Source organism: Genypterus blacodes, unplaced genomic scaffold, assembly GCF_046128005.1.
Source record: "Genypterus blacodes isolate CSIRO-AG114 ecotype Tasmania unplaced genomic scaffold, CSIRO-AGI_Gbla_v1 ptg000032l_1, whole genome shotgun sequence".
Classification (NCBI taxonomy): Eukaryota; Metazoa; Chordata; class Actinopteri; order Ophidiiformes; family Ophidiidae; genus Genypterus; species Genypterus blacodes.
In genome coordinates, this window is record NW_027466845.1 from 1,962,646 (window position 1) to 2,106,824 (window position 144,179).

Here is a 144,179-nt window from a genome sequence, read left to right on the forward strand (position 1 = left end):
ATGGAAACAAGAAAACCAAGGAACAGACTGGACTGAATCAGATGCAAACTTGAAACAAACTGGCAGCAAACTCGGCTCGAACTCTCTGGCAAAGCGCGACTGGATCACCTGGAGTCTATATGCCCACGCTGATGAGCTCTCAATAAGCATCAGCTGTGTGCAGTCAGAGGGCGGGAACAGGGATCAGGGTTAGCCACGCCCAGCTAGGAACAACAACACAAGCATGAAAACAAAGGCACAGATCCTGACACACACACCTGGTTTTCTGGTCTCAAACACACGTGAGGGGTGACAGATAACATGATCCAGGTCAGAAAACATCATGATTCAGTCGCTTTCATTCAGGTAATGCCAAAGGGGAGAAATGGATATTTTAATTTAGGGACTTTGAGCAGAAATTATTAGAATTCATTACAGAAATGCTTCATATCTCAATTTCAACAGCCAGTTGGACAGAAAGCAAGTGACAGGAATCTAATTATGGTGGAGACTTTAAGCCGTCAAATGAATTATTTATATCAATTTTGAGATAATGCGCCGCCTGAAACTAGATTAACCGGAACCATGAATCATTTTAATTTGGATTATTTTCAGTCCTGCTTTGCGATTTAACTGTACAAACCCGTGCCAGCTAACAAACACCTCTGCCACCTTTAATATTTAATGGCACTAACAAGGCTGCGGCCTGTTTTCCCTGCTGAATTACTGTTTATGCACTGCGCTGCACCCTTACATACGGCTAAATACTTCTTGGTAATACTAAACCACTAGCCTCTGTTGGATTGTCGACGATAAAACGCGATGCAAGGGCACGCTAAGTGAATATAAAGCCGGAGGAGTCAGCTGGGGGCATGCAGAGGAGCAACACGGAGGGTGGCCGCACACACAGCAACAACAACCTCCGTCTGGAAACACACGCAGACTGCATTTGGTTTCAATCATCTAAACAAAATAAAGAATCTTTTCATCCCCTCCCGGCGGTGAGGGCGGCCATTAGATTGTCCGCCGAGGCCGATCAGCGCCCAGACGCAAACTCGGTCACCTTCTGCTGAAGCGATGGCACGAGAGACGGAAACCACGAGGAGAAAACATCCAACATTTCTGGCTCGGGCCCCGCAGCTATTAAACATATGCCAAAACCATTAGAAATGTTCCTGAATCAGCGTGATTTTGGCGACACATTAGTGCTTGTTGCATGTTTGTTCCTCCGCAGCGATTCCAGTTTTATGTGCCTCCTGTCCCGAGCATGTTTTGTTTGTGTGTTTTATCTGCCAGATGTCGATTCCTCCTCTCCAATTGCACCTGTTAGTTTAGCGTGAAATAAAATAGGCCAGGTGTATTTTTGTTGACCTATGTGTTGCTTTTTGAAGGAAATGTCAAAATAATGATAGAATGCCTTATCTGACCTCACAATGATAAGAAATCTTCAATCAATGTGGGTCTGGATTTGGGTTTTTCCTGGGCTGCGCTCCATCTTTACACCAGCTTTCATCAGAATTGCTTTTTATCTTTCAGTCTAATCCCAATAAGAACACCACCTTGGCAGATGTAATGACAATATGGCAATTAATAGTGCAGTGGAAATTAACGATCTACAATCCTAAATAAAGGAAATGTGATTTGCAGGCCGTGACAGTAGAACAGGTTTTGATCTTGTTGACCGTCTTAAACCAAACCATTAAAATGAGGACACGTCACTCTTCAGTTTGCCGGAGGAATAGCAGAGGGGAGATAGTTGTACATACCACACACACACACACACACACACACACACACACACACACACACACACACACAGTACAGTGACACTCCTACATACTGAATGACAAATGATACATTTGCTGCCTGACATGCTGCAGCCCTTTAATCTTAATCTCAGTCTTTTAGGCCTCTTTCATGTCAAGACATGAGATGTGACTGGAACAGGCACAGTGAGCCAACATGAGCCCTTTGTTATGGTTATAGACAGCAGAATACGACCTCATTCCCAGCCTGCCTGCTTTTTTTTTTCAAAGATAAAAATCTTCAATATTCTCAAGAATAAAAGGTGCCATGAACACACACATGGAGTGCTGCACAGCTATTTCTTACCCTTGCAAAAGCATTTATTGTAAACCCTGCCAAAGCCATTTTCACCCACACAAGCACCCGCCACCTACAAGCACACACACACGCCCACATACACACATATTACCATGCGTTGTAGCTGCTTATACTGTATGTTAAGAAGTGGAGCAAAAGGCATTGACCTCTACCACAGGAGTCACATCACAGCCTCCAGAGGTTCTATAGCACAATCTGACAACGGCGTAACAGGATGTGAAGCATGCATGAGTAGCTTGGAGCATCATGGGGAGCTAAGCCAGCCTTGGAATGTTATATAATACTAACAGGGAATGCAAAGCCGTGACCTCACCGCTCTCTTTCAGTCTCATGGTGATTGCATCAAAGATTTGTTTTTTTAAATAAAACATTTCACCTGGTCATTATTTCCCTGATAATTTCCTTCATTTTTTTTTTTTTTTTTTTTACAAGAAAACTGATTGACCTCGTTGCTTAAAAAGGCAGTGACTTGCTCACCCCAGATGCTCACACACACACACACACACGCTCATTGCTCAGTCAGTCAATTCAAATGTTGAAAATCCTTTACACATGCATCATTGATTTTAAGCTGCATTTGCATTGTGTGGAGCCTTAGGTGTTGACTGTGTCGGTGAGGAAGAACAGGCAAAGGAAGCAGCGGCTAAAGGAAACACTGAAAGCTCTTTACTGGCACTGAGGGAGGGTTAAGTTAAGTTAAGATAAACGAATGGAAGATAAAACACATCGTCACCCTGCAAAGATCCCCAGATGAATTAAAATAAGCAGAATTTGCTCACTTCTGGTTCCAGGTCATTACAGGCATTGTGAAGTCGGACTCATAGTTACACTCCTGCTTCATCACTGCAGTTAACATGTGGGTCACACACACTGATGATTGTTATGGATGTGATTTGTTCACTTCACCTGCAGCGGCGGCGGCGGCGGCGGCGGCTCGCAGACTGAATTGGAACTTCTCAAAACCAAAAAGAACAAACATCACTTTGGTGCCACAGAATAATTGTGATTTTCCCTCGACCGAGATATTTTATCAAAAAAAAGAAACACTGGAAGAAAAAAAAAATCTCTGAGGTTTTGGGTTATTTCTCAATGAAAGCCATTCATCACAAAGATATATGATGTGATTACAAATGTGTGGTTTATATTTGTAAGCTGGGGTGCTGTGTGGGGGGACTTTGAATGATTCAGGGGCCCCAAAGCTGGAAAGGTGCCCTGGAACATGCCAGGAATTATAAATATATAATACATATTCTTTGTCAGAGCGCTTGTTGAGCTGTTTGTCACAGGGCCCAGATTTTATAACCCCACCCATGTTTGTAACCTCCCATGAATCACGACGCTACGTCTCGGAATGACTTTAATCATCACAGATCGAAGTCTTAATATCCACAGGCAGCAGCAGTAGCAGCAGCAAGTCCACACTCACACTTACATTTGAGTCAATCTCATATCCTACTCATATTTGCATTTTATTTACAGGAGGCTTTTACAGAGAGCGACTCCGGTGTCCACTGTGACGCTGTGACATCCCTCCCCTAAGATTTAAGCCTCTATGAGATCCTGCACGCAAACTACTGACGTGCTGTTGAGCCAGACATTGAAACAAAACAATAAGTGACAGCCTCCTCTTTGATCTCCAGAGTAAAGCAGCTTAATTCACGCTCTGTAGTCTAAGTGAGATAAGAATAGGTTTGACTGAAAATGTGAAACTAGCAGCACTTGTGAATGTTGATGATTAGTCAAACCACTAATCCGTGTTACAGAATGCTGCAGTGTCTCCTGCGCCAAAGCTTGATATAATATGTTTCCTATTTCTCCCTCACACCCATTGGTTTCTGTGGTGCATGAGAAGCGATGAAGAAGGAGAAGAAAAAAAACTGGGCTGTTCCCTCACCAGAGTCTCCAGGGAGACGTGGTGACAGACGTGATTATCATCCATCTGTTCAATTAACTGTCAGCTTTCTCGAAAATGAACATAAGGGTGGGAAAATCAAGTGTTCTGATAAAAGTCTGGGGAGAAATTGAAACAGTGGCCTCATACATTTGAAAGCCTGAAATCAAAATGGACCCATAAGATGCGGACCGGGAGGTAAAAAGGGATTTAGCTAATTTCCAATGAAAGCCTCACAAAATATTCCTAATATCGATATCTGACTTCCCTGACAAGTGATAAGGATAATGAGCTTTTCTTCCTCCTCTGCTGGATTCGAGGAAATCGCATTCCCCGTGTTACAGATGTAAGTCTCATTATCTGACCTGCGTTTTTCACTTCAATTCCCACAGTCTTTGCTCACTAAGCGCATCAGGCTGATTAAAGAAGTTTTTCTCCCGGACTTAGCCCGTCGTGTGCGTGTGTGCGTGTGCGTGTGTGTGTGTGTGTGTGTGTGAGGGTCCTGCGTTATCGCACCACAGGCACAGCCCGCTGCTCCGGTGGCCAAACAGATAGTGCAGCCTGTGCATCACAGAAGCTGGCTGCAAGTCAGACAAGCAGCTCATCGCCCTCCTCGGCAGGAGAGGGACCTGCGGCGCCGACACACACACACACACACACAGGCTTGTAAAACACTTCTGCAAAGCATTCCTCCTAGTTAGGTTTTATTTCTTCACATTTCCTAGGAAACATTTAAAAAGACTGTCACCATTTTGCTTCAGTTCCAGTTTCCAACCGGCTGGAGCAGATCTGTTTTTAATAAGGTGATGTATGGCATGGGAACAATGCATCAGTGTTAACGTAACATAAATGTTTGAGCAGTTGTTCTCAGCTCGCCCATCAAAAAAAGCTCAACATCACTAATGGGTTGGCTATTTGGCTACGCTACCATGACAACAAAAATCTGTATTTATGTGCAGGAATTGTTATTTTGAAACCATCTTCATACATCTGCACCTAACCAGTGTTTCTTGAACTATAATGCACCTTTTGGGGGGTAAATGTGAGGAGCAGCAGTGAGGAAAAGGAGGAGATGTGTCACAGGGAGAAGGCTCCACCGTCTGTGGCCATCAATCATGTTGCAACAAAGAAGCTTAATCCGGTCGGGTTGTTGTTCTTAGAGTAACAGCAGCTTTCCAAACGTGGGCTTTGAACTGACGCAGGAAGTTGAAAGTTTGTGCCCTTCTCTATTGTATTATCATGCAAGATTGCGGCTGGTTCAGCAAATTACACATGCTGACAGGAAACCAGGTGCAATCAATGTCACCATCCTGAAGTCTTATCAGCTCCAGCAGATACACTTTTTTTGAAATTCATTTCACTTATCTCCTTATTCTCAAATGTTGCTACCTCAACAAAAAAATACACTGCCGCAAAACAACTTTATAAGACGGTTTGATACCGAGAGGTGAAACCTGATAACCCCTCGGCGTGCTGGCGGGGGCTTTAGTCTAACTCCTGCAGGCCGAGAGGCGCCGCAGACGGAGCGAGCGGACTGGATTGTTGTGGAGTCGTAAACAGGAGCCTGCTACCAAACAAGAGGTGAATCGGCTCCGACTCTCCTTTTTGATTGCAGAAGACGCGCGTTTGTGTATCTGCGGCCGTTGATGAGGTTTTATTTGCAGTTTGCGTGGCTTATATTCCCGCCGCACGCTTAATCGCCGGGAATCAGATTGCACCTTATCGGAAGGAACAGACTGTGTGGAGCTATCTTAAGATACTGCAGCCGGGCTGAGCTCTCGAGCCGCGCACCGTTCGATAGGCACATTAGCCACATGATTATTGCAGGATCAGTGACACGGCTCCTGCTTTGAGGTAACCCCCCCCCCTCCTTCACACACAAACACACACTCCCACCCCCCCTGTTGTCAGCCTGCTAAATATCTAATTGAAAAGCAGATGTTTCTCTCACAGAAGCATTAAAGAGGATTGATTCTGTGCTGAATCTGTTGGCCCCACTGTGATAACACCGACACAATCTGGACGCACTGGGGTTCGTCAGATCAGCTTTCCATCGCCACATCAAACACCATTTCCTCCTTATCTTTTACAAAGACAACAAAAGAAGAGGTATAGCTGCTTTCCTTACACCTTTACATTTCACCACAGATGAGAGAAACCTCCACCTCTGCAGGAACAACGTGTGTGTAGTGAGGAAGAGGGTTCAGATGTTCCTCTTCGTCTTTATTTTCCTCGACGTTGTAGCTGTGATATGCTCTGCCTGGTGCCCACAGCTAGAATTATACTGACAGACAGAGAGTCATTTTGCCTTGTGTGTGCCTCCAGAATGGTTCCTGTGATGAGCCCCCGTGTCACTGCCCACCCATTTGCTGATAGGCCACTGGTCACTCGGCAACCCTCTCATTTTTCTCTCCCCGGGCCTTTGAAGCCCAGGAGCGAAATTAAAGATCTTCGGATATGATCCGCCTTCCCCCTGCAGCACTCTGGCTTCTTCTCACTTCATCTTGCTCAGCAGTTTAACTCCTCAGACGTTTGACTTTAGGCGTTCACTGGGATATTTTGGTACACTAACTTGTACAGAGGCGCGTTAGGGAGTCAATAATGAGGCGAGGAAAAGGGCTTTGTGATGTGTTAGCGAGGGATTGTAGATCGCTCAACATGTGTTTTGTTTCGTGTTTGAGGCAATGGAAACAGTTTGGAGGCCAAGCGGAGAAAATCTGATTTAAAATAAGCACCAAAAATGCAAACCTTCATGCTGCATACACACACACACACACACTGTAAACTGATGCAAGCCAAATTCATTGTAAATAACAAAAATTGCATCATCTACTTTACATTTTCAGAGGTTTGAACGTGAATGCAGCACAATCTGTGGCTGTGAAATCCAGAATTTGAGACGTTACATCAAACATGATTATACATGTAAAAACTTCTCATCCGATTACGGCAAGAAATCTCCTTTTCTGACACTTAAGCATCAGAATGAGATTGAGACCGGCATAAACTGACATTGGCTTGTTCTAAGTAACAGAGCAAGATTCTGCTTTAAATGCACAATGAGCATACGGGACGCAGGCATGCATCCCCTCACATGACACAACCTCGCATAAGCTGATTAACCAGCAAGTCATGTATATTCAGTTCAACGATGGAATCTCATTAATTCCACCCATGAGCCCAGTTTGGCTTATGGGTATGACGATGGCATGTCAGGGATTTTGCCTTCAAAAGTCCTCAGACGACCCAAAAGTATTTCCCGACGCTTCAGCCAAATGTTTTGTCGTGTTCCCACTTTGCATCCGGAAAATCAGATAATCCAACTGAAACCACGACAGAGTAAAATATCTCCCGTCTGCCATGTGTTTCCTGAAAGCTTAATCTCGGAGCCATTGATTACATTTGGGCCGAACATCCGATGGCTTTTGTAATTGTTAATACTGATGGCAGCGCAAAATATTAATAGTGGAATTTTCCTGAACACAAGCAGCCGAATTACATTTTGTCTGCTGCCACTGTGTTAAAAGCATTAAAGCCTCATTTTGGTAAGTGCAGACGCTGTCCGTCTTCCTCATTATGTCCATGAATCACCAGACAGTCTAGACTAGAAAGTCAAATCATGCCATTCTTTTATAATGTTTGACAATGATCCTTTAAAGGTCTACGCCAACCTTCTGCCTATGTGATGAACTTATTGTTATAGAATGAAACTAATGCGAGGAGTTTCAGCTCTGTGTGGAGGATTTCATGCAAGAGAGACTTTAAATGCAGGCGGATACGGAGACCGAGCGCCGTAAAACCTGCAGGTTTCTGTACCGGCGCGTCTGAAAACACACGTTGAAATGAGAAATGTAACCGTTCACGGAGACAATGTATCGATGGCTCAATCCTCGGACGAATCTGGACGGAAATGAACCTCGAGAGGGCTAAATGTGATGAAGACGAAGTGAAAAGGTCGCTCCTCTGCCTCCCGCTCCCCCCAGCATTACCTGCTGTTAAATGGATGGCTTCAGCACACGGCTTCGCCCTTTAATCAGAACATTTATCAGTTAACTTTAAGAAAAAAAAATCACAACACAGGACTGTTTCAGTTTGATATTGTATTTCTCATAAAGTAAGGATCTCTTAAGTTGTCCGACGTGTTCTGCATGCAGCTCGGTTGCGGGTGATTTCATTATATTTCATTATCAGTTCCTGCCTTTTCTCCTTCCTGGGATTGTTCTAGCTTTCATTTCCCTTTTGAAGTTTCCAAAAGCTGTTTAACATCCGACTGCTTTTATGTACGTCTGGTCTCTCCGTCCCTATATATACAGCGTGTTATATAAGGCGTATACAAGACATTAGGTGGTCCTGTTTCATACTGTACAAGTGAGTTAATTCCCCAATTTGCCATCCTTCATCATTGAATCGTCATATTTTCCATTTTAAGCCAAATTCACAAGATAACATGCATGATTCTGTCCTAAACACACTCAATTTCCTTGATGTTTAGACTCACACCTCATAAAATGCAACCCAATTTATCTTCTCCTTTAAAATAAAAGTTATAAAACCTTCAAATTATATTGAAGTGGACCTTTAAAGTGCTTCAGTCAGTAATTTTTTCTCATTGCTGAAGCTTGTTAACATCCGTCTCTAGAAATTAAACCCTCATTTGCACACGCAGATGGTTTCAGGTCCAAACCGTGTTAACTCAGCGATTAGGAGACACTTAAGAAAAGAAAATCAGAACGGCGCATCAAGATCTGTAGATATAAGAACCTGAAGTGTGTGTGACATCTTTGGAATGAGTCTTTATTTTGTTGATGTCTTAGACTTTCAAATCCAGTCTGCACCAGCATCTGAAATTTATGTTTCCAATCGCTGCTCCTATTCCTTACTGCCAGTGCATCGAAATTTCTTTTTTGCAAACCAAGCGTGGCCTTTGGTGTCAGTCCTTCCTGATGAATTTATGCTAATAAGAGGCTTGTAAATAAATCATGAAATATAAATAGAAGTTAATGTGCACCAACAGAAAGCAAGTGTGTCTCTGCAAACACTTTTAATGATGTATTCCTTTTGAAATAAAGAAATGAAATCAGCCGCTTCAGGCAATAGGCGGCGCATGATGCAGTCAGCATTTCAAAATGTCCAATCCAGGTTTGGTACATTTGCTTTGCATTCATTTACATATTCAAGCAAAACAACATTTTACATCAAATGACTTTTTTCCCTTGGCTGTCACCGCCCAGCATTGTTTGTTTGTCTCTCCTCTTTTCTTCAAGTCTATTTGCGAGAGTGTGTCTGTATTTGTGTGATTAGTGATCATAAGCGGCGCAATGGATACATCTGTCACACACGCACGACGGGAAAACAAACCATTTTAACACAGTAACTAATAATCATGTGTCACAACCGGCGTAATGGAGAGTGCGGCGTTCTGGAAACATTGACTCAACAAGGGTCGCATTCCGCCGCAAGAATGAAGGTGACACGGCAAATGACGGACAGGATAATTATATAAACACCTTTGTAATTCACTTAAACTTAGTGCTGAGTCATCATCATCGCCGAGTCACCAGTTTGAAACACAGATAGTCACAGAGGCGGTGTCACCTTCCCGCGTCCCCGTCGGAGTTTGATGAGGCCGCCGCTCTTTTTTCATTATTACTTTGTGAACTTCCTGATGATTCCACTTACTTTCGACCTTGTAGATTTTAACTCCCCCGGCCCTGAAGGTATTAGCCTCTGGATGTGCCGTGCGTAAACTGAGATACGGAGTCTTCCTGCTCGGCTATCCGGTCATTTTCCGGGCCGGTAAAGCCTTGTTGTATAAACCAGACAGGCTTTCAATTACATTATATTTGCTGTTTTATCAGCCAGGACAGGCCTGGAACATTTTCTGCAAATGTGTGAAGCACTGAGCGCAATAAGCTACACTGCAGTCTGAACGCTGGCACAAAAGCTGGATTCAACTCATTCTCCATTCAATCAATTCTGCAAAGTGGATATTCTTCAAAGTTCAGAAAATTGAAAAGCTTTTGGCATGAAGAGGTTGTCATCCCACCAAACCGGCAAGATAACAGGATGAACACCCGAGCATTAGCAAATGAGCCGCTCCTGTTTACATAGTGAACTGATTGGATTGAAAGCTGACGTGTCTGGACATCAGTGACAGCGACCTACTGTGCAGGGCTTTAAAAGTGACAGATAAGCTCAACCGCCACTATTTTTAGCACCAAGGAGTGAAATAAATGTGCGTTAGTGCTTACATCTGCCATCAGGAAGGTGCTGTGATTATGAAACCAGGAGCGATTTGGGGATGGATGATAGCGCCGTCGGAATGATGATTTATTCCTCACATTTGGGAGAGGAGGAGGAGGAGGAGGAGGAGGAGGAGGGAGGGAGGAGGGGAAGGGGGGCGGGGGTCGGGCTGCTTCAGTGTGAGAACATTCACATCTCACAGGACTGCTAGTCAAAGTGGAGTCTGCCAAGCAAGGCTACAGGCTTGAAAAGGAGCCCATTCATACAGTAGCTAGTTAAGTTAGCAAGTGCTGCCATGCATGTGATTCATCTCATTATCCTCAGCGGGAGAATTCATCCTGCTGCAGCAGCAGTTGGGGGTCTAGGTGCTGAGATGGAGCTGTCGCAGCCGCAGTTTCTGCAGAGGAGTTGGGGATTGCATTGTTCTTTGCAATGTCTCCCCGGCGTTCAAGAGCTGACAGACGGAAAGAGGAAATCAAGGGAGAGGAGCAGAGGAACTGCTCTGCTGTGAAGATGAAAGAGCCAGTGAGTGGCTACATGACGCAGGACCAGTGTGAGAAATGTTTAGGATTCTGAAACATATTTTCATGGGGAAACATAATAGTTTTCTACAGTTTCAGCCCCATTTCTTGGCTCGGGCTTTCTGTCATGCTAGTTACCTGCCAAGGAGATCATGTTTGCAGTCTGTCTGTCTGTTGGCAGAGGTATTGATGCCTGATCCAGGAAATTCCAGCTCAGCCTGATGCTGGTGTTGAAATAACCACTTTATGTTTCAGCCTGTAAGTTCTGAGCCGTAAGATGAAGTCATTGGCTCTGCATCTCTCCATATAGGCCACGCCCCATTTCCACCATTAAAAAAAGATTCAAGTCCAATATTTGTCTTTTGTAAGATCATTAACCTTTATTATCAGTGGGTGCTAAAGTGGGCGTGGCTCATTTCATCCTATTGCATAGAATATAATCTATTTTTGCACACTGAACATTTCAAACAACATTCAAAATAAGCTGGAGACACTGCTGCAGAGTAAGTCCGTATCTATATATATTTAGTTGCACGTCCCATTTGTTTGACTGGCTCGTATGAATCCTGTACTCAATGTATTGCATCATAGGTTTAAGTCACTCAGCATATATTTCCTTTGATGATGACTCACAGTGGACCAAATGATGTTGCCGTCGGCCCCAGAAGAGATGAATTAGCTTCATCACATCTTTTATTAAATCCTAGTTTGTTTCCCTGCAGATGTGAACACTTTGCTCATCGACTCATGTGCGGTTGCTTCACTTGCTCGTCTATTGTAACAGGATTTGACTTTGGCTACTTTATTAAAGATTGATTTTCTCTAAGGTTTGAAACAGCAGCGTTTTCCTCAGCGTCCATTCGATAGGCAAGGACACGTCTTTAGTGTCACACACACACACACACACACACACACACACACACACACACACACACACACACACACACACACACACACACGTAATCTGCTCTCCTTGTTTTATAACTGCGTCACTTTAGATTATATGAATTTAAGCCTGAACACCTGCTCTGAACATAATTCGATATCCTGTAGCCCGCATAAAAAGCAATCAAAGCCGTTTTTCCTTAGTTAACTCTCATTTCTCTCTTTCAGCTTGTTTTTGAAACACAAAAAGCAGCTTGTAACCACGAGCCCTTTTTGCATTCAGCTTGACAAAGAAAAATCACCAGGTTCTCAGTGGGTAACAAGGTATTTGTTATGATTAGGAGCTATTTTATTGCTATTACAAAATCGGTTCCCATTCTTCATGAGAAAGGATTTAATAATATCAGAGTTCTCCTGGTTGATAAATCCTTATTTGGATGCACAGAGTCCCGTCTAACCTTGTAAAACATCAAATGCACATTTTTCACCTAAACTACTACAACCACCGGGTTTCTAACGGCGGGCATTTAAAGGTGGTTCTCAAGCTGCGGTGTGTGGACCGCCACAGGTACTTGCCATGTCCCCGTGTGGAACACTGGACGAATCACAATAAAAGCAATTTGAATTTGAGGGAATTCTGTTTTTGGGATCGTTTACTCATTAATTGAGTTCATCATTCACTTGTAAAATAAAGAAGCCCTTAAACTCCACTTGATGGCTTTGTACGTTATTTCCCTTCAAACGTGTGTGTCAGTGTCTCGTTCGACAACACAATGCTGTGATCTGTAGCGATCATGTTATTTTAATGTAGGACCCAAAGAGGCGGAACACACACACCAGAACATGGAATCAGGTGGACAACAGGTATTTGAATGGAAACACAAACCAAGATGGAGAACACAGGACAAGTAGAGCTGTGGCTGGAGACACGGAGACCAAAGCTGCGGCTGGAGACAGTGGTACGGAACGCTTGACCAAGCGAGTGTGAGTGGAGCCAAAACAAAATCCTGGAGCGCAGGAAACAAACGAAAGTTCCACTCACCAAAACAGTGCATGGCCGCCAAAGCCCATCAAAAGTCCTTTGTAAACAGAGGCCACAGAACCAAGAAACAAAAACTGTTACTCTCTGGCACAAACTCGACTCAAAGTGACTTGAAACTGGAAACAAAGTGGAACTCGCTGATGAGCACTCAAAGAGCATCAGGTGTGTGTTGTCAGAAAGCAGGCACAAGGATCAGGTAGCCACGCCCAGCCAGGAACAAAAACACAAGCATGAAAACAAACGTATACAAAACAGAACTGAGGAATAATGGCAACTGACAAACAACGACTCACTGCCACCAAAACAAAGCCACTTGCACCTAACAAACGTTGTTTACATTCACCTGAGTTCAGGCTAAATGTACTTATTCCACATCAAACAGATTGTACAGACGGCGCTTTGCATCTCCACCTTATTTTGAATGTTGTTCTTCTGTGTAGTTCAAATAGATTCTTCTTTGCATATTGACACTGCTGAAGAGTAAAATGGGGTCAGCAGTCAAATGTGTGCATCTGCATTTAACAAAACACTTGCCAACTGTCAAGTGTTGGAACTCTCACACACCCTGTTATTTCCATTTCCATTTCCTGGCACTTAAGTATGTTTTTCAGTTACCGAGGCACAGAGGTAAGAGGAGGTCAAACACTCGTCTTGTGATATTCAACTTTCTTCTTTTCCGTCATTAATTTTGTAGCGCATAGAGGCAACTCTGCAGAACCTCAATGTCTCCCTCCCACTGATGTGCGCATCAAAGCAAACACACTCACACTCAATAAAACAGCACTGTAAACATTTGAGAAAGACATTTGTACTCAGTCTAAATTAGTTTGGCTGCCTCGTACAATGCAGACTTTGTTGGTTTGACGTCATTGTGCTGTGTTTGTATTTTCACACATCATCCCCAAGGTCTTCACAGAACGCTGGAACGTCCACAACCTCCATGTTCCTGACCCTAATATAACACAGTTGAATCTTCGGTAGATTGCGTTCTACGGAGCGGCGCAGACTTCTGGGAGCTTTGACCGGTTTGAAGAGCTGAATCACCTCTGCATGCCACTGAAACATCCGCGTCTCTGTCCGTCAACTGTCAAAGAGTGAGGACGACAAATGAAAGTGTAATTATGCCACGATTTAGGATTTGGATTCTGCAGCCATCTGTATGCAGATGGCAAAGCGCTAATGTCCTTGTTAATATCTTTGATCGCTATGTTTAAAACATTAGTCGCAGTTCTGTTTGTCGAAACAATTACCACCCTCTCTATCAAGGCAAGTTAAATGGTCAGTAATTTGTTTGCTTTAATGTAATTGTGCTGCGTTTAAAGCGGAATAGAATCGGCAAACGTCAGCCTGTTTACAGACGACGCTGCGCCGCGTTCGGGATGTCTTTTAGCAAGAATCATGGTTTTGTTTGTGTGTAGGATACAATAAAAATGCCACTTTTGTTCGGTCACTTTATTGATTTGTTCAAGAGCAAAGACATACAACTGTAGCTTGAGTACACAGCACACACAGCAGGACTCCTCTCTCCAGGGATGCAGACTCGAGGCTTGGCCCGATGCAGATTTCATGCAGTTCCCCCGACTGCTGCAAACCTGGATTCCGTTTCGCTCATCAGCACTTTGCCAAAGCTATACGCCATAATTCTTCCGCTCGCAATTTGGAGTTTGCGACAGCTCGCATGAGGTCACCAACATGACATACTGTCTTTTTTTGCCTCATCGACGGAGGTAATGACAGAAATCTGGACTGAAAAGATGGAGGTCACAAACTACAGCGTGTCAAAGTTATGAATGTGTCTCTTGAGCTTTATGCTGTTGAAATTAATTCAGTCGTTTTCACCTCAGCGCGACTGGTGCAACATCGTTTCATAACGGTGTTAACAGATCAGAAAGTAATCAAAATATGCCTGATAATGACAAGAGAAGATGACACGATAAAGTAAATTACCTAATGACTCTTAGAAGGTAGATAAGAGAACGAGAAAAGGTCCTTGAAAACACACGGATTGAAGAATACGACCTATTTCTTAAACACTGTAATAACAAAATCATTAATTTTTTTTCCCCTGCAGTGAAACTCGGCATCACGTTTCAGATATTAATCACAAATCCTTCATCCGTGGCTTTTAATGTGCCTAATTTATTGAACGTGGCTGTGCGGCGGTGTGGCAGAAGGACCTACTTCCTTAGGCGTAGTAGATGTTCATTATGCAGCAGGCGGTCCAGGGCCTCGCCTTGATCTCTGGCACAAGCCCGAGTTCACAATGACTGTATCAAATTTCATCACCTAGCCTGTAAATCAATCATAACCTCAACCGCTCGATGAAAAGGGCCAGCAGTGTTAATGCACAATAGACAAGGGCCCCCGTGTGTGTGTGTGTGTGTATCAACATTTGGCCGGCAGCTCCAACATCTTCAGACTCTTACAGTGACTATAAACTCTGGACTCTGGCCATCACAGCGCTGACACTGAAGCGGTTGCAAGTTTGGAGTTTCCCCCAACTACCTTGCTCAAGGGCACCTTGCGGGTTGGTCGCCCTTGAAGACAGAGACTTTACTCCGACTTCCTCTCGTACCGATTTTCCAAGTTTATCTTATTCAGACCAGCAGCCCCGTATATCAATACCTTGGGGGCCGGCGCGGCGCTGACCTTTCAAGGTTTATGAAGTAAAGTGATTACCATCCAAATGGTTAGAGGTAATGTAACGTTGACATAGTTAATTCATGGTGTATATTTTTTTCATAGATGTGGAAATACTCTTTGCGTGAATTCCCGTTTCCACTCCGCTCGTGTGCCTGCCAGGGAGCGGCACGTGAGACCTCAGAGCACATTCTGGTGACATAATTCCATTTAGTTAAAACCATTACTTCAGGGTATAAGCGTGCAGACTTTCAAATAGCAGCCCCTTTTATTCGTTATTTATTTATCTAGCCACATTTGGGAATTTGAGAATTCAACCTGTCAAGTTTTTGAGTTTGTCTGTGAACAGAGTCCCAATTCTGTTCCCACTGCAGGCAGAAGGGGGATTGGATTCTTCACTTTGAGTCTCTGTTGCTGGTATCACTTTGCATTTCATTTCCTCTATATAAGCTGTGAAGATGTCGTAGCCAGGCGTTACTCTGACCCCAACTACCCACTGTCTTACTGCTCATTTCCCACCCAGCCTCATTTCTCTTGCTATTCAGTAGATAACCTCGATGCTGCGGCACTGGCTGATGACCCATCGCTCTGATCACAAAGCAAATACGTGCGTCAGTCATTCATGCTGTTGTAACAATCAGAAGAGTTGTTGTCCACAAGAGGGAAGTCTTATCACATTCATCCTCCCATTCATTTGGAGTCAGTACCTGTGCAGGCCTGATCCTGTTTGGCTGCTTTAAGAGTGAGGGTGGAGGGAGGTGAGAGGGAGGATAGGGAGGACAGGAGGAGGAGGGAGAGGACAGGAGGAGGAGGGAGAGGACAGGAGGAGGATAGGGAGGACCAGAGGAGGAGGATGTGGAGGACAGGAGGACGATGGGGAGGACAGGGAGAGGACAGGAGGAGGATAGGGAGGACCAGAGAAGGAGGATGTGGAGGACAGGAGGAGGAGGACGTTCCCAGCTGTTTGTTTGCATAATGGCAAAATTAGGCAAACTAAACGTTTATTAATCAGTTATTAACATGTAATAGTTAATAACATATTCATCAGTCTGCTGTCGGTCAGTTTGCTTATAAACTCACAATCCTGCTTTGCTTTTTCATGTTGCAACTAGTAATAAAGCTGAAACAGAAAGTGAATATTGGACTTAAATTCAAATAAGGACTTAACATAAACACTGAACTTAAACCCACATAGCTGCGTGCTGGCAGAACGCCAAAGCTTTGGGTCTGAGAGATGATATTTCTCTCATTTCACTGGAGTTTATTTTCACCCTTTGCTCACTTTCTGCTCCCAGCTTGCCAAGAATCAACTCATGAACTTTTATTTCCATATCATTTGTTTCACCCTTTTATCACTCGGTACACAAACATGTCCAATTCCAAGTTGCAAGTCTCTCTCTCTCTCTCGCTCTCTCTCTCTCTCTCTCTCTCTCTCTCTCTCTCTCTCTCTCTCTCTCTCTCTCTCTCCCCCTCTCTTTCTCTGCACAGGCGCCTCTTGTGCTCTCTGCAGGACGGGGCCCAAGCTTAGGCTCCTCCCCCCTTTTTGCTCAACGTCACCCGGTCTCTCTCGATCGCTCCGAAGCGCCACCGAGAATCTGCAACACACCGTGTGGTGGCAGATCAGCGGGGCGGTTGCGCAAAGCGGGATAAAGCTACAGTGCGTCTGTTCTTCAATCATCGCAACAACAAAAAAAGAAAAACAGAGCAATACAGAGAGAGAGAGAGAGAGAAGCAGAGCCAGAGGAGCATCTTCATCTCATCATCTCCAGAGTTGCAACAACTTCCCCGGCCTCGTTGTGCTGCTGCGTCCCCGGCCCGGTGGCGTCTGCAGAGCGGGGAGAACTTGTGTGGAAGTACGAGCACGGCGCTGGACAGAATCGTCCGTTAGAATACGGCAGATACGACGTTGCTCAAGGGGAGGGAAGCGGCCCCCAAGTGACGGTAACTTTACCCACGGCATCGAACCGAGGACCTTCCTCCCGCCCACTTTACCTCTGATCCAAAAAATCCTGGAGGGGGAGAGAGAGAGACACGGACAGAGAGAGAGAGAGGGAGAGAGAGAGAGAGAGAGAGAGAGAGAGCCGCAGCGGTGGATGGAGCAAGAAGGATCGGGGTGGTTGAACTAGAAGATCACCTTTAGTAACAAACCAACTCCTGCTGCTGCTGTTTGTTTGTTTGTTTCTTCTTGTTTTTTTGGAGGGACAAAGATTCTCCGTCGCCGATCGCTCGGATCTTCGTTCTTCTTCTTCTTTGGGCTTTATTTTTTTCTTTCTACTTCCAAACTCTCCCCACTCGGAATCGCCGCAGAGCGTGAATTTGATGCTTCGGCACGGAGAAGCGCGTCGATCCTCCTCCTCCTCCTTCTCCTCCAGTTCCGCCACAGAAGTCGCTCCCTCCTGCCGCCGCTCCCGCTGCTGCTCCCCGGCGAGAGAAGAAGAGCCGGACCGCGCGTAGTTCGGAGCTCCGGACCACCCGAGCGGGGATCTGCACAAGTTGCATGCGTGGTCTTTTGTCTCCTCTCTGGTGAACCTTCTCCGTCCACTCGCAGGTTAAATTCGGGGGAGATCCGGATAGTTGAGGCGCCATGGCGATGCGTGCGGGGATGTGGATACTGCTGACGGCTCTGCACATCCACGGTAAGCCGCCAAACACTAGACTTCAATGTGGATTTATAGCTTGTTATCTCTATTAACACTCCTATTGCTCTCTATGTATGTACGTGTGTGTGTGTCTGTGTGTGTGTGTGGCTGCTGCATGATGACACACACACTTGACTGATGCGTGCATAGGGTGGATCAGGTTGAATGTTCTTGGTGTTTTGCGCAAAAGTGTGGAGAGTAATTGTATGTGTGAAGTGTATTGAGTGTATTAAAGGGCAGCATTGTTCATCATAAGAGAGACCGGTTGCGGAATGTAGTTGTGTTGGCAGCGAGGTGATGAATTTACCGCCACAGCAGGCAGATGGCGATGTGTGCGAAGTGTGGAGGAGAACTATCATCTCCAGAAGCGAGTTCTCCCAGCATCTCCTGGTGCCTCTGTGGAGCAGAATGGACCTCCTGTCTCTGCGTCTCTGCGTGTCTGATGGCTCCAGTCAGAGTTAAGATGAGGATTTAAAGAAGTCAGATCCTGCAGTGGAGCCATCAGACCTCCAGCATGACAGATACTTCACATTCTGACCTGATTTCATTCCCATTTGAGACGATTGAACAACTAATGTTACCAGATCCTGATTCAAAGGAATTGGCTTCACTTGGAGTTGCTCTATTCCGGGTATTCATCATGCATGTGTGTGTCTGTGTGTGTGTGTCTGTGTGTGTGTGTGTGAGAGAGAGTGTAAATGGTGTGGTGATAATTTGACATTGATCATTCTGACTTTCAAGCTTTCAGTTCTCACTAATTGTTCGACAACAACAACAATAACAACAACAACAATAACATTCGGAGTCATATCAGCAGAATCATCCTTCTTGTGAGCCTGATGACAAACAAACAGACGGCAGGATTGTGTTTGTTTGTGTGTTAATGTGTGTGTGTGTGTGTGGTTGTGGTACACTAATCCTGTCCTAACAAGAGGCCTGGATCAGTCGACTTGGAGCCATTAAGCCTCCAGGCTTCCAGGCTAACTGGGATTCAGGTTAAGAGTTTACCAGTTTGTTTACATGGCAGGCTGGTAAACTGAGTCTGGCTCCACTGGTTTGGGAACGTAATGGAACAGGGTCAAGTGTGGTCAGGTTAGATCACGTCAGACTGAATATTTAAGGAGATTCACATTCAGTTGCTTCGTGCTGCAGTGATTCCTTTCTAGTGGAATTATTTTTGGCATATGTGTGTGTTTCTTCTTCTTCCCCCCCGCCAGCTCATCCAGGCTCCAACATCACTAAGACACTGACCTTGTTCACTGCAAAGGCTCCGTACTGCATCATGTGTTTAAGGCTGATTGAATACTTTGATCAAAAGCCCTGTCTGATTTACATTGAGATGATCCCTTTGCTTGTGGAGAAGATCAGGATTAACTGGTTCCCTTGGGATCCGTGTTGGAAACCTTTTGAAGCTGTTCAATCAGCGGAGCGGAAATATAGCTAAATTGCACTTTAAGCGTCCTGGAAACGTCTAATAAGTAAAGTAGGAGGCGTTCTCCGGGCCTAATTGGACGACATATGACAACTACATGTTGCGCCTTTTCTTGATTAAACGCCGGCGTTTTATGCTATGCCGCATTAATTTGATAATTCACACACTTACACGTCACTTTGTGGCTGTTTGGACTCGTTTCCTTTGACATGCTAAAACAAGAATCTGGTCTTTAACCCCTTTGAGGTTAAAGGTCACGGCCATAAACTCCCACCGTCTTTGATGGGGCGATTGATATACGACACGTTCCAGACTTTCCTCTCATTACCCAAACACAAACAGGCGAGAGTGACTTCAACAAATGCGAGGAACAGCAACCCTCTACTCCAACGGTCCATCAGGGGGAAGCCATTTGTGCGTGTCCTAGTAATAGCTGCTTGTAGACAACACACGACTGCCAAATTCATAAACAGAAATATATTCAGAGCTGCTTGCCAATAATTATGGAATAAAAGGAACGCAGAGGACAATGGATGTGTGAATAACTGCACCTCTGTTCCTGCTCGCACATATTGGAGCTGAGGCCTCTCCAGGATTCCAGGCTGATATTTAATTGAGTGTAATTCGAGTGAGCATCCAGGTGGTTGTTTATGGTTTGGCTGGGTTGCCAGGTCCTGGCGGTGTACGTGCCCATATAGATGTCAACCTCAGCGGCGGAGAACGAGGAGCGATTCCGGCATTAATTTCTCGTCTCCGCTGGATCAAACATTGGGGAAATGAGCAACGAGCGGGGAGACGAGCTCCCAACTTTGAACGCGGCATTATGCGGCATAGGAATTAGCTGGGAAACATCATCTTTGTAATAACTTGGCAGCATGCAAACTGCACCAATCATTTTGCCTGAGACCCCTGTTGTTGGTCTCAGAGGGTTTGGCAGAGATTTACCTGGCCTTTCTGCTCGAATTCAGCTGAGACTGAGCTGCAGCTTCCCCCATATTCCTTCTTTAACGTTGCTAATTTGCTGTTCTTGAGCATCATCTGAGCTCCCCTGATGGTTGGGGTGATGTCCCTCCCCGTCTCACCCTGATGGGCACTTTTATTGTGCGGGTGCTTTCAGGGTTAATTGCCCAGCAAAAGTCCCGATGTCCAAGCGGCGACTTGTCAAATTAGCCCTTCGCACCTCCCAACAGTCACATGCTGTGTTTTTCCTACCGGGCGTGTGTGTGTATTCCTCAGATGTGATACACACACGTTGAGTCTACTCTTTTGTGTATGAAACGTGTTGTACTTAATGTGTGACTGGTGAACACACAGGGGCGGTCAGAGGGGCAGAGCAGGCATGTTGAGCTCAGCGAGAGAAATGTGTTACGGCTTTCGATATTGACGGCGACACGACCGCCACTGCCCATTTACAACATGGTAATTACAATTCAGACTTTGGCTCCATTGTCACTCTTTCGAAGAAAATCTGTCATTTCCAGGCGGCCTGGCCCCGGCGTGGGAGCGCTCGACTTCATCGGGATTACAGTCATGATGGGAGCCGGAGCGAGTTGGGGCCTGGATATGTTGGAGTGTGAATGCAAATTGGTCTGAGCCTCGTTCCCCCCGGGAGTCTCCCTTTGGTCCCCGCTGAGGTGATGGATGGGAAAGAGCTCCCAAATTCTGGGCGAGTAGCTTGAGGGGAGCTGACAGGAGATTAAGCGTCGCTTTTGCCATACAGCTAATGGAGGCACTTTGGCACTCAAACTTCATCTGTTTGAGCATTTAGCCCATTGTGGTTCTGCTGTCAGCTCTTTAGCAAATCCCTCTCCAACTGAAACATCGTTTTTCTCTTTTGAAAATTTTCTTTTTGAGTTAAAATGTAGTAAATGGAGTGGCCGCTCTTTCATTGCTGAGCTTTTCCCAAATAATTAATCGTCTTTTCTCCTTCAAGGAAATGATGGGAATGTCTTGTTGCCATAGCTAATAGGGACGTTTGCACTTGATTCATAGTTCCAACCCTGTGGTCTGTGCGTTGAGGCTGTGTATCACAAAATACATGAATAAAACATGACTATAAGCTCCGGACCTAAATAATGGAGCGGTTATGGCAAACTGGAGCGTCCCTACTGCATGTGCTCCACTGCAGGAACACTAGAAAAACAAGCTGCATGTGAGATGAAGATCCCCTCTCAGTTTGTTTGCAGTCTGTAGTTTGTATTCTAAATTTTAGTAATGATGATGAATAAATTATATCTAAAGGCCTGGAGTGAATCTTGGAAAGCTAAAGTGTGAGGATCTAAGCGCGGCTCCTCTGTGTCTCTGCGCTGACGAAACTGTCTGGAACCTCCGAATCGCCGAATAAAAAAGTATTTTTAGGGTGAGAGAACTTTGGAAGTTTTAATACCACAAGTAATGTTTTTCTCAGGCATTGGCATTTAAAAGGCACCAGATGGCCTGTTTGTGTGTGTGTGTGTGTGTGTGTGTGTGCTTTTCAGAACATGCAGCTTCCATATTTCCATTGTCCTGCTGCCATTCGGTTGTTATTTGTTAAAAGTGTCACCATGTTGGATCAGAACGGAGCTTTCTACCTGCAAGCACCTTCAAATTTTCAGCTTTAAATCCTTGAAATTCTTCCTTTTCAACTGGAATAGCGGAATCAGCAAAGTAAGGAAAAGGAAAATCAATAAAAAGGGAATCAAACGTCGCCCTAAGCTTTTCCCGATTTGGCATGAATCCATCCAGTCTCTCCTTCTTATTCAGCTGATTCTTGCCAAGGGACCCGAGCGGTTAAACTCCCGTGGAGCGTTGGCGAGCGAATCGGGCGAGCGAGCGAGGCGCTGAGTGACTCGTTCACTTGTTTCCACGTTCTCTCTTGCCATTCTTGAGATGGATGTTCCAGCTCCTACCCATGCTTTTATTATGGTTCCTTAAATTGATGTAAATCTGCTCTGAAGAAAAAGCAAATAATTTGACACGCTGGAGGGATTTGGACGCTCTGTGCTCCTTTATGTGTGTTGGCTTCTCTTCTGTTCCTCTCTTACTACTTTTACTGTAAACACCACCTATAATCATTCATTTGGGTTGAAAGCAAATCATTCTTCACAGGATTCGCTCTTCCAGTTGGACGTGCACGGGCTTGTTGGCGTTAGCGTGTGGTTTTAATGTGTAATTTCACATGTTTTTAAACCGTAGCGTGCTGTAGTCGTGTCGTTCTTTACGCCTGGGTGTCGTTTAAAGGGGAAACCATCTGCTCCTGCCAGTCTTCACTCGGCGAGTCATCCAGGGGCATTTAGTCACAGGCTGATCTGGGATTGTGTGAGTGGATAATTCCCGTCCTTCCCACAAAGCCGTATGCCTTTAAACTAAAGTAGGTCTGATCAGTGCAGCACCTTAACCCTCCCCGCCCTACCACACACACACACACACACACACACACACACACACACACACACACACACACACACACACACACACACACACACACACACATACATTAAAGAGCTGCAGGTAACCAGTCTAAGGATCCTGTGAGGTGTGAATCCAGAGCTTTTGTTACTCTTCTGTATAAAAGCAAGCAAAACCACCAGCACACATCAAAAGGGAAAGAAAACTAAACAAAACGCCGAGCAAGTCTCAAGTCCCAAGCACCAGATTGACTGGGGCCGGTGTCTATGGAGCGACGGTCCCGTTGAGGCTTCCCTATGATGGCCGGTTGTTCGTCTCTGTCAGCCCGGTGAGCCAGATACTTCCACAATTTGCAGTTGGCATCCGTTTTGTGAACTAGTTTGGGGGCGGACTGGGATTCATTTTAAGACACGGTGGTGGATGTGTTGGATGCCGTCGCCATGTGTTCAGCTGTTTGACTCACTCGGATTTTGTGCTGACTGCTGCAGATCTACAGAGGAGAAGTCCTGCACTCTGTCTCTTACTGTCTCTGCTCAGACTGATGTATTGTATCGGTTTTGCTGATATATCGGGCCAATACCGGGCCTTAAATTAAGAGCTGGGTATCAACCTGTCCAGGGTGTCATCCTTCTGGACCCAGCCAGAGCCTCCGCTGAACACTAACAGGCTCCTGTGGAAACACTCTGCAAGTCAACTGCATTCGTTTGTGCCGCAGTCATTTGTTAATTTGCTCATTTAGTTGTGCATTTAAAGGCAGGAATGACTTTGTACCACCTCTGAATAACAACACCGGCTCCCCCTCACCCTGCTGCTTTAACCTGCAGCGTCTACAGAAGGCTCAGCAGGCTTAGACTCCTGTGGAAAATGCCAGTGTTTGTCAGATTGGTCTAAATGTTGTGTTAAGAGGCTCTTAGCAGATTGGTTTGATAATATATCTGTTGGGTTCTTATGGAAACACTGAATCTTTGATGATAATAATAATTCTTCAGGCTACGGTGGAGTAAACACCCTGTAGAAGTCGAAGTCTTTGAAATTCCTCATCGATTCAGTCCTTCGTAGATGTTCAGAATCAAAGTCAGCCTAGTCGACGCGGCTCAGTGAGCACGGCGGTGGAGCTCATCTACTGGTGGAACTTGGCATTTTTCTGTTTGTCGACTTGGACTCCGATATCACCACCCCCCCCCCCCCCCCCACACACACACACCCTTCTCTCCTCACTCTGCGTCTCAGCACGGAGCGCACGCTGGTGTGCTGGAAGTCGTCCTGGATCGGGACTGGAAACAAAAGGGAGTTTGTCTCATGAAATGTTTCCCTTTTTAATGAGTGATGGCGTTGGGCTCATTTCATATTCTGCACTGATATCTCTCCGGGAGCCGACGGTGCTTCAAAGCAACAGCGCGGTTGTAAATGGGAGTGGGGCTCGGGGGTGGTGGTGGTGGTGTGTGTGTGAGTGTGTGTGTGCTTCTCAGAAATCCCAAACCCTGGTTTATTTATTCATGCTGACGTATATCTAATCTCCCAGCGTGCACTGCAGCTCGGGGCAAAGCTCCTTAGTGCAAACGTGAGCGACAGCAGGTCAGTGCGGTGTCACTCACGTCTCACTGTGTGCAGCTATTATGAGCCTTTGCTTTGATCAGCTGTCCAGATTAGTATATTTATAACTATTCTATTAGATGTTTTTCTACATTCGGAGTGTTATTTGTGTATAGCGTTCTTATCCCCGCTCTGTTAATCGCTCAATAGGAAACGTCAGCTGCTTTTATATGAATATTATGTGACATCGTGTTTCAGCGGCGGTTTCCTGATCGTCGTCGGGGGCGAGGCCACGCTGGCGTCGGCGAGCTCAGCGTTAGCAGCAGCCATCATTCACTTCCTAACACGCGGTCCAACTTTACTCGGAGAGATAAAGACAAACAGAGCGATGGCTCACAGTTTGGCATTGATCCCTCCATTTTGTTAGCCGGGTGTATGCCAAAGCAACTAATGTAGTCTGCTATTGATTCCCCTGTTTCAGGCCTGCCTGGATTTCACTCTGATGCTGCATTGTTTTCAGAAAGTCAGATGTACCAGATGCCCCTCACACCCCCTTTCCCGTACGCTCCCCCCACCTCTCTCTCTCTCTCCCTCTCTCTCTCCCTCGTTCTCTGTTCACATTGCAACTGTACAACTGTGCAACTGTCTCGTATTTCAGAAGTTGCACGCGCCGCTCGCTCTCATTGTTATTTTGTGTGAGAGCAGGTGGGCGTGTGCTCGCCGGGCGTTCGTGGCGGCCGCACCTCAGAGGAGAAAGGTGGCCGTACATCTCTTTGTCTTCAGCTGTAACAGACAAGCCAGCGTCAGCACTGCTGCGCCTATTTAAAGCGTCGATCGTCTGCATGTGCGCCTCCAAACGCATGGGCGAGTCTGAGATAGATGCCACGCTGATAAATGTGAGGGAATGGACTGGGGGGCTGCTGCGCTACCATCCGTGCATCACTGTTCAGAGACTGACCTCTGATTGTGACCGCAGAGCTCTTATTCCTGGTGAATATGTTTGTCCTCCACCCGTTCTGTCTCTACATCTCCTACACATCATAATAACATGCAGCTGCTTTGCATTTACCAGTGATGCAACTCATCACTCTCAAACGATGATAATTTACTGCACTCTATGGTTAAAATTGGAGTCATTTGAAGGCAGCACTCTTTCAAATTTGGTATAAAAGAAATCATCAGCTACCACGAGATGAGACTAGACGAGGTGTTGAGATTAAAGTATTGAACTTGAAGACGTCGTCTAATACGCCACCAACCTGACCTCCACACCCTCACTCATTACTGCATCACACACTGCGTCCTGCTCTAATCTGGGGGCTTTATGTTTGATCCAGAACACAATAACCGACGCAGAATAGCTGCAGATAAACAGGGTTTGTAGGCAAACGGGTTCCTGCTCTGCCCCACCCCCACCTTTCCTCTCTCCTCTCTCCTCTCTCCTCTCTCCTCCTCCTTCTCCTCCTCGTCACTCGTCCTCGCCTCTTCCAGCTGAACAACTTTGCCAGGGGTTTCCACATGGGAGCATCCAAGCTGGCGGCACACTTTTGTGCTTGGCTACGACGGCTGAAAGCGGAATTAACCAGTCAGGAATCTGGCGAGGCCTTTGATGCCGGCGAAAGGAATCGCACGGGGCCATTTTGTACTTTAAAGCAACCGTCAGCTCGGGCCGGGCAGATGCCAAATGTCACGTTTAAGACAAAGAGACAGACGACTTCAGGGAGGGTCAGGGGTGTCCTCTTACACTCCCACGTGCCATACATCAGTCACATCGATGTAACTTATGCACGTGGAGGCTGGAACACATCACAGGCCCACGCTCTGACCCGCACCCATGTGCTCCACGTCAGTAAGTGAGCACGCTGCACTTTCTTGGCTCCATCAGTCCATCAGTGTTGAGTTCCTCCCTCATTCATCCTGCACTCTGATCGCATAATAGATCTTGAGCATCCGCAAATATGTAATTCAGATAGATGCACGGCCTAGCGATTGTTCCTGGCACTGTGTAGTTTCTTTGTCAGCACTATGAAACTGAAAATAGAAGCTAAAGAGGAACAAACGTCAGGGATGAGAAACATGATATAAAAGCTGTTTAATGTTGCAGCGAAACTCTTAAAATACCTTCCCCCTCGCTGCGTGCAGACTCATGCCCTTTGGTTTGCCAAGTTTCTAAATGTTCTACGGAAACGACTTTAAGGATTGTGTTGGGGGTTTTGTTTTTTTCCCCGTCGTCTTCATCGTCTTTGCCTCCCAGTCGTGGAAACGGGTTTTTACCAGATAAAACAACAGCGTAAGTGTAACGAGGAAATGGGGATTTGCATGCAGACCCTGCAGGGGTGGGAGTTTGCCGAGGGTCATGCTGTTCCTGAATGAGGCTGTGTTCCAAGGGTGACTGTAGTTTGCCTTAAAACACTGTTCTTGGCTCCGACTCTATTTAGACACACTGCGGCTGCTAACTGGAAGGAAAGACTTGTTCAAATAAAAGCTCATTCAATTTTTTCCAGCTCATTAGGCCCTTTTTTTCCGTTCCTTTGTGGGAAGCCAGCGGACCCCCCGAAACCAACTCATATTCCCCATTTAAGCTGCCTTCAACCAAATTTGCCTAATTGTGGCATAAAAACGTGAAATGAAATTAGAACGCCCTGTAATGTGCTGGAGATCAAGTTGTTGGCAAAATGAATTTAATGGAGGACATTCTTAATTTGAGTAATGAGTGTTTTAAGATGCTGCCTGAGATCTTTCAGCGCGATCGGAGATGAAACACGAGATCCGTGTTGCGATAAAGGTGACGGGGGAAGCAAAGTGATTACGTTACATCACCCAGGTTCGTTTTATCTGCGTTGTATGTGAACGTTTAGCTTTATCTGAAAGGGAATAAAAGCACTTAAGCCTGTCAGCATTCGTTTAATATCTATGAAAAACAGCATTGATAAAAAATGATCCATTATGAGGCAAAGTGGCGAAGGCAAACACAGCGACTGACCCGGCGACAAGGAGACACAACGCCATTTGGGACAGCAAAGCTACATCGCTCAAGTGGTCGATGTCTTAAATAGAGATTTGAAATCCATATCAAATTTGCAGAATTATGAGGATTTCTTCTTCACCTTGTCCGTCCAATAGCAAGCAACAAAGAGATCGACACATATACTCACAAATATCGACCGCTCGGTTAATTGTAGATTAACCAATTTTGACACCCTGATCCATATAAGAGCAGGCAGAGGCTCTATATCATTGTACAGGGGGCGAAGGGTTAATCCCATTGATTTGGTGGTGGTGGGATTTGCCTATATAGTACTGGTGGAAGTTGCTCCGGCGTCGCACCGTCGAGCAGAGGCTTCCTCCGCCGCTCTATCCCCTCTTTTCATTCACACAGAGCTGATACTGCGTGACTCGCATGACTGGGAGAGCTGTTTATGCTGGGAATACTGGAGGAGGAGTGCACCCATGCATGAGCACCAATGTGTGTGTGCGTACGTGTGTGTAAGCGAGTGTACGAATGCACGAGTGTACATCCGAGTGCGCCGGGCCCGAGGCAGAAGCTGCTTCTCGATCGCCCCGCTCCCCCTGATCCTGACCCACTTTCTTTTCCCCACTCGTTGCTCCCTCTTTAATTGCCGCGTGGCACACTGAGGCCATCTGCTCAACTGAGGCCCGTCGCCATGGAGATGCTCCGAGGCTTTTCGGATTTGTTGTGGACGGACCAACAGCGAAATAGAGGTCAGGGAATGGGGGTAGGGTGTCGGGCAGTCAAAGGGGCACTAGATCTGTGTCAGGAGCGACTCCCTTGCCAGCGCGGTGGCCTCACCTGTGCCACGCAGCTCAGACTCATTTTCTAAACCCATTGGGTGTTTTTGTAAACATATGGCTGGTATTTGGAACGCCTCAGTGTCTCATCTCAGTGTTAACTTTAGAAGGAGAAGAGTTTTGTCTTTTGCAGGTGGCCGCACACACACATTCGCCTGTTTGCTTGTCCTCCAATCCCTCCTAAATCCTACACAACTGCCTCGACTACACGTTTAGACATCAGGGGCTATTTGTCTTAATTTAAAAACGTGGTTGTTGAGTTAAGATGCATACTAAGCGTTGCTCATATCACACTGAGTTACGCGCCTTTATCCTTATGAATGTCTGTCTATGTTTTAGCGCTGCTCCTTATTTCCTTTCCAATGACACGCCTCGGTGAAGACGGAGCTGTGCTATGTTTCCAATTAACACCGGGGCGTATTTCAGAGCCGCCGTCTGTGCGCCGAGGTCCCCTCTCGCCGCCGGCTGCACGTACATCACGCCTAACCCTCTGTCTTGTTGTTTTACCATTCAGATATTCCACTCGCATTACACCAGATCATTTGACCAAATGGCTAAATGTGCCAAGCGATCGTTGCACTCAAATGGTCCTAATGGAGTCTTCTTATTGACCTGTGGCACGTGCAGCGCTGACCCCCTTTATTTTACTCTTTTTAAAAGTTCAATATTGGTAGCTGTCATCTCTGCCGGGTCAGTTGTGGGTCAGTACGTCATTAGTAGTCTGGATGAGTTTGGATCCGGTGCAGCTGCGATCTCGTACGTGTCGCTGACCTGCAACCGCTTCCGCTTTCAAGTACAGAGAAAGACACATTTCTTTGGCGTCGCACTCACTCGTCGGTATTTATTAAACATTTAACACAAGCCGCATGGGTAATTATTCATTCAGCTCGCGTGTGTGATAAAAGGCAGATTTAGTGCGTGCAGAAGCGGCCGATGCTCACTGATGTGTCAAAACAGGCACATTTGCAGGCTTTGTGAAACCAGATGTGGACGACATCTCAGCCAAACACAAACAAACCTGCATTCACTGAACTGACAATGAGGTTTTTTCCGTAAAAAACTCAACCTTTTGAGGAAGAATTGGAATTTTATTTTTGTTTAGAAGTGTCATAGGCTTGTTTAAAAGGGAAAGCTGGTGGTACATTTCTCTTAAGTCAATAAATCACATGAAAAGGCCAAAACCAAAGGCATTAGTCCATCTGTCAATACAGTACGATTTTCCGTATCCTGTCTGCTGTGTTCACTGGAAACCCATTAATCCCCCGATGAAGAGCGGCTCAGGGAACAGAGTTACTGAATCAGATGAGAAGTCAGAAAGTAGGTTTTGGAACTTTTTTCATCTGCACAGTAACACACATTTTGTTGTTCTGTTCACAGCCCAGGCTTGTTTACAAGAAACATAAATATAGGAAACATTGCATGCATTGTGTTCTTTGTCTAGACACTACACAATAGACAATAAGTCTCTAGTCACATCAAATTGTTGATTTTGGGGTTTTAATCAACTGAGAAACGGTGAACCAACACCATCGTCCAGGCAGATTTGATGTATATTATCGTCTACAGGCACAATGGAGCTCTTTGGAGAATGCTGGCCTTGTGTAATGACCGCTGATGCGTGTTGCCTTGCCACATATTTCTCAGAGTGAACAAGCCGAGGCTGGTGCACCTCTCTTCATTTAGATCCTACAACCTTATGTCATCCCTGGTATGTATCTACAAGGTTCCCCTAACAAGGCTCAGACCTCCTACAAAGCCCTGTCACATTCCACCAACTTTATGATGGAGGAGCAAAATAAGCTGTCCAAGGCCTCTATGCAGATGGTGACGCCATCACAGTAACACAGGCGGCTGTGACAGCAGAAAAGGTAGCGCTGTCAATTTAAACTCCAGCAAGGGCTTGATCTCCCCCCAGTTGCACCAAATGTACAGTTGGAGCTGAAGTTAACAAGACAATGTACCCAGTGTCTGTAATTGGACTTGGGTCCGTTTCAGCAGTGTGAAGAGATAGGGGACCGTCTGTCAGCCCGCTCTGCAGTCAAGGTCACCATGTCGAGCGCCGGACGGGTTCGTATTTGTTACGTGCCCTTCGATCTGTCGTGGCTTATCCGGCGCCCGCTGTGCCGGGGGGGAAGAGCGAGAACTGCTGTGCTCGGCGGTTAGGATGCAAGCTTATGTGCTCGGAGAGATTAATCAAATTGTGTGATGTTACGGTATTAGGAGGAAAGTCTAGCGTCCCGTCTGTAGCTTCCAACTAGGCTGCTTTTAATAAGAAAAGACAATGACTGAAATCCAAATCGGATTGAAATGAGGCAGCGCCCAGGACTTTCTTCTGATTGACGTCTTTGTCCTGATGGTTGTTGATCCGACACACTTTTCTCTTCACACTCACACCTTCAATGTGATGGTTTGGAATGAAAGAGTGAGTGAATATGCTGTAACACTAAGGTCTGAACTAAAGACAAAAATAAATTAAAGTCTTATTATTATCTGATTCACACTGATTTATTCTGGAAAGTCCCCTGGATTGAGTGGTAACTCATTTATTGGACAGCTTTAGTGACCTGTCATCACGCATCATCACTGCTGTGAGGACCTGCAAGGGAGAGAAATCGAAACAAATTTTATTCTGGTGACTGACAGTAAGTCATGCAGCACCTCATTGTGTTGGAAAGCTTTATTTATCTTTAAAAGCTCCAATAGTTGGATGTGATCATCGTCGAATCTGCAAGTGCACTTCATCTGTCATAAATAATGATGGACAGCCAGAAAGAGAGGATGGAAACGAGGCTTCCTGTGCCACAATATGAGGGAGAGAAATGCTGGCTGTCAGACTGTGGTGGCTGAATTTCCTACTCTCCTTTCCTGAATGTCGGGGAAACATCCATGCACTTGCTCCGGCGTGTTTACGCCTCGATCGAAAGATGAATCAAGGAAATGTGAAGTTAAGCATAGAGCTGCGAGATATTGGAAGAAACCAGAAATGGAGGAGAATCCAGCCTAATAAAGTTAACACCGTCTCTGCTGAATCTGCTATTTCCTCGAAACAAACATCCGCTTGGGAAATAAATCTAAAGAGAAACTCCCTTTTGACTTCACACACTGTATTTGTACCCGGTGATGCATTATAATGACTGTGACAAAGAGTTGCAACACAACTTCTTGATGAAAGAGTCGTTGCATGCAGGCCTAGTCAAGTATTTCAATTCAAATATGGCATATTAACTCTCACAATCCTGTGTTTGTGCTGCTTATCCACCACAAGGTTGCTTTGGAACCAAACCGAGACCTTTATCAGCAGTGTTAATGCGGTTCTTTGTTTGGTAACTGGAATGACAACTTCAGGCCTAAACTGCTGCTAGGCAAACACAAGAGTGCAGTTATACAAACGTACAGTGTGAACCTTTAGCTGAGTTGAATGTTCTTTTGCTTGTACATAATATCATTGCAGTGACAAACTGTGTCTGTAGCTGGACACAAATGAACGCCTTGATGAGGAGTAAACAGTCTTTCCAAAGCACTGCTGCGTTCTGGTGTGGAGTTGTGGAGGGGCCGAGGTAATTGAGGAGAGTTTCATCGGCGTTCTCGTGCCAAACTCCTGATTGCAGTTTGAATGGAGGCCACGCTTAAGGAGGATTCTAATTACCCCTCCTCGAGCGCACATGCTGACTTGACAGCCTTGGCTTTGGATTTGTGTTCCACGAGGGGGCCGCTGCCGTCTTCTTTACCCAGCGTTATCCCCGCTTTTATCATCTGACTCATCTGCACCGTGCGGCCGAAGCCGTTTACGCCGGAGAGCTTATAGGAAAGAAGAATTGTATTCCTTTTGTATGGACAGCAGGGGGGAAAGGGTTGCTTGCTATTCAACAAAATGCAATCCACTCCGCCACTCAACACAATATTTATTTATTTACCCTCCAGATGCCATTTTGGTCTGCAGAGTCCCCGGAGAGGAAAATGCATTAAGCCACTCACTGTATTTACTTTGTGTTGGATTGATGCTGATGTGTGAGGGCAGGCTAGAGGATGGAGGATGGGAAATTGATCATTGGTGAATGAGTGTCAGGGGAATCGTGACATCCACAACTGCTTTTCACGCTTTTGAGTTCGGAGAATCCATCAGGCCCATCAGAGACAACAACTTCTTACCACATAGATTAAGACACTTCTATTTACTGAGGCGTGTGAGCCGCTCGGCTGTGTTTTTATTTGCCTGTGCAGGATAATTGATTCATGCTGCTTGTTTGGGCCCTCCTGCTTTAACACAACCCCAAGTAAACACATCCAAGTCCTTGAGAATACATGCAAAATGACCGTACTCGTCTTCAGTCGGCTCTCTGCGGTGAACATTTGCCAAAAAGATGCTTTTGCTGGCTTAAATATTCTCCCTGAGCAAATCAGCAAAATGTTATCCTTTGACTTTTAATCATTTTTACGTTTGCTGGGTAAAACATAACAGATCGGCTTTCTGATTGAAAATGCCTAATTGTACCACAGAACGATTATCACTAAATAAAATAAATAATGAGAGCAATTAGAGCAGGAAGGACTGGTGAGTACGGCCAACTGTGAAAATGCCCTGTGTGGTTTTGTCCTCATTTCAGGGGGATTTAAAAAGGCAAATGGTGTCTGGAACTGGAAGTGTTGTGTGTGTAGTGAGATGGAAGCCGACGGTGGTGTCGTTATAAAGATATGGAAAAGTACCACACGGAGGGAGGGCGTACGTGAATGCATGACGTCTGCTTTACAATGGTGCAACTGTCTGGTGCTATGGAGGAACGACTCTATTGAGGAGGAGAATGACCGCCGTGCATTTGCCAGGTAGCGCCTGCAGCGAAAGGTCCGGCTTATTTAACATTTACACAAAGAGCTTCCCCCCAAACCCCAGCGCAGCCAAGAGTCAGTACTCTGCAAATACACTTTGAATAATGAATGATATTCTTTGAAAATTCCTTGTGAGGTAAACAAAAGCGGGGAATGAAAGGCTTATCCTCACGCCTTTGAGCTGCGCCTTCCCACACACCTTGAACAGTTTTCTTCTTTTTTTAACACCATCTGACAGAATCTTTTTGGGATTTGAAAGGCCTGTACAAATTTTAAGACGGAGAAGCAATAAACTACCATTAAAGGCTGTGTTATATTTTGAATTAAAGGCATTTCAAGGATGGTTGCCTGGATCTTGCAAGCATGAATAAGCCTTTTGTGCTGCGTGTGTGGACTCATTTGTTTAGCTCCTCTCGATGTAGACAGTGTTGATTTTCATGCCGAGGATATGAAAGGCGAATATATGAATAACGAGACACAGGATTAAGGGAATTATTGTTTCAACATAATGAGAGTTTATGCCAATCCACTTAATTGTCGATGATTCCCAAAAAACCTTTGCCGCAAACCCAAAACACGCTGCCACAGGTTTAATTCATGAACAGGCGGCTCATTTGCCTTCACAAAGACCGTCATTATGAATACAAATATTTGACCTGACAAGTAACTGAAGAGCACATTGTTCATTCATATTGGAAATGAGTCTATATATACTTTAATGCTCTCTGATTCTCTCTTAAAACCCACTCACAGCTTCCATCAACATGCAATCTGTGTGTTCCAGGAGAGGAGAGGATGCGTCATAATGCACAGGGTAAATACATGCATTTGCCAGGTACCATAGACAAATCACTAGCCATGTATAAATGCATACATCAGACCTGCCCACACGTTGAAAATGTCACCCCGCTTCATAGTTACTTTGTGTTGGCCGTTGAGCTTTTCAACAGAGCAAAGGGGAAATAGAGGCTTTCATCACAATGCTGCAGCATAAAGAAGCTTTCTTAAGGCGTCAGATGTCAATTTCCTGAGAATGTGTTTGGATGCCAGGGTTGCGTTTTCAGACGCGTGTCCCTGAAGTTCCAGCTGCATCATTACCATGTTCCTCACGCCGCCGCCTCCCTGCGTGCTGGAGCCTCTGCACCGCTACTGCAGGCAGGAGGATTCCCTGTGTTAGTTTTGACTTATATTTAGTTCGTTAACATTCAACTGCTTACGTCTTTACAGATTCTTCCACACCTCCTCTCCAAGCTCAGATTTATGATGAATATTTATAGGAGAATGTCAGGAGCCGTCAGCCCCCAATGAATCAACGAGGCTTCGAAACTCAAGAGCCTGTTGATGTTCTATAAATCACAGGCAGGACAGAGAGAAATCCCGTAAAAATGAATGAAAAAGTAGCAATTAGAAATGTGTAACCTTTCTTCAGGGAGACTTGCAGGGGGATTTATTCACACCAGGCATGTTGCTCCTCCCCTTTCCATTACATGTTTCAAATGTTGGAGGACATGAACACGTCCAAGGGGCTAGATGAGCCCAGACACGGCGAGTGCACGTCATGCATTACAATAGAGTCCGTAGCCTTGGCTTTCATGCAAAGTTGGGTTTCTACCATCCAATCCTCCAGAGCACGCCTTCGTGTGTGTGTGTGAGTATTTTTAGTGATGCACATACACACACACACACACACAGCGCCTGTGTTTCCAGCTGATCGTGTCAGGATGGCATCATGTTAAGGATTCAGTCAGATGGGCCCTAATGCTTTGCCCAGAGCGCCGCAGAAGGGAGGTTTTCTGTAGGGGTTTTGGGGGAAGGGGTGGTGGTGGTGTGTGTGTGTGTGTCTGTGTGTGGAGGGGGGGTCACGTGCTGACCTCATTGTGCACACGAGTAAATGCACTCTGCAGCATGAGCAGCGGCGTGCAGCTCGGTCTCCACATAACGAGAAAGCGACTTATCTCAGCGCTTATAGCTAATTGATTGATTTCCTTGGCACCAAACTCCTCCACGGAAACATTTTTTATCCTCTCAAGTCGAGCAGAGCCGGCGAGGAAGCGGTGAAAAATGAAAATAGACTCTTTCCCTGAAAAAAGGAAAGATTTAATATTTTTTATCCCTAGAAAGGAACTGACATGGTGTATTACTCTCTGCCTCTGTGCCCCCCGCCCCTCCCCCCCTGTAGTGTTACTGTGCTGCCAGAACCAGATACATACAACCAGGTACGCCGTCTGTGTGTATGTCAAGTATTATCCCAGTTTGGAGATATTTTTGGATACCCCAGTAACCCAAAATAGTACTTCAGTATTTCCTATTTTTCTTTTTTTAACTATTTCTACTCCAAACAAACCCCGGAAATTCCATATTTTGTGGTTTCCAGATGATATGTCTTTTTTTGGGGGTTGAAAAAAACAATTGAGGTGCTGCTCATTTTTCTTACTTACTGTATTTCTGAACTGAAAGATGGAGATATGAGGCTGTTCATACATAAACCAAGCACCAAATACACGTTAGCAATAATTACACACTGACAAAAGAATAAGTGATGCGTCAGTAACCACCTAAATGTACTTTCAATGCAGTATACTCACTCGTATTGGAGTATGCATCCCCTGTCTACTTCTCCTTAAAGGATGTGAGTACTTCAACTTCTGCTTCTAACATATGGTGAGAAAGTACTCTGAAATGACAAAGCCACATTGCTCCTCAGTAAACAAAGCTGGATGCATGTGTCACATGAGCCATTACAGCCGGCACAGTTTGACGTGCCGGCAGCAAATGGCTCCGTGTGTTTTGAAAGGAAAGGTGGTCCGAGCTGGACAGATTCATCATGTGCTCCCAGTGGCTCAGCCATACGGAAGTGCCATTTCCCCGCCTTCCTGGACCCTCAGCGATTGCAGCTGCCCTGCTTTCTTCACCGCCACATTAACTCCTGCAGCCTCGCTGAGGCAAATGCCGGCAGAGGAAAACAAAGCTGGCAGGCCAGGGGGTTAATCACACTCATCTAGAGGTCTGCGCGGGGGCTACCAGGTGTGTCACAGTCAAAGCACACTTGGCTTTCTTTGCAGATGCCCTTTGACCTTTTGTCTTTCACACCGAGTGTAGTGTGGGTTTGTGAGCATGTAAAAAACAGGATCTACTCAAAGTCCTGAGCCAGATGGATTTCGTTACAAGCCCATATGTCCGAGTTTGCAGTATGGGCAGGAAACGAGATTAGCAAAGCGGCTGTATTGATGGCAGAGAAACGTGTAGGTGCACCTTGTTTTGTTTTTATTTGAACTCACCAAACTGCTTCTGAATTCTGTCAACGTCTCTGCAGGCTGAGAGGTTTGAGCCGACAACAGCAAAAACACCACCGGTGCCAAACAGGAATTACAAAACGCCTCCACTTTGATTCAACCGCCTCTGTTGCCATTTTAACGTAAAAAAAAACGTTTTAATTTGGTAATTTTGTAATTTGCAAGTCACATATTGTGCCGCCATGTGTTCATTCTGTCTTTCTCATACAGAACTTCTCAAACTGATTTCCTCTCCTTCACTGATCTGCAGCATCCACGTTGTAACTCAGTCAAACCCAATCTGTCAGCACCCATAGCATCTAAGGCCAGAGCTGCACATCAGTGAGCTTGCAATTTTCTGTTACGTCGGCTCTTGGTAGCATATGGACATGCTGCGAGTATAACCAGCAGGGGAAAAGAGCTCGCTGCTTCCAAGAGAACGGCATAGTTCTGGATATACATATTCTGTCTGCTAATTGTTGAAGATGACTCTCACAGCGAGCATGTCAAGGTTGTCTCATGACCTTGTGTGACAAAACCCCATATGGAATCCTCACCATAGCCAAATCCCTTAAGTCTGTCATATGCTCGTCATTTCCCTCACTTCCCATTGAGACGTGCGTGCTGTGAAATGCCACCTCCCTCTTTTGAATGCATCTCCTCAGACACAGCTGCCTGCTTGGATAGCTAATGGCCACGTTTGTGTGCTCCAGTGCTGCGAGCTGAGGGAGCCGCGGTGGCATTTGGTCGCTCTGCCCAAAGCCCGGTCTGTCATTGTGTATCAAGCCAGCCAGCGGCCATGACTCACACATGCACCCTCAGGGTGCTCAAGCTCACCAGGAAGACACAAGAGTTGAGTGTTCAGCATCCGGAAATACATATGTCAGCATGAGGGATGTTGATGAGGTGTTAGTGAATATTTTTTCTATAGCACAGCTGGGGTCTGCACAGCTATTGTCACACTATTTTTCTATTCCAGACTACAGTTAACTGCTTTGGAAAACATCAGTTACGTCACGCGTCCCTTGTGTATATAAAAGCAGGCAGACAAAGTGGAAGAAAAACCAATAACACCACTAACTGTTGCCTCTGAACATTTTAATGGAATTGAACCAACATGTTCAACAACTAATTAGGATGTATTGCAGGATTGTTGTTGTTGGATTACATTCCTTTTGTTTCTCAAACTGAGGTGCATGAACCTTGAAGTGCCCCCCTGCCTCAAGGTATTTCTGCTGGGAATCAAACCTATTGGAATCTGTAGGAATCTTTTCCCTGAGGCAAGCTACTAACAGAGAGAAAGGGTTTGTTTAGGAGCTGTGATGTGATCAGCTGTGGCCTTGTTGAGTAGGCACTTGAACTGCATTAGATTGTTCAGACTTACCTCCATTGTAACTCAGTACATGAATGATGATAGCGGATATACACGGGAGCACATGAATGGAAATGTCATTGATAATGACATCAACCTGGCCCCTCATATATTTATAGACACTATAAAGTTTTGTTTTGGTTCCTGTTTCCTTTCTCCTTTGCCCGCCCTTCCCCGTCCTCTGATGGCTCTATCTCACGAGCAGAGATGACGTTCTTTTAGAGTCCTATCCATCAATGGATGTCGGGGGAGAGGCCTCCCTTTACTGACAAGAACTGTGGCCGTTGTATAACATCATCTATCATCCCGGGCCTTTGTTCAGCATCCTGTCTGGCACGGGGGCTTGCAGCCCAGTGCGAGGGTGGCATTCTATCTGACAGCCTGGTGCAGATGCTAAATGACAGTGACACAAAGAGGGGGCCCACCACACAGGTCCTGACAGGGCTGTTTTCCATAGAGAAGAGGCTCGACTTGACTTAAAGGCCCAACCCAAAATCTGATTACAGCCCCATTCTGACACCTCTTTGGCACGATGACTTGATGCTTGTAATATCTCTCAATAGAAAACTTTCTTCTCCTCTTTCTCTGAAAGTAGACGAGAGCCAACTGTCCGATTTAGAAGTATTTTGAAGCTCTGTGTGGCTTCGTTGTGTTATTTGACAGGTATATTCATTAGGCGTCTACATGTATATGCCTGTAATTGATATAACCTAAAAAAAAATCATATTGAGGCTTTGTGGTATTTAAAAGCATTTGGAAAAATCCCCTGCAGTGTCCTAGAGCTAGAAACAAACCCATTCCCTTTTTCCTTATCGTACGTCATCATGGGTTACAGTTGGCCAGGTGCCTGAAGTGTAAATGTACTGGTAATATGCATTACAGTGTTCCAGTTCACCACGTATCCATTTTCTGTGATGCCCTACAGGAGACTTTGCTGTCCCGAGTCCCTTTGTTGAAATGCTGAATGCAAAATAGATCTATAGCTGCAGCCGTAGCTGTTGTTGGTATTGGGATACACAGACGCATGTCCCTAGCCTAGTCAAATTACACTGTCTTCTCATTTGCAAAGTTGTCTTTCTTGCTTAGGCGTGTCAAGGCTGGTTTGAACTTCACAGCATTTGTTTGCCCTCGTAGCATCACAGCTTCCAGTAACCGCACAGAATAAGAGTCTTAGAAAAGTCTCTATTTGCTCATATTTCGCAATCTGTTTCTCAACAGTCTTCATTAGTCCAACTCTTGACTAACTTATTGTAGATTTAAGCCATGTGCAGGATTCTGATGGCTGAAAGAAGTTTCCTCGAGGCGATCGAAAGTTCACTGCACACGATATGTTGCAAATACAAATCCAGCTGGCGAAGGGAAAGGAATCATATTAATGGCTTCTATTTTGGCTTTATATGCATGTTTGATGTCCAGACTGGATCATTGTGTTGGATCCATTAGTGAGAAGAAAAGCTTGGCCTCATTTGCTTCTAGTGAAATATCTGAAATATAAATGTTGGATATTTATAGAAGCGGTGGTAGAGGTGAATCTCCTTGAATCTCCTTTGAGTCGTAATGACACACACACTGTTTACCACTGTAGTGTTTACCGCTGTCAGCCCTCTGATATGTACTCCAGACTGTAATGCTCCATGTTAACTTATTTCATTAGTTGTTTCAAAAGGAGGTAATGGACTTAGTTAACCTCACAGAGAGTATAAACCTTCTCCACGTGAAATGATCAGCTACGAGTCTGGCCCTGCACCTCTCACCCTCTCCCTCCCCCGCAGGACAACAGTTTGGATCAGACACAAATTTGTAATGAATTAGAGTAGAGTCAGTGTCAGCGATGTGAGCGGATATTACTCAACACAACTGTGTGAGTAACGTTTACTTTGTCATTTGCTCTCTTGTGAAGAATGAGGCTTTGTCAGCACTGGGTGCTTGTTTATAGCAACACTTGGCATTGTTGAGGATGCTGGTAGAGGTGGGGGAGGAGGCAGGAGAGGGGGAGGGGGGGGAGGGCTCGCATTGTTCCTCAGTTCACAGCCATTATGTGACCTGCACTGATGTTAATTGTAGGTCACTGAACTGTAGTCCTGTACTATGGCACACTGGCATCACCTCAGGGGGGGAAAAAGAGGCTTAAAATGATTCAAATCAAACATCAACCTGTGTCACGGCACACGGCCATGGGTCATTCTTGGCGAAGTATGGCGCCAAGTGATTTTACTGCACTTAGTCCTTTCTGTGTCGCTTATAAAGGAGCGTCACTGAGCTTTGGAAGCGGACAACAGCGAGGCACTGATGGGTTATAAAGCTGTCACCATCTGTGGGTTGAGGGGAGAGGAGGCCGGCACATCAGGTTGTTTATCTCAGCCTTTTATTTAAGTTTGAATGGGATTACCATGGAAAACTGTCTGTCTCACTCCTGTTTTTTTTTCCCTCTCTCACTTCCTGAAAAGCTCTTCTATTTAATGACAGCGTTTCAGACACGGCATCTACGGGCTTGACACGGACGTGTTTCAAAAGGTTACTTCACACTCCCAATTATGAAAGATATGCATTTGATGTGCGGCGCGTCGAGTGTCTATCTCGGAAAAGCAGGAATGTCGAAAGAGGAGTGTGGGCGCAGCAACGATTCACCTCTTACTTTTAATTCTTGACATTTGGCTTCGTCAACAGCCACTTCATTTATCTTTGTGGCACCCGCTCATCCGACGCTCCATCGCCCAATCAAGCGTCGGATATCAGGGTGCCAGGATGTGAAGTACGATCATAGACAATTTGAGAAAGGAAGGCCAATTCATCTTCCTCTCCCTGCTCACCACAGGGTCGACTGACTCATCTAAAGAGGGCTCAGCTTTCTCCTTAGGGTAGAATTTAACAATTTGGTTCATTCGGCCCTCTGTCTCTTATTTATAGTCATAACCCGGGGAGTCTTTGTAGTCCAGCTTCTTTGTCAGTCTGCATCATCTGATCCTTAAACCGTAACACCATCTGTCCCTTCACCTCTCCATTCTTCGCCGCAGAGCTGAAATTTCACCCCGCTTTCGCCGCTGCGGCTGCGGCCATTTCTCCCTCCGCCACGCGCTACATTCAAGTAGGGAATGACGTAAGAACAAAACTAATAAGCGACTACTTAATAAAAGTGCCCAGATGGTGCTTTTTTTTTTCTTTTTGCTTGTTAGTTTCTCGGAATGGGTATTTCGTAAATTTCCCTCATAAGGCTCCAAGAGGCGACAGGTGAGAAGTGGCTAAAAAGGCTGTTGCGGAACACGAGCTGCTTCCTGTGACAGCTTCATCTGTGAAACCGTATTCTCCCAGGACTCAAAGCCTGCCCAGGGATCGCCGAGACCGTTTAAAATTACATGTCTGCTGGCAGGGAGCAGCGGATAGGTGAAAATAATTGGCTTCGTCACCAACCGACCCCCCTCCTCCCCCCTCGACTCCCCCGGCCCTCCGTTTCCTCACGCTGCCGGTCGTGACGGCGGACGGAGTGACACGGCGAGGTAAGAGGATCTCTCGCCGAGCCGCCCACCACCCACCTGAGCTGCCTGTCTAATCCGCACTGATGCCGTTACCCGTTTCCTTTGGCATATAATCAAGAGAGGGAACCCTTTTGCTCCCCACTGATTGGGTGTAAAAGAGGTTGCAGACCTAGTTTCATGCAATTAGTGCAGGAATGCCAGACGCTAATGGAACACAGAAGCGTTGGCAAAGCATTAGGATGGGATTGAGGGGGCCAGTGGGAGTAAAAAAGGGGATTTGCCCCAGGGAAGAGTGCCACTGTAAACTATAGGAAACAGTGAACTAGAAATGGATGAGGATGTGTGTCTGTGTGTGTGTGTGGGGGGGGGGGGGGGATTATCAGTACACAACAGGCTTTTGAGTTCTCAGTATAATAAAGAGGGGCATTGTGGGAAAGTGAAACTGCTCAGCTCAACATGATAAATATTTTTGAAGTTGTACAGTTGGTTGGACACAGGGGAGCGCTCCGCTGGGAGGAGATCGCCAACGCGGAATCCTGACGTGATTAAGCTTTAATTTATGTTGACGGCTGATACGGTGGTGAATCCTTTAAAAAGAATATTGGACAAATCTGATTGGTGCAGCTCAGAACAATAGAGGAGAACAAAGCAGGATATCATAGCATCGGTATTTTTCGCCGATGTTCAGTTGCTATATTCATCACATGACATTTACAAACAAGCCTGAGATTATGTTAACGCCGGCCCGTCAACGCTGGAGGAATGATAACAAGGCCTGGCAGACTTCAGGGTGACGGTAAAGTACTGCTGGAGTACCCATGTGCAAGTCATTTAGCTCCTTTATGTGCTTTAGAATTAACAAGGCACCCTACCGAGTCCAACAGTTAATTATTGTGTAGTACAGTAGGTGTGAGGAGAGGAAAGAGGAGGAAGGATCACACTTTACTCAGCAATGCTCCATATCTTTATAGAACCTCTCCAACACACCTTTTGCAGCCAATATTTATATTTAAGTTATAAGAAATAAGAAAAGTACATTTTTAGGTGGGTGTTGGCCAGGATCCTTCATTTGGTTGTGAAAGAGTTGTGACAGCAGTAATGAGGCAGTTGAACAATAAGCTGCGTCGTCATGACTGATGGTAATTATATTTTGGCCGAGAATGGAACGGGGATGAGTTAATAAGACAGAAACTCAACATGCGAGAAGAAATGAGGATTAAATAAAGAAAAGAGAAAATGCAGCATGATGTACGGCGATGATATTGGCAATGATGTCCGACTGCAGGGAGATAATGGGAGATAATGAGCTACATCATCATCAGGCCTGGGGGTCGGCGAGATCCCCCAGGAAGAGCAAGAAGACGACGGGACATCTGGGCGAGGACGCGACAGACGGATGGATTCATCCGTCAGAAATAACCTGATCGTTATTTATCGCTCTTATTGTCTTACATTGTATCCATTTTTGTTCATTGAAGCCAACTCAACCCTATTCAGCGCTCTGTCGGGGGAAACTCCTCTATTTAATTCAGCTGTTCTGTCAGGTTGAAGTGGCTTTAGGCGCTTTCCGGCACGTATACGCACGTGAGAGCATGTTGTAGGGCAATGCTGCGTCTACTTCCACTACTCAGCTGTGCGTGAGGCTGATCCATGACTTAATCTTCCATGTTTTATTCATGCGAGGGGCGATCAACACGGAGCTATGAAACGCTCAGGCACCAGCAGAATAGGGCAGACGCACCGTGGGGGGATAGAGGCTCGTCGTAAAGGATTGTTAAGTATCTCTTGGTGGGCTTGGTTGACACCCCCTGTTAGCGAACCAATTAGAAGGCTGTAACCCTCATAGATCAAAGAGAACATCTGGTACAGTCGGAGGAAAGGTGGCGATCGTAATGTCACCGCCCTGGACTGTATTCACTGCTCGGCTTGGGCGGTGGGGGGGAGGACGGGGGTCTGAACTATTACCCTGCAGCTCTGTGGGGGGGGGTTTTCTCTTCCCCCCTCTTCCTCTTCCCCCTCAGATCGCCGTGCTGCCAGAGTGCCATCGGAGGTTTTAAATAAATAATCACAATGTGCACTTATCAGATGACAGCTCTTACATTGCCTGTCCTGTTTCCTCCCGCACCCCCACACATCTCTTGGAAATTCAGGTTTGAGCTCTGACAGGAAGGACAAGTCCCTGCCTGCACCTACATCTCTAAACCAACTGTCTCTTAGAAACAATTACTCACAACACCAGGGTTCCATTCCACAGAAAGCAGGGCTTGTTTCTTTGGTCGTTCCCATGTGAATAATACGCTGTGTATATTGAATATTATTGATATTCCTCTGGCTTGTATGTTGATATATTGTTGGCTCAGAGATGTTGAAGCAGAAAAGAGGCTACTCGCGCAAAATGTCGCCCTGTGAAAGCCCTCGGCACAACCTGCAATAAAGCCATTCGCTTGTAATAAAAATGACAAACCAGATGGAACAGTTAGGCGTGTCCCCTACAGTAAAGCTCTGTTATTGCCACTGTTTTGCTCCTGAGGCACAGTGTCCTCGGTACAGATGTGGAGATTTCATGTGGGGTTCGAACATTTCCATAGGTTTCTCAGCCCCGGCCTCCTCGTGCATAATTGGCACCGAGCGACTGAGCTGTCAAACCTTGAAGCTTTGCATTCACAAAAGGAGTAGACGGAGGAGACGCGTCGGGGCCTGGCAGCGCTTGCTTGTGGCGTTCCAAACGTCTCATATTGGCCATGTCGTGGTCGGGTATATGTGTAGAAATTATATGGAGTGCTGGCCAGAGAGTAAGCTGTGGCCGGGGACACACCCCGCTCGCCCACATGTCTGCTGCACCAAACCGACAGAAACAGAAAGAGAGAGAGAGAGAGACACGGGCGACATCAGCTGCAGGCCCGAGCTGCCCAACCGGTCTGCGGATGGGAGGCATAATCTGGAAAAAGCCGTTAAACTTCCCTCCAGGTGGATTGAACTGGCGTATGTGTGTCTCTACATGCTGAAAGAGGGAGTGTTTGTACAGTGTGTACTCCATATTAGAACATGTTTGTTTGTGAATGGAGTGGACGGAGTGTGTCGGAGACTGTGAAAGCCGGGGATTAGTGCGGTGAATGTGCACGAGCAGATGCTGCCGCGCGGCTAAATGGGGTCGTAAACGCGCCGTCCTATTGAGACGTGGCACCTTTACGTTTCATTGTCATGCATGCGAGTAGGAAGTATGGTAATCCCATGACCTTCACATCATCCCGGGTGGATTAGGACAAGAGAACAAAACTGGCTTTACATAGGAGTATAGTTGGTTCATTTTCCTCCAAACCTTCTCCCATATGAGGAGCTGCAGATATAGTGTGTGTGTGTGTGTGTGTGTGTGTGTGTGTGTGTGTGTGTGCTCAGGTGGGTAAACATGGGTGTGTGGCTGTGTGCAGGTAGATGACATCATGTTACAGGATGATTCCGGCTGGTGGAGCTGGTTCGTTCCATCTCGCTGTCGTTTGGAGTCACAAACGGGAGTTTTGCAGCTTTGATAATCCGGTTTTGTAACATTATGAGGAAATGTCGCAACTGTCGATTAGAATACGAGACGGTAAAGTTAAGAGACGTGTGTCGAGTCAACTCCTGCACTCTTTCATTACGGTCACTTAATCGTCGCTAAACTTCCATGGTTTAGCACAATTTCTCTTTTTTAAATCTACTGAACATCCTTGAGGTCTTGGAGGACTGTTCACATTCCATTTTTTATCTTTCATGTCACTATTAAGCCCATTATGATTTTTTTTCAAGCTTTCTTGGTGCGTTATACTTTTAATTCACATCTGAAACCTTCAAAAAAACAGAATGTAGCACTTAGGGCGTATAATTTTGTGCTACATAGGGGCTCTAAGGAGGGGAATCATCCTACCTTTGAAAGCTTTTTTGGCACCTTTTCACACTGTAACCATGAAACAGCCTCATCACACACACACACACACACACACACACACACACTCCAGCCCTCACTGGTGTCATTCAGGCCGTCACATTTTCATCGTCACCGCCCCAAATTTAACAGACTTTAATAAAACTTTTTACGTTTGCTTCTTTATATGTTTTATAAGGGAGGTTGTCGGGTTGTCGGGTTGTCGGTTGTTGCTCGGCAGCCTCATCCTGTCAGGACTCCCTCAGGCTTCTGCTTTATTGACCTACAGCCAACCACATCCGCCACTACACTACTACCCTGCTTGTCTCTGAGTTATTGGACAAGGAGAGAACGGACCTGAACTTCCTTGTTTTTTTGCACCCGGCACTCCATCTCCTCACTCCTTTACCCCTCAGAATTATTAAACAGCCTCCCGACGACGTCTCAATAAACTTGTTTTATGTCCCGTAATGTTGTAATCTGGCAGGCTGTTTTCTCCTCGGGTTTTATTCCCACATTACAAAGCACTACATCTTCTCAATGGCGCATCTGCCCCACCGCATCTGCGATTGGAGCGGCAAGGCGGGCGGAAACCAGGTGTGCGGCGGATCACGCCCTGCGCACGCACGCACTCCTCGCCTGTCAGCCTGGACCCTGCGTCTCTATTTCAGAACCAAGTGCCCAAATGTGGCGGTAGCATATTCTCCCCCTCTTACCCGTCATTTAAATAATTACAAAAACGTTGTGTTTAATGAGCTTTTTTTTCTTCCTCTCCGCACATAAACCGGACCGCACGTGCGCTGCTGCGGTGAAAGTAGGCCGTGTTTACACTCAGCAGCCACACGGGAGCTGATGGGAGCATTGTGAGCGTGGAGCCTATGGGGGGGCGTTGAGACAGACAGCTCAGCTCACTCCTGTCTTTCAATCTGTCCCCAATTTCTGGATTTGATCTGTGCTCGTCTCATTAATTGTTAATATCTGCACAGAGATGAGACAAAGATGTGTGTGTCTCTGTGTGGGTGCGTCAGAATACAATGTGGCCCCTCCTGAATCACGCCCACCACCCCCCACACACACACACATGTGACATTATAAATCCATATCTTGCTGGATGGAGCTTGGCTGTCTCTTTAATGAAGTTCATTAAATCACTCAGCTGTGTTCTCATCATGTTCTATAAATACGCCGCCTTTTTTTATTCAGCTCTTCTTCCTCAAGGATATTTTCTGCTGCTTTGGTTCCGTAATGCAGTTCTAAGCTGTGCACTGATGCATGCATGAAAATTTGATGCACTACACGCTCGGCTGTCCCCCATCGCTACACTGAGGCAACAACGGAAAAAAAAATGCGCCTCGCTTCCTCTTGCATTCCTATTTGATCTGGCGCCCCAGCTGTTTCACTGCTCTTCGTCCTCTTCATCAGCCGCTCGCTTCTCTCTCTCTCTCTCTCTCTCTCTCTCTCTCTCTCTCTCTCGCTCTCTCTCTCTCTCTCCCCTCTCTCGCCCTTTCGCAGCGTAAAAAAGAAAAATTACAAAATTAGAGGCTTATGTGTACTTTTAGTGTTGGTGTCCTTCCAGATTCCAAAAAGCGGCAGACGAGAAGGCTTTCTATTCCTCTTAAAGGGAAATGTACCCTTGGCTGACCTCCTCAGCTTGTAGGAGTGCCGGAACATTTCTACTTTGCTCTAAAGAAGCCACCTGAGGAACAGAGAGGCACCGCCCCCCTAAACGTGACCCTGTTTGTTTTTTGGGTCAGGTTTTGTAAGTGTACAGTGAATATAACATCCATAACATCAGTATTTCCATTATTTTGCATACCTGGACACCAGATTTGCGTCAATGCATCAGTTATAAATATGAATTAGACTCTCTCGGGGCTCATTGAGTGTTTGGATGCAGGACTTGTGAGGAAACAGTTTCTCAGTGTGGTATTAGTCACGAGTGATGGCAGTAGTATGTTAATCCTTAAGTAAACATACGATTACAAGCATTTTGCCTTGGGACTCATCCGTTTGAGCAAGGAATGAAATTAAACACTTGTGACTTCTTCCACCTGGACTTCATTACAATCCAAAAACACACTTGATAAACATTTATGGAGATCCCTCCGTGTCCGTACGAAGGTTCCTGCTTCACCCTGACACACAGCGTTGTGTAGTCAGTAAACTGTTTGCGGTGTGGGTGTTGCGCGTTACGGACGTGTGCGCTCACACACCAAACACGTGAAGGTGACAACGCGGTCACAGCAAACAAGCTGCTTCAACGGATCTTACTCATATAGTTCAGAAGGATAGCACCTCCTCCCCCTCTCTGACCCGGAGCTCCTCTGTGTCTGAACTCTCCATGTGCAGTAGATCACGTGAGGAAAGAGAGAGAAAAGGCAATAAGGGTTAGGTTTTGTTTTGGGTCACAAGAGCTCTTGCTGCATTATTGTGTTATGATTAATGAAATAAATGGAAATCTAAACAAAGGGGTTCTTTTATCCACACGGGTCTCCAGAAGTCAGTTTTGCGTCCTGGCTGCTCTTTGTTTGCCTGTATTTTCCTCATTGGTTTCCCTGCCAGCGGCCCCTCGGAATCCTCTGCTACACGACTCCCTGGACTGTACAGAAAAGCCTATATGCTAAGCGTAAACAGCGGGGACCCACATCTCAGTGCGACCGCCTCAGCCAAGGTCACGGAAGGACAATGTTGTCTTATCGGGAGGACGCCGCCAGGCCTTAGCATGCAGAAATGCCCCGCTGCTGTTTTGATTCATGCCACGTCTCTGCTGTGAACTTGAATCAATTGAATATTTAGACAAGAGGACATTTAAATGCATCTTCACCGTTGCTTTTATTCATTAGCAACTCCGGGGTTTGGAACAGGACCGTTTCAGGTCAATGCATTCCAGAGAGGTGGAGTAGAATCTCATTTATCCCGACTTTAATTCGCTCTCTATCGCTTTAAAACATCAAAATTGTGAGGAGTTGCGTAATAATATCAGTTTCGTCTCTGAAAGGCAAAATCAAATGGAGTAGATCATCCACACACAAGTGCTGTGGGGGGTTTCCCTTCTATTCCGCTCTGATTAATGGGGCGATGATTGGGATACTGGCAGCTTCAAGGGCATCTGCGTTGGATCTTCAAGGACAAATTACAAGGAAATCCCCAAGAAAAACAAGACAAATAACTATAAAAGGTACATTTCTGATGCTTTCCGAGGCTGAGATTACATTTAACAATCATCAGTCAGTTTCATCTAAATCAACCAAATACAGACTTTGCTTCTCATTTCCATACTTTCTCTATAAACATCAACAAGAAAGTTCTTTTGCAGGATTTTTATTCTATTTTGTAACGACTAATGACGAACATACTGTTTGGCTGAGGAGCATTAAATCCTTTCTCTCAGACGTTTCTAAGTAATTATGGTGGCATTGTAAGACGCTGCATAGCAAAGAGCCAAACCTCTTTCTCACAAACTGTCCCTACATTCCCTTAATTTGAACAACAGCTCGCAATTGTTACACGTTGGCTTTCCCCTTTTTGACTTCCTGTTGAATCACCGTCTGTTTGTTCCTTTTATCCGCGGCCACTTTGGCTGCTCCTGCCAGCAGCTTCCTCCTTCATCTTTTTATTCCAAATTGCTGTTACGACTCATTTGTAAATGTAAAATGCGTCACCTCATGTGCGGTTGAGGATTTCTTTCCCCCTTTCTGGTGAAGATCGACCCGAGATCACCGCAAGAAGAACACAAGACGCATCAGAACCCCCTCATGGTATCAGAATCGATTGAATGAACATATCAGGGGGTGGTTGCCACCACTTAAAACCTCCTTACCACTTGGTAGGGAAGTACAAGTGTGTTCTGTGTGTAATTAGCGGCCGTCCAACTGCTATCCAATCCAATTATGCTTCCATCCACCCTACGGCTAATCAAACTTTTAATTCTCGTATGGTGCCTCATTCTGTAATTGCTTTCTGTAGTCCGACCAACAAAACGGTGCGGCACAGAACCAGACCAGTAATCCTCTGACAGCCTGACATGCTGAGTCTGCGGAATGAGCTGATCCAGGAAACAAAGTTCTTGTTCCTGGTGATGCTTTGATGCTGGAGGAACAAGGAGAACAGCTTCCCCCTTGTCCCCGTAATAGATGGTTTGGCTCTTCATCACGTACTGTGTTCAGGAGACAGTAGGTGTCGTGTATGAAACTGGAATGGAATGTGAATCCAAACAGCCTGTGAGCGTTCCTCCCCTCCAGCGTTCCCCATCAACATCGGCCACCTCAACTTGGGAATAACTGCAGCTTGAAGCCAGTCAGTCAAAAAGCTTTGCACTGTTTACTTTCTGTGCCAAGTTTCTGTGGCCTCAATAACACAGCGGGTGTGAACACTGTTTGGGATTTAGCTGGTAGGTATGTTATGCCTATAAAAAGTGTAAAGCATAAACACATGAAATGAGTTGAGGAACACACACCTGCAATTTCTTTAGCGGCAGTTTGCAGCTAAGAGAAGCGTAGACACAGACAGATGCACTTCATGTTCCCCCTGTTATGACATGATAGGAATCCATCTTGTGGGAATCCATCTGAACATCTTAGGAGGATTCTTTGTAAGACAGGCATGCATATGTTTTTGGCAGCCTCTCCCTGTATGGGAATGTATCAATGTAAGATGGCCACAGTGACTCGCTTGTGCAGCTTCCCAGCCGTGACCCAGGCGGGCCCGGCGTTCACACTCATGTTGGGTCCTGTTTCAGCCAAACGTGGAGGAGCTGGCGAGGTTCAGCGGCTCGGGGTGTGTTTGTGCCTGGAGTTGGTTGAGAGAGAGGCTCAGAAATAACAACCTCACCGGCACACAGAGCCCTTTTGTAATGCCTAGAATCATCATGGAAACCACGGAAAAGCTCCAAAGCTGTTTGTACTTGGGATCCATAAATGGCAGTGATGGGCTCTGTAGCTGAGGAAGAATGAGCCTCTTTAACAGAATAGTGATGCTTCTATACACACACACACACACACACTCACGTACGCGCACAGACACAGAAAACTTTGTTCTGATTGACTTGTGAAGTCAGCACTCTGGAGTGTACTCAGGAGTGTGTGCGATGATAGGACTGACTCATTTAAAGTTGTGCAAGGTAAATCATGTCCAGGCAGGTTTTTGACGTTGTTTATGCTCTTCCCCTGCTATTGAAACATAAGCATCTGGCTGTATGGCTCACAACTCTTACATCCTGACAGTGGGGATCCTTCAGGTGTTCAGCGGAGTGTGTCACGGGTGCATCGGAGCCAGCTGATATGAAGGCTGAGAGCCATCAGCGGAGCCCGACAATGTTTCACGCTCTCTCTCCGACCGGCCCAGCTGGCAAAAAAGCAACACAAACAACCTTGGAAGTTGTGTCCCGTCACAGTTCATCAGCCAAGCAAAGTCAAGCCGGCTGAGCTGTGGGAAAGAGGACGAGCGTCAAACCCCGGCCTGTCCGGGCCTGCTCACCCTGCAGGGGAGTGGCGGCACATTAACAAAGCGCAACCCGCCCCGACCCCCCGCCGCGGTAAAGCCGGCTGCGGGCGAGCGTCCGTCCTTCACCCAACTAATCAGCCAAGGAGTAGGACACGGACCCCGCCGCCCCGCCGCCCCTCGTCCTCCCTAACAAACTGTCGATACGCAACCTCGTGCAGAATACCGTGCTTGATACGGCGCTTTCTGCTCGGCTAGTCTGGGGGATAGAGGGCAGGCATTCTTCTAACTAGGTCACAGGAAGGTTCACTTTAGTGCAGCTGAGCGCGTTCTGCTCGTAGCGGGAAAATGGCGACATAAATATTTAACAGTTTTTTTTTTCTTCTTTTATTCATACTGTTCACCCCGGCAACAACAGGATGAAAAGCAAAGAGGCATTTGTATTCATAAGTTAAATTGCATTTCAAAACTATGGCAAAATCAGCACAAGAACAATAATTGCTTAAGAATCTGTTTTGGGAATAACAGTGCATTAGATTGTTAATTACTGTACAACATCCATGTTCTCACCTCCCAGGAAACTAATGTCTTTGAGCGTTGCACTGCTAAAATATGCAGTTAAACCTAAACGCATGAGTTATTTATGCTGTTTTGCTGCTTTATCCACTTTCATTAGGAACAATAAGCTGACATGTTTATATGCAACCCGTGTTTGGAACTCGTGTTCTACTGGTGTGCAGAGAGAAATCCTGATCCAAGGATTTGCATGTTTGTGATGTGTCTCATTCATTTCAATTCACAGGAAGTAAAAACATATAGTGCCCACCCAAAGTCACATTAGATGACTAATAGATACTACAGTCTATTCCTGTGATTCACTCCTGACACATTTTGATTGACACCAGACGGCGTCTTGTTTGACTAACACATTAACATGATAAATGTAAACAAAGTCACTCCAGAGGCTTCTCATTAGTATAAAGCGCCGGGCCTGATAAAACATTCCAAAATAGCTCCGGCAGTCTAGGCTCTGCTGCAGCCCTGAGCATCCAGCATCTGCAGCTCCACGGACACCAACAAATCTATTATGTATGAAGGGTCGGCCATGTCACCGAGCGGCATGTGAGCGCTACTCTGCAGGCAAGCCGGAACAAGAAGAAAAGCAGCTTCTGCTGCCCAGCGTGTGTGTGTGTGTGGAAATCCTTCGGCGTGCGGTCGCTGGCCGGGATGATTCCATCAGTTATTTGATTTTAATTGAGGGACGGATGTGTGTGATGGGTTAGCAAGAGTCTAACTTGCAGTCTGAGGCAGTGAAAGGGTTCTAATCTGCAGAGTAACAATGACGCAGACACGACTCCCTCTCATTCTGCGCCGTCTGCTTTTATATGGACTCTGAGACGGTTCGTTGGGAGTGTGAGCTTGATCCGAACTAGGAGGCAACCGATCATCCACTGTACGGTTTGATCTGGAACCAAGACAGGCTCATGTTTTACTCTTCAAACCATTTCAATTTAAAGAGAGGCTGGGAAAAGGTCGGAATATATATCAAGCTCACCCAACCTGTTCTCTCAGGGTGTATTGAGCATAAACAAAGACATTTCTAACGTCTCAATCTGTTCTACGGTTTAGCAGCTCGTCTTAGTCCCTATTCTGTCATTGTTGTTTTTGTGTGAGTGATGACTTTTGCTTGGATTTGCCAAAACGGAACTACAGTAAAATCTTTGTGTTCTATGGCGAAGGGTCTGAAAATACCCCAGGTTTTGTATCCATCTGTGTATCCGTCAGATAGTGGCTGAATAAGAACCAAAGATTCAGTGATTAATGCGATTTCTGTTTTTGTTTCTTATCTTAAAAACATATCCATCATTCTGAAATTAACACAAGCTGTAATAAACAAACCGATACGCATGGCGGGCTCAAGCACAACACTTTGTTAAGTTCCACATAACTTTGAAAGGAGATTAAACCCCAGATTAAATACTGAAAGAACGCACCTGTCACACCTCATCGCCCTTTATTCCACACTGGCCCGTGTGTCAGGCGATATTACAGAATTCATTCACAACTTTAAAACACGTAATGCGCTACTAGCCTTTTTCCTCAACTCAGGGTTCTATTATGCTTTTGTGTGCACGAATGCAGTTGTCGCCGTTTTTCCCCCCAGACGGCGGCAATTGGCTCATTTCTGCCTCAGATACTTTTCAAGCCACCAAACTGGGGGTGAGATTGCGAGCGAGTGAGCAAGAGTGGGAGTGCGGGGTAAACGTGCAATCTGCGAAGGGCACGGAGAAGATGAGAAAATTTTCCACAAGCTACTATAATTTTCCCAGCAACAAGTATGGGGTCTGTCTAATGTGTTGTGGCTCCAAACATTGGTATTATAAAACCCTGGGGTCGACAAGCATTCCTGGATGTTTATGAAGAATAAGACATGCAGCCTGCGGGATGTTGGTTTGATCCTCCAAACAACTCAGCGTTTTGTTCCAAGTGCCGGTTAGAATGTGATGATGAAATGATAGGATTATGTTTTACTGCACCAAAAAGCACTCGTTTGTTTTGTGTCAATCTTCAAATTCGTTCTTATCCATCCATCCATCATCATCATCATCATCATCATTAAAATGCTGAAATTGCCCAAAAAAGGAAACTTCAAACTACTAATTAAATATAAGTGTGTGAATTAGCTGAGACGATTGATCTTATCTATCTTCCAGCAGCTTTCCCTTTCTGTAGTTTGCCGTAGCGCTAACATGTAACCATTGTTGGTATTCCGGCCTTATTTGCAGCTTTTGAATGTAAATGTGACTTTGCCGCGTCACAAACCCTTCAACTTTTCCCCACTGGGAAACGGATTCACACCTACTTGGAAGCTCTGTTGGCAGAGTGCGAACATGCCTCTGTCACCGCACTATTGCATCTCATCAAATATCTAAACGTAGGAGAGTGTTAAAGGCAAACACGCTATTTGACGTGTCGTATTACCGAGCTGTGATATAATGGAAACAGGAAAGGTGAAAATGAGCCGAATCGACACTTCAATGGGACACTTAATATACAGTGTGTGTGACAGTGTCTTTCAAAAACAACTGTCTCTTGCATCAGTTTATTGAGCTTTCTTTATTTTCTCTCTGCAAAGCGAAACAAGATTACGAACTCTGTATTTGTGATAAAGGCGCAGCACAATACGCCTCTGTGTTCAGCCACTGAATCAGAGAAGGAAAGACCAGCCAATCCACAAAACCTGTGAGAATGGAAGTAGTGTGGTGATGAGTGGTGTGGGACATGGTTCCAGATATTTTTTGGTCAAAGTCATCCATCCCTGAAGTCTTATCCCTCGGGTAAAGCTGCAGTATTAGGTTTCATTTCACAGATTGCAGCCAGATAAAATGTCTAAAGAAGAACATTTTCTCCTTTTGTGAAGTCGTGAGCGCAAAAGCCGAACCGAAAAAAAAAAGGAATGGAAGAATGGAATGGGCCAGGTATCCACGGGAGCAGGTATCGTAATTCACCATCGGCCAAAGTCAGGCAGAAGTAAATTGAAATGTCCATTTGTGGATTATGAGGTCCAGAGAGTGTGACCGGCTGTTTCAGTTTGTGAGAAGCTCTGGAGAAGAGCAAGACGGAAAGCAGGAGAGTGTGACATCAAAAGTGATGTTGGAGGGCCTCCAAATGAACATCAGACGTCTTTTTATACGATTTCTAATCTGTTTGGCGGATCTTCAGTAGGCAGCTGGGGTTTCAAAGTTACTTTAAGCAGGGATATGGACATTGATGAGGAAATGAAGTCTGAAGCTTGAGAAAGTAAACACAGTTTGGTCTGAGCTCCTCTCTTCTATTGTGGACATTACCTCAGCCAAATCGAAGGCGAACCATCGATCTGGGCCAGAATGATATATTTATACCGATTCCCTTCTGAGAACCTCTGCGTAGGAATAAAAGCATTTTTGATGTATGAGTGCTAGGAGTGAGAGCGTAGGAGTGTAAGAAGAGGAAGCGTGAGGTCAAAGGTTCATTGCCAGCCTGTCAAATAAGAGTCTGCATCGGGTTGTAATGGAGCCATTGATTCCCATGGAGGACGCACACAGTAGGGGACTGGCTCTCAACGTGCAGACAGGTGTTCGCTCGATAGCTGTCTCACTCCTCTGACCTTAAAGCTTTTAATCAGCTCTGCCAGGGAGCTTGTCAATCTTGTCAAACAATGAGCAGCCCGTGGCACCGACACAGTACGGGAGGGCAATGTGAGGGTAAGAGCTCCAAATGCTGCGGCGGCGGCTCTGAGGCAAACAACGCGTACGGGTACATGCTGCATAAAGCTATTTTGTCCCCGACTCCCGGCGGGACGGACTCCCGTGTCTTTGAGCCGACTACAGCGGCGGCGGAGACCCAGTCAGCAGATTTCAAAGGCTATTAATGTCAAAGTGGAGGCGTTCACGTGACAGATTTTCACCGGGGAGGAAGTTTGTTTGCGGCAATGAAAACCTTGGGGTTGACTCCCGTGTCACTAGACGCTCTGGCAGAGAAGCCGCCATCACGGGAGGTCGAGGAGCATTTTGTATTTTCCATTGGCTGCTGTTGCCTGTCAGTGAGTGACAGCGATTGCAATACGGTGTAATTGAGTTGTTGAATCTGCCCCGTGACTGCCTGCTTCACTTTATCTGCATTTGATCAATAGCAATACGCGATCAGGAACTTCTTTTACTCTTCCTTTGTTTCATCAAAGCCCTCACGAGCCAGAAGCCTTTTGTGTCCTCGCAGGCTCATTCTGCTCTGCGTCTCGCTGCATTTTCAAGTCCGAATTGACGTGCTGTGATGTTTAACTACAGAATATCTTCTAACATCGAGGGTAATTACGCCGCTGATTTGATTGCACTTAATAGCACGGGTCTGTCGGCGGTGCAGTCGCATCCAAATTGCATCGAGCCACACAATCATCTGGAGTATCGGCTGCTCTCTTCGCCGTAGTGTCTGAGCGTTTCCCCCGTTAAAGCTTTGTGACCGGTCACTGCTACGGCCGCCGCTTACAAGATGAGAACACTTCTCTTTAGCTCTCCGATGTTAGACGTGGTTGGAGTCGACTCATACATTGTAAACATCAGCTACACTTAAGAGGAAAAAGCGATGACTTCATTTCCTGGCTTGGGTTTCGTGCCCCCAACCCACAGCCCACCCACCACGGTGTCTTTAAATGAAACTCGGGGGAAACCTTGATTCATCACCGCATCCATACGTCCCTTCCTCTCAGTAACATTCTCATAGTGCCTCTCCTGTTCTTCCTTCTTTTGCTCGTCTTTGAGAATGCGTACAGCGGCCCTTTGCGTCTTCGGTATGTGTGCCAGTACACATTGTTTAACATCTAACGACCGAGTGGAGACTGCAGTAAGTCATACCACCCTGCTCAGCTTTCAGTCTGCTCCTTTTCCCTCGCTGCGGCTTTGCGGTTCCCCCGCTCGTGTCTCCGTGCCAGTTGCTTTTCGCTGGAAAGGCCAGTCGCAAACCCAACAGACCTTTAACTGCTGTTATTTTATGTCTTCCCTGGCGGCGAAGATATTTTCCCACCAAAAACAACGTCAGTGGGAAGGGTGAAGGTACACATGACACAGAATCAACCAACGCCTTAACCCGTTGCTTGATAATGCTGTTTTATGATACCTTAACCATCTTCTAAATGTGATCTCTGTTAAGTAAAAGTCTGGGTTCAGCCTCCCGGGTATGTGCAGTCGCTGCAGTGAGACAGGCATCGACTCTTTAAGATAAATAAATGTGGTGTCAGAATGGGGTACAAGCAAAGATATGAGCTCTCCCAGAATATATCCCACACAGGGCAGAGCTGGATCTATTGAGAGATGATGTATGGATGCGTACTGTGCAGGGAGAATACTTCAACCCCGAAGCTTGGAGACGAGCGAGAAAGACAATACTTGAGCACAGCTGGAAAGCACATGCAGCAGAATATGAACACAGTCCTGAGATGTGGTGAGCATTCCAACAGCTCCGTGTGTGTGTGTGTGTGTGTGGAATATGGAGCCCCACTCCCCTTGGAAAGATAGTCTGTGGTTTTCGGTCACGGTTTAGGAAACGGTTCAGCCCTGGTCTCGGAGTTCTGCCGAGAACCGCTGGGTTTCATAGTGGTTCATGATCAAAACACACATGAAAAAGGGGGAATTTGGCAAGAGCCGGCAGCCAGCATCCACGCTGGAACGCCGCGTGTTCCCATGTAGCCATACATCATCGTCCATCTTGTGTGTTTGTTTGCGTGTCCTACTTGCCGAGGTGGCTGCCACTTCAGTGCTTTCTCTATCACCTTGTCAGAAGTGATACTCCTCATCGGGAGTCAAACGCCATTGAGAATCCGGGGCAGAATGAGCCTGCTGGCGACTGCCGATGTCGCATTTCTTCAAACCGCTCACAAATATGCTTATTAAAAAATACACACGCTCCACCAAAGTGAAAAATGATTTAAATAACAGGATAACGCAGCACGGTTGAAATGAGTGTAGCATGTCTAACCTTATCAGCTTAAGCAACTATGCACGTTCAATCCTCCGGTGCTGCAGACAGGATACTAATCCAAGCCTAAATGATGTGACTGTGGGGCCAAATTCATAATCCTGTTTATTTGTACTTAATTCCCTGTGCACGCGCCCGCAGCCCGCAGCCCGACTTGACTGGTTTGTTACAGTATTAGTGCGACTGGTGAGCCGATTTGATTGCTTTGAGTTTGCGTGTGTCAGTGTCGACGATGGAGTTGTAAACTCTGCAGGCTGATGCAGGTAATCAACGGAAAATTTGCTTGTGTTCCAACACTTGTTTGGAGCAAATGGACAGCATTTCGTCGGAGCCCCTTGCTGATCACGACACATACTAAGCGTGCTGGTTAATTGATAGCAGAAGGGGTCTTCAGCCCACTGCCCACTCCAGCTGGAGTGTGAATTCCCTCTCCTGTATGTTAATGGATGTGCTGTATAAATTGGTTTGCTCCTGCACGGCTGAAGAGAAATAGCAGGTTTACATTCCGTGCAGATCTGCGTACACGTGGCCCCGCTGTCCTGTTAGTGCCCCACACACAATTAGAGACGGGATTTGATGAGCGCTGCTTCTTTCTTCCCCCCACCACATATCTGTAAGACATGCACAGTCATTTCTCTCTACATGAATGCAGAAATTGCCTCGACTTAAAGGCCGCGAATGAAGCGAAAGTGGCATTAATCAAATATTGATTGTTCATTCCTTCTTGGGGCTTTAATAGGCTGCCGGTCACGCAGCAGTGCCTCTTGCCATGCTTATGCTGTGCGTATTTACCCCCCCCCCCCCGACGTGCCTTTAAGATCGGTCCGCCTCTTTCAGAAAAGGAGAAAATTCCCCAGCAGTAAAGGTCAGAGTGGGTCAGACACCAAAAACAATATTCCATGCTCTTTCTGAGTATTTCGAAAAGGTCACCTTGCATACGGAGCAAAGACTTAATTGAGAAAAACATCAGATGGGTAGAAAATGCTGATGTTACATACACACAATACAGTTCTTTTAATTCTGTGCGCCTCCAATGGTTGATCGTCGGCTTTAATCCAAACTTATGACTGTGTATAGAAGTATATGTTCTTTGAAAGCTTGATGTTTCTTTCTACATCCTGGCATCTTCACGTGGGGTTATTCATTGTTTGCACTCCACGCAAGACTTATCTTTACTTGTGGACAATGGAACAGATGGTGTGAGGGAAGGATTTGTCATGCATGCTTGTCCGGGGGCCAGACTCTTTCTCAGCACTTTTTGGCAGGACTTTACATTTCATGCTGTATTTGCTGATGTTTAGCAGGGTGCTGCTGTGGTCTGGGCTCTGATCGGGCTGAGCCAGCCTTTGCCTATACGTCCCACTCCTGGAGTATGCTTATAAATAATTCTTTATAGTCGGCGGTGATGTAGTGGTTCATTACCCACACCTGTACACTTCTTTTCAACCCAACACAACAGCCCTGGAATAAATCTCTGCCTTCGTTCTTTTCTCACGGAAGGCGACATCATATTTAGGTTCCCGTGTTCCTGGGTTCATTTAGGGCTCGAATTTGAAACTTCTGCAACGCTATAATGTACAGAAAACAAACAGACACTCCCTTGCTAACCCCGTACTCTGTTGGGTGTGTCTAAGCAGGTATATTCAAATGTGTGTAATCCATATAAAGCTATACTGGACGTCTACACACACTTAACAACTCGATTAGACTGCGATCCAGGCAGTTAATCTGCTTTTTCTCAGATCATGTGTCCACTGTAATTGGCAATCAAAGTGTGTTTACACCAAGACCTAGACCCAAACAGACCTAGATTATTCAATTTTAAATGGATTTACTTCATCGTTCATTACCTCAGTGGGCAAACTGGCCTCATGACTCTGGTTGATTCTGTGCATGTGTATGATCACATCACTTTAAAGGAGAAGGACTGGGAGTACTGGGTGAGCTGAGCAGTGGACTGATACTAGACAGGTGATATTTATACAGATAATCTGCAGGCGTCTGTCAAATTCATTCAGATCCTAATTGATTCCAGTGTGTTATTCTAAATAGGAAGAATGTGTCATCAAATCCACAGTAAATTACATTTTCCCCACTCGCTCTGTGTTCTGGCGTGTAGGTGCGACACGCACAGCTGGTGTATCTGTCGCATTATGGCGGCGATGTGTGTAGACTGTCAGAATGAGTGTGAATGCAGCGTTAGTCTAACGCCTCGAAGTTTCCACGGGCTTCCACGCCGTTTCTCCTCCACTTTAATATCCTGAGTGCTGTAATCTGCTCGCCATTTCTGACCCACTGCATGTCACTGTCCCTGTTTAACCCCCCCCCCCCCCCCCCCCCCACCCTAATATCCTCTACATCACATTACTGTAAACCCACCCCCACCCTTCACCTCACCCGTCAACTCTTGCCACGCTTCAAAGCCGCCTCGCTGCTACTAACAGCGTGTCAGAGACCACGGGACCATAATGCATCACTTTGTAGCGTGCCCCTGGCCCCCTTTTATTTATTGATCAGCTCTTTCCTATTAAGACATCCAACAGCTGCCTTGGTTTGAAAGCCAGGGGAAACTTTTGCATTATTGAGAAACGGCGGGCGAAAACAACGGGCGAAAACAACGGGCGAAACACCGCTGTGCACGCTGAGCCGGCTCTCTGGATGAGACGCTTTGTTGACTAATTGTCTGGCCGGCCTAAGTGCTCCCCAGCGTCTCGACTCGCCCGGCGTCTGATAGTGTATCATCTAGTGTATTCATTGGTGTCACGCCATAACATTTCATTCCGGAATCTACATTTTTTAAGACGGCGGTGAAACCTGGATCGATTCCTTCTCCACGCCGCTCCTCCAAAGTTTCTGTTGAACAAGCAAAACTGTTCCACGCGCAATCATTCATTTACCAGTAGTGTGGTTTCCCCTCCCTCCAGCTCTGCACCGGAGCCTTTTGTGTGCTGACAGTTGCTCGTTATCTGGTATCAGTGGGTGATGTCATCAAGCCGTTTGGTCAGGTAATGTCAGCGCTGTTTGCTTTGTGTCGGAGCGCTGAAACTATGGTGGCCTTGTTTAGTTAAGCTGTAGGGGGGAGGCGGGTCACGGCTCGCTGCGATATTGTGTTTACACTCTGTGCTATAGACTCCCCCTCTCTAGGGCAGAGCTTTATTTAGCTTTATTTGTCATTGCCACGGTCAAAGACAACAAAATTCCCACTTTATCTCTCGCATATTTCCTACTCCACTACAATAAAACAACATCCATTACACAAAATACACAAGCAGTGCATTCTTCCACTGCGTTCTAAAGTGATGGCATTCCTCAGGGAGGTGTAATGTGCTGCAGCGTGTCCTGTATGTGTGCTGCTTGGCTCGTCTGTTTCATTCAAGGGTGAATCATTAACAAACAGAAATAAGACGAGACGAAAAAGCGCCGTCGCAGGCGAACCGATGCGTCCACTGGCATTTGAGAAGTCTTAGAGCGTCTCCAAGGGCGCCCGCCTGTGTACGACAGCGACATTAGGTGGGAATCAGTGCATACGCTCGACCGCCTAATGCTGTGCACCGCCAACCTGAAAGGTGTAAATCTACAACCCGGCGGTGGAAAACACACAGCTACATTATCGCGCCTGGTCGTTTCATTTTCCAGCTTCCTCAAACAAAATAGCTTATGGGAATAGAGGAAAGGCTCAAAGTCTTTCATGGAGCATTCCCAGATTGGGAAGGTGCCTAACATAATAAATATCCTCCATAATCATTAACATTTACAGTGCAGCAGATGTTACATTGTCCTCCTTGAACAACTGTGTTCTACAAAAGCGGCTTTCAAATTTGAACCAGATAGTGGAAAATTAGGAGCAGGTCTACTAACCATCTGCTCCACCGAGGCTCCGCTTGCCTCTGCAGCTGAATGTTTGCTCGGGGAGACGGAGGGTAAAGAGAGCTGCTCTGGCAGGTACGCCTCTGTTTACCCAGGAGACCCCGCTCAAGCACCATCAAATACTGCCTGAATGTAAATGAAAATAAATTCACAGACCCGGCTCCTATCGCAAAAAACGGCTGAATCCTCACTATCAACCAAACACACAGCCGACATTAAAGGCGAGAATGTGGCCGTCGCTGTTAAACAACGTGCATCTGTATCTATTACGCTTACAACACACTCGGATAGCTTTTAGTTATCCCGAAAAGTCTCTAATGCTCGATTTGAGTTTATAAAGCATCTTTCTTTAACAACAGCCAAATGCCGCTTGTTTATCTCCACAATATTAAGAAGAATAAAACGAACAAAGGCGTAATTGAAGGTTTGTGTGTGAGAGAGAGAGATGGAAGGAAGATTCGGATTCCCCCTAAACAGCCTGTGTGTGTGTGTGTGTGTGTGTGTGTGTGGCCGTGTATAGGGGAGACCAGAGGCCTGCACCATGGGAACTGGGACTGCATTAAACAGTCATTATCCCGTGTGGTTAAAGCCACACTGTATCTATCAGCATCCCACTTAAGTAACAATGGAATTACCACAGCACAATCATGCATCAGGGTGGGGTGGGGCGGGGGGCGAGGGGGGGCTGAAGTCTCCTTATGTGATAAGCCTTTAATGCTGAGCCACGCAAGAATCTAACTGCTAACATACGCGTCTGATCGGAATCACAAAGTGGGGGCGCTGCAGATGAAGCCGCCCCCGCCCCGCCCCGCCCCGCACCAGCTGAGATATCTGATTTGCCCGAGATGAATTAGGAATTAAGACCTCGCTAATGATACAGCGGGCCAATCTCACGCACGCTTCATACAGCCCAGGCCTCCTGCAACACCCCGATAACGCCAGCCGACCCTTTATGTTCCTACGATGTCACGCTGAGCGAGATGGATGCGCTGTCAGACTGTGATGTCAACTTTGATGCACGTCATCTCACCTATAGAACATTGAGTCGTAGTGCGGCGGACAACAACGACGACAACAACATCAACTCGTTGCCGCAATCAAACTGTTGGAGATTGCGGACAGGAATTGATGAGTCTCAGTAAAGCAAAGCGGCTTCATGCTCCAACACGACCACTGTTTGTGATTAGATTCCACCGTTCGTCTGTCACGGCCAAGAGTCCCTGTAGGAGCCATAACTTTGCCTCCTAATATGATTCATTTTGTGAGTTTTTCCATGTGAACTCGCCTCACACTCAGGAAGTTTGTGTTAGAACGTAATTCATAACGGGGTCGCAGCCTCGGTGTCTGGTTTGTACAGAAGGAGGACACCGTCTCCGCTTACAGGAATTGGATGTACTGTACAATACGACAACTCCTCATCTCCTGATCAGCAGTAAGCCGGTGTCCCAGCCGCTGAAACTGGAGCCTCCTCGCTGCATCCACCCCCTGACAGACGCCAAGACGATGACATTTCAGTCCCCCCCGTCAGCACGCTGTGTAATAACACGGTCGTTACATAATTTCCGTGTTTTGGAAGGCTTTTAAACTCAAAGCGGCTACGTCTCAGCGTCACTTTGGGATTGGGGTGTGTCGGTTCACTTAGCGCAGCGCAGCTTCTAAATGTCTCCTTACAGCGCTCACACGCAGGACCGTTTCATCCTCACGTGGCAGTTAGCCGGCGATAAACTCTCCTGAACTTTACTCGACTCTGGCATGAATGGATTTATTTTCAATGATCTTGGCCTGCGTGACGGTGAATGAGCCAATAATTGTCTTTTGAATTGTTGTTGGTGGTTGGCCAGCACCCGTGAAAAAAGACAATAGTGTCGGGCTACATATCCAATGCTAAACGGAGCTGCCAAGTTGCTGTTGGTTTTACAAGGAAAAGCAGCTTCTGGGGCTTCAGGGGACTCTGCCCTGGTTTCCACTCTAGAGCTTTACGTCGTCTCTACCCAGAGCGGAGCGAGGTGTGGTATTTAATCACACCACAAAGACATGGATGTGTATATTTTACGTTAAACTCCTGTATGAGTTCTAATTCTTGTCTCATTGGCAGAGTAAACGTTGTCTTTTGATTTACATCTTTATGATTTGTTATGACACAGAAAGGAATCTGATTTCAGAATGTAAGAGTGTTTAAAGCTGCAGTCTGTGATCTAGATCTGCCACTACACAAACAAAACAACAGGATTGAATATCTTTACTAATTTGATTGACGTGTAAGCGAGGGAAGACAACAACTAAACTGCTGAAGATGTTGGATGTTCATTTACCGACTTTCTTACATTCAGATCAACAGAAAACAAATCAGCCCAAGCTCCTCCCTGGGTGTCCACACACACCGTTGGAAAGCCATTTGCCTGAGTGCTGTTATTCAGATCCACATGCTCCACACGTGTCGGCCGGTGCAGCGTATGCAAACAAACGCACCGACACGCGGTTTCCCTTCTTTCCTGACACGGCAGATACTCTCTGTCGGTCCGTCTCTGTTCCGAGGCCCTTTGGGGTCTCTGGCTATCTGTGTACCTCCAGACGTTACAGTATCTGGCTCAATGGCGCCCCTCAGCTTACCCGTGTTCTTTCTGATACTCTGCCAGCGCGGGCAGACTTTCTTTTGTATGTGCCGTGGCGTTTTTCCCTTCCAGAAATAGGGCTTCTCTCTCAAATGGCATCTCTCAAGGCAGCGTCTACCCCTCAGGTGTATTAGAGCATGACTGGCCCCCCCCAGTCGCACTCTTGTCAGCGTGAGAACAAAGAAGCAGCAGCATAAGCAGCGACGGCGGCCAACCTCAGGCCGGCAGCACACCTACAAATCTCCCCAAAGCTCCGCCTTCCTCTTTGTCTCGCTCGTCCTCTCGCCAGGTTTCTGTCTCCATTACTTTGCTTATATCCCAGGCTTTCTCCCCCCTCTGCTTCCCTAAACTCAGTTTCTCCTCGGCTGGTTCTCATAAACATCACCAAATCTACCTTCTTACTGCTACCTCCACATATGAGGCTTTGCTCTGCGTCTATGGCTTCGCTGCTCTGCGGTGTAGTCTGTAATTACAGCTCTACTCTGCGCTCAGCCAAGGACTCTTTAGTCTTTGAGTGAAAGGGGTCCCCGTAGAGGCCCCTGGTCCTTCGCCGAGGGGATTTGGGCACTGTGGCTGTGTAATTATTCCTATTCCTCTGGTTTCCATTTGCGTGGGCTGCTGTTTATTTGGTTCGATTTGAGCGGGGAGCATGCGGCTCAAAGGAGGAAGGGGAGAGGGGGGGGAGGCGAGGGGGGAAACGGGGGGCGGGGGAACAAGGGGCTGCGGCTCTCACACAGTACTGTTTTTTAGCATTCAAGTGTGTGATGTCTAGCGAGGTACATATTTATGAGTTTTCACAACCCTCCCCTCGCATCGCTCCAAGTTTAAGATTAAACTTTAACTGCTGTTGTCACACACTAAATTGTGTTTGCTATTCCCCAAAAAATATGGCACTATAGCTGCCACCGCTGGTAATTTAGGCTCTGATAAAATGGACTAAAGCTTTGCTCTGAGGTGTGCAAGGACACAGGTGCTCTCAAGGTACACATGACAAGGTTGCCAGTCCTCCCTGTCAAACTGTATTAGCAAATCAATCTGTCATCTACGAATCCCTGAAGTTTAAATCTCTATACTGAGGGTCCTGCTGATGTGGTCAGAAGGAAATGAAAGATGATGTGCACTCAGTAACTTCAAAAGGTTGTCACTTTGTTTCTTATATGATTTGAAGTGCCGGCGGCGAACGGCTTTGCTTGAGTGAAAACATAACAATGGAGAGAAATTGCCTCCCTCTCGTAATGGACTGCTCCTGAGCATAAGTCACTCAGCTTGATAGTCGTGCGACTGTTATGAGAGATGGAAGAAATTGTTCATCTTAATGGTCTTCACGCTGAACTCCGTGCCAGATATTCCCTCTCTTCATGCATATATTGTGCCCCGGTGTCCTTCACTTGACTACTTATACTTTTCAGAAGAAGTTTTCGTTATACTGCCACTGCTTAGACAGTTTGACAACGTGCACACACACTCACACACACACACACACACACACGGCTCCCCCTGTGCACCTCTACAGATTCCTGTATAGCTGCAGATAGAGAGTACATCAGATACTCAGTAGGCATAAACAGAATCCTTACACATTTTAAAGACCCCTGTGGAAATGTTGATCTCAGAGAACACAGATTATGCATCATTGTGATGCAGTTACTCAGCGTTAAGGGGCGGCTGTGTTTGCTGTGCGCGCGCCTCAGCCTCCACTCCAGGCCGCGGCTTATTTCCTCTCTGTTTATGACTTGATTCACTGGTGGTTTTATGAGTCCAGTGTGATTAACGGAGGAATTTCTGTTCTTTCTTCCTGTGGCTTCGCTCCTATCCATAGGAGATAATTATAGCCCTGCCTGGTTGTAAATACAAGCCCAGCCAGGGGTAGTTGAACCAGGAAATGGGACATCATCAGACTTCACCTGGAGAGGAGCATAAATCAGAGCATGTGACTCCAGAGATAACAAAGATGTGTCAAAGACAACAGGATGCAGGATCCCTGCAGCAGTCCACTGACACATCTGTTCAGACTCCAGTGGCTTCAGAGCCAGAGCTTTCCTCCACCAGTCAGCACGTTTACACACACGCACGCACGCAGCACACAGTTTGTCCTGACTGCGATTGAAGGCACGGAGGAGAAAGTGTGAACATGACGTTTGAAAAAGGCCATTTCTTGCTTTAGTCCTAGTATTATGTAACGACTTTAAAGTGCATGTAAAGACACAGAGTGAACTTTAGTGTTGTACAGAAGGAAATATCGATCCAAAAAGAGAACATCAAAAAATTGAAATAGCTTTTATTCCACCCAAATTGATTCATCCTAGCTGTGGACAAGGAATACTGATGGGAATGAGAGAGTTTAACAAGAGGTCACTGTATGTAGAGGTCACTGAATATAGAGCGCATTGAATATAGAGCTCATTGTATGTAGAGCTCATTGTATGTAGAGCTCATTGTAAATTTCAGCTCTTCATACAGTGAGCTCTATAAACAGAGGTTCCGTCTTCATTAGTTGAGTTTTTTTGCCACCAAACTCCTCCCAGGCATACACAGTGTGTGAGTTTGTGTGTGTGTGTGTGTGTGTGTGTGTGTGTATGTGGAGGGGGGGGGGGGGGCATAATTGCTGTGTTTTATACTGCAAATGTGTGTGTTCTCATTGTGTGGGAGCTTACATAAGACCCCACAGTGTTTCTTTAAATATGGGCTCCGGGCACTCATTGAAGTATTTGCGACTAAAAAAGTAATTAAAATTACAATGGCCTTGCCAGTGTGGCACAGGAAGGTGGCAGCGGCTGCGGCGGAGCAGCAGACGATGACTTGGCTGGAACTTGGCGGCCTTGTTCGCATTCATTAGTGATGCATTGGTTCTCGTTGGGCCCTCCCATCTCATCAGAAGCGGCGCCCTTGCGGACAAAGCCGGGGCTGTATAGCCTTTATGTTAACAACAACTCCCCTCAGCTTTACACACAACCTCTGCTGTATTGACTCCACACACTCCTGCATAGGGAGTAGATATGTCTCCTGTGCTGCAGGGTGAATGAATGTCAGCCTGTGTCTGTGGCAGCTGAAGCAGATGTTTGGGTGCGAGTGTTGTCCTAACAGCCTGATCTGACTCTTTGACTTTCAGTGCATGTCCTTGTTATCATCAAATGCGTTGCTTGGCCCTGGACGCTTCATAATTGTAATTAAACTTATTTCTCCTTCTCTTCTCTGTTATCTCTCTAGCTGCCGATGGACAGATGGTGCAGATGGACTCCAGTATGTCCGGCTCTGTGGGCACACAAGTGGAACTGAGCTGCATTTTCGTCAACAGCAACCCGCCGGTGAAGATCTCTCAAGTCACCTGGCAGAAGTTCATCAACGGTACCAAACAGAACGTGGCCATAGCCAATCCTGCCCTGGGCGTGTCGGTGCTGCCGCCCTTCAAGGAGCGGGTCAGCTTCAAGCAGCAGGCGGTCCATCACCGCACGCCCTCCCTTGAGGACACTACCATCGTGTTCACCAACCTGCGCCTGTCTGACGAAGCCGCCTACATCTGCGAGTACACCACCTTCCCCGCAGGCAATCGAGAGAACACGGTCAACCTCACTGTGTTTGGTAAGGATCTTCATCTAGTCAGGTTTCCTTTGACCGGTTTGCCGTGTTAGCCAAACAAAGTGCACTAAAATACTCAAACAGCTCTGACGTGTGTGTGTACACGCACATGTGGCTCCTCCAGACCTTCTTTAGACACTCTATAACACCGGTTATGGCGTCTGCTGGCCGTGAACATCTCTCACAACCTTGTGCTCTACACAGATTGTACAGAAGAGATTGCAAAGGATTTATTGTGTGCAAAAGGATAAATGAAGACTCTTCCCCGGCAGCAGAAACCCTCCAGTGCTCTTCAACATTGTCACAGGCTTTGTTGTGAAGTGCACTGAATCCCCCTTACAGCAGATGGTCTCTGTCTGTGTACCGTTCTAACGTTCGCTCATCCTGCTGTATGTCCTATACAGGTTCATGCAGATTGAACACTTTGTTTGCTTGTTTGTTTATCACGTCCTACATGCACCGCTGCTGAGAGCGGAGCATGAAGGCATAAATACGCAACAACAACAGGAAAGAAGTGTCAAACGGGAGAGAAATCAACAGGGCCACTTTAGGAGAGAGACTAATTTCACTTCAATGCGTAATTTCGCTTCAATGCGTAATGTGGAAACCAAGTGTCTGGGATGTAGATTATGTTGGCAGAGAGGCAGCGTTGAAAAGGTTGCGCGCTGACTGTGATTAGCGATCTAATTAGAAATTGAGTGTTGGTATGTTTTCCATCAAGTCCCTGCAAAGAAAAAGCACTTGGCTTAAGGAGTCCCTGTTGCTTGAGCTTCTTGTCAGCTTTGAGTCCTTATTTTGTGCCACTGAGCCTCGCGGATCTTAACGGGCTTCCTTGGCTTCGGCGATGATCGCGGAGGAATACCCGTGCGTAGATAAGCGACCCGGCGCTCTTCAAAGAGGCCTTCACGCCGTATCTCTTTCACTTGCGCACTTGCTGGAGCTCAAGCCCGCCGTTTGATGTTCTAAAGACTCGATGGCTAATTGGCAACTCACAAAAGGTTCCAATTTGATGACTGTGCATTTGCGTTGTTCATCTGGAGAGCTTTGACAACTGCTTTGGCTTTGAGAAGCGAGAGGAAAAAAGGAAACTTCAACCGATTTCAGTTGCAACAAGCGCTTTTTCTTTCAGAGAGGAATGTTTTCATTTACTTCACATCGCTGCTATCATCACATCACAGGACTGCAGGCCGAGTGCAGATAATGATGTAATAGAAGTCGATCTGAAAGGGGGAACCATTAGTGCTTCTTTGTGGAACATTGAATAAACTCTAGTTATTCTGTCCCTGTTCTCCAGCTCGACCTGTAACGCGCATGACCTTGACGACGCCCACCATCGTCGCCAAGGCCCCGAAGCGCAAGATGACAGTGGCCACGTGCGTGTCGGCCAACGGGAAGCCCTCCAGCGTGATCAGATGGGACACCAGGTTGAAGGGGGAGGCCACCTCCCAAGAGACCCGCAACCAGAACGGCACGGTGACAGTGCGGAGCAACTACATCGTGACGCCCAGCCGGGAAACCCACAGAGCGAAACTGACGTGCATCGTGACCTACAGGAACGAGAGGATCACAGACAGCGTGGTGCTCAACGTGCAGTGTAAGAGCCGTGAATGTTCTCTGTGTCCAAACATGGGAGTGTGGATATGCTAACAGGTACTCTGTATGTGTGAGTTTCTGCCCACTCATCAAAAAGCCTGTGTGCTAGGCTAAGTGCTCCTGCCTCTGCCCTTGACCAAGGCACTAACAAGGCTGTAGACCTGGAGTTGGTCCCCAGGCACTGAACCCTGACTGCCCACTGCTCCTGATAGTTAGGGGTAGAAGAAGAAGAAGCTGCTGTTCTTCCTAACACAGTTTCTACTTTTTTTAGTCTGAAATTTTTGTTACTTTTATGCTAACATTAATAAAAAAGCTTTGCAAACGTTCAGTCGGGCAGGAAATGCAACTAAAAGTGATTTTTAGACCTTAAGGCTGCGCAGAGTAATGATGGTTTACAAGGAAACTTCACAGGGGGCCTTTAAATGACTTAGAAATGTGTGTGTGCGTGTGTGTGTGGTAATTAAGTTTTTAGTGTGTTTTTTTTTATAGTTTTTGGAGTAATTGTTTAATGAATGGTGCCAATCAACTTAAACTCCAGTTGTGATCGTTTGGCTGAACTAATCAGAGCCGCCTGCCATCATAAAAGCATAGAAGGCATTTAAAGCTTTACGGTTTGACCTCCAAGTGTCTGCTGTGCTTCAGTGGAGGTGTGATGTGTGTGTGTGTAAGTGTGTGTGTGTGGCTGTGATGTGTGTTACAGACATCACTGTGCCTTCCTTCCTTCCTCCCTTCCTTTCTAACTTCCTTCCCTCCCTGCAGATGAACCCGTGGTAACGATCGAGGGATTCGATGGGAACTGGTACCTGAACCGCCCCAACGTCCAGCTGAACTGCAGCGCCGACGCCAACCCCCCTGTCACCACCTACCAGTGGAAGCTGTGAGTCCATAACAACAAGCCCCTCCCCCTTCCCCCCATCTCCCCACTCCCCCTCCCCCGTTAGGGCTCAGAAGACAACCCAGCATGGCTAAGTGTTGTTATCATGCACTTTAGGTTCCAGGCGGGGGAAGGAAACACACACACTCTCTCTCTCTCGCTCTCTCACACACACAGACACACACACACACACACACACACACACACACACACACACACACACACACACACACACACACCATGGGCTTAGAAGGCAATTTCATGAATAGATTCTGCTCTTCTCAAACACGCTTTAAAGTGTGGATATATATATTTATATTTATATATGACACATACACACACACACACACACAAACTAATCTTCAAAGCCAAAAACACACCGACTGCCTCCATCCTCTCCAGTGTGTGTCTCCATTTATTTGTTTGTTCCCCAAAAATGTAATGAAGATGACGCTCAGACCCGAGGCAGAACACAATAGGCCCATTACAGCAACGGCACACACAGACACACACACACGCACACACACACGCGTCCCTATCTGCCTGATGGTCTCAGATACTGGCAGATAAATGCTAACAGAAGACAGTTTGCTTTGCTTTTATGTTTGCTTTGATGTCTGCGCCCCGACACACAGGTAGGGGCGAGGAAAGCATCGTTACTGCCGTCGTCTTCTCCGGGTTTGTCCCTCTCGCGGCGTGTTTACACCTCAAACGCAACGTAAATACAGGAGGTAGATAGAAATCGGGCTGAAGCTGATGTCTGATTGGAAATCGGTTTATTCGGCGTGTAAACGTTCCACGGGAAGCCCACGGAATCCCTTTCTATCCTGTTTGCCTCCACGCCTTACTGCACTTTTCTTCGCCCCTGGATTGCAGTAGGTACACACACATTTCCGCGTGGTATGCGTGTTGTACGTGTACTGACAGAGGAGAGGAGCGAGCCGGGGCTGAAGCCGGAGACGTTCCTCGGGACAACATGCATACCGGAGAGTTGACATCAGAATTTTTCCACTGAGGCCATCGCCGCAAAACACACAAGTTTGCAGAGATACAAGGCTTTTCAAGGCCTCGGGCGGTGTGTGTGTGTGTGTGTGTGTGTGTGTGTGTGTGTAAGGGGAGGTAACTAAACAAGCTCAGGTTTGATGTAAATAACTGCATACCTGGAAAACTGAGGAAAGATAAATATCAGCACTGTGACATTTCAGAGTGCCAGTGTAATGACGGAGTGTTTGCGCTTTCCTGGTGTGTGTGTGTGTGTGTGTACGTCAGAGGGAAGTATCACCGCTGCTCTTTGAATATAAAACATCTTTTCTCCTCGTATCGTGGTTTTAAATGAGAGCTTTATACGCCAAAATAGAGAGATAAATGTAGCAATTTGTCCTGTAATTGTTCACTGATGGCTGGGTTGAGAAATATGTCACTGGACTTGAGTGGATGTGGATTAATAGACCATTGTGCCCTCACTGTATCTACTCCACGGGCCACTGTTGGGTTTTAATGAGGCATGGGGCCTTTTTTTGTATGCATAGACGTTGCTTTCAGACAAGATGCACTGATACACACACACACACAGCAGCAAGAGAAGAAGGAGAACAACAAGATAGAGGAGATTTGGCCTGTTTGGAATTTTTGTTTCTTTTTAAATCTGAGGCAAAGGCAGATTTATAGGGAGATCGGCAAGATAGGGAGAGAAGAAGAAGAGGCAGCAGAGGAGGAGGAGGAGGAGGAGGAGGAGATGTGATCTAGGAAGACGAGGGCACCGTGCTGACAGATAGGAGGGGACGGCCGCCGCTGCATGGAAAATGAGATGCCAGATCTGTTGTGAAGGTTCCCCTGGGCTCCACGGTGGAGGTCAGAACAATGCTGTGACGGAGCGGCCGGAGAACAGGCCGTGTCGCACAAATGTACACACACACACACACACAAACATACACAGGGTGGAGCCTAATCATCGGGCTCGGAAATCATCACTAGCATCGTTGTTTGTTTGAGGAGAATGTTTTTATTCAAATCTTAATTTACAAGAATATGAAGCAGAAAAGCATCAAATCCACACACACTCGTAAATATGTGTGTGTGTGTGTGTGTGTGTGTGTGTGTGTTTAGATCCATAGAATGTAGGGATCAGTGTTACAAATCAGATAAAAGTACAATAATTATGTTAAGCACCATTTGCATGCAGTTCTTCTTCTTCTTCTCCTTCTTCTTCTTCTGATTTGTGTGACTGTGCAGAAACAGAATCTGGCAGAACAGAACCTCTTACATACATATTTATATTTTCTTTATATAGATTATTTATATATATTCAGAGCACAGTGCCACAGTTCTTTCTCTAAATGAGTTCATTGGAAACCTGCAGCACAAAGCAGAGAGCAGGAAGATAAATGAACGTTTCAACGCCATTCTGGGCTTCTTTTCAAACCTTTATTATTTATTTATTAGCAGATTTTAGTTGAGAGCCTAAATGGACCATAGAGGCGGCGAGTGTGTGTGTGTGTGTGTGTGTGTTGATGGAATTGTTGATGATTTCCAGAGACTCAACAGTTAATTGGATGCCAAAATTTCAGATTGCTCTTCTTCTATTGTTTGCTTTCCGTTCTCTCCCTCAGTCTGTCTCTCACACACACACACACACACACACACACACACTGGACGATCCATCCTCGCCTCTAATTAGCCGCCGCTCTTCCCTCTATTGCGCAAAAGTGATTATTTATGTCAATTAAAGTCACCTGATGGCCTCCGATAGATTTGGATACAAGTCACAGATTATTTAACTTTAGATTAGGAATAATATATCCTGTAAATCTCACACAGTCATTACCTACATATTACATAATCATTACATTAATACTGTTTATGATGGGATGAATAAATGGTGCTGATGTCGCCTGTGGCTGTTTCACCACATTACCATTGAATGTGAGCGTTAGGAAGCTTTCAGATCAATGAAGCTGAAAAACGTCATTACAGAGCCTCACATTAAAGCTCCTTATCTGTGCAGCTTTGTTAGCGGGAAGTGCAGAACGAGTGTTTGATTCCTTCTAATCAAACGCTTATTGCCGTTGTCAATTTGTCTTATTTATAGACCTGATTATTGCAGAGAGACATCGCATTCCAGCCTCTTATGCCGCTCTGCCTTTTGGTTTTTAAAGCCACCGTCTAGTTTATGCTTCAGTCCAGATAACCGTCGTTGTTGTGTCTTGATCCACACACACACACACACTCACACACACCCCAATCTGATGTATGCATACATACGCACGCATACGCAGCCAGTCAGTTTTCAAAGAATCTTCGTCCCCCTTGAGTTCCTCGCCTCTCTTTCATACCTCTTTACACACACACACACACTCACACACACACACACACACACACACAGACACACTCACACACTCACACGTCTCGCATGGCTCATACAGATGCAGACATCTCCGCTCGCCACAGGATCTGTGGTGAATTGCACTTTTGCCATCCTTTCATTTCAGCAAATCAATTGGGCTTTGCAGAACTCAGCATTTGATACAGGCCTCGCACGCTAACTGATTATTGAATCGTAACGTACAGCGCTCGGGGTTGTTTGCGGCGCCATTGAGAAAGCGCCGCTAAGGTGGCTGACAAAAAACAACCCGACCGCATCTGCTTGTATTGTACTGAACCATGGCCGGGCTTTATTGCTTTCCAGTGCATTTGGTAAGAAAATACCTGGCCGGCCTGCGCTGGAGTGAATTTGGCACCGGAGAGAGAAACTTCCTGCCAAGGCTCTGAAACTGCCAGTTTATGTTAAATTGTTTATAAACTTGTCATTGTCTCTTTCACACTGTCATTGAAGAAACTTCCTGAAATCTGTACAGTTTAGTGGAAGCGTTGCGTGTGTGTGTGTGTGTGTGTGTGTGTGTGTGTGTGTTTGTGTGTGTGTGTGTGTGTGCTTGGCCACAGTTAGCGCCTGACCTAATTGTGTTGCCTCTCGGTAATGTCATTTTGTTTTTCTCACTCTTCCAATAAATGGAGCATTACATTGGTTTTAATGATCTTGCGCATCAGCAAGTCAGAAAGTGCCACTCCAGCTGCGAACAAGCCCGCCAGTGAACGGGAGGGAGAGGAGGGGGGCCTTGGCCGCATCCGTGTTGTTTACAGAAACCCAAACGTCAATGATTATGTGGCTGAAACTCGGAACGGCTTCAATGTGAAGTGCAGTGACCTCCCAGCAGGTCCACGCCGTCAGGGCCAAAGACGGGGGAGGAGAGCCATGTTAAGAACCGGAGCCATTCAGAAGAGCTGATGAGGCCGATCAAGGCAACAGGAAACTGCTTAATTGTCCTGAAATTTGATAGCTTTTCCCCCTCCAGGCGCCATCAATGTGGTGGCGGCGGCGGTGACAATAGGAGGGAAGTTTGCGGCGCGCGCCCTTTCAATCCGTGACCTCCGAGTGTGTTGACCTGATCAAAGGGCGGTGCGAGTGTGAACACGCGGGGAAGAGAGCGAAGCGTGAATACTCCAGAAGCCCCTCAGGCGGCAGCGGTGGGCTGCACTTCTCATTGACAGCCCAACATTTGGTAGATTCTGCATTTATCGCTTGATCAGCTGCCTCTCTTGACAGCTCCCCTGAGCTTTGGAGTTCAGCCATGTGAGAGCTGTGCTGCGGTGGAGGAAGGAAGCCCACCCACCTGCCCCCCCTCCCTCGCTCTCTCTCTCACTCTCTCGCTCCTTCTGTTTTGTATTCCTCACGTCAAAAACCCCGTCCTCTCTCCCAGCTGTGTCTTACCTGCTCGGACCTGCTGGGGTTCCCTGTCCTCGTAATTTGGTTTGGACGTGATGGATGATGGTTGAAATGCGGCGCTGTCAAATATCCCTGATATTTATCTCGCCTCACACACACACACTGGGTCGCCTTGCACGGGGGACTGTATTCTTCACGCTCTTTGAATTGCCTCACCCCTCCTGAGAGAGAGAGAGTGTTTCTGACTTTGGCTCTGGTGTAATTCTGTCTTATCGCCTCTTCTACAGTTTGAACGGCTCCATCCCGAACAACGTGGAGATCAAGAACGAGACGCTGATCTTCAAGGGGCCCGTGACCTACGACATCGCCGGCACCTACGTGTGCGACGCCACCAACGGGATCGGCACTCGCACCGGAATCGTGGACGTTAACATCACAGGTAGGAACAAACGAACAAAGACGCTCGGCTCCGCCTCTCTTTTTGGGCCTCTGGAATGTTTTCTGTCGATTCTGGCATGGCATGAGTCAATACAGCGCTCCTCCTAGACGACAGGGACGCATTACTGCAATTCAGCTTAACTGGATACCGAGGACGACCGGGCGCCGGCGGTGGGCTCGTCTGGCAGGTTGTAGCCAAAACGCCTTATTTGTTGTCAGAGCTCGGCAACATTGTGGAAACAGAACATCCACCCCCCTTCCTAACCTGAGCTGTTATGCATCCAGGCACATGTGTGGGAGCGAGAAACAGCAGATCTATTATCGGCATCCAAAGTAACATCAGAGTGAAGGCGGGTGTGAGGTGAGGGGTGCTGTATTGATCACTGTTTGCTTGCATCGTGCTCCTTGGCGCTTCTCTTTCTCTGTCTCTTGCGGCGCCCTTTCTGTCTTTCTCTCTGGCGTCTGGGGGGGGAGGGAAAATGCAGAACAAGCCCGATTCAGCTCCTTTAAACTTCCACATAATTGTTGGCACACATGCTGTGGTTCCTCTGGGTTGGGATCCATAGGAGGAGATGTTTTCCAATCAAAGCCCCTCGTCGCAGCATTTCTTTTAGATCTGACTTTGCTCTACATGAATGCAAGGGGTTTCTCATCTATTAGTACCAGCTGTGTGTGTGCGAGTGTGTGTGTGTGTGTGTGTGTGTGTGTGTGTGTGTGTGTGTGTTTCTGTGTGTGTGTGTGTGTGTGTGAAGCTGGGAAGCTGTCACAGTTTTGCTCCGGCTGCACTGGATAGACTTTCCCCTTTTGCTCTCTGTGCTCAGTTTCTGGGAAACTGCGTGGGTGGGGGGTGTGTGTGTGTGTGTGTTAGTGTTTCTGTTTCGGTGTGTGTGTCTGTGTGTGTGTGTTCTAACTTGCATTGCTTTGCATGTTGACTCATGTTGCGTCTCCTACAATGGTGTGAAGCGAACAGCTGTGTTGTACAGTATCACACGCTGCCCACTGTCTGCCTCTGCGTCTCTCCTGCTTCCTCTCTTTCTCACTATTCTCTCCTCTTATCGACACCAGTGAGCGCAGGAAGTCGGCTTTTGAAGGATGTGATGTCACGGCCCGGTGCGGTGAGAGGTCTGCCCCCGGTTCCACAGTAGGTGGGGTTCGGGGTGTGAAAAGCTGAAGTCTCAAAGGAGCGTGGACGGGATTTAGTACAAAGGAAGCGAGGAAGTAATCTCCTGTCAGGAAATGACTGCACGCCGGCTTGTATTAAGTTATTGTGTTTGCGAGGCGATTGTACCGTTCGGCATAAAGCGTGCCGTCGCCTCAGAAAGGGAAAACAAAAGCACCAAAGTCATTTTGCTTCTCTGCCTTTGCATTGATTGCTTGAATTAACAAACCACCGCTGCCTTTGTCCCCATAGTCTCTTCGCTTTATCCTCGCCTTTGTCGGCACGAGTTTAAGCGCTCACACAGCTCAACTACATGCACTTACATTACATGTCTCAATGTAAAACTCAACTTCGGCCTTTTCCTTCAGTGTCCCCGCACTCAAACAAATACAGTTGCGACTTGTGTTTGCTGTAAACGATGCAGTAAATTACCACACACTGTCTCTACACACACAGGCTGATGTTTAATGTGTGTGTGTGTGATGTGTTCCCTGGCTTTAAAGCACCATGTCATGAATATAGAATAGGAAATGACAGAAAGCACTTAGTATTGCCTCTGTCTGCCATATTAAAGGTTGCTGGCCATTAAGTAAGTCTGTTGAGTTTATCCCATTTCCCCAAAGGGTCCGGTACAAGCACTTAAAGCGTGTCGGCAGTTCCCATAGAAACAGTGACGAACTGAAGCGAGAGCCGGCGAGCCTCCACTCCTGGAGGCACAGTTCAGGCGCAGCAGCCGCCGCCGCCGCCTGCTTCAAAATGGCACCCAGTCAAGTCGGCGGCGAGCTCGCAAACAGACTCCGAGTCCACAGGCAAATATTTGTTCAGGTTTTTGGAGGCAGAGGATCGGGAGGGTGCAATGTACGAACGGAGACACACTGCCATCGTCTCCGTCTCAAGCACAGGAACCTGATGGTGTGTGTGTGTGTGTGTGTGGATAAGCCGGTATGTGTGCGTTAACTCTTCCGTGACCTCGGGCTCCTCCGTCTCCTCTGCTGACGTCCGAGAATTCTATCGGCACGTCGATGAGAGGAATCTTCCGGAAGGAGTGGAAGTGTGTGGCAGTTTGTAGACTTTGCTTTTTCTTTTGAAGGCGGCGAATAAAAGGCGGCTGGAGGTGAACTTGAGGGTGGACACGGCATTTTTCTGCTGGGTCTTTGATGTGCCTTTGTTGCGCCCTGGACACCGGCCTGTGCATAATGACCCGGTAGCAGAGGTGCGGGAGTGTTGCTGATGCTTCATTAACTTCAAACAGCATCTTTGTGCCTCCCAACAGCCTTAGACAGGCCCGGGCCCAGACGTGGCAGATAAGAGAGAGCCCACTGCTGGCTGCTGTTCAAGGCTGCAGGAACGATGGCTAAGTGATCCCTGCAGACAAAGGGAAGGTGACCAAGCTGATACCTGCAGTATGTCGGCTCAATAGCTCACACTGCCTCAGCGCGCACACACACACACAAATACAAGAACGTATTTTCTTTGTCAAATGTCTAAGGAGGAGAGTTAGATTTTCACAGTCAATAACGCAGGCCATCGTTCTCACAGGTAAATCGGAAACCTTCACACTCTCACAGCGCCTCAGCACAAAGATCCGTCTAGACACCTGCGAGCAAAGCGCCGCCGTTTCAGTCATTTTCATTTTGGTGCAAGTTTTCCTCAGTGTCAGGAAGATCAAAAATCTCCATGACAACTTGTTTGCATCATGGGTGAGAGGGGGGGGGGGGACGGTTGCCTCACTCAACACTGATGGAGCACTTAAAGAAACTGCAGTTTAATCAAGCTCCCGGCCGCTGGTGAATGGATTCGCGGGAGCTGCATAACTGTCACCTCGGCAGATAGCGCGGGGCACCGAGCACCTTGTTTCAATTAGTCCAGGGTGGTGTTTGTTGCCCAGATCGCATCGACTACGGTAAGTCACATGGGCCTCAGACAGCTCGGCTCCCAGGACGGGCGTTGGGCAGATACGGTGTCGCTTGTCAGAATCTAATGAACCCCGGCTTCTGTTTTAATCAATCCCCACTTCTCGGAAAGAAAGTGATGGAAAAGGAAACATTAGAAGGAAAGAAAGGTGGAGGAAAGGAGGGAGGAAGAGAGGGAGAGGTGAGATGTGTGATAGACAAGGTTCCATGGTCCTGTCGTTGCCTGGTATTGGCTTCAGGGATCTCCTGGAGGAGAAACGCAGATGGATCTGTTTCAGCAGCTAATTGTTCAGGGTTGTGAGAGGCCATCGGATAGATAAAACTTTTATTTTGATGATTCACCCTCCACAGTTTAACCGCCCTAATCAGAACGCCACTCCGGTCGTTCCCCCCTTCTCTATAACGCGACACAGCTGACGGAGCGCCGCGGTGCGACCTCAGAGATGGTTTGCCACTTTAAGAGCGAGAGAGAAAACTTGTCTCTTATTAAGCTAATCAGCTTTTCTTCCGTCACACTCGGGGGTTGTGCGTCCCAAACAAAAAAACAGCCGCAGCCATCTTGAATTTCTCTCCTTCTTCTTCTTCCCACTGCATAATAAGGCGTGATGAATGGCTGTGTTGTTAAGACGGCCCTACAATTATGTCATTATCACTCCTGAGAAAGGGGAACGTGTGGTTTAGCGTCCTGGCTGCGCGGCTATGTGACATGTGGCGACGTCTTTCATTCCCTTGAGAACTGGTTTGTTTCCCCCTCCCTCAGTTTGACCCTGAATGGGCCTGATTAAGCGTCGGAAGCTGCTTCTCAACGTCCCACGCAACAGCTGAGGATGATATCGGATCACCTTGAGCCCTAATCACTCTACAATCCCATCATCAAGGAGGCAACTGGGAGTAAACAGACCAGGTTGTGTGCCAGTTTCACACGTTTGACATTTGAAAGGTATAATCAGGATGGCTCAGATGGACCTTTTCAGACGCTCCCTCACCCGTTACCACTCTCAACCAAGGTTTTCAACCTGTTGTCACGACTTGCAGTCCTATTGGCAATAGATCCGGTGGTGTTTGACCTCCTATCACAGATCAAAACCCTCACTGGCTTCAAGATCCAGACCCAGAAAGAGACCCAGACGTAGTGTGAAGTCTGGCTCAGGTTCCTGCGGTGTGTACATGACCGAGAGTTCAGCCGCTGTCGGCGATCCCCCCTCACACTGACGCCTAAACGCCTTTAAGTGTTGAACTCTTATTCCCTGTCTTCCCGAGCTGTGGGATCAATCTGCTTTGGAGAGCAGAGGTGCAAGTCCGGGTTTGCCGTGGAGCTTCAGCACTCGGGGTTAAACTGGACCGAGTGAAGGGATCTTTCTGATCCCCTCCGTACGCACGGAGCAAGAAGCACGCCGGCGTCTGTTCACGCTCGTCTGAACAAGCAAGAGTTTGTCCCCGCGTGAGAAAATGTAGAAGAGTGAGAATCGGGAGAAGGAGAGAGAGAAGAAGTAGTAGAAGAAGAGGGGATGAGACTCTATGTAACTAAGGTTGTGTCACTGCGCTTGACATCCTCTCGTCTTCTCCTCAAGGTTGATGTAACGACGTGCCGAGGCGATGACGGATGAGAGTCGGGTCGTCGCTTTAAAAGCTTCCGCGTAGATTTTGCTCAGTGTTTATCGACTGATCTCGCTTTAATTCTGCAAACTCTCTGTACGAGTGCGAGACGTGAGCGAACGAGTCGGCTGGCGAGGAAATGGAGTATTTGTGTGAAGCGACTCCAAGCGCTCGGCGTCGGGTTGGCAGGAGGAGCGGCGGCGGTGGCGGCGGCGGGTTTGGCACAGGAAGTGGAAGCCTCCTCAGCATAAATGTAAATTGGTAAGAGAAGATGTTCCTCCTGCGCCAACATTAGGTGTAATAATGCTGCTAAAACCTATTACAGCGTGTCACAATGTACTTATTAATGTTACACACACACTCGCTGACTGTGAGGTGTGTGTTGTGCCTGCGGCTCTTCTGCGTCTCCAGCTGAAGGTCGTGGATGTTGAGTTGGAGGCCGCCCGGTGCTCGACGTGAACACTGCAGCCTTTTGTCTACGGGCGGCAACCACAACGCGACACTTTGTTCCAGCTTTGAAAATAATGTAATGTTCCCGCCGTTTCATGAAATCTGACCTTCAGATTTGCCAAAACACACACACACACACACACACACACACACACACACACACACTGTCCTCTCAGCGCGCTAACACCAGGAAATGCAAACGGAAGATAACAGGAGGCGTTGATGGCGTGTTTCATTTTTATCAGCGGAGGAACAGGCGTGTTTGTGCTCTGTGTCGCCGCGGGGGCCGTCAGTTCTCTCGCTGTGATCGCCCGGTGTAACATAAAGTTGCGAGCGAGCGGCGGGAACATCCTTGAATGAAACAAGCGCGGCGCCTCACATTGCACTACATCACAGCCAAGCCGAGCCGAGCTGAGCCGTGGCACGCCGTCCGTCCGTCCCTTTCCTTTTGTCTGACGGAGACCAGAGGCGTTAGTTATGATGTCAGCTTTGGCGAAGGCGAACCCCCCTCGCTACGTGAAACAGTGTTTGTCTCCGCCTGTCATGGTGGAGTCTGTCTCAATCTGCAGCCTGTAGCTCTGTCGCCTGTCCCCGCGTCGCCCCCTCTGCATTATTCATCCACGCAAAAGGCCACACATGTCTGTCTTGTATATCGTTACACCTTCTCTCCATGTAGACACACTGCTGTCAGGCCGGTTGAGGAGCGTAACTCACCCCCCCCAGGGCAAAGCTCCTCGTCACCCTTTGCACTCTCCCCCGCTCTGACAAACGACAAAACCTCTGCAGTTTCGGGTCCGTGAGCGGCGGCGGCGGCATCATTCCGAGCCCCCTCGTGTGTCGTGGCAGGAGGGGGGGCCGCTCACATCTTTGCCCCAGCCTCACACCTCATTATCCAAATGAGACATTAGCATGAGCCTCTCCCTCCCTCGCCCGCGCACACCACAGGTCGTCCCCGCATAAAGCCTCCGCTGTGCCGGGGAAACAACTGGGAGGAGAGGAGAGGCGCTGTTAGCTGCTGTTTGCTTTGCATAAAATAGAAGAGGGGGACGCCAAGTGTGTGAATATGTGTGAGTCTTTTCTCGTATTTAGGCAAAGAGGTGGGAAAGAAATGGCCTGGCTGGAGGAGTGAAATGGAAATGTCACCAGGGGACGGCACACGAAGCGGGCAGGCGCCATCGCAGTGATTTATCTTAACATTTGGTTTCTGCACTGCTTGGCGTTTCTGCTCTCCGGAGGCGATGCAGAGGAGAGAGGGATGTGACATGGAGATGCAGACAGATGGAGCAGAGGGATTGGTGGAGCCCCTTCGGCCCAGCTCAGCTGCACTGTCCTCCTCCTCCTCCTCCTCCCTGTTGTCCACCCCGTGCGGTGTTGAATGTGTCACGCCTCCCCGCCAGCCTGATGAAGTAGGTCAGACGCTGTCCCAGGGTCTGACCGGTGGCTGCAGAGCTGCTGCTGCTGCTGATGCTGATGCTTATTCACTCAGTGTGCACAATGTCCCAAAATAAAAACAAGAGGAGGAGGGGAGAGAAGGGGGGAGTAAACAAACGAAGCCCCGCCCTCTCCTGCCTGGACACACAGCAGCATCCACATTTGTTTGTGTGTGGTGTGAATGTGCTGACCCACATTCTCAGGTTACTACAACCACATGCTGACGAGCTGCGAACTGGAGAGACGCCGTGAGAAAATGTAATTTTTTTTAAACGATGCGGTTTCTGTGTGCAGGTGTAAATATACGTTATGAGTATTATGTGTGTGTGTGTGTGTGTGTGTGGTGTTTTGAGGTAGCAGCACGGTGTAATTTGTGGAAACCTCCAGCTTTGCGTCGCTGCTATGTCCTTACATCGGCGTTATTATCACAGAACGGTGCCTTAATAGCAGCAGAGGAAAGTAATCAATCCATAAAGGGACATTATCTGAAGGCCGATCAGGCTAATCTGCCAAAACGATACACGGTGCACTTTTAAAGGTGCATTCATTTTGGTTTAAATCAGGAAAATGAGCTCCAAGTCTCAGCAGCTCTCCTCCTCTCCTTTGTAAGAGGTTTTGATGTTTTCCTGTTGGATCTCTGCATCATCTGGCTGCCTGGAGGCCTCGCCGTTCGACCGCAGCGCAGCAAGTCAACGCGGCTCACACAGACTAGTTTGACAACAACAGTGCGATGAGGAAGAGGAGGAGGAAGAGGAGAGATAACACATGCCACTACCTGTGTGACTTCGCTCTGTGCCATATTTTTTTGTTGTAGTTGTGCAAGAGTGAGCGAGAGAGAGAGAGCGAAAGAGAGAGAGAGAGAGAGTCCAGATGTCCTCCTCCGTTATAAACCTAGGTGCTGTCTGCAGACGTGCTGTGCTGTGATGCTGAGACCTTTACAAAGAAATCTGACTCTACGGCTAGAAAGTGCAGAGCCCCACGAGGGTTTCCACGCCAAACAACTCTGTACCGGATCACACAACAACAACAACAACGCTCGGCCTTCAAAGTTGCCGTTACCGGGCAACGCATAATCCTGGGTCCATTAGCGGCAGCAGCTTTAGGTGATCGGACAGAAAACTTTCCTCAACTGTGTGTCGTCGGCGTTGTAATTTGGAGTTTGCAGAGAAGCAGAGCTGGTATCTGATGGCATGGATTCATTCTATGCACTCCTTAAGCTCATTTCTTTGTGTTTTAAGCCAACTGAATAATTGCCACATTTGTGAAAGAGACATAATGTTGCTTCGTCCCCACAGACGATTCGCTTCCCTTCTGCAACATGATGTATGTTTACTGCAGTGAATTAGGTTATTTTTAAATCAGATTCTGCCCACATTTCTATCCAACTCCACACATCTCCCGGTGTTTCTTGTTTGTTTCCTCTGTAGCAGATTAGCGTCGGTGTGGCAGAGACTGTCGGCATTGCAGTTTCTTGCCAGTAGAGGCTGAAGCTCGTCACGTTTCTGCTCCTCTGCAGATATGAGAAGCAAACCCGCTCTGTTGCTCTGACAGAAAAAGTCCTGCGAGCCGCTGCGTCTTTCTGAACACGTCAGCGATGATGTCATCGGTGTTTTGATGCCGGTTTTTGCTTTTTTTTCTGTCTTATCTCCCTCTGCACATCCTGGGCTCTCGCTATCCCTTTTGCTTTTACAAGGAATTGAATTTGAATTAGTGTCTAGGGGTTTCAATGGCGTGAGTGACATTTACCTCCACATTAGGCCGGCTTATGCCACTGTAAAATAGCAGATAGCAGAGGGAACGGTGACAAACTGTATAAAACGGCAGATATTGGAGGGGAATAGGTAATAAAATAAAGGGTTTCGCCTTGGCAGCATCACATTTCCTCGACTTCACAACCTCTCGCAGGTTCAGGCAGAGGAGTAACGAGTACCGTCCCCGTCCTCGCTCGCCCCTCCGATAGGTCTCACCCCGTCTGACGTCTCCCCCTCGCCATTCCTCAACTTCTCCCTCGCCCAGTATTTTCCTTTCATCATCCATTATCTCCGACGTGTCCCTCGTTTAGGCCTCTCGGAAATCCTCCTCTCTCATTTTCCCTCTCCTCTCTCTCTGTAGTCACCACACCTTGTCCAAGCGATTGTGCCAAGACTCAGGAATGTTTGTTGCCGTGGTTTTTGGTCTCGGCGTGTGGCGACAGGACTCCGACGCGCCCGCGAGGAGCACCTGCAGGACCCGAGTGACGCAACTGTTTCACTCAAGCTGAAGCCGCCTTCCTGCGTCAGCTCAGTTCCTTTTCATCTCTTTTCAACCTCCCTCTCCTGTTGGGCAGTTCTTTGTGCTGTGGCTCATTATCCAAATCCACAGTACTGCTTGTTGTCTTCCCAAAATCCCAAATCTGGCTTTAACCGGATGCGTCATTCACCTGGCATGACGTCATTCCTGTTTATGAGCCGTTTCTGTGGTATTTTCGCACCAGAATCGCCTGGATTTTGATGCTAAAACGCTGTGGAGGTTGTAAATCACGAGCGCGATCAAAATCAGAGAAGGCAGCTGAGACCAGAGTGATGAATGAAACAGCAAACAGCGTAGTTGCAACATTTAAGTAGCTGCGGTATTTCACGTTATTCATCACGTGTAGGAATCTATCCCCGACCCCAGATTGAATTATAGCCTTTCATAGCACATCATGCTGCCTATTAATCTCAATACTAGGTTTTTTAGTCTTCGGTAGCCAAGGTTACCTCCTTACTATCTGCGTATTTGCAGCAGCATGTTAATAGTGGCTGCCTTTTGTTGCCTGGAACAGTATCAGGCCCGTTGTTGTGGCTCTGGTGCTTTGAGCTCTTCTTTATCTTTCCCTTGGCAGGTGTTGCCGTTAGCAATGGCGTGCTGGTGAAACGCCTCCTCCCTCCTACGCGCTGTCAAACTGCAACCATCGCCCCCCGACCCCCCCCCCTCCAAAAAAAACAAAAACGCATTTTATTATTAGTGTTTCTGTAACGTGATTAGCTCGCACCGTAGCCGCTGTAATTTCGCCTGTTTGCGTTCAGGGGATGAGGCGTAGTGGGAGTGCAGAGAGACGCGGCCCCCGGGGGGCAGACGGAGGAGAGAGTGGAGTTTGGAGATGTGACCTTGCAGAGGGAAAGGCACAGAGCAGCGCAGACAGAACGCAGGCGCTCTGCTCTTTTATTTTTGCACCTGCTTTTGTTGCAAAATAAAGAGAATGTGTTCATGAGATCTGATGCACGCTTCACTTGTGCGTCTGGTCTAGCGGATTAGCATTTAAAGCGCTCCGTTCACTCTAAAGGGGGGCCTGAAAACCTCCCATCTTTTGAGAGAGATCGGCCATTTCTTGTGTTTGTCAAAAGACACAGAAATACCTTCTTTGACGGCCCGCTTTCATGTCTCCACTTTGAAAGGCCTTTAATGCATTCTGCAGTTATTAGTCTGGCCACGTGCATTCTTCAAGTACGGGCGGCGAGAGGTTGGTGTCACTCGATGCTTTGTAAAATGGAAGGTGATGGAGGGCACCTTTGAGGGCCGGCTGTCCCTCTTTTACTGCCGCCATTCAGTCGTCTTAATGGCCTGGCCTTGTGTTTCCCACCTCTTCAAGTGGTAAACACACAGACATGGCAACCTGAGAGATGGCAGGCAAAAGCAGCCTAATTAAGAATGAATAAAAGGAAAGATGAGAGCGATGGCGGCGGCGGCGGCAGCTCATGGAGGGAAGGGCAGAGCGGCGAGTCGCAGGAGGAAGCGTTTTCCTCCCCCAGTCCTCTGGATTTTCGCCCCTCTTCCGGCTCGGCGGGGGACGAGGGTGACCTGGCTCTGCTTTCTCATTCATGTGTGTAATGAAGCCCTGTGTCTGAATAATCCCATTAGGTGGTCAGATTAAAACCTGAGCTGATATCTGAGCCCGTGCCCAGGCGGCGCTTTAGAAATTGGAGAGCTTTGCCGTTGGTGGTGGAGGGGGAGAGAGTGGGGTGGGCTGGCGATCAGGGAGGAGAAAGAGTGGCGGAGGAAGAGCGGCTGCGATTGGGAGGTCTTCTCTTCTCCTTGGATTGATAGAGTGCCATTGTAATTAAAGAAGAGACGGATGCTGGGTCGCGTCTTTGCCCTCCAGCCCCTGGAGGCGCAGGAACAATTCTCCTCCTTTTCCACAGTCGTCATAGTCGCAGATTTATCATTTTCACTAAAGAGCACTTCTAATTGAGTGTAATGGCTTTGGCTCAGCAATTTAGTGCAATAATTTGAAAATCATTTGGTGCTTATGTGGGAAATGCTTTTTCTTGCTGGATGGAGGACGGCGGCGTCGTCTTGGTCGCCGTCTTTGCTGTTGTTGTGATTTACTGATTCGTCTGTATGAGAAAAGCAGCAGAGAGAATTTCAACTTAAAGGAAGTTTGATGAAACGCAAAGTGTTTGTGAATTATAATAACTGACTGTAAATGAGTTTGAATGCGTCCTGCACACCTGTTATGCTGCGATGATGTAATCATGTTATGCATACAGAAAGAATACGGTGTATTTGTTCTCTCCGAAGCTTTTATCTGCACAAATCTGCATAACTCTGCAGCTAATGATCTTTTACATTATGGATGCATATGTTGATCACCTTGGTTTAAACCTTCTATTATTCAGTATAGAAAATGTCACCAATGTTCCCAGCTAAAGGTTAGAAAATGATGAAAATGCTCAGTGAATTGAAATATACATGAAAGCAGATGGTAATGAATGTAGGCCAGGGTGTTATCAGGGTGCTGGCTGTCTTATCTGGGGCTTATCTGGCTGTGGGGACTTGTTGCGTACAGTGTGAGTCAGTGTGAGTCAGTCATGTGGCTCAGGTGAGCAGCAAACAGGTTCCTCCTTTTGTTTTTTTTCCTTCAGCTTCTCTCCCAGCGTTTGTTTTGTTCACTCACTCTGTGGAGCTTTGTTCTTCTTTTTCTTCGCCCCCCCTCCCCTGTTCAGGATTCGTCGCCTGCCATTGAAGTTAAATGTGCCTTTGCTCTGCAGGTTTAGACAAGCAACTACCTCAGCACCTCCAGCCTTTGATCACATTTCAGATAAGAAATGCGTCTCTGCGCTCCACAGAGCTTTAAGTGAAGATGTGAACGTGTGTGTGTGTGTTTTGGGGGTGGGTGAGCTTTCAGAGGTTGGAGTTACTGTAAGACACGTCTGTGCTTTATTCATGAGCGCAGGACATTTCCTCTGTGAGACAGAGGGACGTCCGCGATGCCTCAGTTTTGCTTTAGACACGCTGCGTCCCCGGCGGTTGTGAAGGTAAAACAACAGATCGTGTTGTATTTTGCAGGAGGATTTGCAAGGCAAAAGCCCTGCAGCCTCCAGCCTGAGGAGTCTGACATCCTTGGTACAGTTTCTCTCCAGCAGGCCATTAGTTATTGTTACTCTGGTCCAGATTAGAGCTCATTGGATAATTTCCACCCTTTTCTTGGTCTTTATGGAGTCATATGGCAGATTTCTCTCCTCTCTGCTGTCTGAATGGACGCCTCTCCTTTTATCTGCTCTCCTGATGCGTTGTGGCTGTGTGTGTGTGTGTGTGCGCTTGACTGCTGATCATCTCCAGCACAGCCATTTCATTTCATTACTGCTACACTGATGATATCTCTCGTTATGCTATTTTAAGATGGACTGTGCCATTCTACATGCTAACCTCCAGCCTCTTCAAGACCTTGCAAATATATGAACCGAGCGGCCTCATTAGCTCGACTCTCCGCCGTTTGCTTCCTCCTCCACCTTAGAGAACAAATCACTTCACGCATGCTCACAAAGCTTCTTTTACTCTTTAATTTCTTTGGCTCTTGCACTTTTTTCCTGCTCGGCTGGTTTGATTTGTTTCGCTCTACTTCCTCACTTCACACTGCATGCAGTCGTCAGTGACTGGGCCTTGCCTTTGCGCCGCACTGGTAAAGGCTCCTCTTGGGTTGGGCGGGGGGGTCCGTCGTGGGGGCCGGGGGGGTTCCTTCCTTCCTTTCCTGTTTGCTTTTCCCTCCCTGTCTCCCTACCACATCTTTCCTAAACACAATTTGCACCTCCTCCCACCAGAGCACTGACACACTCCCTTCCATCTGTCTTTTCCTACCCAGAATTCCCTAACAACCCACGACAGGATCGCGATGAGATCTCGTCGGAGCCACACAATGCAGGTGCCGCCATTGGGGGCGCTGTAGGGGGAGTTGTCCTGTTGGGCGTGGCGGCCATACTGCTGTTCGTGTTCCTACGGCGCCGCCAGCGCACCTTCAAGGGAGACTACAGCACCAAGAAACACGTGTTCGGAAACGGCTACAGCAAGGCCGGCGGTCTGCCCGCGCATCCTCCCATCCCCAAAAACCTGCAGTACCCGGACGACTCGGATGACGAGAAGAAGCCCGCGCAGATCGGCGGCTCCGGAGGGTTCGAGGCGAGCGAGCGCGATTTCGACGCTGAGGCCGAGGACCTGAAGAGGCCCTATTTCACTGTGGATGAAGGCGAGAGCCGAGATTACGACGAGCGGACTCTGGCCTTCCAGTATGACCCTGAACCGGAGATAGCCGACGATATGATCTCTCAAACCGACGGCTCTGTCATTTCTAAGAAAGAGTGGTACGTGTAGTGGCATGCGACGACCAAACCAAACGTCCCCACCTGCATTCCACTGCACCCTCCCACCGCCATCACCGCCCCCACCCACTCCACCAACCCTTCCATCTGTCAAAACTGCACCCACCCCCTCAGTCCCAGCCCTCCAGCACCTCCTCCTCCCCCCTGACATCCCCACCCATCAGACGCCCATCCAGCTAATCTCAATTAGGAACGCAAACGTCTAGTTAAAGTGCTAGTGACATCATCGTCTTAACATTACAGCACTGATACCAATTCCATCAGGTGAATGGGTACAGAATACAAACTAAGGTAGGTCACTAGGACTTGTGTCCGTTGTTATTGACGTACGAGTCCAGGAACTTGATCGGTTGATTCAAACAGGTGTATTATGCTTTTTGTTGTGTATTTTTTATGTTCTCAATGTATTCAATGTATAAACAGAGACTGCTGGTTGAGGTTTTGCTGAGCACATTTGTGAAAGTCCTACACTGGATGTACGATTTTATGTTTTGTTGATTTCATTACCATGGCCTTTTTCTGTTTTGGTTGTTTGTTGTCGCTGTTGTTTTTTTTACGATGTCTTTTTTTATGATTTTCCAAGTGAGCAGAGAATTGAGAGATTAAGTGTCTAGAATTACAGGTGGAGTCATGAGTGGTCGTGATTTTGTGGTCAAATGTTTCAGAGAAATGACGGGATAAAAAACAAAAAAGGAAAAAAAAAAAATCGGTATTGCCATGCAACAATTTTCCTTTCACATCTATTAAATTAATCACAAACTGGTACATTTACATTTTTAAAAAGGCAGATTGCTGTAATTTCATGCTTCGTTTTTAACATTTGCATTTATATGCTGGACATGTTTCACTGAGTCTCCTCAGCCACACACACACACACACACACACACATGGCAGTAATGAATAGATATGAGGTTTCATAATAATTGTTTTCCTATATTTTAAACAATGATCCTGAATATGGATGAGAGAGAGAGAGAGAGGCTGCAGATGTGGTGAACGATCTGCTCTTTTCACTGTGCACCACATATGTTCAAAGGTTTGGAGGGTTCCTAATCTGCATCACTTATGCTCTCAAAGTGTCGTGTCATGGTGACTTGACTTGAATGGGTTTACCTGTGTGATTGAGCTCTAAATCTTACCACTATTATGTTTTCTTTGTTGGATTGCCACAGATAATGTTTTGCTCTAACCCCCATTTTTTTTAAACAAACTGATGTCAAAGAAAGTGTCATGGGATTTTACTTTCCAATAATGACTCTGTCTCCCGCTCATAATTGTGTGACTGCGTACCCGAGTATCGGCTTAAGCTGCCCTCTTACACCAACAGCATATTCAATGAGGAGACGTCTGTGGACACAAAAGACGTGGATCAGAGGAGGAAAATGTCAACGGATGCCATTATTTACAGCGGCAGAGTGAACATTTTAATATGTAAGGGAAATGAAAATATCATGGTGGCCATCCTGGAATATAATCAGTCACCTGCTGCTTTTGGCATGTTTTCCTTCCATCTCCTTTTCTCCAAAAATGAATTTAGAGAAGATGTTGGTGGATTCTAAAAGGAGTGAAATGTCAGCAGCTCTACCTGCCAGTGGCGAAACGGTGACCCAGTGTGAAGGCGTTATGCACATCTTCTATCTGGCTCACCAGGTCACTCCAACAAGTGAATGTGGACGGTAAACAAATGACTCCATTCTCTCCTCAGCAACGCCTCGCTTAAAACAGAGAAAAAAAAAAAGTTTCAGGAGAAATACCGTCAAACAGGAAAGCAAAGGAGAAATCCGTGGATATACACGACATCTGAGTAGCTCTGACAATATAAATACTGTATTAAGCCTTATTTTATGCATGTTTGTGTGGGAGTGGAAGCGAGTATGTTGCTATTTTTTCTGTATCAATCCGGTGCATTTGTCCTCATTTGCAGCTCAAAAGACAACACTTTGTTAGTGCTGTCGGTAATGAGAGGGGTATGGTTTTATGACACACACAAACACAATATCCAACAAAAACAACAATGCAGTTAACACACAAAAAGTATATAAATATATATAAACGCATATTTAAAAAAACATCTCTGTGAGCAGATCGCGCTGCCAGTCGGAGATATGAATGTTTTCCAACGCCATGCTTGTCTACTGTATGTTTTCCAGATAAGCATGTTAATCACGAGCCTCAAAACTTTACCATGTTTCCAACACGGATTCGCATTACAAACATGAGAAAAATTGATGATTAAAAGTCTTCTTTGATTTCAGTTTCTTTGCCAAGCGTTTCTCCGGCCTGGTTTGTGTGTTCACGTGCATTCGCTATACGTCGAGGACGAGCGAGCGGATTCCGTGGGGGCGAAACAAATTGCCTCTTTCAAAAAGCGCAAAGGAAAAATTAAAGAAATAACATGCTCTAGTTTGTTGTTAATCAGCTTAGATTAACTGGTTTGCCGTTATTTTTCATTTCCATGCAGAAAAAAGACGATTTAGTTGTGTTTAATTCTTACATTCAGTGCCTATCAAAGTCAGGAGACATGAGAGTACTCGCTGCTCCATCATCTGAGATATACATGTCATATAGTATATTATAATATTGAAATATGGCTTGGGCAGTGAATGATAATACGTAATGACTCTTTAATTGCAACAAGTTTGGATTAATATAGTGAGAAGGGCAAAGATTAAATTAAGTATAAGTTCAGGCGTGATGCTAATAATGTTGGTACTTGAGTCAGCGCTTCTCTTAAAAGCTGAACTCAATTACCATCTTAAACTTTAATGCTGGTTAATGGTGATGCAGCACTTTTGGTGGAGTCGATACTGGGCCGCTTAAATCCCGAGGAGATCTTACTATTGGAAACCAGTCAGACTTTGCTGACTTGACTAAAGCACAACTGAATCACCGCCGCGAGGCCAATGGACAAAATTTGTAAATGAAAGAAAACGTAACTTTAGGACGTGGCCCCCCTCGGCCCCCCCTAAGTGAGGAAAGATCAGCCCCTGGCCTGTTTTCTAAAAAAAGCACAAATCGCAGTTTGTTTGTTTGTCTTTTTTGCTTTTCGTCTCACACAAACCGCTGTGTGTGTTCCTCGCATCCATTTTGAAACCACTGCCACACTTGCTTCTCGCGACGTCTTAGCGAACAAAGAGATGGCGTTTTTTTGTTTGTTGTTTTGCCGTTTCTTACGTCTGTACTGGTCCGATGTAAACATTGTCTTCAGGGTGTTATCAGTTTCTATTTTGTAATACTGTAACTTCATTCCATCCTAATCTACTTTTTGTATTTCGTGTGTTCGACATTCCACTGTAAATACTGTACATAAAGGTTGAGATTATAGTTGGGGATTTATTTAGGGACGACTGCATAGGGACCCTGTTGGTGTAAAATATACCTATTTTGGCTGCAAAAATAGAGACTCAATGATGGATAGACAAAGTTGATGCATAGCTTATTTCCCAAAGTCTCAATTAAAATGCCACTCCAGTCTGTTTTTAACACGCCAATAGAGGCTTCACTGTCATACAAAAAGGGGTGACGCATACAGTTTTCTGATTTAATGTTAACGACAGGAGAAAAAAATAACACCCCAAGTGAAACTGTCTGTATGCAGCCATGTGAATGTATATTTCTGAGGGTGTTACAACTATGGAAAAAAAAATCTTGTTCAATTGTGATGACCCAGTGAAGTAACTTGTACTTGTTTTAAGCATTAAATGAGTTCAATAGTCAACAATGTTCTGTCCCAGTTCACTGATTGGTTAGATGTGTGGATCTGATGTCAGCAACACTTTTTATGCTCCGGTATTGATTTCGGTTAATTGCAATTCTTCCCTGATAGCCTTCAATCCCCATGGGCGTGTTTATTTGGGTTATGTTCCAGCTTTATTGGGTCCTTTGAGACTTCAGTGGAAGACATAAGACATATTCAGCAAATATTCAGTACTGACCTGCTGTTTCATCAATTGGACAACTTGTTAAAGACACTCACGCAGCTTCTCAGCGTTGCAAAAATCAAACTTTGGAGCCCAGAAAATGCCTGTAATTGAGCCATTTCACTTGAATATTGCTTTCAGACAGATCGGTGAGTGCTACAGTACAAGTGCAAAGACGATCCTCTGGATGCGTTCACATTCCATACATTATTCCCTTTTAGTTGAGTCAGTGGCAAAAATGAAATCGACACAATCAATCACAAGGAGGGAATTTCACACACTCCAAACACACTGTATCTCATGTGGAAGCCAAACGAAAACACTTTACAGCAGTGACTTGTGCCAGATCAGCTCCACTCACTGAGCAAAAGCAGTTTCTCACCCTGAAACTGAACTGGTGGCACGAAATAATGATCATCTCCAGATTTACGCTTTACATAAGACAAATAAATGGGTACATGCATAACAAGGTTCTCAGGTGGTTATTACTGCTGCATTTGTCACGTTTTCCCTTAAATTGAGGGAGCAAAAACTGTCAAAACAGATGTTGATACTGGGCTCATTGCTTAATGAAGCCACAGTGATAGGATAAGAGAGTCGCAGTGTAGGGCGAGACAGATCTGTCTCAGACTGTGGGACTCGAGTGCAGACATCTGCACCGTGCACATTAAGAGGAGCCCAGAGTTTGCAGCTGTTGCCATCCATTTACTAAAAGAGCCCTTTGTAGCCCCAGGAGCTTTGATGGCACATAGGCTTTTAACATGCACGGCAGTTTCGGGTTTTTTCCTCAACAGTCACGAGTGGAATTCTACAACGTTTCCTCTATCAAAGTCGATGAAATATGGCTGAAATTCTGCTTGGAAATATTTTCCTGCTGGGCCCCAATTTGTTTCGTCTGTGATGACAGAACATTATGTTGTGCGCTAACAATACCCAGATGAAAATATTACAATCAAACCCTGAGTTTTACAGACGATAACCTCTGTGGAGGATCTCAAACGTACAGTACGAAGCTACTGAGCTGTGGAAATGTCAGTAGAGTTAGAGTATCAGTCTTGGCTCAGTACTTTCATATTTTAGTGTGATAAAGATTTCAGACAGGCATCGTGTTGCAACCTGATAAATCTAACAAACCAAATGCAGCCCCATGATTTGCTGATTGTCCTTGGAATCAGATTACCATTTAAATTCGGAGGATTCATCGGTCACAAATGCTCAATGTGACTGGACTCGCAAACGTGTCACTCGGACAAGGTTGTTATGTTTTCACACGAGCGGAGGAAAGAAATGAAATATTAATCCGGTGAGATATTTCAGAGAACCACAGACACACACACACGCAGGTAATGCTGTGATTTGTTAAATTACAGTGATCACACGCTTACTGAGCAAAATGCAGAGTGTTCATTGGGTTGGATACAGGTTGATATTCCAAGGTGTTAGAGTGGAGTTCTTAGCTTTTAGATCAGGTTTGTGTTTACAGATTGGGGCGGCCACATGCTGGTTAGATAAAAAGAAAATAAACTGATTAATTCAGATAAATACTATTTCCATTTAAGGTCTATGATCGGTGAATTCTACTGTGTAATTTCACACGGTGAGTCAGTCAGTAGTGTTGTTGTTCCCAGCAAACTTACTGTATCTGAGTCACAAACTGTCAAATGTGTGCGTTGTTGACACTTTTTGGATAAAAAACATGTTTATGGCTTCTAGAATTGTTTATTTGGCTTTTTGTTTTCTACCTGTTTAAAGTGTGTACAGTTTGAGATCATATGGGGTTGTCCAGAATAAAAATGTGTTATTGTAAATGACATGCTTGCTCTCATGTTAACATTCTTAAGGATAGCATAACTTTGAATATGATGGCATTTACCAGTGAGCACCACCATCTTTATATGATATTATAAACAAAATATCACCAGAGGTCTGCATAGATCCTGTTTTTATATATATACACTGTATGTATTTGTATAAACAAGCTGCTTGACTATCCTGCTCATACTTAGCAGGTGTGAGACATATAGATTTTTATCTTTATATAGTGATAACTTTAGTAACTGCTTAATATTTCAATACCTCCATCTCGAAGGTTATGTTAACATAAAAGACAAACTTTGAAATTGGGTAGATGGGACATTGGAAAAGGAAGCATTGGCTTTCAGTCTCTTTAACATTGCATGATGGGCCATCACTCAGAGGCTAAGACACTAGTTTTAATGAAAAGAATCTAACAGACTATGGTTGGACGTTTATGGCGAGGCTGTCCATTAGCCAATGCGTCTTTAAAGGTGCATGTACCATATGCAGTTTCAGATTGTGCTGATGAAGCAGCATAAAATGGGCTTTTGACATGTTTTCAGTCTGCAATACCATTATAATTTAAATTTGCACAATAAATCTGTTTTATCGTCGGATTTCAAGGTAACGATGGCGGCGGGTTACGCTTTATGTCGGCAAAAGAAAAATCAAAGGGCCCCTCGTGGCTTTGGTGGAAAAAGTATGCACGCTTGAGTTAAGGTGGTATGGGATCTGCCCACCCACATTACATTACAGGAAAACCATGACATCAACCCAGAAGCAGACACGTCAGCTGCTCAGACGTTCACGTGTTGCAAACAGAGCCAAATCTTTCAGGACACTTAAATATACAAAGCACAGGTGCTGATCAATCAGCCGATCAATTGAGTTAATTAGCAGACAGATCTGCTCCAGCTGCTCTTTCACCTCACACCTCAGATCGATCCTTATACATGAAATCCATGAACAAAACTCGATACAATCATCTACCAGCGACAGGCGTCCAGTTTGTTGTGCTTGTTGTTTGTGTGTATTGTGTTGTTTTTTTCTGTCAGGTAATCTTCTGTTGCAAAGACTTCAGTTCTACCCATTGTTCTGAGAGCTTTTCTATCAACAGGACAAAAAGGGCAAAAGAAACGCTGGCCAAAGACACTAGAAAAACATGATGGCCGCTCATTGCAGTTTGTCCTTTTGACTACAATGGTAACTGGAGAATTGCACACTCAAAGGTGTTCCGAGATGTCAAGTGTTTCCTTCAACCACCAGTTTTGACTTTCAGCGCGTCTCAGCTTCTGTGTGGTGTGACCAACGTTTGGCAGATGTTGTACTTGGAGGCATATGTATAGCCCATAACGTGGAGACATGACCAAACCACTTAAACCAGCAGAACAAAAGGCACAATCCTGTCTTCAAGCTGCATTCTTCCTCCATTCTACAACACTGCAGCTCACTGGCTGTTTTCTTGTCATCGCCGCAGTCACAATAAAATACTGTGCATGAATACTGTGTAATTTCTGAGGTGCCAGCGCCGACACACCAGGCTCAGTGTCTCTGCCACGCACAGGCTTTTAAAAAGATATTTATTCATGCAGGGGTTCAATTCCTCTGTGTGTGTGTGTGTGTGTGTGTGTGTGTAGTCGCTCTGTGCAGAAAGTCATATATCAACCCTGTTTGCGGGTTCAATATATATGTGAATGCAGCAGACTGAATGAACATTTAATGCCTATTGTTTACAGTAGTTTTGCAGAGGCTCGGCGATATACATTTCCCTGAAAATGAAGGAATTTCAAATGAAGTGGCTTTTAAATCTGCAATCAGTAAACAGTGCATCATCGCCCTCCGATCACACGTAGGTGGGCCTGCACGCTCTGCATTCCATCACAGATCAATGCAGCTCTGTGCAGCCGCTTTGAACTTGGCCCTTATTTTGCTTCTTTTTGCTATCATGTAAATTGATCCTGATCGAAAAATGTCTTTGTCGTGTCTGTGTTGCTGCTAAATGAATGAAAGTTCACGACTCATTCTGCCTTTAGCTCCATTTTTGCCTGAACCTCTTGACAAACAAACATACCTAGGTCTTTATCACGCTAAATGCTCAATATTCTTCAGTCACGTGTTCACTTTGTGTGTACGCCTTCAGTGGGTTGGTGTTAGCCAGAACATCATCATTAGTCTATTTAGCGGCTGGAAAACCAAAACAGTAGCTAGTAGCAGCTAACAGCAGCAAGCTTAGCTTCCCACCAAGCCGTGTGCTGCAGATTTGGTTGTTAATTCCCCCACAGGCTCTTTACTTGGACCGACCCTTTCACAGGGGTCATTCATTCATTGTTCGTCACACCGTGGACCTCAACTAGCTCACTCTTTCTTTATATCACATTAATTAATCCATTCTTGCCACTCTTCTGTTACACATGGTTGCCCCCGTGCTGACCTTCATTAACCTTGGGGCCGGAGTGAACCACAGCGTTGCTCCTCAGGTGCACACCGAGTCTCCGGTTGCTTGATTTGGTGGAGGCAGCGAGGCGTTTCCACAGGAGAGCGTTACACACGTGGAGTTTCATGTTTTCCAACAGTAGGACTAATTAGCTGAGCAACAAAGACTTGAACCCTGTCAAGCTTCCAAAAACGGAACGCCGCCTGGGCAAGGCACCGCTGCCAGGAGTCTCTAAGGTAGCAGGCGAGTGTTTTACCGCGACGGTCTTCACTGGGATGCAGCATGCCAGAGCACGCAGGCGGCTGGAAACTGCTCCAGACGTGTTTTGGTAGAAAGGTGACGAGGCCGCTGTGTCGAAAGCGCCGCAGCTTAGTTGCGGATCTCGAGGAATTATTGAGGATTCTCATATTTGGCTGCCGTGCTTGTTTCTTGGTTTTTTCCCTTGATGAAAAAATGTAATCACAGCCTGAGATCGTCATTGTGTAGAAGATAATCCAGTGTGGGTGTTTAACCTTTATCATACATCCTGGTGAGTGCAAGAGAACATCGTGCAATTATCACAGAGAAACCTGTGAAAAGTTGAGTTCTCCTCAAAAATCTGCTGCTGATTGTAAAACTTAGGGAGTTTGGCTTTTCAACACAAAGGAAGTATTACTCACCAGCTTGTTTACCAGCTGCCTTTATCAAAATGGTGTCACACTGCTAATTATAAAACAAACACGCTCATCGACAGTCGCAGCAATGTAAACACCCAACGTTGCTCTGCCTGCCAGAAATGTGTGCATCCCTGCTTCTTTGATATTTATCCTAAATATCCTAAACAAACAGTGACATCAGACATTAAGCATAGAAATACAACACACAGCAACACACAGCAACACACAGCAACACGTCAACGTTTCTTTGAAGAGAATAATGAATTAAAATATGTTTCAGATGAAGCTGGATTTAATGAACTGGATTTCTGCACAGATTACTCATCATGTGTTTTCCCTATCTACTTTGAGTCGCAATAAAATAATATTCATGTTTAAGTTCTATGTGTGCAGAGACGCAGAGACGTTGTGCGCCAAGTTAAAGCCTCTGTGACCCATCAGCCATCAATCCACGGGCTGAGAGTGTCTGACTCCAAGAGAAGTTATTACCTCAGAGGTTCACTTAATTTCATCATCGGTGTGAAAGGTGAATTCATTTTATACTGTATGCGGGAGCTCATTTGTGGAATAACTTTAAGAATGAAGTATGCAAGCAGATCTCGAGAAGAGGAAGAGGGGTTAATCTGTGACGTTGTTGGACAAAATTGGGCGCAATTGGTAATTGCAATTGCGCAATTGGCGCAATTGGCGCTATTATACTTTGAGCCTTATTTGTTCAACCGTTTGATAAGTAATGGATGTAGAAAGCCAGGTAACTCTAAATAGCTCAACTCTTTGTGCTGCTGTGCCATTTTACTTCTTAATGTCCTGAATTTTTTATCTACTCTATCACAATCAAAGCAAACACTAAGTGGTATTGAACCCAAATTTTCCCATTTGCGGAATCCTGATATTTCGTAAGCTTGGTTTTGTTTGATAGAGCATGTTTGGCAAATCATTCGGACATGCAGTTGACATTATACTGATAGACATAGCAAGTCAATTCTAATTCCCGAAAATATGAAATTATAATGAATTGTCAATTATTTGCATTAACCTCGGATCAATCTGCAGAAATTATTATTATTATTGCCTATTATTTTGTAAATGAGTAAATAAACGGCTCAGATCCCATGAATAAATTTGCCGGCTCCTTCGGGGAATGGCGGGCGGGTGCGTACGGAGTAGCCGTGCTTCCGCGGCCTCCCATTTCAGAGCTACGGTCATGGCACCAAGCCGCTCTGCCATCCAGCTGTGCATTAGCACTCTCCAATTAAACTCAGCCATCCCAGAGCAGAACGAAAGGCCTAAACCCTCTGCTGAGGAAAGTGCTGACAACCCTCATCTACAAAGTCCTGCTGGGAATACTGTGTCCCTGTGACCATTTACCCAGCCTCTAAGATGTGTGTGTGTGTGCCTGGAAGAGAGTCAGTGTGAATACCCTTTATCCCTTTCTGGACTGGTGCTCTTTCTGCACTGATTATAAGTGACCTTTTTTTAGATTTCCTGTGACTAATATGAACAAAAATGATTAATTTAAGAGGAAGTTTGTAGCATTTTCTTTGGTGGTTTGTGTTAAAGGTCCAATGATCATTTTCTCTGACATTTCCTTGTAGTGAGCAGTAACTGGATTGTCACGGTCTTCTACAAATGTATTCACTTGCCGAGTTAATTAGCGCGAGGGTTTGTTGAATAAAGAGATTATGAGAATGTTAATTGTCAGGTTTATTTGACAGTTTACTTCAGGTAAACACACTTAAGATATCGAGGAATAACCTCGCTGATAACCTACTGGCATCATTACCAGTTAAAACAAAAGCCCACCTTCCGACTGCTAATTGTTTAACAAATGTCAACAGGGATATATTGTTGTACGGTTGGCACGCCACCAAACCACACAACTCTACTGTTCATTTCAATACAACAAAACAATATTTACTATTTTACCAATTTACCAACAAAGGCCATATTGACATGAAGCCAGTGTTACCCAGGAACATATCATTTGTTATAATTGTAGCTGCGATCTACTCTGCCGTTCAGATCTGCCGAAGCTGCAATTTGAAAAGTAGAAATTCCACCGCAAATTACAGTACTATATTTTTAAAAGCGTAGGTAATCTGATTACATTAGCCCCGTGTGTGTGCTTTGTTTATTTACACCATTATTGTGCATCTGCTCCTTGGCTGCACGGGGATCTATTTGGAGAAGGTGCAAGCTGCAGTGCAAAGCAAAATGTCAACGGAACAAGAGATGGATGATGTAAATACAGATAACATGTATTCTGTGTGAAAGCAACTGCAAAACATACTCACAACCACACATTAACACAATATCACATGAAGCCCTCTGTTTTTGCAAGTCACATAACACAAAACAACTATGATAATCTTATTTTGCTGCAGTTGAATGTTCTTTGAAATAAGTGACACTTTGATTTCTGAGGATCAAGATTGGTTTTCTTCAACAGCGTGGTCTCTGTATATTATTGGCATAAATTATAAACACTGTCCTGAGGAACCGCTCATAACTTAACCAGTGCCCTTGGTTGTAAGGGCAGAAACATGCATGAATCCACTTTGCCCACTGGGAGAGAAATGCATCACATTAAGAGTGAAACCCCCAGTTTGCCTGATTATGTCAATTCAAATTAGAATTTTTCGGGCCCCCACGGACACAAAGCATGGCTAGAAATAAACTTTCACCTGCTGAGATCAACTGAAACTCATGACAATAGGCTGGCTTCCTCTCCCCGATGGAGAATGATTCATCAACCCAGTTACCACCGAGCCCCAGCGTCTGACAAATTGAACAAATGGGTTAAATTAAGAATCCAGCATGGCCCACCCCCACACTGAGTATACTGACTATTGACTCTCACAGCTTTATCAGTGTACATTAGTGTCAATGCCAGTCTACATTTGCTGTAACCATGCCAGAGGAGACAGCACATCAGCACATACAGCCATGGCTCTCATCATGCAGAGTCAACGACCCAACGTCAGACTCAATCCACTTCAGCAGACCATCAGGCCGTGGATTCATTGTCCAGCAGTTACAGTGGTGAGTCCCTGAGCTCAACCGTCACATAAGGGCAGCGGATAACATCAACCTGAGCTGCAGCCTAACCAAAATAGAAAGCTGCAGGATTGAGATATCTGTCACAATTCTGTCTCAGTGAAGATGCAGACACAAAATTCTATAGAATTCTTGCAAATGGAAAACAATGACTAAGATAAGGGAAATTCAGCTGCTGCAACACAGCTCGTTGCTACTTGCCAATGCCAGCGTCACTTGCTGGACGTGAGAGATGGACACCAATGGAAATGTTCTCCTGTAAAATTCTGTGTGATGGCTTCAGCAGGTAGCGTCTCAGAGAACAGAAAGAGAGAGAGAGAACAGTAGCTCTGACGTCAACTATGCACTATTGTGTGTGTGTGTGTGTATGTGTCTGCAGATTCTTTCAACCCTCAATCTGTATTGATGTGGGATCCATTGCTTTCACCTTTGTTATGGTAATGATACTACACCAATCCAGTCCAGTTTTCACTCACTGCGCACAATGGTGCTGAGGGAACAGAGAAAAGCTGCTGATCTGTGTTTTTTTTTTTGCATATTAAATCATTGCAATGATTTCAAAATGGGCCACACAATGAAAATGAATACTAGGAAAATAAGGAAATAAGGAGACTTTCTTGAATTGCTATTCCTAGTGCATCTACAGAAAGCGACAAAACTCAATCAAAACTTAATAGTCAACAAATTGTCCGAAAGCTGCAATAAAAGATCAGTCCATTTACAGCCAGACTCATTGATTTTAGCTTTTCCTGCTTGGCCTGTTTGTTTGTGTAAACCCATAACAGAGCCGACACAATGTTAGATCGCTGACTTCGCTTCTGATCATTTCTCACTTTGGCTCCCTGCAAAAATCCACACAATTAACTCTCTGCAAGGGTGTTACCTGTGGCGGGTTAAACACAAAAAACAGGAACGCACCAATTAAAATGCGAACGTGATGATAGTTGTAATTACTTATCTTCTAAAAATAACAGCAGCTGCAGAATTGTTTCTTTCCACAATCGGAAATGAGAGGAGGGATGTAGAGAGAGAAAGGGTACAGCAGGATTTGATTACATGCCAGGAGGGACACGGCTACCTGCAGCACTCAATTATCTTCGGGCACAAGAGGTCATCAGAGAATATTTAATTGAGTCCAAAGTTCTGCATCTTACACAGTCTTGTCTCATACTGTCTGTAGCTGTAGATATTTCAGGTCTGACCCCCAAACGACGCTCCATTAAGGTTCGGGCTCCAATAAATCTACAATATGCGGAGCCAACAATTGATTAGCCTGCAGTGCTGTTACAACTCAATCTTTGCAACGCTGATCTGTGCAAAAAAAGCAAACAAACTAACCCAACCTCGTAATGCAGGCAGTTGGGACTAATTTCCCAGCAGTCTGGTGGCCGGTTGCCATGACAAGTCCCAACCTTCGGGGGATTGGATCTCTGGCAGCAGATATCATCCCCCCTCGAATATGAGGTCAGTCTCTGAGCTCATATCGCCACAGGTTTTCATTATGACTTTTATTTTGTTCTGTGGTTTAAAGCGTAGAAGAGATACCAGATTGAAAGTTATTAAAACACCAATCAAGTACATATAAACAAATGACAATACCTATTGTGAAGTATAAGCTGCAGAATTTAACTAGAAAAGCTCCTATCTGCAGATTTCAGGGACATCCGTGCCTCACACACGTACAGGAAGAGAGACACAAAAAAGGACAGGAAGGAAAGGAAAAGGAGAAAGGAAAGAGATGTTTACCTCTGAAATATAAATAAGGATGAAATCTGTACTGAGGACGTAAGGTTTTGACCTGAAAGTGTGATCTTTACATGAACATATACTGTATATTAGAGTCATAGGTGTGTTGGGCTGCTCTTGTCCTTCTTGTTTTACTCTGAGGACCATAAAAACGTATAATAAACACTGAGCGGACGTCTGCTACTTTTCACCTATCTTATATTTCTTGAGTGAGATGAATAGAGGAAGCTCAGTGTGATAGCATCAGTTCCACACACACACACACACACACACACACACAAACATTCACACAAAGTAGCATATAATTTTACGCCTCCCTGCATACTTTTGAACACTTAGACCACTTCTTGCACCATCCCAGGACTGTAAACTTAAAGCCGGAGACATATCTCACGATGGCTCACTCCAAAGCACAGGTAGCAACAACAAAAAGTGCTTGCTTCCTGCCATGAAGCACCATGTGAAAGAGAAATGTGATACTCAAGTGTTGCTGGAACACGTTTCCCGTCCTCTAATGAATAGGCGTCTGGGGTAAAAGCTTCCTGTTTGAAGAGCAGGTATTCAGCAGCAGCAAGTGGATGCCTGGCTTGCTGCTTCACAAGTAACCTGGCAATGTTGGTCTTGACGAGAAAATGCGCAGGAAAACAAAACTCCACTTGACACCTTCATGTAGACAGCAGCGCCGTGATGCATTAGACCATTAGACTCACTCAGGAGATCTGGTGTCATTCACTTATCTTTGCTATTGTTAGCTCCGGCTATGAAAACATGCTGGCTCTGCTGCGCTCTGGAGTTAAATTCACCAACCAAGCAGAACGTCTGAATGGAAAGTAGTGTAGTTCATAACGTTCTTCTTCATTTGATTGGTGTAGCCGTTTTGTTTTTGTTGACATTCAGATCACAGATTGAACCTTAAAGACTCAAACTGGCAATTCCCAAATATTCCTCTTCATTCATTCAGAGGGAGATTTTAGTAAATGGAATCAGCTTTGTCTCTTCGTGGTCTACAGGTTTGTGAGTGAAGACGTGCTAGCTAGCGAGCTATGATTTTCATGGCATAGAGGAGGCGTCTTGCTTTTGGCACAAGCACCGTAACCATAACAATCCACTGGGTTACAGTAGACACTAATGCGAACATTAGCAGCATCTCTCCATCTTAAGACTTGCTGCTGGTCCAGGTGCTGCAAAGTCCAGATAGTTTGAAATGTGGAGCAGCAGAACTAGACTCAGTCCGGTCCAGAGCTTGGTGCCATTTGTATCTTGTCTATGATTTTTTAAAAGTGGCCCTGGGGCCTCATGCTACGCTGCACAGCAGGAGTTCACGAGCTCCACTGAGATGTACAGCCATACATCTATCATCCGGGCATCAAGTATGTTGAAACACACACTGTATAGCCTTGATTCCTTCTCTTTGTGTGTCAGAATCACAGTTGAATGATGACCAGAGCTGCCACCCACAGAGCGCCGCTGTCAGGGGCCTTCATGCTGCTCTGTGTGCTATCAGGAGCTATGCAGTGCCATTAAAACCTGTAATGGCACTGGAGGATGGGCTCCCATTACAGCGTAATGATGGTTACATTATCTGTTTAAGATATGAGTAAATACTATGCAAATAAAAGTGCCTTTATTATTTATTCCAGAAGAGGAAGTGTTTCATGATAATAATAATTATAGCCACAATAACACTTTACATTTCCTCATGACAAATAAGTCACTTTCATGTTCAGCATTATGTGTTTTGATTAAATATCTTTAAGCTTCAATAAATGATTTTATCGCAAGTTCATCCTAATAAGATGAATGTCCGTCTGTATACTTCAAATATCCTCTTTCTCAAATGAAACTAAAGCAGTATTTTATCCCCAAGTCGACCAGATGTAAGATATAACATTATCGCTGTGCTCCTAATCTGTTCACTTCATGAAAGCTCAATGAAATGAACAGGAACGAGTCGCTGGGCCAAGTCGCTTCCATCGCAACTCCCACCGATGCAAAGTTCAATAAACCTTATCTTTCCCTCCAGGCACAAAAAAGCATAAAGAGCATTAAAAACAAACACGTGCTACAGTAGACAACACTACACAGATTATACACACTTTTCTTACATAAAACCTATAGCCCCAAGTGATGCAGTAAATACAATGTTATGGTGTTTAGGTCCATTTTGTGCTGTTATATGGAGTATTTGCTCTTGGGAGTGATGTTACACACATTGCATGAGGCCAGATCAGCTTTTTCTTCCACTGTTGGTGGCTTAACCTGATTAAACTTTGTCGAGCTGTGCAGAATGTTAAAGGAAGGGATCAGAATTTGTCAAGATCAAAATGTTGCTGCTGCTTTTTACACACGCTACTTATTACTATTGACAAGAAGGATTTCATGCATGTTTGTCAGCAGGATAAATTTGAAATTGGACTCAAATTAAGCATAGTAAGTTGAAAAGCAACTTCAATGCGTAAGTCTATAAACATTTAACAAACACCAGCTACAATTCTAAGTTAGTTTGACATGAATCGGGACGTACTTAAAGCAGCAAACAGTCTGTTGATTATAGTGTAATAGTAGTAGTGCTGGGTGTGGAAGTGCTGTTTGTATGAATGTGTCTGGTTGCTTTGAACGATGGGTAAATTCTAATAAACAGTGGTTAAAAATGAAAGTGTGTGCATTGCCTTTCTCATAAACAATGATTTGTTTCTCCAAAGGGATTAGGGTTTGATTGATGATTCCATTATTGAGACAGCAAATTAAAACTCAGAACTTCAGAACTAACATTTATTTCAAATAGCAGATCACTGTTCTTTGTCCAGATATCACATATCAAAGTGAGATCACAGCATAGTGGCTAATTTAGCCTTCAACTCAATTATAACCGCAGCTTGCTCGGTGTACTTGGCTGCAATGCTTTGATGAAAACAAAACAGAATATGGTGTTTTATGCAGTTTATGTTTTTCCACTATAAATACTGACAACACAAACCGCAATGACAGCTCTTGCACAAAGCAGTGTGTGTGCGTGTGTGTGTGTGTGTGTGTGTGTGTGTGTGTGTGTGTGTGTGTGTGTGTGTGTGTGTGTGTGCGCACTGGTCAAAAAATATCTTCAGGGCTCGCAAGTAAAAAATCCCACAAGAGAGAAACAAAAGAGAGAAATGTTTTTGCAATCCTCTGAATGGCAAAAGAAAGAAAGACAGACACTTTTCACCCATTTGGAGATAAGCTTTCATTTGATCTGGTCCACTGCTCCATGGAGGTTTTTCAGAATTACCTGAAGTGGGGCCTTACAGTCGTCATCGTGTCAGAGGATGATCTCTTAACATAACAGAGAATATGATCATTTGGGGTGAATAGATGTGAAACAAGTGAAACACATTAAAGATTTACTGGCTGAGAGAAACGTCTAATAGATATCAAAACCTGCTTTCAAGCCTCTGAAGAGTGAAGAGAGAAAAATACGTGTAACTCGTCTAAGAGGAGTGGAAAAATGGTGACAGCATTTTATGACTAAAACAAAGACAATTGAAGCTTCCTGTCTGTTTCTGGCTTCGAGCTTTATGTGCTGCGGATGCCGACAGATTTTTTAGAGATTGATAAACAAAATTAGGTGTCAGAATCAATGAGAATGGATTGTTTTAACAACCATCAAATACAGATTAAAGGCAGCACCTCTCAGACACATTTGGGCCTCGTTCATCAATATTTGGGTCTGCTCATTCTTATGCTTTTGAGTACCTGAAGGCACACAAACAAAGTAAGAAACGTCCATATCTGATTGGCACACATGTATAAAAACCTGATTTAATCGTACCCTGGCAGACTTGATCTTAAATTCAATTGACTGTTTTGACTTCAAACTAGAAGCAAAAATGCCTCTTGGCTGCCAACCTAAAGGTCAACCGAAGGGGGGCAGGACACCGCGAAGGCCACAGAATTAGATGATTGCACCGGAGCCACAGTGGAGCACATGGTGTCCAGCTGGACAGCACTGGGATCCAAACCAGCCTAGAAAACCTCAGCTAGAGATCTAGGATGCCAACGTAATGTTAAATCCTGCGGTCTCTTAGACTCCGTGACTCCTTTGCCGAGCTTTGCGTGCATTCTATGATGCGCCGTGATTTCTGCAGCCATGAAGGTTTTCAGTTTGGCTTTTTTGTTTAGCTTGAAGAATATTGAATTACCTCGCAAAAGGAAAAAGGTTAGAAGGGCTTTCGTCCCATTCCATAGTGTGTTTGTGTGTGACTTCTCTGCATACCTACACATCTTTTCCAATACAAACATTTTTGATGAATCACAGAAATGTCATGAATTTGGTCTTACCCACTTTTCATTCCCATGCACAGTTGATAAAATGACTCCCAGTGTTCATGACAATCAAACAATGAGGCTCACAAGAATTTATAACAGGGATTTCATCTTAGATTGCACAATATTGTTTTTTTGCTCCTTTCCCTTTTTGCGTCAAACCTCTATAATCCCATGCTGTTATTTAGCAAGAACAAAGAAATGTTCTGGAACAGCATCAGCTATTTAAATTACGGTGACGCTTCAAGTGGTTGTAGCGTCACATAACTTGATATAATATTGTGTAATTCATAATTAGGTGTCTGTTCCTCTCTCAGGTGAAGTCTTATTTTTGTGAGGCTGTCCTGTCATCCGCTGTAGCCGGTCCCTTCCTCTCATCTATTTTCAGGCCAGAATGAATCAGGCTCTCCTCTCTTTTTTGTTCATTTTGACACCCGACAAAACTCATCGCCTCTCAGGGAATTGGAGTAGAGGGTCTTGTTTTGTTCTGGCAGTTCGTTCAGGAATGGCCATCAATCAGGTGATCTATTGTGTTAGAGAGGGACCTTTTTTCTATTGAATTCATGACTTGCTTCAAAAAGCAGATGCTACAAAGGTATTGAAAGTTTGCAGGGTACATTATAATCTGCTGTGATGGAAGCCAGAGTGAAAGAGCTCCATAATGATTCACTGCCAGTTTCTACATACATGTCACCATGAGGAGACATCATTGGCGGTGCCTTACCTTTGACACACTTTGTATTAAATGATTACTCTCCTAAGAACACCTCAGATTCAGATTTGTGGTCATTTTCCAGTAACTGGAGATGAAGTCATGACTATGATAGAGCACGTTTGCATGAATGTTGATGAGTCAATCAAATTGGCTTGGAAATCGCTGTCCTCTGAGGAATGGACCAACAGTAGATTACATGATTGTAAGATGTTTTTCTCAAGTGCAGAATTGCTCCATCGTCATCCTCCGGGCAAATGGAAAACATACGTTTGTATGGAGTCACCCAGACTGGCAGGGCAGTGTTGCTGTGGTACGGAAAACAAATCACTCAACAATCAAACCATGCTCACTTCCTGCCGCACACGAGGACTGCAGATATAACTATGGGTGAGGAATGACTAAGGGACAGAATGTGCAAGGTCCACTCTGTTATTTAACTCCAGACAAAACCAGCTGCAATCACTGAACCATGTATACATACACCTTGTATAATGGGGCCTTTTGTATAAACATATAGCACAATAGTCCTACTGATTGCAGCTGTTTAACCAGCCTGGCATCAGGGTTTTAAATATTTCGTTCTAATGATGGATTGTTGAAAAATGTGGAAATTAGTGACCCATTTGCATGGATTAAATAAATCCATGGCATAGTGTTGATACAAGTGGTAGCGGATCACTAGAGATTGGAACAACAGAGAAAATGGAAAACAAGAGTTAGCTTGGATTTGTCCATTCCGCCTGATGCCCGAGCTGATCGATGAGAGGGCTGTGGTGAACACATTTACCTCTTGTTTAGAGGAACTGGGGAAGGAGTCGTTTGTAAGTCTTAATTTGCTGGCATTGTCAGTCAATGTCTGTGTTCCTCCAGCTGGAACTGAGAAGACGGAGTATAAACAAAATGTAGGCTCAGTTTAGAGACCTGCGGACAGGAGGGGAAGCAGACGCACAACCAGAATCCAGGCTGGGACTTTGACATGGCACATCATTTCAGGGGGAAGAAGACAATGGGGGCAATAGATGATTGTTTTGGCGTTCCGAATTTTTTATGATTATTTTCTTGTGCCTGTAGGTTAGTCATCCCAAAACAATTTCTGTGAATGCTGCCATGGCGTGTTTGCAATCTTGTTTCTCAGCATTCGCAACACTATTTCATGACCCAGTGGAGCTAATGGAGCTCTTCAGATAATCAGATAGAAATGCTGATCACCAAAACTTGCAAATGCCCACAGCAACAATAACTGGATTGTTATTATGGAGCCAAACACAGAGCACAAATGTTTTGTTTTGGTCTTTTTAATACTTTCCTTTATCTACTTATTCCACTGTGTCTTAGTCATCCAAGGTAATGTTACTGACATGACTTCATTGCAACTACACAGTCTTCATTTGTAAGTGTGGCTCAGAATGCCTTGGAAAGAGACGGAGTGGTGCCTCGAAGCCCTTGGAATGCCAAGGACACAGTCGGACAAGCACTTTCTAGAATATACTGTATATAGCTTCTGTGTTCTGTGAATTGCTTTTCTTTCTCAAAAAAGAGTTATTGATTATTCACTTCACTATTTTTTTTCCCCTGTCAGACATTTGTTTCATCACCCTCATGCTCATCTCTCACTCAGGTTTTCTTTTTATTGAAATTCTGTTGGTGCTCTGTGCCTTGAGGTTTTCTCAGAGCACCGTAATTATCCGGGGCCCTTTGTAATGATTGCAGCGCGTGTCTGCAGTGCCGCCGTCCTTGTTAGGCTGGTTCAGATATGGTTTGACTCTCTCAGCGGCGTCGGCATGGTTTGTGATGTTGTCGAGTGAAAGTAAAAACAACATGGTGTTCCCACCGTTCGCAAGCCCGGGCCAAACATGGCTCCCACACAGTGTCTGCGCCGAGGCCTTCTGCAGATTGGTTTTGTCAGCTGTGTCGTGTAGGCGTGGGTAATGGCATGCTTACTACAGATGTCTCTAATGAATCATGGAAGACAAACATTTGAACCCAGCCATGGTCATTAATTTGATTGGATAAGGCTGCAAGAGTTAAAAAGATATTGGGAAAGAGTGCTGTAGTTTGATAACTGCATCAGCGGAACAATAATCTACAAACACACAAAGAAAACAGAACCATGAAAAGATGTTTGGCTTCACAGTTGCGCACGTCTTGGCACATTTAATGGCTCTTTTCAACACATCATCAAACATCTTGTCCCACCAGCTTAGCTCCCTTTGTATATAAGGGAGTTGTAACTGTCTAAATGGAGGTAACAGTTCACAGCCAAGCCAATAAAATGTCCAAGGAAGAAGAATGAGCATGAGTGAGGCAAAACTGAAACCTTGCAATTTTATTTACTATCGATTAATGCTAGTAAGGCTCATTATTGTGTCAGAATTAAGAAAATCGATGTAGAGGACCCGTACTATTCAACCTTGGAAAGCACAATGTAATCAATAATCACATTTTATTTTACGGTTTATTTTACGGCATCTGGCAGCAACACAGCGAGACAGCATGGTTGTATACTTATAATGTAGCGCCGAACGAGTGCCACATGAACCAAATAAAGTGAGAGAATGTGACAATTTATATTATACTGTAAGCTCAACACTGCAATACTTCACTAAAGGTATTTAGTTTGGCTCTGCCCCTCTGTAAATCTGCAGAGAGATAGAGGGGCACTCTCCCCATAGGTTTTTAATAAGAGATACTTGATGGATTAAAAAGGGCAGAATTGGTCGCCATTGTTGTAATGCCCTTCTATTTGAGAGACCGCGGAGAGATTAAGAGAAAGGTTCTCCTTTGTGACACTTGGAGATAAAGAGTTAGTCACTGCCGATGCCCTAGAGAGACACTGCACAGATGATTAGGTTCATGTGCCACTCTATTATCTGTTCTCTTAAACCTTTCTCTTTAAGGATGCAATTATACAGAATGGATGTGAAGGTTAGCTACTGTGATGTGGGGCTTGCCACAAATGGAGCTTTGAGTTTGGTCTGCTTCATAGCTCACATGTGTCCTGGCTGTGTGTGTGTGTGTTTGTGTGTGTGTATTCCGATGGTGTAGACAAGAGTCGTATACTTTATAGCAAAAAGAAAACATATAACAGAGCAGGCAGCAGGCAGAGCGTGGGGTTTCTCCTCCCCATCTGTTCAATTCATTTGCCAAGAAAAATGCTTGTGATAGTTTTCTTATCTCTCTCTGTTTTTCTGTCACTTTCTTATTTGATGCCACCAACCAAAAACAAGTGGAGCATTGTTTTGCTCTGGTAATACTATCACGGTGGCGTTGTTATGTCCTGGCTCCCAGGTTTTATAGAGAGGTTTAACTGTGCACTGCCTGCATTACCAGATCAGGTTTCCACTGTTCCCCTTCCGAGTCTCCCTCAGGCCCGGCTGCCTGGCAAAGCATTCATGATTAAATGTGAGACACGAGCCATCCTGCCAAGAGAAAGCTGGAGGAGGGGCTGCTAGCTTAGTAGAACCACAGTTTGGAATTTCTTTGCTGTTTGTCATACACACAGAGAAAAATGAAAGCAGATGTAGGAGCGGAGGGAGAGAGGGGAGTGGAAAGGAGAGAGGCCATCATCAAAGACAGGGGGTCTCTCAGGCAGGAGAGTATGTACTGCAGGAAAATACTGGAAGCAGTATTTATAAGGGAATATATGGTAGAAACAAGCACACCAGACAGGTTTGACTTTTGGGCTTGTTTCTCAGAATGCAGAAACAATCCTGGTTAAGTTGCACCAGAATGGGTGGATCCAAAGAACCATAGTTTTGTGGCTAAAGTAATATTGAACAACCATTAATCAATTTCACATTAGCACTAAATCAAATTGCTGTGTGTAATGAGAAAGGGGCACTGGTAGCGATGAAGCAATTGAGAGTTGTTACGCAGCTTTGCAGCTCAATGGAGACATTAGATGCTTTTGGGACATTTTCTACTTTAACTTTAACACCTTTACTGTATAGTTGAGTCTCAGCCACTCTTGGTGTTAACGGCAGTTAAAAGCAGCTGTTCCTATTAAAAAAAAGTCCCGATAACCAGACCTGCCTATATAACTAAATTGCAGACAGTTAACAAGAGTCTGGAAGACAGTCAAGCATGTCTAACGTTTAAGACTTGGATATGTTCTCAGGGGATGGTGGCGCTTTCATTAATCAGGTGCACAGCAATACAGCTCATGTGGGTTGCTAATGATGTTTTGTGTCTGCCAACTGTCTAATTGTCCGATTGTGGGTCAGTAATGGACCGGGAATGAAAAATGGCCCTGGCCTTTTGACTTTAGGCAACATCTCTCCCTCTCTCTTCTCCCGCTGTTGTTGGTTGTTAACACTTCAGCTGCAGTGAATTCTATGGGGACAAAATGACGGGACTGTGTCTCTTTCATCCTGTGGCCAAACATTGTGAGTGTGTATTGAGTTGAAAATAAGCAGCATCTAAGTAACACTGGACTGTTTGTACCTCAGTGGATAAACCCAGGGGGCTACAGTTACTACAACTGTAAAGACTCTGCACTACTATCTATATCCAATATATTTATGCAACTGGCTTGAGTTAATGAAGAAATCTTTAGTTTAATATTGACTTATGACCCATTGCGTGGTCATTGCTGTGGAATGATTTCTTCCTATGACGAATTTCTGCATCTATGAATTGTATGTACAACTGAACCTAATTACCTGGGATCAACATTATTGACTGTTGGCTGCAGTGCAGAAGTGTTTGTGTTACGGCAAAAACACTCCCATGTGGTGCACTGGTGCCATTTCCAATAAAGTGTATTGTGTGATGTGGAATATGGTCTCAAGCAAGCTGCTGTGGAGGAAAGTGGCTAAGGAGATAGAAACGAAAGACTGGGAGGAGGTAAGACTATTGGGGAGACAGAGGGAAGACGAGTAGAAATGTCTGATTGAGGTGTTTGATCCAGGTCATGCTGAGCTCTAATCACTGTCGCTCTGGATAGCCACTGTTGGTGGGTTGTTTCAGAAAGGAGAGATGGCTGCCGAGGCCTTGCTTCACGACCTAATTCAATTGAAGAATAAATGAGTTCTGCTGGTAATTTGGAGATAACCTGTGCAGTGGCTAAGCTTAAAGGAAGATAAGAAATGGCACAGAAATGAAGACAAGAAAACGAGACAATTTTTCACCCTGCCTTTGCTAAATTAAACTTTTCCCGGGTTCTCCAGAAACTTTAATTAAAACACACACTTGCATGCACATTGCACAGCCGCACACACACAATCACACTTCCAACAGATAATCCAACAGGAGCAATCAAGTTGTTTGAAAGAGATCAGTAGACAGTCAACGGTGAGCCGGATCTGGAAACATACGCTAGCTACTCTATTTGTCACACTGCTGTTAAGATTAATCATCAAGGTACACTCGGAAAGTAAATAGGCCTTTGAGACATGAAAGGTGCTTTATAGACTGAGGTGTACAAAGACCTGTGAGTGAAAGAACTCATTTTGAACGTCTTAACATGAACTTATGAGCAGCCAGGAACAGAAGAAAACTCATATCTGGGAAATATAACTCAAAACTAAACAAATGCTGGCTGCCACACTGAACTCAAAGACGTTTGTCTCGGTTTTCAAGGAGAAATATTCATCAGCTGTCAGCAACAAAGAGAAACCAAGCCGTTGCAGTCTCAAGTCTTGGTTATGAAGTCCAACGTTAAGTTATAAGTCACACACGATGATTTTTATAGGTTCTGCATATTGCAACAATATTGTGGTTATGGAACAATGTAGCCATTGTTATGGTTATTATCTTAAGTATTACTGCTAATGCCAATGTGCCAATCAACTGTTGTTTTGACTGTTGGTGTGCAAGTTGGTTCAATACCATGAAGATGTTTCTCTGCACAACATTTAATTTCACAGTATGTTATTATTAGATTGTTGGTGGGTTCTTGTTAAAATGAACATGTCTGCATTAGGTCATTGCTGTCAAAGGAGAAGTCAAGTTAAAGGTCTTGTTGGATTATGAGTTTGAGTTTGATAACAAGCCCAGTCGAGTCTTTGTCATACCAAGTATATAGTTAGAGTGATCAGCAAAACCTTCAGTATTCCAAATGTCACACAAACAGGAAACACAAAGACACTATTTGACGTCACAGTAGAACTTTAAACACCTCCTCTCTGCGTGACACTGTCTGTGACACAGCGTGACTTTGATTGCCTTCATATTGCCGTGATTGCTGAAATATTTTTGAGAGGCGTTACGGTGAAACTCTTAATGAAAAGCAACAACCAAGTCTAATTATTAGACCTGTGGCTCGACATTTTAACACATTCTAAGGCTTCCTGGCTTTGAAACATCAAACATTATTTGATACCGAAAACTTAAATTTATGCATCCGCTCTTCAAAAAAGCTTGGCAAGTGCTGTCTTTGCTTCCAATGAAATTGCTCCTTGAAATTACACTGTTGCAGCTTCAAGGAAATCGAACAAAAAACTCTTTGGCTGCATACGGTGCTCTGAACCACCGTATGATCTGCTGACTTAAGAAGGCATTCTGTAGGTAGAGACATATCCTCTATAATTTCCTCATGATTACGAGCAAAAGACCCACATTTCAGTCCCATTCATCATCTTTTTTTTCACCCACAGTGACTTGTGATGGTTGGTGGCAACACTGAGCTGTAATTAATGAAGCAAGTCATGACACGTGGACTGAAGGACCCTAATCTGCTGCTTTGATTTGTACTACAGCGACTGTGTGTCTGCTTTGAGCCCTGACTTTTATGGTGTTTACTGTCTGTGAGGTGTTTTACTGCATGTAAAGCAGTAGTTCATAGAAGGTAACCAAGTGTATGTATGCACGTATTATTTCAAGGTACAGTCTGGGGGTAGTGGTACTTTACTTGACTGTTCCTATGTTGTGCTACTCTCTGTTTCTATTCAACCAGACAGTTTCAATGTGAAATACTGAACTGTTGACTGTGGTAATTACTAAAGAGCTTGCACTTCAAGACTTCATTTTTGAAATATTTCTGGTCGGAAATTATGAAAATTAGAGTCAAAAACTGTCATTATTTCCTCTGCAAAATTTGAGGTATGAGGTTGTTTAAACTGTCAGATAAGAGAGCTTGGGTCGTAAATTTAGAGGATTTATTTGCTGATTTGTCATGTGTTCAAGATTTATGTGTGTATATGCATCCCTGACTGAAGACTCTCGCAGGGACCAACAGCTTTACCTCTTGACTTAGTAAAACTTTGAAAGCACGACATTTACTTTTTCAATGACTTAAGTTAAGGATTTATAATTGTTCTTGAAAGAACCTGGTATCATTCAGTCTTGATAGACTCCACAGTGTCACTGCTGTCTGTGTCCAGTCTGTTTGCTTTGGATTCAGGAAGGAGTCGTGTGTATTTCGTGGCTTCTTCGAGAATAATAAACTCATGTTTTTACTGGGCAGATGACATATTCAAACTGTTTCTTGTTTTCTTTCCTCCTTTTGCCACAACTGAATGCTTTCCAAGAGCAACAAATTGAGAACAAAGGAGGCAAACATTCAAATGCTGAAAGCTGGTAGCATTTCACCGACCATTACAGTAGACGTTATTTTTAAGAATATGTGTACACATACTTGGCTGCTATCATTTATTATGAATATGACAAATATATGGATTTTGCAACAGTGCTGTGAAAAAGAAGCCTCTGTTCTGTGTGCAGTGATTGCGTTTCCAAGGAATTGCACAATTTTAATTTCTTTCACGGGTCTTTTTTCCCCCTCCCCCTCACTCACCACAGATCGTTTTCAGTGGCCGCAGCAGAGTCTTGAGATTCCCTGGCAGTATTTAGTGGTGGAAGCAAAGTAGCTTCAGCAGCGAGATGAAATGCCTTTGAAACGCCAGTGTCTGTCTAAGCAGTGTGTGCTCGGAGCAGAGCTGCACACGGCTGGGGGCGAGGAGGTGACGGTATGCGTGCAGAATCACAATCGTCACCCTGATTTCGTGGTCTGGAGTTCAGGCCGCCTCTCTGGATGAGAGGAGAGATCTCCCTCGTCTGTTGTAAAGAAGCATACGTCCTTCTCTCAACTTTAAACCCCCAAGCAGATATCAGAGGGCATTCTAGATCACACTGTGGGAATTGTATAAGTGCATACTTTTATCTGTTAAAATATAAACTAACTTTAAACCGGAATATAAGCAAAACTTAGATCTTGGGTTGAAATTGTAAAATAATGTTTTTGGCTGCCCTTCATAGCAGAAATCGCCTCAATAGTCTTTCTCCCCCATTGACTGTAATAGCTTAGAATATGTGGTTTGCGGTGATAGGTCATATTTGTCCTAGTGGTCATACTTGCCATGTCAGCATATACGTAGTTAAATGACTGTAACTTAGTCTGTGTTGGGGTTATAACCTGTCAGAGAGGGAGCTGCTTCACTCTCTCCAAGTGCAGTTTTGACCTACTTGCAGGGTTTTCACTTTGGAGGGAATAACAGGTGACACAAAGGTATTTTCTCAGCTGTGAAGTTGAGGATTGTTGATGTACAGAGAATTCCTGTGTGAATTTTAAAGGGTTTATTTCCACTTGGAAAAATTGGCATGCACCCTTACTGTGTTATTCTCTCAGCTTTCTCCTCTGTGGAAGCGAGGCAGGCGGGATGAAAGTATTTCATCCATCCATCGATTGCTCTTTTCACCATGAGAGCAGTATCATGTTTTTACTCAAGTGTTTGCCTGAAATCTCAAGCAGTGTGGAAACAGCCAATTTTGGAGCCCTCATGGCAAACTAGCTTTCCATAAACCACAATGAACTGCATATCACTGCAAGTCTGGGAAATCTGCATTCCAGCCCAGCAGTGGAGAGGCTGCGCCAACACTCTAATTGTTTGGCTCTCTTAGTCATATCCACTGCATATTGATTGCTTTTCCATGTAGGTGTAGATGAATATGGATATTAAGACAAACATTCAGTTTCGTGACTGTAGAGGGTTCATCATGTGTTACAACATATGGAAACAAAACAGAACCTGCCACACGGTCAGATTCCTGACCTTTGATTGAGTGGACATATGCTCTGACACTGGGGTGTTGCTGCTGGAACCGATCAGAGGAGAGAGAGAATTCTGCTCTTTGTGTCAGAGACAGAAACAATTCTTTCAATGTATTGTGATTGTTGGCGAAGTCTGAAAAGTGGCTTTTTACAAATTGTTTTATTTCATCAATACATCTGTTCTCTGTAAATAAATGCATTTTTTCATGCAAATTTAAGAAATTCTAGGATTTCAAAAAAAATCTTTGAGATAAAAAAATAGAAAGTGTGTTCTTGGAAAAAAGATAATCACAATAGCGAACAATTTCCTACAAATTCTACTTGGACAATATAAGTAAAGATTGATTCTACAATGAATGAAGAAAAAGACAACAATGGATTCAAGAATGTTTTCAGTCAAGCCTTGTTTGTCATTTACAGCTTTAGTAAAAACAGATGTAGTTGTGGTGCCTCGTCCTTTACACTGCTTTTAAAATCGCCTGCTTTTTAGATGGCAAATGCAAAGAAAGCCATGTTGGATGAAAAACACCAATGCAAAGACTCCTGAAGGTTGAAGAGGTTAAAAAAAAAACACATTGTAGTTAAGAAGTCACATTGCTCTTGTTTGTAGTCTAATCAACTCACGTGGACATGAATGATTCTCCTTTAAACCAGAAATCAGAGAACTTGGACTCCAACCTGTGATGTCATCCACATAACAAATATGTCCTGATTTATCCAGAGTGAATGGCACGCTGATTTTGCTGGCAAGAGAGAATGTTTGGATTTTTCGGAACTCGTACAGGGTTGACTCCTCTCTGCTGCTGTTGTGTGTGACCCTGTAAATACATCTGAACGGCCAGAGAAGCATTTTGTATTTCTAGATGTTCATTTATTTTGTGCAATAATACATCAAGGTTACACAAATGTATCTCTGTGGGGGTGTGCGTGTGTGTGTGTGTGCGACTTCTTCTTCTGCAGTGTGTTGGTGAAAAACATTATTATCTTGCATTAATCAATAATTTTGATATCATCCTCTTTCCATTTTTACTCTATAGTCCTCACATTGTGCAGTTGAGTATTAACATTTCTGAGCCGAAGAAAGAAGTTGTTTATGAAAGAAAGGACAAGGTTGTTTCCTACTGAGCACTCACGGCAATCTTTCTCCAATTTTCTTGGTTTAGGTCAAAGATCCCAATTCAGGGAGAACAGGTGTCCCGCTGGGCAACTCGACTGAATGAGAACACGACGGAGGGAACAGTGTACAGCGTGGAACAGTTTTGATGGCAATAACAAGGCTGCTATTTACTGTAGATTCAGGAGTACATGCAGTTCTGTCCTGCTAAACAAAAAGGCAGCAATATTCACTGCCACCCAGAGCCACATGCTTGTATACCGAGCGGGGAAAATCATAAATTATGGGCAGCAAGCATGCTAAGACACGGCCAACAATAATTACGCTGCACACAGTCTAACACAGTCAAGAGGGGATGAACCTCACAACACTAAGGGTGGGTGTGTTGTAGTGCACTGGCCTGGTTTACATTAGGTCAGTATGAAGGAGGTTACAGCAGCAAACACACTCAAAAACAGGCTCTCTCACACAGATAGTTCATGATGTAAGTAACAGAATGTGAAATAATGTTGCCAGGCACTAACAGGTCCAGGTCTTGAGCAGAGTCAGGCTGGATATCCAACCGCAGCGACAGCTCACGCGTCCACGAGTGTACACAGAAGTCTCTCCCAACGCGGCACACAGCTCCTCCAGCGACGGACTCATCAGCGCGTGCCAAACAAATGCGTAATGCAGAATTTTCCAGCTAAAGCCGGGAGAGTCTGCACAAGGGCGCAAGTCTTGATGTGTTTTTAGGACTTGTTTGTTTTCCTCCGTCTCAGCCCAGAACTGATGAAGGTGGACAAGATGGTTATCTTGGAGATGGCCATCTCTTGGCTCTGTCCAAGGAGCTTTGTCTCTGTTGTTTTGTTTACCTGAAAAGTTGGAAAGGTCACCAACCTGAACAATGTCTTGCTGATAAGGTTGTTTTGCATTGCGTCAGAGTTACTCATCAATTTCCCTTAGACAAGTTGTGTTTCTTTCTTTGATCATTGCCTCTTTGAAGAATTTAATTGAAGTTGCTTTCGGTTGAAGTTTCATTTACTGTATTTTGTGTCGAGTCTCAAGACTGAAATGATTGCAGGGTTTGTCACCAGGCTTGAACCTTCCACAGACATTAATTGAACATCTTAACACAGTAGTTGAGCTGACACAGTTATGCAGATGGCAGATTGTCATGATACTAATATGCTAAAGTGTCTGAACTGGGTTAATTGATTGGTAAACTGTAAAAATAATACATTGTTATCACCTCAGAAAATATTATAGAACTATGCAATCAGCCATCGTCACTTCTGAAACAGCACAGTGGTAATGAAAGTAATCCAGTATAAACATAGAAACAATGAGAATAGCTGTTGAGAGATACGCTAACTACAAAAGTACAATAGCAGAGAGTTGTGATGTTGTCTATAATTGAATATTAAAGAGCTAAATACACATCCAGGTATGTGTGAGCATATACAGTATAGGGAAATTGTGACGGGAAGTAACAAACCTATCATATTTCACACCTCATACGCAGTTCCAGAGATGCTGTTTGAATCCATGTAGTAACACAGGAGGCAGTGAAAGGGGGGCCGGCTTTGGGAATGCAAACTCGCCAGCCCATGTGGTGCTAAATTGAAAAACCTGCTCTCAAACATATCCAGACTCGCCGGGTCCCTCTGTCAGCTTTTAACCAGGCAAAGGAAATTACATCAATGACCTCATGGTGCTTGGCAGAGAAACGCTAAGAAGTCATTTTGCTTACACTGGATAGGAAAAGGTAGGAGAGGGAGGACGAGGGTACAGATGTGAATGAGCACTGCGGCTCCTCTGTTTAGTGCCGGCAGCCGCCATTAAATTAACATTCAACACATAGGCGAGTTCAGCTGGGGCATGAAAGGGGGCGCGTCACTGAGAGAGTGCCTGTTAACGCAGACTGGGAGCTCTATCACCCACACTGCACCACCGCCTCTCTTTTCACACAACACAAGCTCGGTTTGAGATCTGCCACGGCGCTCAGAGAAATATCGGAGATCCACATTGAACACCTCGTATGTCGCTATCATAACACGGCTGCCTGTCAGGACAATGTATATAAATATGAGCGGTTAATGTGTATTTTCCCTCCACAGAGTGCTGATGTGAACAGGCCAGTGGGTAGAATAGAGAGAAAGTCATGCAGCTTTGCAAATAAGCTATTACGTCTTGACAGCAGCTACCAGGTTTCTCAAGTTAATAAATGAGTGCAATTCACTTCCTAGAGCAATGTTGCGGTTTATTCCCCGATTAGGAGGCAGTGGTCCACCCATTCCAATCATTCTTTAATTAGAACTGTTGTTATTTAGGCTGTCAAGGGAGGTAATACCACATGACAGCATAAGCGTCAGCCTGGCAGCCTGCAATCTCGTGTTCACTGACAGGGGCTCTGGGTGCTGCTTGACGTCAGGTCACGTATTCTGTTGGTCTCAGCACTGGGACACACACTTACAGCTGACATGTGCATGCTTACATGGTAATCTCAAGCTTGCCGTTCCGGCTTTGAGTGGCTTCTGTTTAAGCACGGATACAGCTAAGTGTTTTTTATTTTACCTGCGTATTGCTTCATGAGATTGGCTTAACGTGCCATTGATTCACAAAATGTTTACACAGGGATGCAGTAGCTATAAAGTGAAACCGAATGGCTCAGCAGGTATTTATTCAACCATGCAGCAGCATGTGAATACCTGACTTCACTGCCAATTGTCCACTACTGCAAACACAATATTCTATAGTCCATTATTAGGCAAAATTGAGCAAAAATGGCTCAAAATTCTCGCCTACACACCTAAAACCAACACTAAAGGAAATGGAATTGAATGCTGTTGTGTGAGCAATGAAAGTTAAATGGTGCTTTACAGCTAATATGCTGTATTTGAAATTGAGTTCATGAAAATGTGAGACAGTACACAGAGCGAGAGTGAGGGAATAAAACGGTTCATATGGCAATCAACTGTGCAGGAATGTTGTCAAATCAAGTGACATTTTGGTGAATTAATGTCACTGCACCAGGAGAACGCTCTCATAATTGTTTAGCATATTAATGTATAAACCATCTTATTGACATATCAGGCTTGTTTATGTTCAAACAGACTAAAGCAGACCAGGTATCTTGAGGAGGGAGTAATCATAGAACACAAAGGATAAGCTTGTAGTCTTTCTACAGACATATAAAGATAGAAAGAGTTCAGAACAGAAGAATTCATGTTTTTGCATTATTCACATTCTACTAGCAGAAACTGTAATGGCTGCCTGAGAAAGTTAAAAACAGAACTTGTAAAACAGAAACAACATTGAAGCTACTCAGATGTTTTCCTTGGCGGCTCAGCAGGCCAGAGACAGTTGGGCTCATAATGGGCTTGGTTTCATCCTAATAAGCACATCCCATGTGTTAACAATTTGTACTTAATGAAGTGCTGCCCTCTATGGGGTGATGTAGAACGGCAATCAAACACAAGCGCCGTCCCTCCTCCCCCCCCTGCTGCTGCCCCAGGAGCTCACTCTGGGTTTTGACGCCCCGGGTCTGAGGTGCGGTGAAGAAACAGACCATCAGTGTGAATTTAGGTGAAATAGGATGCAGACCTCTCCAGAGGGTAAACTACTGCGGAAAAGGGGATGACATCAGGAGGCTGAGTTCCCAAAGGAGACAGCTCTGGAAACATTGAAATTTAACGAGATTACCGACTCAGGGAGGGGTGAGGGAAGGAGACGAAAACAGCATGTGCAGCTTGGCGTTGGCAGCATGAAATACAGATTTATGAACTCCATTAAACCGCATTTCTCTTACTTTATTGGAGCCTGCAGCATTTACCCAACGTGGAAAGCTGGTAGAAAAAAAAATCCTTGGAGATAAATTGGTAACAGGTTGGGCATTTACTTGCACATAAGGTAGCGGTGGAATTCATGAATAGAGAGATAAAGACAAGGAGACACCTTCAGTGTTTCACTCTGCTGGTCGACTGGTGACTTGTGGGCGCCAAGGTGGGACAGCAGTCACTGTGGTCTTTGGAACAGGTGGTTGTCTTGGACTGCAATTGGTAGCATTGAGCTGGCACGGGTAGGTAGCCAGGCTCTCAATCTGTCCACTTGAAAACGCCACAGTATTGCTGGAAAGTATTACGGCCCCTGTGGAGGAGATGGCAATTATAATTTGTGGTGGGAGACAGGGGGGAGCGCCGGGAGCCACGTCCATTCCTGGAATACGATCAGATTTCTGATGGGAACACAGAAGTCCAATAATGCCACCGGTGTGATGCCTTAGGTATCCTGGACTTCCTCATCTTTTAGTAAGAATGCCAGCAGCGACTGTACTGTTAAAGACATCATTAAAGCGTAAATGATCTGCCCCGCGCCGGTGTTTGATGAACCACACCAAGCCTCCGCAGGTAGATGGCAGTCAGTGGGACGATCTGCTGCAACTCGCTTCCATTTAAGTCCTGTATTGCTGCCGTCTGTGACAGATTGGACATGCAGTGGGCAAAGCTGGCTCCAGCTGGAGGCGGCTCGTCCTTTGGCCTCTCACCTGTGTCTTACTGCTCTGGTATGTGTGACTAACATATTCTATGAGAGCCTTGTAACTCTAGAGCCCATGTGTTTTGACTATCGGGTACAGCTCGGGCTGCAGATTACCCAGGTTCACCCCTTTTTCAGTGGTTGAGGAACTACTCCAATCGTTTTTACCTTTGCACTAAAATGAACTGGACAAAAAAATCAATTCATCCTGTGATGGACGGTGAAGAAGTGAAATTTAGCCGGGATCTAGAAGATTAAAGCACAAGGTCAGACAGAGGTCACATTTTATGGTTTCCCTGTATGCTTAAGATATAAATCTAGACACAAGCAGCTTCATCCAATGTGTAACTACGGCGATGGTAGCTCAGCAGAACAGAATCATTTAGACTTTTAGTATTGAATATAGTAAAACTGGCATAAAAGTTTACAGTATCGACTCACAAACACCCACAAAATAAGTAACAGTGTGTTCTCTCTAAATGCCCTCTTGTCTCTAAAGTTAAAGTGCTAATTATATGCATGTATAAATAAATAACTTGGAATTAAATCATAAAAATCCCATGAATTGTACACCTGAGGTCATTCATCTAAAAACTGAAATAACAGGTTGATCATCAAACTATGCAGAGGAACAGTTACATTACATTACATTACGATCATTTGGCAGACGCTTTTATCCAAAGCGACTTACATTACATTTACCACCCTTCGCAGAGGGGGGAGCAATTGAGGGTTCGGTGCCTTGCTCAGGGGCACCTCGGCAGGGGCTCGAACCGGCGACCCTCCGGTTCCCAAGCGGAAGCACTACCCACTGAGCCACCACCCCCCCAGTTATTATTATTATTACCCAGAACCCTCCTATCTCCTGTTTGGGGGATTTTCCTGCTGTCTGGTCATCGTAATCGTGAGGGATTACATTAATCTCTAAGAGCTGAATTGATTTATCAAAGTCTTATCAGCAAATTTCATATCAATTTTAAGGACTGAATAGTAAGGGAAAAGTAAGGGAAAACTACACCTGTCAGATGAATGTGAACGTCTCCCTGTGAGATGCGGTGGAATGGAAGCACATAGTAGTACTAACATAAATAATGTACTACTGTACTCGGGTAAACGTACTAACTTACTTTACACTCCCTCTGCGTGTTTTTATGATTCATGGCACAGACATTGAATCAGCCTGTATGTTGTTCACATTTAATTTAAAACGCGGCCGTAAGCCTCAGGCAGAAAGTAATCAGTTTTCAGGCCACAGTTTCAGCTGATCAGTTGCTTTTGCAATCCATAAAATGTTGCAGATCTTCCCCGAGTTGTAACCGCCTCCTGTTGAGAGCATGCATAAATTCTCTGGGTTCTGCCTGAGGAATGAATAAGTAATAATCACATGCAAAGCACTTTTTCCACTGTGTCCTCTGAGTCCCCGGAGACCCCTGGCTGGCCACACGTCTGAACTCTGTAGCAAACACAGAGACCTGCTGGGTAGAAATTGCTCTCAGCCAGCGATGCCTCCTTGATGGATTGTCATGGAAATTGGATTCTCCTTGGGTTCCCGGCTAAACGTAATGCCACAAAGCCGATCAAAGCCGACGAAGGGGGCCGCGAGGAGGCCCGCCACTGTACTCTCTGTGTTTGGTGCATCTGGTGCAGCTCAATGAACACAGGGGAGTCGATGTGACACGAATGAAGGTTGCCGCCACCTCAGAGACCACAAACCGACATAAGCCAAGGTCAAGTCTGTCATCTGAAATGTGGCGGAGTGACAGCAGAGAGAGTGCCCGCTGCATGGATGGGTGCTTTACACTTATTGAAAATCAATAACAATCTTTCAGTGGCAGCAACACCATATATTTGAACAACAGACTTTAGTCAATAGAGTCAGGGCAAATGTTACGCAGGTTTTCAACTGGTCAAGAGAGGTTAAAGGGTTGTAGGATTCTATACAAACGTTTATGAAAGTGTAAACTCACATCATTCTTGAATAAAAGCATTATATTTTGAATCCTAACATACTTTAACAATCTAGATGGTGAGAGATCCGTCTGTGGCCACTTGCAGTCTGTGTTTTATTCCTCTTAGACTGTATATTTTCCAAACAAACTGCAGCAGTGCATTAATTATTTACATGCAAATGTATTGTTTGTATTAAAGACAGGCATTTAATTGTTTTGAAAATTGGTGTATTATTACTTTAATAGTTTTATGTCCTAAGTGAGACTGGTTGTATTGTTTTTGTGCCAAGGCTGCAGCAGAAAGTAGTTCAGAAAAATTGGGAAAAAGTTATGATTAGAATATAAAGATATATAAATAACAGTAAATTATAGGATTGCAGTAAGAGTAAGTACATGTTAAAACGGTACAATACAAAATAAAATAATAAATACGAGATAATGAAACACTGGTGGGTGAAACATGAATAGGAATAGCGAAGGATAAAAACATGAAACCTCAGGGATGTAAGAGTTTCTAAATTGAACGCCAGATTAAAGAAATTGGCCTTCAGTTCCTTTTTAAAGATGCCAAGCCAGCTTCGCCGTTGTAATTTCCAGTGGCAGTGTGTTCCACGGTTTATTAGAAAAAAAAACAGGAAGCCGCCTGGGCAGCATTTTTGTGGAGAAACACGGGAACATCTGAGAGAAAAAGGCAGACGAGGAGCTTCGTGTTCTAGTTAGAGCATAAAAAAAATCTAATGCAGCCTTTTGTTATGAGAAAGTGTTGCGTTAATCAAAGCCTTGAAATCCTGCAAGCGGTGAAGTAATTTACTATTTAAACAAAAACATCAAGGTAGTACTCGCTTGTTTGTGCAAAGCAAGGGCATTTTCCAAGAATTGCTCTCAGAATACTTTTTACAACCAGAGTGCCATTGAATGTTACAGACTATAGTAGAGCTGATTGCTAGGTGACGAGTACAGATAGAGAATCATCCTTACATTGAAGGAAATGACCGTTCTAGTCCTTTCAGCATGTTTCCAAATTGCCGGAGATCCACGTCCTTGAGAATTCCCTCCTATCATACACAATAATTGAATCATCTGGCATCATTTTTCTGGTACCGTTATGCTGTCTTACTTGAACTAATTGAATTTGAAGGTGTGTTGCCGGCCGTACAGAGAAGGGCACGGCTTAAGTGAAGGGGAGCTCTGGCTTCAGCGTCATCATCCGCAGTGTGGGAGGAAGATTAATGTATTTTGTTAGCGTGGACGAGAACAATCACAACATCTGGATCATTCCGCAATTTCGCTTCGCCAAAAGCTGAAGATTGGTGACAATTAAACTGCTTAAATGTAGAAGCCATGTACTGAAAATGAATGGTTTAATTTTTAATGCTCCTGCAGCTATACGAGAACCAGACAATGCACTCAGACTGGGTGCCAGATGGCTCAGTGTACCTTTATGTGTTAGGAGGTGACAGTCCAAATCCTGTGCGCTGAGTGCCTCGGGCTCCACAACAGGGAAATTGCATTCTGATCCAGTCCACTCCTCTGTGTGTTAGTGTTATACAACAGGCTATTGTGTCTGGCATTTGCATTAGGGCCATGAAATTTGAGTCCAGTGGCTTTTACTATCTGGTGTGATGAGACAACAGTAAGAGTTCGACCTTATCGGTTGCCATGCCACTGTGGGATCACATTTACACCTGTTCTTCAAAGCTACTCTACGTCCTTTTATTGAAATGCAGCATATGAAAGAGGGCCGTATGATTACACAACAGCTCTTTTGGTGTGTGGATTTGACACAAATCAACAACACTCCTGCAAATTCGAGAGGCAGCGGTTGCGGCGTGACACGGCAGACCCATGGACACGACATGTAATCGCTCACTCACTTTGAGGCAATAAGTGCCACATGCAAGGTGGCCAACGCTCCTGCTATTGTGTGTCTGTATGTGAAGTAGTCCTCTGTGTATCCATCCATTATGGGCGGTGAATTGGAGAAGCAGTGGGAAGAGGCCCCTTGGGGCCGAGGCCTTGTCCCGCTGTTATCATGAGGGACGGTCAGATAATAATAGAGCCATAGTATATGCAGCAGATAGTCTTTCCGGTTCTCGCCTGTCTTTAGAAAGACTTAAACTGTGATTGTAGAAAGGAAATGCCACACGGCGAAAATAGAAGAAAGTCATGATGATTTGTCTTGATTTGTCTTTTTGAAGGATGGAGCTTGAAGTGCTGCTTCAAGATTTAACTCTTAAAAGGCACCTGAGCCAAGATAAGAAAAATAATCTAATTCCAACCATAAAGATGTCTCTCTACTGGGGACATCTGGGAATCTGCAGATGAACTGCCTCTCCCAAGTTTTCTTCCCTTTTTGAACCTATTTGTCACATTTTTGAGGAGTTTTTGCTTTGTCCTCCCAGAGGACTTTGTACTGAGGAGCTGTTTGTACAGCCCACAATGTCTCAAAGGGCTTAACAGGCCCACAACAACTAATAAACTTGACGTCCCTGTACCAGATGGGCTGTATAATCCCTCCAGTGTATGGACCTGGAACATTTTCATTGGGAAGTAATAAGGAGCCATCTTGATTAGCTTCTGGAACCATCTCAGCCAACTAATATCCAGCACTTCTACTCCAAGCTTCTGCCCTCCTGAGACACATGTGGCCCAGCCACAGGGGTCAAGTGCTTTGCCAGTCAGGCGGCAATCAAAGGCGAGTGATACTCTGACTGACCCCTGGCTATGAAGCCTGAAGTCTAACAGGCAAGCTGAGTGTCAAATTCTTTAAGGCTGGCCTGCTGCATTCTGTTATTACCCTGGATGTGTTGTGCAAAACTACTTTGGAGTAAAATAATGCCACAATTGCAAATATTCCACCCCTAAGGAACTGCATCCAGTGAGACAAACTCATAAACCCTGCACTGCCCTGAAGTTTCCTTTTTCTTTAATCAGTTCCTTATTTTTTTTATGTCAACATGTAAATAAATGAACCCGTCCACTCCACTGGTCACACAGACGCATGGAGGGCGAGGCTGACCAGTCCTGATGCAGCTAACCAATCAAAACAAGGTTGTGTTAATTCCCAGGGAGCCTTAAAGTGACGGTACATTAAAAAAAAGGGTCTGTTTTCATTCCTTGTGCAGAGCAGTGTTGCAGCAAAGAGCATAAATGGGTCAATGCTGGCTTTTTTTGGACATTATAATTTTCAAAGTATAGCCTTGAATGAAAATAAGAACATGTTGATCTGTAAAAGAAGTCCTTTAAGGTCAGATGCTGTTTCGGTGCAGCGTGTTGAAAAGCTTGAATCTTTAATCTTGAATCTCTTCTGCTTACGACTGCAGGACATTTTATTTGTTTCAGGCAGAGGAGTTTTGCAATTCAGTGTTTTTTCTTCTCCCCCACTTCTCTCTCTCTCTCTGTGAAAAAAGAGAGATGCAAGATAGAGATGACTGACCTATTTTAGTAACACCTGATATCAGAGGGAACGCTGATGTGTGAATTGAAGAGAATCAAATGAGACCTGCTGTAATGGCTTTTATCTACGTGAACGCAGGTGACAATTTGATGCGTTCTGATCTCAGACACCTGATTATGCTGCACACTGTGTTGTTAATATCCGCAGCTATTAGTGCAGACAGCTTTATGCAGGCTAATTATGAGCATGTAAAAGCATTTTTCCATTTCTTACAATGTATTGAACGAAAGCAATTACACGCCGGCATCGAATAGTGTTTATTCTATTCAAATATTCCCTCCGGCACTATTGCAGATTATTTTTTGACAATCTCTTTGAAATTCTTAAAGACGCTTTCAAAAACAAACTATTTGGAGTTAAATATCATTGCAATTTTGATGTTTACTTGGCTTTATCTGCATTACGGAGAACCTCGGATAACTGAACACAGGCCAATGTGGGTAATATGATCAATCTGCATTGTTTACTTGGTAAACCCAACATGGCTCCTCCACAAGTCATTTAATGTTGAGCATGTTTTGCTCTCAATCACAGAGGGTAAATGGTTCTAGTTTGGAAACTACATGACATTCTTTCACTGCATTGTTGGAAACGCCATTCATCACCCCCCCTCCTCCGCTTGCTTGCGAGGATTTAAATATAATAGCTTTGTCGTGCTCCTAAGAGTGCATTTGGGTTCGCTGCGAAAGCCGAGCCAATTTACGCTGCTTTTTGAACGGTTGATGGAGGGCACATTAGAAATGCAACAGCTGCCGTGCGACCACAACATTGTGGCATTCATGCATTGCCAGCGTGAGGAGGACGAAGCTCTCATCCTCCAACATGTCATTGAAAATTGATTTGACTGTATTATACCACAGAAAGCCTCACTGTCAAATGGTTTGAATATTCAACAATGGCCTTGTGTCTTTGCTCTTTTCCTTGATGCCTTTCTGCTTTTATGTTTGAATATTTTTAACCAGTTTCCCAAAAAAAGGCGACATCCAAATGTCCAGAATGAGGCTGTGATTTATTGCAGGTTCTTCTGCACCAGACGTGCGAATTTCAGAGCCGGTGGTGGTGGTTGGTGAAGAATGTCATCAAGATTTAACAAAAGTGAACTTTCTTTGTCTTCTGTGCTGTGTGAATTCTCTCTAGCTCAGCCCAGCAGCATGAATTACCCACGGAGCAGCGACTCTGACACTGTTATTTCTCTTCCTGTCTCCAGCAAAGCCAATGCCACAGGGTCCCCCAGGTGGTGTTATTGGGATCCTTGGAGGTGTTGTTGCCATCGGACTCATCATCGGTGTGGCTGTTACCGTTTTCATGGTCCATCGGCGGCAGCAGAAGACCCGCACCGAGGCAGATAATGACCTGTGAGTACCAAGTTCTGCCAAAGTATATTGCAGGGGGCTGGACAGCTGGTAAGATTAGGTGTGCACTCCTGTCAGCCCACAAGAGAGAAACACTTCAAAGAGGACAAAACACTTTGTGGGGGAGTTAATGTGTTTGGAAACAGAAGAACACGCTGCAAACATGTTTTGGTGTCCTCTGCACACGCCCCCCACTCTGCTCGCTCTATTCCCAGCCGTCACACCGAGGTCGCTTTAGAAGGGTCAACATAATGAATCAAAAGTTGATTTTCGTTTACTGTTGAGGTTGGAGTTGATGATTACTTTTAAAGTGGCGGCTATTAAGTGGTTGCCTGATTGTAATGCAGGCTGAAGTATGACCATTTACTATTAAAAATGGTGGCTCTTAATCAGGACTGATTGCAGGAAATGCAGCATGTAGTCTCCTCTTGAGAACGGGTCACCTGCACTGGATTGTTACCGTAACTACAGGAATTCTACGGTATTTTAAGATTCCTTCGTACGCAGCAGCTCAAGTGGTTTGGGAACTCAAGTTGGGAAATTATGATAATGAGTGTTGGCAATGAACTTGGCAATGAAAGCCGATTCAACATTTGATAGCTCAGCTGGGAAACACTCAGTACATTTACATGCACTCTCAGTATTTGTCCACACTGGATCAAAGGCAAAATATGATGGAAGCTGTATTTATATTTACATACAGGACCAATAAATTATGCCATACAATATGGCATTTACATGACACATTTTTGTGTTAGCAGCATGTGGAGTCCTGCCTTTGATGAAATGCATGCGGAGGAGGCGTACTCTGACATTTACATGCCTGAATAAACCCATTTACAGTTGCATAATCTATGTCTGTTACTCAGGGTAATCAAACCTCAATCTGCTGTTTTCCTCTACGCTAGAAAAAAAAAGATTATACTGTGATTAAAGCAATAAATGTAACTTTTTAATGTGCATGTAAGCTGGTAATCCCCTCCAGTCAGCACGGAGGGGAGCGGAAAACATCATACAGATACTGATTAACCTCGTTTACACGCCCAGCTTTGTCACAATCACCAGGCTAACACATGTGGATACTTCTAAAGTGTTGGCCTCTGTACACTCACTGAATATATTTTACAATAAATACGATTACAAGAAGGCACGGAGATCCAGAGGATCTGCCTGTGGAACAAGTGAGGACATGAATGCTTATTAGTGAGGAGTTATCACTGAACTGCAACTCCAAAAAAGGTCAATCAGTACATTTAGAAGCACTTTAAAACTTCTGCTACACTAACAATGACTACTGAATGCATGTAAATGTAGAAATCCCATACAAGGTCTTTGTTCTGACACTGTCAACCAAATTGAATCCCCAAAGTTTCAAATGAAAACTGTCATTCTTAATGTCTGACACTCCCACTAAATAACAGTAATACTTCCATCTCAGAGCAGCAGTATTTAACGTCACGTAGAAATTCAAGCTGCACTTGGCTCTCTGCGATACTCTTATGTGTCTTATTGTAAGCGGTTACTGCGTTTGACTGCTTTTATGGATCGTTTTATTTTTCCCGCCGCCCCCCTCTGCAGCCAAACAGGTAATTCTGTTGTGCCTGCAAACCAAAGGCCGTGACAGCGTTAAACTCCTCCAGCTGTTGCATACGCACACAGGATGCGCAGGGGACCCAGCTAACAACAAGTAACACACATATGAAACAGACAAGTGGCTGTATTGTTGCGAAGGTGATAACAGATTCTGCCATCTGCTGAGAAAGAATAGTGAGAAATCTGTTTTCAACAAGACGGAAATGAGCATTCGAGTTGCATCCTGCTAATTGCTTTTGTCTCAAACACCTGGCTACGACAGATAGCTCAGCGGTTGCCAGGGTTTCCACGATGCTCTTGGCTATAGTGCGTACACACGATGCTAGTTCAAAACCACGTCCCCATGGGAATGATGCTGCTGTGTGCTGGGGTTGGCCATCTTCCTCCCTGGGAATATTACCAACAACTGAGGGGGTGGGGGTGTGCAGAATCTGGCTGATGGTACACATGAGCCTTTAATCAAGTCACATGATGAGATTATAATGCTTACTTTAGAGCCCCCACGTTACAATCTACCTAAATTGATTTCACATTCAAGCGCAGTGATGGGAACATAACAGAGATCCTGTGCCAATCTTTGGCCTCCACGCGTCAGGCCGCCGTGTTTCTGAGCGTGTGCAGACGCAGAGAGCGGGCAGCTTCCTCCTCCGGCTCAGGCATGCTGCTCCATACAAATGAAGCGCACAGACTCTTACCTCTCCCTTAGCATTCTGTCTCTCTCTCTCTCTCTTCCTTTCTGCTAATCTATCTTTCTTTCTCGCTCTGATACCAAAGTAACTTCTCTGTTTCCCGCTCCCCTCCCTCAGCATTGCTGTTGCTGCTGTTGCTGATAGTTGTGTGACACAGGCTGCAGAGAAGCCAGAGTCCCCCACAAGGAAAGTAGAGGCTCCTGACCCCAGTCTGTCCCCCGCTGAACCCTGCCCCCCTGGATCCTCTATTCTGTTGCCTGCATGTAATGGTGGCCTTCAAGTCACATACTTGAGCACACCATTGTGAGCGTTGAGAAGCCTCGGCGTGAGCATTGAACCCGCACAATAACTCACTCGGCATTCGCACAGGATTTGGTGATGAAAAAAAACGAACCTGGACTTGAAAGAATTTCTGTTTCTCTTTTGATGGAGGAGTGAGAGGGAAATCTGACACATGAAAGAGTCGCTTCCTCCCTCACAACAAAGCCTCCAACGTCTCTGTTTGAGCATTAACTAATACAAATGAAACTCACGAGCCGTTTGATAAACAACTGTGAATGGAAATGAAGCTGGGGGAAAAACAGCGCCAGGTTAAATCAAAATTAATTAAAAGTCCTAAGATGAATATACATTTTCATTTGGTTTCTATCAGATTCCAGAATTTTTGGCCAGACCGCCACACTTTAATCACCCTCCGATTCTGACAAGAGTTGAAACCTTACACAAAACACATATGAAGTTGTTTATTGACGGGAAAATCTGGAAGCTTCATCATCACCGCACAGGCTGGAGCTCCGTCGTTAAGTGGCGTCTTTATTAACAAACCACATTATGCCCCCCGCTCTCCCCCCCCTCTCCCCCCTCTACCGCTTCCTCTCTCCACTCCTGCCTTTGTGTGCATGATTGTTGTCAAATATGCATGACAAGAGTAATGGTTATATCAGTGCTGTGTAATTGTGGTTCTCGTCTGATGCCTTGGCATGTTGTTCTTAATGTAGTGAAGTGTCATTTTAAAAGCTTGTCCAGATGAACATTTGTGTGTCTGTGTCCATTTTCTGTGGATTGTCATCAAATATGTTCAATTGTTCACTTCTGTTTTGGAAAATGTTTAACCCTGTACATGCAGGTAACGGCGTGTGAGAGCATGTGAGTGTGTCAAGAATCACAGAGAGGAGTTCATAGATGTCATAGGAGTGTGTGGAGTCATGTGGAGTAAATGGGGGGAAACATTCAGCCAGACTGTTTCATTCTGCATGTTGATGAGCGGTTAATCAAGCCAGGGCATTTGATAACATGCCTGACTGCACCGCCGGTCACGCCTGTGTTTGCCTTCATAAAGTGGACACATGATGGGATTCAAAATTGGTCAATCCCAATAAACTAGCGGCCCTTTAGCAGCGGCACCGGCACAATAGTCAGCTGATTATCAAAATAGATGGGCATCGTCCGAAACCTTGTTTTCAGAATAAAGCGTTCACGTGTTGGGCTCCTCGTTTCACTCCGTAGTGTTTCTAACAAGCAGCTGGTCCAAACGGAGCTGCTGGTCTAAATTACATCGGTGGTAAAATTCGACCACAATATCTGAAAACAATCACATGCAGAATGTAAAACGGATGGTGGACGACATCAACAACAACAACAACAACAACACCCAGGTGGACATATTTACAGGCTTGGTTACACATTCTGGCCATGTAGGTTTGGTGAAACAACACACTTTGGATTTAACGGCACCTGTAATATACTGCCGATGTGACTTTGGGGCGGGTGGGGACACTTCAAATTACTGTGAGACCCCAGAGTGCAGTTTATGTGAAAGGAAAGAGAAGTAGAAGCACAATTTCTGAAGAAGACACTGGCGGGTGTTATAGTCTGACTCATGGAGAAGGTCCACCACCATTATTTGTCCTCCTCCTCCATTTCCAAACTGGTCACCGTCGCTGCGTGGAGACGGAAGACGTTGGGACTATTTGTTGGACGTTTCCGAGCTTTGACGCTGTGACCAGAGTGAGATTTGTCCTTTTTTGTCTCTCTGAGTTGTTCAACATGGACTGTTATTGCTTTACTGGGTGTGAATATGAATCAATCACAGTTGTTGTTCATGCGTGCAAATTGTTCTTGCTTTCAATGTACAGAATGTGATCTACACAGTGCACCTGTCTCATAAAAAGTACCTTTATTTTCACGTCTTGTGTGGCGATGTGTGTGATTGAGCCGAGCCCCGAAGGCCCCGACTGGCCGCCCGCACGCCCGCCCACGCTCGTGTTTGTGTGTGTGCAATTAATAATCACTGGAAAAAGAGGAATATTTTTTGATGAACTTGTCAAGGAACAAAGCATAAAATCCTTTTGTTCCGTCGGTGTTTTACTGTTTCTCTCTGTGAGACCAGACCAAAAAAAGAAGAAGAAGAAGATGAAAAAAAAGGGCTGAGCTACACAGAGTAATTGTTGTTCGCCTTTTGAAGAGATTGGAGCTAGACAAAGCATGAAAGTAATTGCCTCCTAAAGATCAAATCACATTTATCCCGTCTTGCAATTAAAAGTATCATTAGCATTTAAATTGCCAAATAAGATTGTGATCAACAGAAATCAATGGGAGCGCCAAGGATCAGCTCAGACACTTTGCGTTGTTTTCCACAAGGGGGGCCGTGGTCACACTGGGGGGGCGACACATGCAGCGGACAGGAGAATCATTTCCCACCTTGTGATGATCTCCAGCTCTTAAGCTTATTCTCTCTTCTTTGGCTAAAGTGTCTTTAATAGAGGATCACTTCTTTTCTTTTTTTGCCAGCGTATAGCAAAAAAAGTCATTTTAGTGCCCTGAAATTTCCTCTCTCAGACTACTCGTCTCAGTTTGAGGATTAGTTATGTTTTCTCCTCGCTATCCGCCTTAAATCTCCCCCCTTAAGCTGCCCTGAGCCTTTTCGTAGCCGATGGAGCGAGGAAGGAGCCAGGTCTTCAAGGTGGATGTCTGGAGCAGGAAACGGCGAATCCTGAATGCAGCATCCACCTCCCCCCCTCTCCCCTCCCCTCCCTCCTCTCTGCTCCCTACAGGCATGCAGTTGCTTGTCAGGTTCCATTAGTGTCCGCACCTCACAGGCCCAAAGCCCACACGCGCTCCTGCATCACATTCACCTCAGAGGTAGAGGAAGTGCAACGGCAACATCTGAGACACACGCGAGGCGTTCGATTGTCACATGTGATGTAAATATTAAATACCATCCAAGGGACACGTTCTGATCTCATCGTCCTCCTCCTTTGTCCACAGAGTTGTACATCATTTTTAAGTGACTCATACCCGATACCTGCGCATGCACAAGCAGATGTTAAGTTTCTGTGATTGTGAGGTGGATAAACAAAACGCCACAGTGAGTGAAAATGAGGGAGAAATAATTATGCAAGCTATTGATTTCCAAAGCGTCTTTAAAGGTCTTCAACGCTCTAATTACGGGTAAAGGTGCAGAGGGAGGATAGGAAAGATAGGAAAAATAGAAAGCACTTGTTGAACTCTTAAGTGCTCATGTAATGCAGAGTTAGAGGTGTTAACATTTTGGTTTGGAAGGAAATGAAGTCACTGAATATTCCCAATTGTGCAGTTGGAAAATAAATGGGTGCTGCAAGCTTGTTCAACATTTCACCTTCATTGTTAAAAAATTAACTGATGAAATGATTCAAATTCAATCACACATTTCCAACAATCCCCCTTTATGTAGCCACAATGATGAACGAGAGAAGAACACACGCACACACACACGCACACACACCCTGTGTGTTCCTGCACTCTGCGTCGACGCCGTTTCAAACATAGACTTAACGTTCTCCTGCCCTTGAAGCTTTCTCTTCATTTTCTCACCATTGTGCCAAACGGTTGTGACAGAGAATACACTCCCAGCCTCACGGGGCCGCCGCTTATGCATAACGTGATTACAGACGTAGGCCGAATTCAATCAGGAAAGTGAGCGATGACAGCTCCAAAGTGGTTTCTCTGAGGTGCTAGTGGTGAGCTTCATGTTTGGTCAGATCTAATAAAGCTGCGCTGCGTATGGGCCCGCCAACACGCTACCTGCCTATTTGAACACCCTCCTTTCAAGCAACGTGCAATGAAACGCAATGTGCTGAGGGATCAGACGCAAGGTGGAAAATGCAGCAGGATCAGTATGCAAATTTAGTTATTGTGTCTCCTGCATAAACACGGATCGCTTACACCCACACCAACCTGCAGACTTTCACCTGAGATAACTAAAATGGATGTTATTGTCTCAAACATTTGGTGATGCCAGGTGTTCATTTGACAAAGAGTCTTCGGACACAGTTTGTGAGAACCTTGGGACAATATCATTTTCAATTTTAGGGTGAGAAAATATCAGAAAATCTTGTCTGTTTGTCTGCACCTGAATCGTAATCAGAGGAATCGCCTGTATGAGTTATAATATAACGAGCCTGCAGAAACCCCCATTTTCAAAGCTCATAATTGTCTGACGCTCCCTTGTGGAGTTTATTGTCGACAAGGGAACACGCAGCTTTACCTCTCTGCACACCCCTGTGTCCCCAGTGCGGGCGCGGCCACGAGGGTGCGGCGTGAATCTGGCAGTAGCACAGCAGCCCTGTCTGGAGACAAGGTGATACGGACTGGAAATAATGAGCGTGAAAGAAAGAGTTAAGAGATGCACTCATGCACAAATTTTCTGCACATTAAAACGCCAGCTTGGCCTTGCGGAAAGGTCATGTTATTCAATAAGGACGTGAACCAGTGCGAATGGGTGGCAGGAGCAGCTGGAGATAATGCGTGTAGGTACACAGCTCAGTGTCTCTGCTCCACTTCATTATCTTTGATCATTCCTGATATAATGTCAGAATACGGCAGATGACATCTGACTGCCTACATGTTTGAGCAAAGGGAGGTGTTTTCTTTCTAATAATTACCTGGCAACGTCCTCTACTATCCCTGTCTCAAGCAATTAGATGGATGGACTTCACATCATTTCAACGCGGAGGCTTTTGAATATTTCCCTCTTTACTATGGAGAGTTTCAACTGAATTTTCAAGGGTTATTTGTTGACTGGCCTTTATTCATCTGTGAGGAAAATAGTGTTTTTGTTAATAATGGCAGAGAGTAAAAGGACACAGGGTTGCCAGGGTTTATTCTTCCTCATATGTGTCAGCAGTGTGAAGGTGAGGAAGGCTAGAAAGTTACTAAGCACATGTACTCACAAACTATACTTTGAGGTACTTTGAAGGGAAATATGATTCTGTTTTTTATCTGACACTGACAGCCACAGTTACTCAGATTAAGACTTTGAATCCAGAATCAAATACGATAAGATGTTGCTGTTGCCGTGTGTGTGTGTGTGTGTGTGTGTGTGTGTGTGTGTGTGTGTGTGTGTGTGTGTGTGTGTGTGTGTGTGTGTGTGTGTGTGTGTGTGTGTGTGTGTGTGTGCGTGTGTGTGTGTCAGCCTCATTTCAGCATCGTATTGCATATTCTTAAATAAACAGGTTTGGGTGAGTTTATTTAACCAGTAGTGAGGCTTTTAGTCCCTAAAGGGGCCTGGAAGTAGGAACATCTTCAAACTAGAGAAACAAGTCAGGTGAAACTATATTTTTCTTGTATAAATGACTGAATTCACTGGTAGTATCTTAAAATAAGTGAAAATAGGTCAAACTGCTCCACTAGAAATGGATCAAATTAGGGCAAATCACTGCAGTAGAATCAAGAAAAGGACACTTGAGGATCCAAAGCGTATGCAAACATTTGCAACAGACTTCGGAATGTAGGACTTAGTATATAGTTCAGTATTTGATCCATTGTGGCTTAAGTGCTGATGTTATAGTATGTTGATCTGAGTACTTGTTGCAGCACTAGGGGAGTGAGGGCTTTGGGATTGAGGCATATTAGCCCCAGTGGCTGCAGGATGTCCACCTGCTGCTTACTGTCGTGTTCACCACGCAGCATGTTTATCCTCGTGGCTTTCTGATGGAGCTCGAATCCACCAAGAGGACTTGACTCACACATGCCCCTTCTCCCTGCCCCCTTATACCCTTCCATCCCTATCTCCTTACCTCAGTGTCCAATTACAGCCCACTCTCATTAGCACAGTGTCTCTCCAGCGAGAGCGCCTTTGAAAGGGCAGGGGGGATGGCTGCCGCTGCAACAAAGTCACCAACACCAGATCTATCAAAATCCAAGGCAAGAATGAAAAAGGCAAGTGCAGGCAGGACCTCTCATTATGGTGTGCTGTGGAAGGTGAGGGGTGGAAGAACAAAAAAAAAAAGAAAAAGAAAGAAAAAGTGACAGACCCCGCACTGTGCCGAGTGTCATGTTGTCTTTTCACTCTCTTTAACAGGACCGACCTCCCACCTGCCCACAAGCCAGCCCCTCCCCCACCAAAGAAGAAGAACAACGACATGAAGGGACACTTGACACCTGATGATATCCAAGTAAGATCGCCTGCCTCCCTTCTCTCACACTAGCAGCTGCAGAGTGTAACCAAATATGGATACAAGCAGATAAAGCGCTCCAAACTGATAAGGATGTGATCTGAATTGGTTGAAGTAATTTATGGTTTTTGTCGGCGTGTGTGTGTGTGTGCATGTGTAGAACTAAAGCAGATCACAGACGAGAGTTGCAACACAGCCTTTTAACCTGTATTCGTATCGCAATGGCACAGATTTTTATTTTAATAGATCTAACATTTGCTCAAAAACTCTAGGTTACTGTTGTGAGGATCAATAACCACTTAAATAAACCCAGAACCAAAGGCCGTCTGGCTTTATCATTTCAAGGGGTCAGAAGAGCTCACGATGCACTCTGATGTCAGCTCCAGTCTACCCAGAGTGCTTTGCAAAATTGCATTAATCACAGCAGACAAAACAAAGAGTCGGTCGGCAGATGGAACAAAACAGATGGAAAGCAAATTATCCTGATTAAAAGCGCTGGTGATAATGTGTTTGATTGCATATGAACACATTAAGTGGTTACAAGTTGCATGCAAATACAGACAGTAATGTCACTGGAAATGTAGCGGGAGAGATGCTACACAGTTTTACCCTGCACTACTGTGACCTTGACCTTTGACCGTCTTGGAAACTAATCAACCGTGAAGGTCTTGACCCCAACCGGACCTCAAACAACCTGACACGTTTAACTCAAAGCTCATAAAAACTGTTATGTGTGTCTGTCTGCCACAACAAGGAGGAAACACTAGCATGGCCACCTACCTAGCCTCATGTAAAGTGACATTTTGATTGAACAATGTAAACACCATCCCAAATGTCCCGCTAAACAGACGTCTTTAAAGCTTGAACGTTGAACTCAGCTTATCCATAGCAATTAGGGAAAGTTCTGAAATGGTCCCATTTAGAAAGCTACAACAACGCATAAGCTATCGTTAGCCTAGCTGTGTGGCACCAGAAGCAAGATGACAAATTAAAAAAAACAATGGTATCACTCACACTAATTGTGTTTACGTCTATAATTTAGGACTTGCCAGCTTTCTAATTCCTAAAAAGCTATTTCTGAGTGAAATAATGTCTATCCCAAATCCCCAACAAGTGAGAAAAGGGCCAACATTATCTCTGTTATGCAGCCGCAGTCTGAACATTTACGATGACCTTCACAACACATTTGAAGACTCGCCAAACATCATCACGGCGGCTCTTTCACTGGTCCACTTGTCTTTTCAACTCTGTGTTTGGCCTTCGAGTGTGTGTCTTTTCTCTGTTTTCAACGGAGGAGAAATGAACATCAGCTAAATGGCATGTTGACTTTTCAGGCAGCTAAGTGTGTTTTACTTTCTCTGGACTGACAAGTTTCACACCGTTTGCCTCATCTACCCGCTGTCAATTAGCTGCGAGTCCTTGATGGAGCATCTAAATATAGAGCTGGCTGGTGCTTTAGGTAAAGCCTGGGCCACGCTGCAAAATTACCCGTCTGATGCAAATTAATTCCCCCCCCCCAACACATAAAGTACTGATAAGTGGGTCATTTTGACACATTAATGGTACTGACCTTACACTGCAGCATAAATATTAATACTATAAGCACCATTTTGAGTGTTCTATAAATCACATTTTGTCTTTCTGCAACTAGCACTAAAATAATATATCGTTACCCTTCTGGGTGTTTTCAATACAAAGATAATTGCGTTGACTTGGCCACATTGTGCGTTCAGATGTTTGAGCCATAATCTCATCTATGAGTACTTAAAATTTAAATATACCTTTAGTCATTTAGCGGTGTAAGGTCATGAACATTAATGTGTCAGAATATACCCACAAATACTGATAAACAACTTCATTTCATAATAGTGTTTGTATACTAACGTCTTATGTTCTAATGTTAAGAGAGGAAATGTTCTGTTTGCCATAAAGAAGAAGTGGATAAAGTCTCATAATGAAGCTATTAGTGCTGCTTTTCAGTTTAAAAGTTTGTATTAAGAATGATTACAATCTGAATGATAAGTAAGATGAGATATAATAAACCTGTATTTGTCCCACATTGGGGAAATTTACATTGTTCTTGCAGCAGAGTGGATGTGCAAAACAATAAAGGGCATTAAAAACATAACAAAAGAACAGCAATTATGGATGGAAATTGCAATCAATGTATAGGTTACATATTGCACAGTGTGAGCATAAATGCAACTACAGGAACAGGCAGCACCACCGAACATCATCTGCTCAAATCCCAAATCTGACAGCAGAACGTTAAAACTGCAAGGTCAGATTCTTGGACATCTGGCCAAAAAAAGTAATGAGTAGAGGACTGGAGACGCTCCGGCCGCCCTAAACAACCACCACGGAGGAATGTTTGAGTAGAGGCACTTAATGCCCAACTGCTCATTGGTGATTAGCAGAAAGATGAGGTTATAATGGCCACGTTACAGGATTTAATGTGCTTGGTTTTATGGCTATGGACACTTTAAAAGAAGCTGCATGTTCAGCAAGTTTGCATCTTAAACAATAAAAGTTGGAGGAACTTCACAGCTGCCTCAGTGGGCGATGTACGTATGAATCATCATAATCATCTATGCATCGGCAGTATCAGGACATATTTGTCGTCATTCCGATGTGAAAGAATTCCACATTACTTTACTCGTAGATAGAATAGGTTGCTAGGTTGGTGACGTAACTGGCCAGGAAGAATTTGGCAGCATTACAGGGTTTAATCCCGGGTGACACAGAGGAAGAATCGCCAATGTATCAACATCTGCACTCACTAGATCACAAACACGAGATGCATGATGCAATGTTGGAGCCAAGGAGATGACAACAAGCCAGGAGGCTGATGTCATTATGCACCTGAATAAATGCTTCTTCCAGCTATTTGTGTCTATCTGCCTGAAGTCTGGAGCTCAGCCATTAAATCCTTCATGTGTTTGCTAAAATTAGAGTAGAAAATCTTGCACAAGCTAAGATATTGGCACGTAAGAGCTTCATTTTACCAAAGTTATTTATCAAACTGCATTTGGCAGCCTTTTGATCCCCATAGTAATTCAATAATTATTCAAAGCTCACATTTACAGTATAAAGTTGATAATTGCATCGTTCTGGAATACTTTCAAATTGTTTCTTGCAATTATATAATGTGCAAGTCTAATTCATGCATAATGGGGGATTTCTAAGCTCATCTGTCATTAAAAGCACTAATTAATTCCTTCATGAGAGTCTGTGGAGCCGGCAGTGAATACCACCTTAAAACACTCAAATCACAACTCTCACAAGCATCAGGCTTTGCTTTGTGACCATGACAGATCCCTCTGTGGGCTCATTCTCAGACCAGTGACCTGCTGAAATGGAAACTTTAGGCAAACACTTTGCTACTCTTTCCCTATACAAGACTGGTTTCGCCTTCACAATTCTGCAAAGAATATTTGAAGTGAGAAATAAAGACATATGGCGTAGCCTCCAACTGCTTTACTTTAATGGTAAAATAAAAAAATACAGCTTTCATAAATGCTTTCATCTATTTTCTTTTCATGTCTCTCAAAAAAACACTGCTACTAAATAACCCCTGGGTTGTGTAACTACAGTCTTATGGTTCATTTATTGTAGTGACTCATGTTGTTTTGACATAAATTTCTCAAATGTGATTGGATACATCCCCTTTACCCCCCCCCCCCTCCTTCAATGTGCTCTGCACTGTTGAAGCCTGAATTTTGCCCTCATTTTTCCCTTTGTTGCAACATGCAAGAGATTTTGCAATAACCTCCAGGTAAAATAAGCACATTAAGCCAACCTAGCCAAATAAAGCAGAATGATTTTATTGCCTTTGGTTTTTGTCACATTAAAACCTCCTCTCAATCTGAGTTGACACAAAACTTCATTTTCTTTAGCTTCACATTAAATGTTTGTTTTGTATCTATACTGAAATAGTATGTATCATGTTTTATATGGAGGATATTACTTCTTTTCCACAGACATTTTACAAAACAGCCAAAGTTGTTTTGACACTGAAATTGTAAATTTATGTCTCAGTTTATCTCCAGTCCAGTTCCCAATTCTTGCTGAATAGATATTCCTCTGGAATATGGCAAAGCCACAGCACAGAAGTACAAAAACTCCAATAAAAATGTGCTTTTGCTGGGAGATTATCCCAAATTTAATCATTTCAGTGGCATCAAACCAGTAAAGAAACCCCCCAAACCAAACACCATGCTGAGCTTTGCATTTAGATTGCGAGTCCATTTTGGAATGACCAGAAAAGAGAAACAGCAAGATATTCTTCCTAACAGGATGAAAGCTTCAAATATTACCAGTAAAACTTTATGCATCAAACAAGATGTGAGAAGCTCAAAACACAAATTGATAAAGTGTGTTTGTCAAGCTGTAACTGCTCAGGAACACACGCGTTTGTTTTGGCAGCACATGTAACATAGACAGAAATGGATGCAACACTGCAGCTCCTTCCTTCAGTTTTGCTGCAGCAGGACTCATTTTGTAGCTTTACAGTTATTGGAGGCTTTTTCCGCACTGTTATTTCAAACCTTTGCATCATATCTTTGTGTGATATGTAAAAGATTAATTTGACAAAATAACTTTGATGCCCATGCCGAGTTCAGCACACAGTTAGAGTTCAAGCTGGTGTCATCTTGCATTTCTTGTCAGATTCTTGACCTGGTTTCTACTCATTAAAACTGGAAAAACCCAAATCCATGCGAGAGAACTTCTTTTGAAAATGTAAAAAGATATTCAGCTTTTCCCAAATGCCTCAGGTGCCACAGGCGAGTTAACCTGGACTGTGAGGATTGTGAGCTGTCAGCCCGGCTGCTTTGTTGCAGTTGGAGCTCATTGTGCTGCTTTCTGAGCTCTGCTGTCTCCTGTAGGTGGTTCATCTGGACAAGGAGGAAGAGATGCAGAAGCTTCCTCTCCAGCCTCCTTATTACGACATGGCGCCCACCGATTCCGCCCCCTACACTGATAAGCCGGTGAGTAGCCGCGCTGCGAGCCAGTTAAAAGCCGCTCCTCCATCAAGGGGTCTGTCGCAGCCTTGGGCCCTGTGGTAATTGCTGGTGAAAGGGCAAAGTTGCTATGGAGCGATGCCATTATTCTTGAAGGCGGTTGAGAAGCTGCAATTTAATGCGTCCAGAATCATAAGGATCTTTTTTTAACAGCTGCTGATTTTCTTCTTCTGCTGTAAAAGTGGACGGGGGCCCTTTAACACGCTGACCACTAAATCCACTGTGTGCTTTGGCTAAGCTCCTTATCTCATCATTTACATCAGCACCACTCACCTTTTATCTAAACCTGCTGCAGCCAGTGCCCTGTGTGTGTGTGTGTGTATGTGTGTGTGTGTGTGTGTGTGTGTGTGTGTGTGTGTGTGTGTGTGTGTGTGTGTGTGTGTGTGTGTGTGTGTGTGTGTGTGTGTGCGTACTAATTCACGTTCTGACCCCATCACTCACACACACTTTACCCTCCACCTCACCTCTGCTCCAGCTCCTTTAATCTGCTGTAATTGCTTGTGCCTTTTCACTGAAAACATATGCAGAGAAATTGAACTGTGGCACTCTGCGGTGTAACTATGGAGAATAAAATGTTTGCCTTAATGTGTTGATGTCTCAATAATCCTACCTCAGTGTCTCACAACTTATTTATTTGTTTATTGCTTTGGCAGCAGTCTCTGCTTTAATTTTGAAGAGGATTTGTGGACCTCAGTGTATTTTCTAGGAGAGCTTTTTACACAAGCGGGAAACTACTTTAGAAATCATCATAGCTACCAGACAATAGAAAATGCTTACATCAACAAGCCTCTTACTGCCTGTCACACAATACACACCTGCTGCTCACTTTGCACAAGAAAAGGGACCCATAGAAGTCATTTAGTCTTGGAGGATGGCTAAGAGTGTATCACTTTTGGAGAGAATAGACGACGACAGCATGTGGCCTCCGCTGTCATGTCTCACATTTTTTATTAAAGTGACATTTAGCGTTCACCTGCCAGGTCCATTGGCATTAAAATGGGCTAGGGAGGCAGTGGCTCAGTGGGTAGTGCTTCCGCTTGGGAACCGGAGGGTAGCCGGTTCGAGCCCCTGCCGAGGTGCCCCTGAGCAAGGTACCGAACCCTCAATTGCTCCCCCCTCTGCGAAAGGTGGTAATGTAATGTAAGTCGCTTTGGATAAAAGCGTCTGCCAAATGATCGTAATGTAATGCTCTCACAGACCCATGCACCTCTATAAGCTTGGACCTTGTACATGTAAAAGCTGCACTTAGACACAAAGACTTAGACAAAAATATCTTCATTATTGCCTTTTAGCACAGGGATTCATTAGGGTGCATTCAAAGGCCCAAGGACCTGGTAAGTGAATGCCACATAAGTCCAGAATGCTGCAATTTACAAAGATGCTCAAGTTTATTCAATAGGCAAAAAAAACAACCTTGTATCTCCATCTTTATGGATCTTTGTACTACTGTGTCACTTTTACATCAGCCACAATAAAATACACTCTCAGCTATGTGATGGTATATTTTCCCATTGTTGTTTTCTAGTTTTGCTCAAATGAAGGATTTCTCCCAACGATGCCTGAAATGGACTCAGAGCTCATTAACATTCCCTTGCTTTTGGTAAAAGTTGCTCTCCTGTAATGTGAAATTGATGCATATTGGTCGGCCTAAAGTTCCCCTCATACATCACACAAAGAGAAAAGTACACTATGCTACTTTTCTTATGCAGCGCTGGCTCTGTTGATTAACTACATGCTTTGCTTTTCAGATATTAAGATGCCACTGCGGCTCCTTAAAATTGATGCTTCCTGTTTAGGCTGGAGTTTTTAAACAACTCATCTTTTCTCATTGAACTAGCAGGATAACTCAATTACTCTCACTTTTTTCTTATGACCATTCCGTTTAATGTGTCGGTAGGAAATCAAACTTCATCTTTCGCTCCTTGTAAGCTCACAGGTACCAGATGCTCTTGTCTGATAACCCCTTAGACGCCAAGGGCAAAGTTCCTGAAGATTGATGTTAGACCTCTGCTTGCATTCCTTTTAAAGTGAAGTTTAGGTTTCCTCTTAAGATGTACAGGCTATCAAAGAGGCTTCCTGAAACGTAGCGATGGAAGTGCATTGATTGCTGAGCGGCGAGTGTTACTAATGATAATTCTCTGGGGGCAAAACAGTATCTGCCAATTTTGCTTCCAATGTGGCTGTAATTTTCCCCCTGATTGCACTCTGGTCATGACATATATTCTGAATATTTAAATATGCAGGGAGCGCTGAGGATGAGTGGGGTGGAAATACTCAGCGGTCATGTGCCGGGGCAATAAACACAGGAGAGATTAAATTCTAGATTTGCTGAATTTTCATGCATTTTGATGTAATCCTACTTTAGATGGTGATCAGAAATAGTGATACACAGCTTGTTAGCTCATTACATTTTGCTATCCCCAAGAAATACCTTCTCACCTGTTATTATTCATCATAAATTGCCAATTAGATGCACATATCTGATATCTCCCCTTCGCATTTACATGGTCGGAGCTCTCTTTTGCTCCACTGCTTTGCCCTTACTGATTATTAGAGAAAAGCAGGTGGACTAACAGGAGAGGTGCTCCCATTTGATCCAATCACTACCTGTTATACTGCATTTGGCCTCCGAATAGAAACATGCAGGGAAACAGTAAAGGTGGGATATGCATCAATGACATTTATAGGATT

At 45.0% G+C, this 144,179-nt stretch overlaps 1 protein-coding gene across 1 annotated transcript; it reads left to right on the plus strand.

The window, feature by feature from the left end:
- The first annotated feature begins 16,888 nt into the window (after positions 1–16,888).
- Positions 16,889–91,475, plus strand: LOC142995082 (nectin 1b-like). Its single transcript, XM_076145983.1, has 6 exons — positions 16,889–17,961; positions 66,598–66,969; positions 68,261–68,560; positions 69,319–69,436; positions 74,441–74,592; positions 87,241–91,475. Exons 1-6 carry the CDS (start codon positions 17,910–17,912, stop codon positions 87,744–87,746), a joined length of 1,500 nt encoding a protein of 499 aa, XP_076002098.1. The 5' UTR covers positions 16,889–17,909; the 3' UTR covers positions 87,747–91,475.
- The last annotated feature ends 52,704 nt before the right edge of the window (positions 91,476–144,179 follow it).

What these genes read in the sequence shown, in the direction of transcription:
- LOC142995082 (XM_076145983.1), top strand. Translation starts at nt 17,910, where the DNA reads ATGGCGATGCGTGCGGGGATGTGGATACTGCTGACGGCTCTGCACATC. An exon ending in GGTCAACCTCACTGTGTTTG is followed by an intron (nt 66,970 to 68,260) that starts GTAAGGATCTTC and finishes CCTGTTCTCCAG; the next exon opens with CTCGACCTGTAACGCGCATG. An exon ending in CGTGGACGTTAACATCACAG is followed by an intron (nt 74,593 to 87,240) that starts GTAGGAACAAAC and finishes TTTCCTACCCAG; the next exon opens with AATTCCCTAACAACCCACGA.